Source organism: Lichenostomus cassidix, chromosome 22, assembly GCF_008360975.1.
Source record: "Lichenostomus cassidix isolate B80296 chromosome 22, HeHo_3.0, whole genome shotgun sequence".
Lineage (NCBI taxonomy): Eukaryota > Metazoa > Chordata > Aves > Passeriformes > Meliphagidae > Lichenostomus > Lichenostomus cassidix.
In genome coordinates this window covers 288,359-393,513 of record NC_139502.1, presented here as the reverse complement: position 1 = coordinate 393,513, position 105,155 = coordinate 288,359, and the positions used below count along the sequence as shown (strand labels likewise).

The window sequence follows — 105,155 nt, the reverse complement described above, 5'->3', positions numbered from 1 at the left end:
GCCTTGGTGGCAGAGCTCTCCTGCTCTCACATGACAGAGGAGAAATGAGCAACCACTTCTCCTCAGCAGAACTCAGGAATATCCCAAAACAATGATTATATGCATTTCCTTCATTCTCCTGGAAAATCTTATTCCCCTGCTAGGCATCTGCCATAATGCAGTCCTGCCTGGATCGTCAACCACATGTGGAGTTTTATGGTGCTCCAAATACCAATTATTTCAGGTTCTCCTGCAGCAATCTGCCCTAAATGATGCAATAAGGGAATTGGAGCTAAGTTGAGACCATGTTTGGGTGACTGCTACAGGTCTGGTTTTATTATAAGCTTTTTTGGTCAGTGTGCCACTTGGTCCTCACTGCTCTGGTTTGGACTGACCCACTCTGTAATCCCTTCATGCAATGCCAGCTGCCTGGGACCAGCTCTTGGAAAACAATCGTCAAGGTCAGGGCTACAGCCAGCAGCCCAGGTTTCTGGCTGATTTGGAATGCTTGGGGAAGATCCCAGAGCTGCAGCAGGGTCCTGCCACATGCCTCATGAAAAGTGGGATGTTGGGATGTGCAGGGTTTGGAGCAGCCTGCTGACCAGCTGGGGAAGGCATGAGGATGGAGGAGAAAAGGAGGATGCAGAGCTGCAGGAAGCCATATTTCCCTGGGTGGGGACCCAGGAGGGACCCCCAGAGCTCTCTGGGCAGCCTGGGCTACCCCTGATCCTCTACGACCCTCACCTGGAGCTGAACACCAGCAGTGCCCCTGGAAAAGGCAGGAAAACAAAGCGAGGATAGGAAATGAATGTGGCCCAAGGCTGAGCTCGCTGACTGAGCTGCGGCCAGAGTGATGCAACCAGGGTCAATTAAGCTGCGACCACACAGCCTCACAAGGCACATTAAGTGCCAATTTTCTGCACTGCTGAAGAGGTAAAGAATGAAAGTGAGAGCCAACAGGAAGTTTCAGCTGAAAAGAAAGAGCCTCTAGGGAGATGGGAGCTGGAGGCTAGACGCGGCCAGCGATGAGACGAGCAGGCGAGTGCCGATGCCCACTGCCATAGCGACCTCCGAGGCTCCAGCGGCTGGGAATGTTCTCCTGCCCCAGACCCTGGGGACAAGACGGAGCCTGGGGCGTTGGCACAGGCTGTGTGCGGGGCTGGCAGAGCTGGCAGAGCTCTGGGTGCTGGCACAGGTGGGGACAGGACAGCCACCCCAGCAAGATGGATCATCTGCCGCCTGCCCGAGGCATCTGCCCTCTGCCCCTCTGGATAGGGAAAGCGATGGGCGGATGGGAAGGGTGAGCAGACAGGGAGCAACCCAGATAAGGCAGAAGTAATGGGGGCTCCTGGGCTGTCACTCCCCACCCTGCTTGTCCATGGAAGGTGCAGCAGTATCCTTCCCCATCACTGCCCTGCTTTTTGCAGGAGGTGGCAATGAAGAGGGCTGGTTTATTCCCCCTGCACAACCGCCGTGGGTCCTGCGTGTTTGGGAAGGTAATTCCGGGCAGGAGCACAGGGCAGGGACAGGGTTTTGGCCGAGGGCTGCGGGGACAGACGGCACATTTTGTTTGCGAGGGGAAATTCCCCGTCTCAGCAGAGTTTTGTCTTCCCTTTGGAAAGCAGCACCACTGCCTGACGCTTCCCGAGGACGAAATGGCTGCGCGGAGCCCGTGGCTCATTCCCGCTCCTTGCGCTCCCTCTGCAGGAGCAGGAGCAGGAGCAGGAGCCGGGGGGATCGGGGGGTGCTGGGGTCGCTGCCAGCCCACGCTCGCTGCCCACACGGGGCTGGCACTTGTGGCACGAGTCCTTCGGGGAAAGGCGGGGTATTTAACCGAACGGATTGAGCCGATTTCCGTGCGTGTCGTTGGCTCAGTCCTGCCCGGAGGGACGCTCGGGAACCGGGCTGCAGTTTGGGCTTAAGAAAACTGGGGGGGTGATGGCCTCAGGGCTCCGGGGAAAGAGGCGGGGGGCGACCTGCGCCAAGGGGGAGCGGGAGCTGGTTGGGGACGAGAAGCTGCTGCAGGCGGAGATGCTCAGCAGAGCAACGCCTCAGTGCCCTGACTGTGAGAGCCCCTGGTCGGGGTGGAGCACAGAAAAAACTCTCACAGGGAAACAGCTCCTCTGCTCCAAAATGTGTCCCACAGGGCTGACACCCTGTGCTCTGGGCGCTGCCGCCTCCTGCCCAGCTGTTTTGGGGATTTCCGTGGCTCTGTCTCAGTCGTCATGTCTCTCACGAGGCAGCCGAGGGACAGCGGCATCCCTGGGCATCAACCCACGGGCACATCCCCTGCTCCTAGACCTCCCTCCCCAGCCTTGCACAGCTCAGGAACAGCTCCCCATCACCTCTCCCTACAGCCCCAGGGTCGCAGCTCCCACTCCCTCTGTAAGCGGAGAGGTTGCCTCCCCGCCAGGGGCCAGGCTGCCAAATTCCAGTCCAGAGCACATTTTTACGGCATGACACCAGTGGGGCCCCGGCAGGAGCCGGCATGAGATGCAGGCGTTCAGCCGAGAAGCGCCGGTACCGGCGGAGTGCGGATGGTTCACCCAGCGCCGTGCGCTCGCCGCTTTCCTTTCCCTGCCCGTGGAAGAGCTCGCCAAATATTACAAAACATCCTCCTTCCTTCGCCCCCGGCTACAGGGTGCAGAGACACCCGCCGCCGCCCGGCCCTCCCCACCCCGTCCATCCCCTTCCTTCCTCCCTGCTCCTTTCCAGGCAGCTGCTTATGCAAGTGGCTTTCGAAGGAGCCCCGGGACAGGTAGCAGAGAGTGACAGAGCTTGGGACAAGTCTGCGGCTGCAAAGGTAGGAAGGAGAAGGGAGCTGAGGGCTGGGACACTCACCCAGCACTTGCCTGCATCAGGCTGGAGGGAGGAGAGCAGGGACCGAGGGCTCCTCGACTGCCCAAGGTGCAGAGCTGGTCCCCAGCTCCAGCAGCCCTCTGCGATGGCAGACCTTGGAACACATCTTTGAATAGCACAGCCTCCTGCCGCTTTGCCCTGCCCGAGAGCTCGGGCATGGTGCTTTCCCAGGCAGAGCAGGACACCTGCCGAGCGGGCAGCTGGGCCGTGTGGGCACGCCGGGCTCTCCTCCAGAGCCTCCGCGCTGGCCGAGATGCGATCTGCCGCCAGGCCCCTGTTGTGGCTCTGTTTGGGTTGCTAAGGAGGAGCTGCCAGAGCCAGACTGGATGATGTGTGCTGGCACGCAGCTCCACGCCGCCTGCCCTCCCTCGGGACCCTCGGGAAGGGGAGATGACACCAGAGCGCTGAGCAAGCACAGGTGGAGCAGGGCTCAGGCACAGCGTCCTCCCTCCGAGGCGCTGTGCTTCTGCTCTGCCAGCACCAGTGGGCAGAGCTGACGTGCTTCAGGTACTCCCAGGATTACGATTATGCTGCAGGTACATCCCAGCCTGCTGGTGCCGGCTCCGGGCAGGTTTGGAGCTGGTGGCATTTAGACGGGAGGCTCCGAGGAGGCATTTAAACACCATCCATGTGACAGACCGGGCCCTTAGTCACAGTCCCTGGGAACAACAACAAACCTCTGCCTCGGGCAGCAGAAGGGTTTGGCTGCCACTTTCCCAAGCACATGGAAATTTCCATGGAATTAGAACAATTATTACTATCCGCCCCCTTGCAGACCACAGGCATCCCGCCGGTCAGCTCCAATGTTCCTGGGGGTCCTGGACGAGCCGGGGGTGCAGGAACCCCACCTGAGCTGAGCTCTGCCAGCGAAGAGTAGGAGCTCACAGCTGGGGCACATCTGGCTGCTCTGCAGCGTGGCTGTTGTGTGAGCAGCACCCAGCCCTGTGGGCACCGCCAGCCCTGCCGGCAGGGGACAGCTCCCCGGGCAGGGTTCTGTGCCACTGGCTGCATGTGACTATTTACAGTCTTGTGACACTTGGCAGATCTGGAAAGCAAAGCCTCTCATGCAGTTTTGATCACTTCCAGACCCTGCAGTGGGACTGGGGGCTGCACTGGGGGTCTGAACAGGACCTGTCACTGCTCCAAGGTCGAGGTTGTGGCTCACAGATGGTGGCACTGACCCACCCCGTTGTCCTGAGGAGCTGAGAGAAGCTTAATCAGGTTATTTTTTGCCAGTTTGTCAGGTTGAGGGAGTTCTGGGGAGTGTGGTGAAGGACGTCACCATGCGCCCTCAAGGTTCTTGGGTCTGGAAACTGGTTTTCTCTCCTGGTGTGCTACATAATCGTAATTTAATTTTGGTGCCTTCCCGTTCCTGACTTTCCCTCCAGCGCCTGCCCGGAAAGCCAGCAGTTTCCCAGCGATCTGTGTGTGTTTACTGCTCACAGGGTGGGGCCCTGCCGAGGAGGGTGGGCGCTGCGACCAAAATCGCAGAGCATGGAGCCACAGCGCTGGCACATCACCCACCGCCTGTCCCCGGCTTGCTTGGCGTCCGACAGCATCCATGGGCCCTGCCCAGATTTTTTAGTGCTGGTTTCTAACGTGTGCGTGTGCTGGAGCCTTGGCTCCTGGTCGGATTCTCCCCTCCAGTTTAGAACCCTGCTCCGACAGGATGGACTTCTCAGGAAATGCCGAATTCCTGCCGCTTGGTCGCAGTCCTCAGCCCAGCAAAGCCTCATGGAAGCTGATTTCTGGGATAAGCTGCTGGAGCCTGGATACAGCATCCCAGCCTCGAGTGCAGGCAGGTCCTGGCAGTTCCTGTCCAACATATAGAGATGTGTGCATCCCAGCTTTGCCCAGCTGGGCAGAGCAGCATTTCCAAATGCACCTCTCAGAAATGGCTGGAGAAAATTCCTTCAAAACCAAAGGCAGAGGAATGAAGGGGACGAGCCCTGGGAATTCTGCCCATGCCAGAGCCTGGCCCCTGGGCACGCTGCCTCCACAGGGACATGCAGGGCTTGTCCGCGGCTGCAAGGTGCAGGAGATGGACAGTGATGCACAGCACAGCACATAATATGCAGTGTTTGGCCTTTACACACATGCAGGAAGTCAGAGCAGTCCAAAACACACTCCAAGCTCTGCACCTTGGGCCTAGGAATTCAAAAGTAATCTCCTCACCTTCTTCACTTGCTGCCACAATCCATCAGGGCCTGGGGCTTCTGACTCCAGCCTGAGATCCCCCCAGAGCTCCCCTCCAGCATCCCAGTTTCCCCAGCAGAGCTCGGCAGGGGAAAGTAGAGGGGTTGGAGCAGGACCCAGGGGGAGCTGCCAGGCTGTGGCACGGATTTGGAGCAGACCTCTCCCTGGTCCACCCTCAGAGCCACTTCCTGATGGGTTTTGCTTCACTCCCGTGGCCATGGTGCAGTGCCAGGAGGTTGCAGCATCCCAGGACAAGGTGTCACCAGTGGGGCTGGCAGTGCCCGGGCTGTGCAGAGGGGTGCAGGGTGCTGCCCAGCCCTGCCTGTGTCGCTGCCAGGGATTATCTGGCCTCATGCAGCAGGCAGGGCCCCACGCCATGTCCCACATGGCTGTCACCTGACTCGGCCCTGGTGACCCACCATGGTGACCAGCCACAGCCTCCACCTTCTCCCCTGGCACGGCGGCAGCAGAGGTAACTTTTCCTCCTAGCAGGGGCGTTTCAGGGCTCTGGGGTGGTCGGGGCTGTTGTAGGAGCTCTGTGCACGCAGAGGGGGTTCCCCATGGGTGTGCACGGCTGAGAGCATGCTGAGCACTGTCACAGGGAGGTGAGCAGTTGAGCCTGGCAGGACACATTTTTATCCAAGGAAAGTTCAGTTGGTTTTTTTGTGTGTTTATTTTTTTTCTTAGGAAGGTGAGAGCTTTCAAGGGCATTGACGCTTTTCTTGCCAAAAAATACTGCAACCCCAGCCAGAACACCCTGACTAACAGAAAAAAAAAAAAAGAGATTAATATTCCAGTTTTCAGTTTCTCAAAAGTAAAAAGCCCTGAATGTTGTCAGAAATTGATACATTCTCGGGCATTTTAATTAAAGTAACTCCAACCAAGACGTTTTCTTAGCAGGGTCACCTCTGAGCTTTTAAAGTGCAATGATAAATCTTACTCCCATGAAGGGGTCTGGCTGCTGCCTGACATCAGGGCTAGCAGTTTGGCTGCTCCTGCAAGGCAAGATTTGGGAAGAGCCTGTTCTCAGGGGAGAAATTACATGAGGACTTCATCAGGGCTTCTTGACAGTGATCAGGTGCCCTGGACAAGAGGCTCAGACCCCAATTTCTCATTGAATGTGTGGTGTGAGAGGCTGGGCTGGTGGCTGGTGAGAGCCCTGGTAAGTGAGGAGGTTTATCTTGGGTTAACAGGGAAAATTTCTTCATGGAAAGAGTTGTGCTGCCCTGGCCCAGGCTGCCCGGGGCAGTGGTGAAGTCACCAATTTTGGAGGGATTTAGCGGACATGTAGATGAGGCACACGGGTCAGTGGTGGCCTCGGCAGTGCTGGGTTAATGCTGGACTCGATGTTTTTCCAGCCTAAGCGATTCCGTGGATCTCTGATTCCCACTGTCACCAGACCCTTCCCCTGTCCCATGCCAGCTCCTGCCCGAGCTCCTCATCTGCCGGGGGCTCCGGGATCTGCCTGGAGCGGCGGTTCTGCCTCGCCCAAGGGTCCCGGGGCGTCCCCCGACGGTGGCAGCGGGCTCACCGGGCACCCAACGCCCCCCCGTCCCCCGAGCCCGGCCGATCCCCGCCCTCCCTCCCTCCCGCCCGCCCGCGGAGGAGGGACGCTCCGGGAGCGGCGGCAGCGAGCCCGGCAATGGGGGCGGCCGAGAGCCGGGAGCCGCGGCACCTCCGGGACCCCCGGGACCCCCGGGCCCCGCCGCGCCGGTGAGTGCGGGCAGGAGGGCGGGTCGCGGTGCGGGGTGGGTCCGGTGCCCCCGCAGCCCCTCGCCGGCTCCTTCCCACGCCGGGACCGCGCCGGGCTCGCTGCTGAGGAGGCAGCAAACCGGAGCGTGAAATTTAATTTGCGGGGAGAAAGCGCCTTTCTCCTTTCTCCTCTCCCCTCCTTCTCCAGTCACACTTTAGCTCCCCACCCATGGGTACCCGAACTCCCCATCCCTGCTCCCAGCAGACCAGAGCTTCCAGCTGCAGCTCAGCCCAGGAGCAAAGTTGGTGTGCCTCCGTTCCCCAGCCTTGGGATGTGGGGTGGGGGCCAGCGCTGTCACCCGGGCTGGGGTGAGGGGGGGAGCTGGGGGGTCTGGAGGCTGGGAAGCTGTGGGAGCTGTGGGAAGTCTGGGCTGTGGGAGCTGCTCAGGCACTGGGAACTGAGGGGGAGACTCTGTGATTAAAAGGAAAGGTGGAAATACCTTATCTGTAAATACCTATCTGTAAATCAACCAAAACATTTTTGAGAACAGTCATGTTTTCTTTAAGTGGGGACTCTGTAAGGCTCTTTGCAAACAGTGGGCTCAAACAAGGAAAACAAGTGTGTTCTGCCCTTGTAACTGCTCGGTCCTGCCTTTATTTCCCTGCAGTCGTCTCCTACATAGACATTAGAGGTGTTCTCTGATGGAAAACCCATCCTAGTGTTCCCTGTATGTGCTGGAGCTGCTTCTTTCTGCCCCGTTGGACTCAGCTGCTTCCTCTTCCCACCTGTTTGCTCCACCTTGAGCAAACTTTGTTTTGTTCCTCCCACCCTTTATCATCTTCCTGATACCTGTCCCTGCGCTGGCTGTTGTCCTCACTCTTTGCTGCCCCCATTCCTGCTGGCCCCTCAGGTTATGGGTTAAGGTGCTGCCTGCATTTCCCAAAATGACTGAGTCTGGAGTAAAATCAGGGATCTAAGGCCTGACAAACACCTGATAAAAGCATTCCTGCCACATAGCACAGATATTTTTAGCAAATGGAGCAAAGGAGTTGAAGGGGGAGTCAATAAGCTGCATGATGAAGGCAGCTGCTTGTGTTCATCCGGTATCAATGTGGAAATGGGGCTGGAGCCTGTTCCTATTGAAATGAGCTTGCACCCACATGAGTGCATCAGCGAGATTAAGCTGTGGTTGGCATTTTTAAAATGCAGGAATAGCAGAGTATTCATTATCCCATCGGTCCTTTTCAGTGCAACCACAAATGTCTGTATTTATCCATTTGCTGGCAGTCTGGTGGGGAAAGGCAGCTGGAGCCCGGGGCTGGCTGCTGGTGTCCAGGCTCGTGTGTGACAGTTGTGTCCTTTATTTCTATTTCTGTAGAGCTATTTTGATGGAATGTGTAGCGATGGGAACTGTCACATCCCAGGCCGTGAAGGGTCCCAGGGGAGCTGAGCTGCTCGGCAACTCTGTCCCACGCTGGGTATTGCTGTGGAGCTCCGGAGTGCTGCCGCAGCGGGTGACACCCTGGTTCCTGCTGTGCTCCGGCGAGCAGATGGCAGAGCCGGAGATGGGAGGAGGTTGGTTTTGTCTGCCTCGAATCCCAGGGCATTCGGTGTGGTGCTGCTCGGTCCAGGCTGTGCCCAGGAGTGTCCAGGCTGAGGCTCTGCCGAGATTAGGAGAAGCAGAAGGAACTCTCCGCTCCGGGGCGCTGGCAGCCCTCGGGCAGCCGCGCAGCCCCAGCCCTGAGCTCCCGGGGCCGGAGAGCTCGGCAGCCTTGGAAAGCCATCCTGGAGAGCCCTCTAGCGAGAGCAGAGTCCGCCCGAGTTCGCCGGGCGCCCGGCGATGCAGTCGGGAGATGCTCCGGGAGGCTGTCACACCTAGCGGATACTCCAGGAAAGTCCATCGGGATGAGAGCTGTTATCCCTGGATAGAGCTGGCTTCCTGCAAGGATAAACATGAAAAGCTGAGCAAGGTTTTGCCTCTTTTTGCAGCCTCTTCCAGCTCTTCTAGCTCCAGCTTTGGGCTCTTCCAGCTCCAAAATATTTGGGTCTTCACCTGTCCTCTCTTCAGCAGGGGCCACTGCTCTCCCCCTCCTGGAAAGTCCAGGCAGTGTGTGAGCCATGGGTGGTTTCCAGGTAGTTCAGCACAGCCAGAGACATCCATGGGCTGTACATTCCCTGGCCCTGAGCCCTGCGTGTGTGCAGGGCTTGGCGCAGTGAGTCCTGTGACAGCAGTGAGGGAGGTGACAGCAATGCCAAGGACAGCCTGTCCAGCTGCTGCCTGTGTGGGCTGCATCTCACTGTAGATGGAAACTGCTGGCAGGTGTTTTTAAACAGGTCAGCATCCTCCCTGCTCTGCAGAGATGTGTTTGCTGACTGTGCCAAGCAGCATTTGGCAGCCAGAGCCTCCAGTGTGACTGACAAAGTCAGCTTATCTCCTCAGTGGTGATTTGCAGCCAGCGGTGCTGCCAGGCTGGGTCAGGTGCCAAGCTGGAAAATGCCACTTGAGGCATTTTCTTAATTGCTCATAGGGAACAGCAAGTGGAAGCAGGCTCTGCTGCTGCTCTGGTATCTTCCTGCCCCAGGGCTCTGCAGGTCAGAAGCTCTGCAGCCTGTGTGGTTCAGTCCTGCTGATCCTGTTCCTTCTGACTCCTGCCTTGGGTGGTGGGTGGGTGTGGGGGGTCCTCACTGGGTGCACTGTGTGTGTACTGCACAAGGACAGATCCTGCTGATTTCTTGCACTCCTGTGCCCCAGTTCCCTCATCCAGCAAGTGTGGGGCTGTAGGAGTCAGTCATCTTGTCACACACATCTCCTTCCCCTCTGCAGCAGAGGTGGTTCATTCCTGCTGTTCTGCCAGTGCTGCTGCTGCTGCTGCACTTGGGTTTCTCCTTTCCCTGTGAGATCCCTGGCAGAACTCGTCAGCTGGTTCACTACGTGGTGATGCCGTCACTCCTGCTGGTCCTTGGTTCAGTGGGAGGTGGGAAGGGGAAGCAGGAGCAGGAGGAGGATGAGGTCAGGCTGCAGCGCATCGCTGCAGCGCGGCTCACGCTGGAGATCTTATGTAAAATTCATCTGCAGAAATCAGCTCTGCTGCTTTGGAGCAGGGAAGTGGGCTGTGGTCTGCTCACAGCAGCCGTGGGCAACAGGATGTTGAGCTTCTGCTTTTGCTTTAGCCTCATGGTTTTTGGCTAAGCTTCGCTAAGAGCCATGCAGGCCCCTCTTGCTCCATGTCCTCTCCATGGCAGCAGGGGTGTGCAGGACCCCTTGTCCCCCAGGCCCTGGGGATGTGGGGGGCAACCCAATGCAATGGCTGAGGTGTTCCCTGTGTGCTTCTCCTGCCACTGACCTGTGGTGGGAACTGACAGCACCTCAGCTTTGGTTCACCCAGAGAAATCTTTGGGGAAGTTTAGAAGTGTTGTGGAAGGGGGTAAGAGATTTTCTTTTAAAGTGGATGGACAGTAAAAGCATGCAGGAATGACACATATATTTAATCAGGACACCAAGAGGTGGAAACCTGGGAGAAAGGATCCCTGCAGGGAGGTTATTTGAGATGCTCAACAGTGAGGAATGAGCCCTTTGAAGCATCTGACAGAGGATGGTGTCAGAGGCAGCCAGACCAGATGGACAGGTCTGCTCTGCCCCAGAGGCCTCTCTGTTCATGCAGAGGCATTCCCAGCTCTCGGAGCTGCCTGGTGACTCACAGGGAAGCACTGGCCGTGGGCTCAGCCTGCCATGTGAGCTCTTGGTGTGGTCAGCGAGGGCCAGCAGCTCTTCTCTGCCACAGGCAGGGCTTGTTTCTCAGCGGGACAGTTGTCTGCCATTTCCAAGATCATCCCATTGCTGGGACCAGGGTAAATCAGTCGGGGTTCCAGTGAGCTGCTAACTGTCCAGAGCCAACAATATGCTGCTGCCCATGACAGATCTGCTGCCAGCGCCCTGGACATTCCTCACAGTGCTGTGGCTGCTGCACGGCGTCAGTAATGTTATACTCCTCTCTCTAGCAAGTGTGTGGGAGGTGATGAATTTGGGAGTGGGAGCCCTCGTTAGGGGGAAAGTTCCTGAGGGAAAGCTCCTGAGGGAGGCCAGCAAGGTTGATTTCTGTGGGAAATGCTGGCTGTTATTTTTAAACAACAATGGTTTAATAAATAAATAAACTTGCAGCCACGGAAGGATATAGCATCAGCCGGGGCTGTTGAGGCCGATATTGCCTTGGAAAATGGAAAGGGCAGGTGTTTCCCTCCCCTCTGCCCCTGTCCACCTGTGTTTGGCTCCTCCACTTTGGGAAACTCCCTTCCCTGGGCAAGGTTTCCCAGAGGAAAACCCCACTTTCCTGGTGGTACCGAATCTTCCTGGGCGAAGCGAGGATTCCTGGAAGCTGCTCTCCCCCCAGGGCAGCTCCCCACCAGCGTGGGGGCTTCTCTGGCACGTCCAGAGTGGAAGGAATCTGTGTCCTTCCGGCTCTGTGGCAGCACAGGTGCAGCCAAATAAATGTGGGATAAACTGGGGGGGATCCGGTTTCACGGTCTCCTGCCCTCTCCCGTCGGGGCTCCCTGTGGCGGGGGGGGGGCGGGAGGGGAGAAAGGCAGGGCGTCCCGGAGGGTGACAGGAGTGACACCTCTTTCTGCCCTGGCCCCGCCTTTGGGCAGAAAGAGGTGAATTTGCGAGTTCGCATAGGAAAGAAGAGCGGCGGCTGTCAGGGGCGGGGGATCAGGGACGCTACCCGCATCGCCCCTCATCCATCCCTGCGGCCGGGGGGTGCCGCGGGGTGCCGGGGCTGGTCCCGGTCCCTCCCGGCGGGCGGTGCCGGGGGCGGGCGCTCCCCGCCGCCAGTAGCGCGGTGCGGGGGCGGGCGGCAGAGCCGAGCGGAGCGGAGCGGGGCGCGATGGGGGCGGCGGCGCGGCCGCAGTGAGCCCGGCGGGGAGCGGAGCGGGCAGCGGAGCGGGGCCGATGGCGTTCAGCGCCTGGCAGATCCTCTCGCCGGTGCAGTGGGCCCGCTGGACATGGTCGGCGGTGCGCGGCGGGGGAAGCCCCGAGGAGGGGGACGGCGGCGCCGGTGCCGCCGAGGAGGATGAGAATGATGATGAGGACCAGGACCCGCCGGCGGGGGGTTCGGCCCTCGGCTTTAGGCAAGTGACCCGCGGCCCCTTCCCCTGCCCGCCCTCCCGCGGCAGCCGCACCCACGCGTGAAGCCCACGCGTCCTCCCCGGGCTCTCCCCGTGCGCCCCTCGCTCCCCGCTCGCTGCCTGCCTGCCGGGGATCCCGCACCGCACCGCGCCGCGCCGCGCCGGGGGCTGGGCGGGCCGGGGCCGGAGCCGAACGCTGCTTCCTGGAGGATGCTGGGGAACACAGGGCCGGAGCAGCCGGGCTCGCTTCCCGCGGCAGCCTCCGGAGCGGCGTGGGAGATGCTGCGGGGCTGCGCGTCCTTGGAGGCCCGTGCTGTGTGCTCAGCTGGGGAATGACCTGGCAGAAGCCTCCCACAGGGCTGGGGACGCACAGGGGGCTGCTCGCGATGATGTTTCACCTGCTCTCCCTTTTCCGTTTGCTAGCATGTCCCGCTGGACAGGAGCGAGTGGCCACCCCGGATGCCCACGGCCAGCCGCTGGCCTGGCTAGGCGCATAGGTGTTGTGGAGGATTTCAGATGTAGCCCTGAATGCAGTAATTCTTCACTCTTTTCCCCCCCTCGGCAGCTCGGACTCCACTGATAATTTTGAGACCCCTGAAGCAGAAACACCAACCTGCCCGCCACTCAAAGAGTTCTGCCAGCCACCAGGATCACCAGAGTCTGAGGCCAAGACCCAAGGTAAAGAGCCAGCATGCACCTTCTGTTCTCAGTGCTCTGCTCCGTTGGCAGAAAGGCAGGGTGGGGTCAAGGAGTAGAATTTGCTGGCTTTGAGTAATGCCTGCCGCATTTTTGGTGGTTAATGGCCTGGACAGTTCAAATGCTGGGGCTGGGCTGGGCGCTCCACAAAGAGCTGTGGTGGGTTGATTGAGAGGAACCTGAGGATGCTGTTGAATTATTTTATCAGTTAAACATTCCCCTGACACTTCCCAGCCTGGGGTCTGCCCTGACTGCTGCTGGTGGTGGGACCTTTCTCATGTGTACCCCATGTGTCACTCACCCCTGGCTCTTGCACAGGAGTGGCAAGATGCCAGGTTTGTGTCCCCCAGGCTGGGCAGTAGTAGGTGTTTCATTGCACAGGCCATTTTTCCCTGGAGTTAAGTGTCAGGTGTCCTCACTATGTAGCTGCTGTTGAAGATGCAAAAGCTCAACACTGTCAAACCCCATTTTTTGAGAAATTGCAGGGGATCTGCTCTAGCTGCGTGGTGTTTCCTTTGCTGGTGGGTCCTGAGCAGTTTTGCAGGTTTATCCTTGTGTCCCACACTGCTGCTGCTCCCCTGAGTGTGGCTCCCCATATTAGCCTGTGGCCTTTTGAGGGCCCCGAGCTCCCAGTTGTCTCCACACCCACCTCTTTAGGGGTGTGTGCCAACGTCCATGGCTGATCTTGGTGTTTATCTCTGTTTATTTTGCTGCTAGGAGGAAGCTTTGAAGCTCTGGCACTGCTGCAACAACCCACTGGAGGTTATTGGGGGAGGGCAGGGAGGAGACCTCCCCTTCCCTCTGCTCTCAGCAGGGCAGGGTGGCTGGGCAATGTCAGGATGTTTGTGAGCTCCCGGGGGAATCTGCAGGAGGGCAGCCTCTCCAAGGCACAGGGCAGTATGTGGTGGGCCAGGAAGTCCTGGACAGGCCATCCTGAGCATTCCCTTCCCTCTCCTGCCCCTCACTGCTGCACATCCTGGTGTGTGATGTGCAATGTTGTGCTTTCCTTGAATGCTCACAGCAGCAGCTGGGAACTTCCTGCAGGGCTGGTTTCAGAGCACATGGGCTCAATCCAGACTGTGCAGGAGCCCAGGCACTGTGGACCATGGCAGTAAAAGGACGCCATGGCTCTCCATCTCCTGTGTTCTGCTTTTGGGGTGAATCTGGGTGCTTATCCATCCCTGTGGGAAACATGGGTTTGTTTGCTGTGATGGAGGGTGCACTCGGCTCACGTTTCCAGTAATCACAGCTTTTGGAATTATCCTTTTAAGAAGGGATGATAGAGACATCTTTACTTTGGGGATAATGTCTGGGGAGGGGGAGAGCGAGATAAAGGCTTTCCAAGCAGCTTAGGGAAATTCCAAGCAATTTCCACCAAAGCTTAGGGAAGTGCATTGCCTCAAACTCCAGGGTGTCACTGTTCCCGTGTGTGCCTGTGCCCCTTGTCCTGGGATGAGCAGCTCCTGCTCAGCAGTGAGGGAGTAGCTGCTCCTGCACACAAAGCTCCCAGTGTTCTGGAGATGCAGGCATGATCTCCGGCAAAAGCTGTTTTTCTGTGCTGGCTGGCGGAGAGTGGGATGTTGGAGCCGGCAGAGCCAAACCACAGTGCCACTGCACTTGGCTCCAGCCCTTTCCTGCCTGTGTCTCTGGCTGTGTCTCTTCAGTTTGTCTGGAATGGTGGAGAGAAAGGATTGTTCAGGAGTGGATGCATTTGCAGTGTGCAGAGACACCCTGGGGTGTTTAATCTCTGTACCAATGTGATCCATACATTAAGGCCTCATCTTCACGATGCTGCTGCTTCACAGCAGCCTTCAGTCTGGCTGCAGCTTGGGAGCAGCAGTGGGAGCAAATGCCAGGATGGAGACAGTCCAGTGCAATGGCTGCTTTTCAGTGAGAGCTGCTGCCCTGCAGTCCCTGAGGAATAGCTGCTGGCCATGCTGGGGTGTGTGGGGGCAGCACCAGAGCTGCCTGAGGGCAGGCACCCCCAGACCTGAGGGACAGCAAGGAGCAGGCACTAACTGCTGTATAGTTGCAGTCTCACGCTGCCTTGGGAATAAACAGGGTGAGAAATGTGTAAGACAGAAGCTGTGACTCCAGGGCTGGCTGCTCTGTGCACAGCCAAAAGGTGACCTGGGTGTGATAAGCCCTGTCCTTGGGGACAAAAATTCAGCCCTGGAGGGGCTGCAGTGAGGGTTTATGGCCACTCAGTTTCCTCTTGCTGTTTTGGACAGTGGGACTGTAATTCTGTCCCACTCAAGTTATCTGCAGTCATCTGCCAGTAGATATTTTGCACAAGGAAATGAGCAGAAGCAACAAATCTGGAGCCATCAGTGCTGGGAGCAGGCTCTCGCTGCCGTTAGTCTGATGCAGGGCACGTGTTTTCCGGTGCCTTAGCAGCATCGTTTGCCGGTATGCTAATTCTTAACAGAATAGATTTAAAAATAGATCAACGGCTGTTAAACACAAGCGGAAAGCCAAAAGAGGAAAAAAGTCGTTGGCGGTGTAGGGCTGAGCTGGATGTACAGGGCAGATATCCTGTGCTGAGACGCAGAAGTGTGTGACTGACACCGAGCACTGCCCTGAGCCAAGTCCAAGGCCCGGGGAGTGGAGGGGCAGTTCTTGCCTGTGCTTGGCACAGGGGCTGTGCAGGGATCACTGCCTGCAGGGTGGAAAGGGTGCTGAGCCTTTGCCTTGCAGCACTGCCGCTGCCAAGTGTTCCTGATTCGTTTGAGGGATGGCATGTTGGAAAGCTGTTTAAGTTGGTGTTTGTGTTTAATTTCAGCCCGAGGAAGACAAGCGAAGCAATTGTAATGCACGGGCTCAAAGTGCCTATTACTGCGGTGCCAGACTGTCCTGTCTGTTTTTCTTTAGGAAGTAAAAAATCTCTGTTTTCACTTTGTAGCATCCCCTCCAGGTACTCACCTGGATCTGGAGCAGGTTTGCAGCCTGTGCACAGCCAGGACAACGGGTGTTCTTGGGGATCCAGCATGCCCTGTGCTGGGTCTGTGTTTAGGACAGAACCTGGAGTCACTGTGTGTGGTGTGCTCCTGACAGTGTCCCATTGTCATGCTGGGACTAAACTGCCAGCCTCTACAGGGCACAGTGCCAGAGGTGGAACAGGAGACCTCAGGGTCACCTTTCTGGGATGCTGCAGTGAGGCATCTGCTGGGATTCCCGTGGGAAGGGCTGGTCTGAGGGGGAGAGCTGTGTGTGGTCGGTGGCTGCCAGCCTGCCTTCTCCTGGGGTCCCATGGGATGTTCAGCACAGTTTTGGCCCCAGAGGAGGATTCGAGCAGTGAGGGGGAGCTGCAGGGCTGGGGGACAAACTGGTTTCCCTGGCAGGAGCTGTGAGCAGAGGGAGTACGTGCGGAGCCAACACGGCTGCTCACAACGTGACTGCCTGGGGCTGGCGGGAGCTGGGGATGTTGGAGCATTCAGAGGAGGAGCAGGGAGAGCTGCAGGCAGCGTGCCGGGGCTGGGGAGGGCTCCATGGGGGAGAGCCAGGGCTGCACTGAGGTATCGCCATGCTCACACCCAGCAGTGCTGAGCAGCTGAGGGGCTTGGAGCAGAGGGCTTGGCTCTCCCTATGCACCCCAAGGCCTCCAGGCCACTGTTTTCTGCATCCTGTGTAATTGTTCCCACAGGAACATGAGCTCCCGTCATGCTGCATTGAAGGGGGAAGAAATACAGACGGGGAGGAACTAGGGGAAAACCCCCCTGAGTTTGCAGAAGGGACTTTTCTGGTGCAAAAGATTTCCAAAACCACAGGCATGCACCTGAGCTGCCCTTCACCTGTGCCTCCTGCCTCCCAGTATATCCCAGTTCCTTGGCTCTCAGACTGGCTGAGCAGGAGGGCTGTGCTGCGGGAGGGGTGGAGTAGCTGAGCTCTCTTGGGTGCAGAAAATGAGGGAATCACAAAATTGGAAAACTTTCTGATTTTTGTGGCAAAATGATTCTGAGCAATGGCCACATGTGCCACCACTCCTTTCCTCTCCACCCTGTAGACACCACAGCACGGAGAGGTGGTTTGAGTGCCGACTGCTTGTTATTCAAGAAGTAATTACTCATTGCTTGGGTTAGAAACCAGGATGGGCTCATGTCTGTGAGAATGGCTGCTGCCAAACCTTCTGCTGGGAAAGCAAAATGCACTTAAATAGTCCTTTTACCCTGACTTTGAAGTCTGTTTTTCTATTCAGGACTGTCTCAGGAAGGCTTCAAACAGCTGAGCAACACAGCAAGTGTAATAAAGTTTTCTTTGGGGTCTGTTAAGGAGGTTTTCCTGGTTCCTAATGATGGGAAGGCCTGGCAGGCTCTGCCTCAGACTGTTTCCTGGCTGCACTCCAAGTACTCATCCACTGGATTTGTGTTTACTGATGCATTTTCTGGAGCATCAAGGCAACGTCTACTTGGAGGGAGGTTTTTTTTGCTGTCAGAGGAAGCATTTTTGCAGTCTCAGGGAGGACACAGACCCTCATGATTCATTTCCATGGCTTTTAGCATCCTGGGGATCAATTATGCAAACCACGAGCCATCCACTGAGTCAGGATTGTTGGCTCCACATCCCGGATTAGTCCTGGGACCAGATATTTGCCTGATTCACTTTTCTTCTGCCAGCCTGTGACTCGCTCTATTACCAGCAAACACGAGCTGGTTGCAAATGCCTGGTGATAGGAAAAACCTTTCCTGGATGTGCTTGGGGAGGGGAGTCTGCAGGAGCCAGTGGTTAGTATTCCCCCACCTAATGGTATGGATGCTCAAGGTAACTCCCCTCTGCAGCTGTCACCTCTGTTCCAGGGCAGATGAGGTGCAGGAGAAACACCAGATGTTTTCCTCTTGTGCCTTGGCACACCTGTGCCACAGTCCAGGCTCTGGGTGCTCGGTGGGTGCAGCTTTCAGGATGCCTCAGTAGAAAAAGGATCTTATCCCTCCCTTGATAGCAAAGAAAAGATTAAACAGTAAAAGGATTGAGGGGAAAGGATTGGAGCAATGGTGATTAAGTCATGGATCAGAATTTGTCATTAGAAGATGCTGACAGCAGTGTGGTGACTACAGGAGGATTTGTGCAGGTGGAGAGTCAGCTTGTGTCAGGCAGCTCATCCTGCCTGGTGCACATCCAGCTCCGCAGCACCAGCTGTGGGCAACTAACCCCCAGATCCCTCCTCAGCCTGTCTCTGCTCATTCACTGAGCACACCTTTCCATTCCCCTTCTCCCTGGGGCCTGCTTATTCACATTTTGTGGTATTGTCTCATGTCATGCATTCCTGAACTCTTCTCACTAATTTTTAACTCTCTGCCCAGGTGAGCAGTGACTCCCTGTCATCTGGCAGGAGGGAAGCTGAGTTTTGGGTCAGTGCATCCCCCATAAAATCTGACCCTGGAGCAGCTGTGAGGAGGGAACAGAAACCCCTCTGGAAGGGAGTGCACCACAGGTCAGGGTTTAACCATCTCCTTTTATCTTTTCAGAGCCAGGTGGCCATGGTGACCTGCTGGTAGGGGAAGCCCACCGGGACAGCTCGCCTGGGAAGCACCCCAAAGATGAGGCTCAACCAGAGATTGGAGCCCCTAAAGCCAGTTTGGATGCTAAAAGGGAAACTGACCCTGACAACTCGCCCCTGATGCAACCCCTGGCCAGGCTGGGCTGCAAGGCTGACCCTGGTCACACCGCTGTGCCCACTGTGGAGCCAGGCCCCATAGCCCATGTGGGCACAGCCCCCTGGGAGCAGGTCATGTCAGGAGGGGACACGGTGGACACTGGCACAGGGCTGGTGCAGCTGAGGGCTGATGCCCTGGCCCAGGACCAGCTTGGGAAAGGGAAAACACCTTCGCTGGGGAGGAAGACAGATGAAGCCACAGAGGAGACCCAAGCATCCTACCAGCTTGACCCTGAGCAGTGTGACAGGAGTGTGAACCCCTTTGTGGGCTGCCAGCTACAGAGCTCCCCCCCAGCAGCCCCACGACACCTTCCCCATCCCGATGAGCTGGGGGGGAACCTGGCTCTGGAGGCCACAGGGCAGGTCTCGAAACCTGAGGTTGATTTTACAGAGGTGAGAGAGAAGGTGGAAACCAAGCCAGCTTCACCCAGGAGGGGCAGCAGGATCCCAGCCAGCAAGCTGACACCAAAGAGACACAGAGAGTCCCTCAAGAAGCCAGCTGAGGATGCAGATAGGGGTCCTACAGATCCATCACCTCCCCAGGGTCCCACGTGCTGGGACAGCCCTGGTCTCAACTCTCTCAATGGCAGCTCAGCACTACAAAATTTGTCAGTTCTCCCCAAGGGCTCTTATCAGTTTGACCCCAATAACTTTGACTCCATGGATCCATTCAAGCCCACCAAGACACTTGCCAGCACTGACGCTGACTCTTGCTCCACTGCGGATAACAGCCTCAATGAAATCCTTGAATCTCAGACTCTGGAGATGCAGGACGATGCCCTGAAAGGCAGAGACTCCCCCAGGAAGCCCAAGTCACGCCTGATAACGTGAGTGCCAGTGTGTGCAGAGCCAGGGCTGCAGCCCCCTCTGTTTTCCTGTGGGCAGGCAGAGCTGCAGTGGTGGTGGTGATCGAGGTGGTGATGGTGGTGGTGATGGTGGTGGTAGTGCTCCTGCCCCAGTGCCTCCTGAACGAGCCCAAAATCCTTCTGTGCACCTCAGGTTCTGCTGCTGCCTCAGTTTTATGTGCCTGTAGTCCCAGCAGAGGCCAGCTCCCCTCTGCCTGTCAGTACCACTGATGGGAGGAGAGGGGACACTGTCCTGGAACAGTGCCAGTGTCCTGAGTTCCAAGCAGAGCAGGGAGGCTGAATTGGGACCTGCTTACAGGATCACCTCTTTTACAGGATCACCCCACACCCTGTGGGGGTTCAGCTGGTGGGGCGACGTGAAGATGTGGTGTCAGAGGAAACACATAGTGGAGGTTGTATGGGTTTGCTGGACTCATGCAGGGATGTGCAGGAGCTGGTGGATGTAGGTATGGTTGGTCAGATGTAGCTGAGACATTTTGTGAGCTGCCACTGAATTTCTGTTTGATACCAGAGAAGGAGAACAGGTTGGACAGGTAGACTCTCACTCTGCTGTCAGATTCTCTAGGGAAAAAATTAGATAGTGGGTTTTTACAGAGAGAAAGATAAAACCTTGAAGGAAAAATTCAGGCTGTGTTGTATGTTTTTGTCCAGGAAATACTTTACAGAGAGGAGATACAACTTTTCTAAGAACTGGTGTTCCCATGTGTGGCTGTGGGTGAGCAGAGCCGATGGGGAGGGGAAGCTGCAGGGAATTTTCTGCACTCTCTCTGTCACCTTGGAGCAGCACAGGCAGCAGGATGTTGCCCTGGCAGTGGGGTTTGTGTTTGGATCCCACCCTGCTGCTGAGGATAGCAAATGTAGGATCAGAGCATCCCGTGTGTGTGTGCCTTCCCAAAGACTGAGCTGGGCAGTTCACTGTGCTTCTCCAGAGCAGAGTTAACATCCAGGTCTTTTCACAAGCTCTTCTTCTCTCCATCTGTCTGTCTCTCTCCCTGTCCGTGCTTTGATGCATCAGGACTACTGAGCAAGTGAAATTTCTCTGTTTTCTGTTGTAAGTACTCTCTCCTGTATTCCTTTTCTCTTCTTTGCTGTTTTTGTCCTCTCTCTGGGTGTGTGCTGCCCCACTTGTCTCCATGGCATGCTGCCTCCTTCTGCCCTTTGACTTGTGCTCTCTGCTGTGTGGTTTGTGTCCCACACCCCTCGGCGGGGTCCCCAGGGTGGCCTGGCCTGGTGAGTGTCTGGGAGTGAGGAAGGAGAGCTGAGCTGAGCTGAGCTGAGCTGCACTGGAGGCACACGCCTCTGCTTGTCCTCGCAGCATGCCGCCTCGCAGCATCTTGTGATGGTGGACAAGTGCTCAAAACCTTCAGCTGCTGGAGGGGGAGCAGGTTTTTGTGCAATCCAGAGTTGTTATCTTGGTGCTGGGTGGGGGAGCTCAAACCAGCTTCCAGGTGCTGTGATAACCCTGGCACAGGAGAGGGTGCAGAACAGAGGAGGGTGAGGACACGGTGAGTTTGACTGCTCATGGCAGGGCATGAGGGAGAAAAAGAGTCCAGAGCAATTCTTCAGTGTGACCCAGGTGTGCATGGCAGCGTGCAAAGAAACCTCCGTGTGCCGTGCCATGCCGCTCGTTGTGCTCTGCTGCGCATGTGTGTGGTGGGGTGGGGAGGTGGAGAGTGCAGTGACAGTGCGTGGGGACAATTCCATAAACCTGGGGACAGCTCACTGCGGTCCTGCTCGAGTCTTTGCCCGTGTCCCATAGCAGGGAGCGCCGAGGCTGAAAGCTGGGACTCCTTCCCTGTAATGGCTGTCAGACTGTTCCAGCTCAGCAAGTGTCTCCTGGGGGGTCAGACATCGCCACGAGCCTGGGAGATTGCTGAGTGTGGGATGTGAGGGGGTGAGATGCAGCAGAAATCTTGTGCTCTCCCACCCTCATTCCCATCGGGACTGCGCCTCCGCTGCCTTGCTCTGAGCCGATGCCTGGTGTGCCAGGATGTGGCACAGATGGCCTCTGGATGGGTGTCTTCAGGAGTGTGAGATGAAGTTGCAGGGACAGCTTCCTCACTTAAAGGCAAGGAGACCACCTGCAAGACCTTCTTGGGCAAAACTTCCCACCCAAGGGTCCCTTCTCCTTGGGACAGCATTTCCGTCAGGCGCTGGAGCGTTTGTTGAGGCACAGACCTTGCCCGGTGCTCTCCCACTGTGCGCTGGGCATGACTCACGTGGGACATGTGGATGCTGTGAAGTCCCAGACAAACCTCCAGCTGCAGGGACAGGGCATGAGACAGCCTGGATGTGGTCCTTCCTGCAGAAAGTGGACATGCACCGAGGCCTTGGGTGCCATTGCGCTGGACATGTGGGGCGAGGCTGCAGCAAGGGAGATTCTTCTTTGCCAGCTCCTTGGCAGTCGCCTCTCTCGCCATCAGCCCCTTGGGGTCCTTGCTCTGCTCCTTACCTTCGTCAGGAATAAACACCTCACAGACAAACCCAACTGCTGTGTAGTCGTGTCTTTTGTTTGCCTGTTCCTTCTGTTCCTTCCAGAACTTGCTGTGCCTTGGTGTTCACTGGTGAGTGGGGCGCTGGCACGCGGCGGGTGCAACGCTAGTGCTGGGCCTGCCTCCCCTGCTTGGGCTGACTTGCACGCGTCCCCACGTCCCCTGCACTGCCCCTGAGCCCCACTCAGCTGCTGCTTCTCTCTCCTGCAGGAGCGGCTGCAAGGTGAAGCAGCACGAGGCGCAGCCCCTGGCCCTGGATGTCAGCACTCAGGTATGTGGGGTGTCATCCTCAGAGGGGCTGGCTGGGCACAGGGATGCTGGGAGAGCTGGGCTGGCTGAGCTTCCGGCTGGCATCTTCCCTGTGGGAAGTTCCTGGTGGGAAGGGAGGGAGGAGGGCTGGTGGGGAGCAGCTTACCAGTGGATTTTAAGCCTTCCATGGTTTTCATAGAGTATCCAGCAGCTCACCGGGTGGCCTGATCCCCACAGATTAGCTTAGTCTTGCTTAACTGCATATTTTGATCCTGCAGAATGAAGGAGTGTTGATCTCAGAAATCCCAGGTATCACAAACCGGGATGGACGTGCCACTGATGAGGAGAAGTTGGCCTCCACCACCTCCACACAGAAACCAGCTGGGCTGGAGAAGAAGGCCGAGCCAGAAGATGACCTGGAGTACTTCGAGTGCTCAAACGTCCCTGTGTCTGCAGCAAAGCACAGACCAGAGGCAGGTAGGGAACAGCACTGTTGCCTGCAGCTCTGGGAATGTGCTGTGGCTGCACCCAGGGAGCCTCTGCAGCCTCTGGCAAGGAATTGGTGCTGTTGAGGCAGCGCAGCCCCATCAGAGTTCATTCACACTGACAGGGCTAAAGGCTGCTGCAGGTTCTGATGGAACCTCCCATTGCTTTCCTGCACTATTTCCAGTATGGAAAATGATGGTCCAGGCTGTGTTTATTTAGACTTTGGGTACAGAGCACTCTCTGCAGTGGGATGTGGCTCAGGCATGAGGCTCCCTCCCCATGGTCCTCCCTGCCAGTGCCTCCCTGACACCCTGCTGAGCCGAGCTGAGAGCTGAGCAGAGCAATTGCCCAGCATTCGGAGCATCCTGGGCTGCAGGGTCCCTGCTCAGCCTGTGCCAGGACCATTCTTGCCAGGACTTGTGTCCCAGTACAGGGGCTGTGGTTGATGGAGATCTCAGTAATGCTACAGCTCCTGGTGGAATTCTGCTGTCAGTATCCCGTGTAATTAGCCTCTCTGACCAAGCCATTACAAAATAATTAAAATCCAGGCAACATGACATTTAATCAATAGCCAAGTCCTAGGTGCAAGCAGGAGAGATCACCACGGCGGGGTTTGCAGCCCCTCCCCTCTTCAGGGACTCATTAATCATTTCTCCCAATGGTTGTGCTGGGCTGCCAACTCCAGGGAGAGGAGAATGGTCCTTTGTCCTCAGGGGAGGAAAATCTGACAGTCAAGGCAGAAGCTGGGAGGGTTTATTTATTGCTGCCGGTCTTGCAGGGCCAGGCAGGTGCACGGGGTTGGTGCTGTCTGCAGGGATAGGCTGGGAGCTGTGGGTGCAGCTGCTGGCACATGGATAAATGGAGGGAAACAGTGGGAAGTCTGCAGTCACCAGCATTACATTACCTCCTTCCTTTCCAAGCTGAGCTCTCTAAATACACTGTTCTCTGCCTGGTTAACACATGAATCATGTCTGCAGTTGTGTGAGTCAGGTCCATAAATTACCCCTCATGCCAGGCAGGGTGTCCTGTGAGGCAGTGACCCACAGGTCAGGGTGTCCCATGCCTTGCAGATGCAGGGAGATGTTTTTTATCTCCTGTCTGCTGCTAAGAATAGCAGGGGCCGTGTGGCAGCTCCTTTGAAGGGTGTTGAGACTGGCTGGCATAGGCTGATGTTTGTGCTCTTTGGGGTGCTCTGAGCAGCTGGTCTGTTCCAGCATCCTGCTGAAGTTCAGAACATCCTGTGCATCTTCCTCCTCCTCAGCTGCTGTGGTCCCAGGCATGGCTGGCAGGCCTGAGGACATGGGCACAGGCTGAACTGCCACCAGAGGGGAGTGTTGGTTGCCACTTCAAGGAGTGCAGGAAGGCTGGCAGGGTGCATGTTGTGGGTTTAATGGTGACCTTAGCAGTGCTGGGGACTCAATGCTCTTAGAGGCTTTTCCAACCAAAATGATTTGTGCAAGGGCAAGAGCTGGGGGCACAGACACCTTTGGGAGGGAAAGCTCAGGGTATGGAGAGGCTGAGATACCCTCCTACCTGTCAGAAAATCTGCATGCGCCCAGGGTGCTGTTTCAAAGTCAATAAAAGGTTGTGTTTCGTTGCCTGTAGGTTTTGAAAAGGAGATCTGCAAGCAGATGGAAAAGGATGGGCCTGGCATCTTCCCTGTGAGTGCTTCTTGCTTTTTCCTTTCTGAAATGAGTTTCTTTGGGATATAAAATTCTTGTCAAGCCCATGCAGGGACTTGATAAAAATAGTGGAGATTTCCCAGCAGGCCTGGAGGAGCCTGGCAGAGACTGATCCCTCCTGGGTGGGCGCTGTGGTGTGGGAGGGAGGGAGGAAGGGAGGAATAATGGGGACAGAGTAGGACTGGTGCAGAGCCAGGGCTGCGCTGGAAAGTGGCTGAAGGACAGGGAGAGGGCAGAGGAGGCCATGGGGAGGGGACAAGCTGCTGGACACGGGTTGTGTCTCACGTGGAATGTCCAGGGCTGGCTGTGATAGCCCATCAGTACTGGTGCCTGCTGCAAGGGATGCTCAGCTGCTGCTCTCAGGAAGGCAGCTGACATCAGAGAGGGGGGAAGAGTAAAAAAGCCCTGTCTCTGCAGCCACACTGACCCTGACACCCCAGCAGCAGCAGCGCTGTGCTGGGGCACTCCTGACATGCCCTGGGGAGCCCCAAGACCTCCCTGCTGCAGGGGGCACCCTGTGCCAGTTTAGCTGCCCCTGGCCAAAGCTGCTCGTGTTGACAAGCAGATGACAATGAGATTAGCAACATCAGCAAAACCAACTTCTCTGAGACAGATTTAACTGTGCTGAGCCCCACAAGGACATGAGGCAAAGAGAACCTTTTGTTTGGTGCCCAGGAGAGCATGGGCAGGCTCTGGTCCTGTACACAAGCTGGGGTCACCCCACAGGTACCCCAAAGGTGCCCAGGTGTGTACCTGCTTTTGGGAGATACTGTGGGAGGCTGCTGCCAAACCACACCGGGATGAACCTCCTCAGTGTCAGGGTTCCCAAACCCAAACCTGTCCCCAGGGGAGGCTCCCAGCACCAGCCATGGCTGCAGCAGAGCTGCAAGAGCCATGAAGGGCTCAGGGTGCTTGAACTGATCTGCAGCTGAAGCGCCGGGGAGGAGGGGAAGGGAGAAGTGCTCTAGTGCTCTCGTTTCCAAAACGTGAGGAGCAGGCTGCCTCCTTCCTCCCAGCACTTCTCTATTTATGGCCTGGCAGCTCGTTCCCAAGGAGATGAGTGTGGCTGTCACTCGGCTGGGTGATGAAAGGAGGAACAGGCGGTGGTGTCGGCCTGGCTTGGAGAAATGTTTCTGGAGGCCTGTCAGGCTGCAAGACCCCCTAGAGGAAGGGATAGGGTCAGAATCCAGTCAGGAATCAGCACCTGGGGCAAGGGGCTGAGCTTTCCCCCAGCTGGGTCTCTGTGGCTGCAGCACTGGTGCACAGGAGGTGCACTGGAGCTGGGCTTTGGGAAGGGAAGGCAGTGAACGATGCCTGGGTCTCCTCCTTATCAAATGGGCCTTTAGTGGGTCTCCCTTTTGGGATATTGCTTCCCTGGGGCAGCTTGTGGGTGTCCTACTGCAAGGGAAGGCACAAAACCTCACATAAGCTGTGCCAGGTGTCAGATGCAGGTTCTGGGCTCTCTGTGTGTGCAGAAAGGGAAGTTTAGTACTTGAGCAGAGGCTGATAAAATAGGGGAGAAGACTCCATACCGGGGAGGTGGGTGAAAAGAAATCCCCCACAACATCCCGGCTGGGTAATTCCCCCAGGACAACCCCGGGCTGTGCTCCATGGATAAGTGCCCCAGCGTGAGCAGGAGCGAGAGTCCCCTGGCTGGCATCTGCCTCAGTGAATCCGAGAAGGCGGCTGTGCTCACGCTCATCAGAGAGGAGGTAACAGCTGGGTCCCTGTCCCCTGCCACTGCCCCTGGCTGGACCTCACCACGGGGGTAGCAGGGGCAGCTCTGCCTGGGGCAGGGGATCTGATCCCCTGTGTGGGACAGTGAGGGGAAACCCTTCAGAGCACATCCCAAGGGTCCCCTGTCTGCTGCAACCCAGATAATCACCAAGGAGATCGAGGCCAACGAGTGGAAGAAGAAATATGAGGAGAGCCGGCAGGAGGTGTTGGAGATGAGGTATGAGCTGTCCCCTCTCGGCTCTGCGCCGGCAGCGCTGGGCTCTGCACAATCCTGGCAGGAGGAGGCTGAGCAGGATGTAATGGGATGGCACAGGTCAGGCTCACCAGGATGGGACATCTTGGGAGAGATGTTCTCATAGTGCTGGTGCTGTGTCAAGCCTGTTTGTTCCTTTGCTGCAGGAATAAAAACCCATTAGCTGTGGCAGCCCCAGTGGTAGAGGTGGGTCTTGGCCTGAAGCAGCAGTGATGGGTGTTGCAGCCCCAACATTTGGGTTGCAGCCCCAACATCTAGGCCCTGTGACAGTGCTGCTGCAGGGATTTGATGGTGGTGAGACAGGGCAGGGCCTCCTGTGGGGCGGGTTGCTGTCAGTTCCACTGGAGGTGCATGTCCACAAAATGTCCCAGCTTCTCACCTGGGTTTTTTTCCTTCTAGGAAAATTGTGGCTGAGTATGAAAAGACCATTGCCCAGATGATAGGTAAGGGCTGTTATCTGGCCGGGTGTGCAGGGCAGGGAGCTGACTGCCACAGATGTCTCCACTTGGTCACTGTGTCCTTTTTGCTTGTTCTCCATCACAGAGGATGAGCAGAGGACAAACATGACGTCACAGAAGAACCTGCAGCAACTCACGATGGAAAAGGACCAGGCTCTGGCAGACCTGAACTCGGTGGAGAGATCCCTGTCAGATCTGTTCAGGAGATACGAAAACCTGAAGGGCGTCCTGGAAGGATTTAAGAAGGTCCTTGCCTTGGGTTGCCCTTTCTCCCTGCAGCTCTGTCCCTGGACACAGGGTTCCTGTGTCCATTTTTCTATGCTGCTGAGCTGGATAAATGGCTCCAGCATAAAGCAGAAGTTGGTTCTATTTAAAAGCATTTTTTTTTTACACTCAGAACAGTATCTATCATCCCATCAGAGCAATGTCTTTGTGCCCAGTCCCAATGCAGATGGATGTACTTTCTTTTCCAGAATGAAGAAGCTCTGAAGAAATGTGCTCAAGATTATCTAACCCGTGTCAAGCAGGAAGAGCAGCGATATCAGGCCCTGAAAGTCCACGCAGAAGAAAAATTGGACAAGTAAGGTCATGCATGAGGCTGCTTGGTGCTTCAAGACCTTGTAGGGCAGTGGCTTCATTCGCTTTCCAGAGGCTGGAAGGCAGGAACTGAATGATGTGAAAAGCTGCATTTTACAACCTCGGGCTCAAGTGGCTCTAAGTGAAGGCAGAGCAAATCCCTGAACGCATTCTCTGATCTCTGCTTATTTATTTTTTAATGGAGAATCTAAGGTTCACGGTCTATTTATGGTCACTTACCGAGTTCCCATCTTTCAGAGGACTCATGTTTGTAGTGCGTGAAGGGGCTGTGGAGCCCTGGGGCTCAGCTGATGCACAGGAACTCACCAGCACACATAACCCTGAGTGAAGTGGGTGGCAAACTGGTTTAGCTCGGCTCTGAAAGAGCAGAGTTCTGTACAGGGGCATGGAGGAGCTGAATTAACCCAGTTTCATCCAGTTTCCCTAGGGGCAAACCACCTCTCTTGTATCCAGGCAAGCAGAGCCAGGCTCTGCAGTTGCCACACAGCCTCAGGCCGTGCTGTGGTGCTTCTGCCTGCACCCAGACCTGGCCACCAGCCCCTCTGTCCCTCTCTCCCTGCAGAGCCAACGAGGAGATCGCCCAGGTGCGCACCAAGGCCAAGGCGGAGAGCGCGGCGCTGCACGCTGGGCTGCGCAAGGAGCAGATGAAGGTGGAGTCCCTGGAGAGAGCCCTGCAGCAGAAGGTAACACACCTGCCCTGTGCCTCTGCCACCCTCCCAGCAGTTCCCGTTGCTGCCCTGAGCATTCTGCTGATGCTGGGGATGTCCTCTAGGTTTTTGGCCCTGAAGGTGTTTTGTGGGTTTGGTTTTTGATGTATTTTTATGCTTGCTTGGGTTTTTTGTGTTTTGTGGGATCAGTCTGGATTTTTTTGGCAGAATGGGCATTGCTGGCTTACGTGTGCCTGCTGGCAGAGATGTGGGCTGGGGCTGGGAGAGCCCAGGGGTCTACAAAGTGCCTGGAGGCACAGAGGATCTGTTGCAGGGGCAGGTGGAGGAGCTGGCTGCCCCTTCCCACACAGGCTTGGTGGCAGATGGGTCCAGGTGTTATCCCACACCTCTGCCACCATGGGGATCCCCAAGATCTGCTTTTCCTTCCAGAACCAGGAGATTGAGGAGCTGACCAAGATCTGCGACGAGCTGATAGCGAAGCTGGGAAAGTCAGACTGAGCCTCACCACCCCTCACCCAGCACTCTGCACTTGGCTGCTTTTCTCGTGACGTTGAGCACCTTGCCTTACCCCCAGACTCCCTGCAGAAAAGCTCACATGTCCAGCTGCCCTGCTTGGCTGCCGGACCTGTGGCTCCTGAGCAGAGCTGCTCCCCTCACTCTCCCTGTCTGCTTCCCACAGCTCCGGGGCTGAGATCCCTGCAGTCAGGCTGGGAATCCTGTGGTCAGCCTGGGCTCCTCCCAGGGCCTGCTGCACCAATGCCACCTCTGAGCTGCGAGGTGACACCCTGGGCTCTGTCCCCCTTGGCTGGCCTGGGTCTAGTTGTGTCCCCACCACACTCTCTGTCACTTACTGTCCTCACGTGCTCAGCAGAACAGGCTCAGCCATGTCGTAGGTCCTGCCCTGGGACATGGGTGATGCCAAGGGTGGACCTGCTGGCATTTGCACTGGGGAAGGGGACCTGGCACACCTGGATGGCTGCTCTCTGGTTCGTGGGTGAAGCACAGCACAGCATCTCCCTGTCCCTGGCTGTGCCAGCCTCAGAGGAAGGGAGCTGACATCTCTGCATTTGTGCACTTTATGAGCATTTATGGGCACTTGGGCTCTCTGCTCACTCCTTCCAGTCAGGCATGGTGCTGCTGCATGATTTGTTCCCCTAGAGCACTGAAACAGTCACCTAACCTGTGGTAACTTCAGTCCTCTCAAGGGAGAGTCCAGGTGAGGGGAGGCAGGAGGTTGCTGCACCCAGAGGTGTTTGAGAAATGGTAGATGTTGGTTCTGGGGAGCTGGGACTGCCTGTCCATCCTCCCCCTGGCCACCCTGCCTGTGGGTCTGGCCCCTCCTGTGGCTGGTGTTGAACACAGGCAAAGCCAAGGCCATAGCTCTTGACTGGCTGTGCCATGGTGAGTTCAGAACCCCATTTCAGAGGCTGCAGCAGGAAGGAAGTGAACCCTGAGCTGCCTCGTGGCTTCTGCAGCAGCTGCAGTGGTGGAGGATTCTCTGCCTTGAACAGATAGTCCTAAAGTGTGAAATAAGGGAAATATTTGCAGTTTGGACTGCTTCCTGCCTAGCCTATTGAACACTTTCACAAACCTTTTTGCTGCTACCTTTTTGTAACAGAATTGGGCTCTTTTCCTTCTATTTTCTAATTCCCTGTGTTGAGCATGCAGAACAAACACCTGTTTAAGCCAGAGCCATAGACTTGATTATATTTTATTAGTTATATAATGTATAGAGAGAGTTTATTCTACACTTAAGCAAAGATGTCAGCAGCCTGCCTCAGCACACAGCTTCCCAGCCTGTTCTCCACACCCCCAGTTATCCCAGTGAGGGATCAGTTATTCCCAGTCACAGAAGCTGGTGGCTGACACTGCTCAAAGCAGTGCACCTGTTGCTTGTGCTGGATATTCACGCTTTGCACAGCTGACAGAAAGGAAAAACCTTTTATTCCCCTCTTTTCATCCCTTTTGACCTCCCCAAATGTCCCTCTCCTGGGCTGGTGAAAAAGCTTCAATCATATCATCCACAAGGACTGTTTCTGTTCCCCTTTGGGAGTCTGTGCAGGTAGAGCAAAGCCCTGAGACCCAGAGATTTCTCAGGCAGTTGGCTTTTTCTCTTGAGGAACCAGAGTGCAGCATTGCACAACCTCTCAGAGCTGGTGAAAGGCTGGTTCAGGGCTGGTTTCTGGTTTGGCACACTGTCCTGCCCACAGCAGCACCCAAAGGTGCAGGTGTGAGGCTGGTTGGAGCCCAGGTGCAGGAGGAAGGTCCCAGGTGAGGACTTCCTGTGGCAGCCCTCAGCCTTCTGCTTTGCTCGGGGCTGTGATGCTCAAGGTGTGACAGTCTGAGATCAGTCTCCTGAGGGCATTGCCCCTGGAGCTGATGGAGACTTGCAGAAGTTTAGATTTCACCACTCAGCACTTCCCCAAACCCCTGACCTGCACACTGCACAGTCACTGCTGCAACTTTCCCCTCTGGGCTGTCTGCCAAGCACGCCTCCACTGTGATAACCCACGGGGCAGAGCCCTCCATCCCTCATTTCCCTACTCCCCAGTGTCACCTGGTCCTGCCCTACTGCCTCCCTTACCCAGTGCTGTCTCATTCCTGTGCCTCTCCGCATGCACCCCAGTCTGGGCAAAGAAGATTCCTACGGAATGGTTTATTAACTATAATATGGTTATAGTTCCATATCTATAAATACATCTATAATGGGTACAGTTACATACAAGAGGTGTGTGTTTGCAAATGGGCAGGATGGTTGCACCTCATGTGCCACACTCTGACAGTCCCAGACGATGGTGTCCCTGTGACCAGTGTGGGGAATGGCAGGTTCCTGTGTGTGGTGCCACAGCCTGGGTGTGTTTGTTGTCTGTTCCTTGCAGTAGAGTTTAAATGCCCCTTTCTGGCAGCGGCAGGTTCTGCCCATGCTGCTGTGTTGCTGTTTTCAGTGTGTGTTTGCCAGCAGAGCTGTCTGTAACCAAGTGCCAACCAGTAACCCCCAACTACTGATCTCTTCCCCTGTCCCTCCAATGTGACTTCCCCAGGCAGGAACTTCCTCTGCATTGATTCCTACCCCTCTGCTTTGAGCCATGTGTGTAACTGCCATTGCCATCAGTTTTATATGTATGATAACTTCCCTTTTATATGTCAGGTAAATATTTGTAAGAGTTATACTCACACAAATGAGATTATTATAATGATTACTAATATATTTTTTCCATGTTTCATTGCCTGAGTAAAAACTGTGTTTATCACTCTTGAAAGCTTTCCTGGTGTTTGTGAGGTTGGTGAAGAATTGGCTTTACCTTCCAGAATGGGCCGTGTTCTGCCTTGTCCTTATTAACATGGTTTACATGGCAGTTGGTTTCAAATAAGCACAGTTATCATCTGTTCCTGAAATCTGCATTCCTGAGCTCTGAAATTCAGACCTGGGATGACTTTGCTGCCCCTGTGACTCCCACCACTCCCACCACACTGTGATGGTGCTGAGCTGTGGCAGTGAGCTCAGACAGCAGGAAGAGCTGAGGCAGCAGTGGGATGTCAGACAGGAGAATCCTTGGCCTAATCCCTGCATTGACCCCAACAACCCTCTGTGGCCTCGGGTACATCCTTCTGCAAGGATGGAGCCCTGGGGGCTGGGCTCCCAGCCCTGTAAGCGTTTTCAGTTTTTTTCTTGCACTTCTCTTTTGGAGGGTTGAAAATCTGGGAAGGGTTTCCCCAACTTGGCTGCTACACATAACAAGAAAGGGGTGGTTCTCTGGATGGAGCAGGTGGGCTTGGTGAACATCTTTGAAAGCCACCATAGACTTCCGTGTCCAGAGATGGTTTCCAAAGCAGGCACCAGCAGGATATGAGGCAGAGCCCAGCCCACACCACCAGCCCCAGTGTGGTGCTCTGCCCCATTCCCCAGCCTGACCCGTGTCCTTGGGGAGCTGTGTCCTGTCTCCCCCAGCTAAGATGGCATTATCCAGGGGCTGCAGTGAGGTGTTAGCCCAGCCCCCGATCCAATCACCCAAGCAGATTAGCTGTAAGACCTTAAGACAAAACAGCAGCTACACACCCCACACAGCACACTGCTGAGGATGCCTGCCCTGAAGACCCTGTTGGCCCTGGCCATCGTCACGTCCCTGGCTGGAGAAAGTAAGTGTTCCTTGGCTGCAGGCAGCACAAGGCTGGGTAAATAGCTGTAGCTGCTCCTGCACTTGCTGCTGCTCCATCCCTGTTGGCTTTCTGCGGGCGCCTGCCCACCACAACCCTACCCATGCTGCTCCCATCCCTTCGGGAAAATGATGTTTTGGAAGGGAGGGTGGATTTCTCCTCTGAGTGCCACCCAGAGAAGCCGAGCTGCCCCCGCTGCCACGAGAGGGCTCTGCTCCGCCAGCAAAGCAGAGACGAGCTTCACTTCCAACACCAGCCCTAGTTTATCCATCCCCATCTAAATCAACGATTCATCATTTCAGGCAGGAGTACGATCTTCAGGTTTGGGTTTTTCTGAGGTCTGTGTATGCTTTGAGGGCTTACAGAGCTCTTGCTCCACTATCGGCTCTGACGCACAGGAGAGAGGGGCTGGCTGCTACCTAACCTGCCTGTGACCTCCTTTGGGGACGATCTGGAAATGGCTCCCGACTCACACAGGCTGGATGAATTCTCCCTTCTCCCCCCAAAATGCTTATTAAAATGAAATCTGGCAGAAGAAGATAAATATCGAGGATGTTTTTTAAACATTATGTCTACCCATTTTTGCTGTAAAAAGAATTTCAGGACTCATAGGAAGTCTTTGCAGGGCAAGGACTTGGCAGAGCTCACCTGCCCAGTTTAGCTCTCATCATTTTGAGTCACCCTTGGAAGAGTTTTGCATTAATTCTGTGGACAGGTGAGGCCTCATCCTGCACACTGCTGCATGCCATGGCAGTGCCTGATCACGGCTCGACTGTCTGGTGCCAACCCTCACCTGTGACCCCCCATCCCTGGGCTGGGGGTAACCAATGCCCGTGGAGACCCACAGACTCTGGAGGGACACTGGGGGCTCTGGGACGGTGTGTCGCTGCCACTCTCACTCCTCCTCCCATCTTCACACCCAGGTAAAGCACTGAAATGCCACAAATGTGTCGCATCCAACGAGAACGACTGCAACAAGCAGGGATCCCACAGCTGTCCCCAGTTCGCCGACGCCTGCTCCACCATCACTGCACCCAGTAAGTCCCTTAGCTGGAGCGCCGGGGTGCTGGGGGGGACTGGGAGGGAGGGAGGGGGTGGGACCGCAGGGTCTTAGAGGGGACCAGAGGGGCAGGGGAGCAGAGGACGAGGAGAAGCAGGGACCTGCGGAGGCGGAGCAGGAGATTGCTTCGTCTTTTGGGCAGGAGAGAGCTCCTTTCCTCCCACATCCGTACCGTAATGAGCTGGGACTCAGGTCTGCTCTCTCCTTCCCCCAGTGAAACCCCCAGTGACACCCCCGTGTCGCGTTGCCTTTCCTTGCAGACAGCGTCATTAAGTCCTGCTCCTACAAGTCCTTCTGTGACCAGGCGCGCCGCGGCGGCTCCGGCGGGGCCACCGTGCGGTGCTGCTTCAGCGACGACTGCAACGGGCCGGCGCGGGGCTCCCGGAACGGCGGGGAGGTCACCTCGCCGCCGCTGCCCAGCCTGCTGGCCGCCGCGCTAGCCGGGACGCTGCTGCTGGGCTGGCTCTGAGGGTCCGGCGGGGCGGTCGGCCATGCGTAGCTGCTCGCTGGTCTAGCCTAGGGACGCGGGAGGGGGGTTCTCTCTGCGGGAGGGGTCGCATCGCCGCCGGTCCAATAAACGCTGCCCTTGAGAACCAAAACCGCGAGAGAATCAAACTGGTTTGGCTTCTGGTGTCACCCCGGAGGGCTTTGCCAGGCAGTATTCCCTCCCTCCCAGTTGCTCCAACAGAGATGCTTTTGGACTGCTTTCTGCAACTTGAGTCTGGGCTGTGGAGAGCCTTTTGTTTCCTCCTGTGGCTGCGAAGACATGAGGGAGATGTGAGGCTGCTCTGTGGTCTGGGGCTGCAGACCCACAGCTCAAAGCTCTTCTAGAAAGACCCCCAGCAGTGCTCGGTGAGGCTTGGTTTTGTGAGGCAGAACGGTAAAAGTGAGTGAACAGACTGAGGAGAACAGAAAGGGGAACGATGAAGGGAGTGAAGAACGGCTGGGACCATGAGAATTTGACTGCAAGAACTATAATGCAGGGCAAGCAGCAAAGAGCAGCTGTCTGCCCCAGTCAGCCCCAGCCAGTGGAAAAGGGGAACAGGTACTGAAACTGAAAAGAGCAAGTTAGAACAGAAGAAAATAAGTAATTTAGCACGTACGGATCCAGCTGTGGAACTCACAGCTGGAGGATGCTGCTGGAACAGACACCTCGGTGAGTGCTGGAAGGTGAGAGGGTCAGAAGTCCTGCAGAATATGGATATAGAGTCTTGAGAGGGTTAACATGTGCCAAGAGGGTCGCTGGGCTGCTGCCACTGGAGGACAGCATCTGGAAAGCAGATTACTCCCTGTCTGCTGTGGATGCTGCTCCTTCCCCAGGGCACACGAAGGGTGTTCTCCTGCGGAGGGCTCTGGGTACTGGTGGAACCTCCAAAGACCCTGGGGTGAAGACGTGCCCTGCCCCAGCGCTTCCTTCATGCCCCTTTATCTGCTAACAGGGTGTCTCAGTGAGTTCCAGGGGCTGCTTGTACCCCCAGACAGGTTACGGCAGAAAAAAGCACTTTAAAATCCAGAGTTGCCAGGTTCTCCGAACGGAGAGCAGCGGTGTGACTCGTTGCCGTGTGACCCTGCACAGAGCTCAGCGCTGCCCCAGGCTCCGGCGGGTCACAAAGGCTGCAAGAGATGCCTCGCTATAAAAATACTCCGTGGAACAGTTTAGTCTTTGCAAAGGGCGGGATGGGGAGAGAGGCAGGCAGCGGGTGCAGGGCAGGACTCGAGATCTCCAGGATGCCGGGAGCAGGCAGCGTAGCCGGTAGCGGGAAGGAGAGGACTCGCGTGGGACGGACAGGGGTTGCGGGTGTCCGTGAGCCAGCCTGCCGCGCACCCTCGGCAGCGGCAGCACCAGGATCGGTTTCACCTGCGCCGGGAGAAAGTGCTTCGGGGCCAGATGGAGCTTCGGAGAGAAAGTGGGGCTTCCCCTGGGTGGCACGGGGGAGGCAGCGGGTGTTTCCTGCTCCCCGAATCCACCCTGAGCTCACTCCAGCAGCTGCTTTCCCAGGGGATGCTCTTGCAGGAACCGTGACCCGAACCGGGCGGCTCATCTCCATCAGTGCCAGCCTCCAGCACTTACTGAGCGGTTTGTGTCGGGTTTGGGGGGATTCACAGGGAAGGCGCCGAGCCTGGGACTGGGCGGCCCTGGGGGACCGCAACAGGCTGGGGCTGGGACTGGGATCGGCACCGGGCTTGCTCCCACCCGTCCCGGCGGCGAAGCCCCCGCGGCGGCGGCCCGGGGCCACGGCAGGTGCGCGGGAGGGACACGGACGGAGGGCGACGGGAAGGAGGGATGGACAGCGACCCCCCGCCCCGCGGAGCCGCCCCGCGGAGCCGCCCCGCGCCCCGCACTCACATCCGGGGCCGGGTTTGCTAATGACAGACGTAATTAACCCGGAAAGAAGCTACGGCGGAGCCAGGGGCACACCCCCTCCGCCGCTCGTCCGTCCTCCTCCCGCCGCCGCCCGGCGTGCGCAGCGCCCGCAGCCCCGGCTGGGCCAGCGGCCCCTCCGCCCCCCGCCAGCTCCGCGGGCCATGCGCGGGGCGCGCAGCGCAGGGACGCCTCGGGGTAAGTGTCACACGCGTGTCCGCGGAGCCGCCCGCGGGCAGCGCTCGCTCTTGGGCGCTTCTCGAGGGACCCCGCGGGGCGGGCTGCAGCCCTCGCTGTCCCGTCCCCGTCCTCCCCCCGGCGCCGTGCCCCGACTCCCCGGGCGTCCCGGGCTGCGGCGTCGGAGCGGCTGGTGGCGTCCCGCGGCTCCAAGAGCGGGTGGGGAGGCGGCCCGGAGCTGGTCCCCCTGTCCCTGGCGGAGGCTCTGGTCCCTGCAGCTGGAGCATCCGTGCCGGGGTTGGGATCGAGCCCTCACCGTGAGAGCGACTTCTGTTCGACGGTTCCTGCAGCGAGGGTCGGGGACAGGGGAGCGGGAGGCAGCGAGGGAGGCTCCGCCGGGAGCGGAGGGGTCCCCGTGGGAGCTCCGGGAGTGCTGCAGGCACCATCCCCGCCGAGAGTCTGTGGTGTTGGAGGCAAGCGTGCGGTGGGGATCGGGGATTTGCAGCTATTTGGTGTGATCTCCGACTCTTTGTGGCCAGATGAAGAACTATATCCATCCTTCTCCCAGCTGGTTAATAGTTTCATTAAGGCAAATATCTGGAATTAGTAGGAGCGAATTGCTGCCTACCCCGTCTGTCTTGTGAGTTGGGACAGACATCGCAGCGTGAGCTCTGGGAGCTCCTCTGCAAGAGCAGGTAAGAGGAAGTGGTGCTGCAGCTTCTGCGGTCAGCTGCCTGGGGCACTGGGCATCGCAGGTCCCAGCCCTCCTGGAATGGGGGTCATCCTGCACCCCAGCTGGCACCAGGGCAGCTCAGGCAGACAGATGAGAGAGAGGAGGAGGATGCTTTGGCTGCCCACAGGTGCGATAGGTGCTGTGGAGTGAGGTGGCGAGGAGATGCCTCCGGCAGCACAGTTGTGATGCTCCCAGTGTCGGGTCTCCTGTTGCCTCAGGTTTTTCCACCGCGGAGTGTTCCTGGTTCACTTCTGTGGCTGTTGATCTGCTGGGACACAGCAGGGCACAGGCAGCTGGGACAGTGCAGTGGCATCCTGAGATGCTTCCCGGAAAGTCTGGCTGTGTGGCTGCACACGAGGCCTCTGAGCCACCCATGGCTGCAGAGGAGACTTGGGTGTTGTATGGACAGTGCTCTTCACCTCCTGCCTCTCCCTGGGAAGCACTTCCCTTTATCTCGGGAGCCAGGCAAGGGGGAGGTTTTGCTGTAAATCTTCTGTAACCCAATTGCTTGCTATGTCATTCACTGAATCAGGAAAGGGGTGGTTTTTTTTGTGGAATATTGTGACTGAAAAAGCTGGAAAGTAAGTTGCTTCTGAGGTAGGAAAGAGTCCTGGAAGTCTCTGATGTACTTCACTAGAGAACTGAGTATTTTCTGGCCCTCCTGGATTTCCTGAGTAGAGTGGCCCACATGTTGGCACAGCTGGAGATGCTATTTTTATCCTTTTCCTGTGGAGAAGTGCAGCTCTTGGTGGCTCCAAAGAGACCGTTTGTGTCCTTTGGGCAGTGGGGTGTGAGAGGACAGGAACCTGGCGTGCTTGGTGCAGTGTGGGGAAATCCCAATCTCCTCTGCCCAGAGGTTTGTGCATATCCAAGTGCAGCCTGAGGTCAGTGTGCACAGAGCTGGTTTGTGATCTCCTAGATGAGCCTGTGGTTAATGAAGGATGGTGGTGGTGGGACACAGAGGGTCCCAAGAAGTGTCCCATGGGGCTGGGGGCTTGTCTCTGTGCTGCCTGTGGCACACTCTGCTTCTTCCTTATCACTCTCTAAGCAGAAATCTGTGGACTTTCGTTACCAACAGAGAGGAGAGTTTTTGAGGTTTGGTCTGAACGTGTTGGTATGGTTGCAGGCACCTGGGGATTGGCTTTCCATGTGCTTTCCTGCCACAAAAATAACCCCACAAAAGCAGTGAGACATGGAGTGCCCACAGAAACCCTCATGCCAGGGCACTATCATTGGTCTAAAACAACCTCTTCCTCTGCAGCAGCACATTTCCCCATGAGCCAAGCTCCAATACCCATCTCTGAAATACTGGTGATAAACTGAAATCCTGACAGCAGGTTGACTTGTTTTCTGCCTCCTCTACCTTTGCAGCTGCACCCCAGCTCTTGCACAACCCTCGCCTCCCCGGGCCCCACTCCACTGCAGCTCAAAAATAGTATTTCCTCCTTTTCTGCATGAGATCTTTTATTTGTGTAGCTCTGCTTCTCGCACCTGCGCGATCACCCCTCTTCTGCCAGACAAACCACACTGGGTTCACTCACATCCTTTGGGGAGTGGCTGCCCTCATCACTGCCCTCCACGGTGTGCTGTGGGCAGTGGGACATGTCCTGCCCACCCGTGCCTCTTGGTGCTGTTTCTGCTCCCCACACAGGGCTGGAAGTGATGGTGGTGTTTCCACTGCGGCCAAGGACGCCTTGAAGGAAACCTCCTGGCTGGGGGCAGTGCTGGGGAGGGTCTGTGCTGGTGGCAGACCTGGGGACACAGTGTGTCTGTGCTGTGATGGGTCATTTTTTCTCCTGCTGACTCGACATCCTGGCTGCACAGATTTTCTGCTGGAGTTGCAGATTGTTCCCCGTTTCCTGGGAGTGTGCTCAGGCTGTCTCTAGCACGCTGCTTTGGGACTATTTTTCACCACAGTTCTCAGGGATCTGGTGTCTCACGTCAGATCCTTTGTGGCTACTTTGTCCTCTCTCCTGGGGTTTGGTATCTCTTGGGGCTGGCAGTGATGGGTTGGTGAGTTGTCCCTTCCATCTCCCCCTGGAGAGCTTGGATGTGGCTGAGTGACTGCGCTGGCATCCCAGCACATCTGGCTGGGATGGGTTGGGATAGCTGTCAATGCAGGAGCATTGGGAGAGCTGGGGAGCTGGGGCTGTGTTAGCAGACCATCCACGTTTCCTTGCCTGTCCCCACTCCACAGTGTGATGCCAGAAGGAGCCCGGCATGCCGTACCTGGATCGACAGAACCGTATCTGTGGCTTCCTGGACATCGAAGAAAATGAGACCTGTGGCAAATTTCTGCGGAGGTATTTCATCCTGGACACCCAGGCCAACCACCTCCTGTGGTACATGGACAATCCTCAGGTAGGTGCATGTGCTGGGCATGTCTGTGAAGTTGTCAGTGAGTCTGTAGCACATCCTGGCCTCCCTGGTGGAGGCATCTCCTCTGGGTTCCCACGGGTGGCTGCCTGCTGTATCACGGTGTCCTGTGGCTGAGCATGGCCATGACCAGGTTTCAGCCCCTCTGTGACCTCTGTGGTTTCCAGGACTGTCCCAAGGAGTACAGCAGGGCTGGTCCCACTGCTGAGGGGACTGAGCTGAACCAGGTGCATGAAAGGGAAGTGGCTGAGGGTGGCAGCTGCTGCCTGACCCCAAGGGCACAAATGACAGCCTGGTTTGCCTCTGCCACCTTCTCCCTGTCATTTACCTGCCATTGCTCATTCTGTGTGTTGCAGAACCTGGCTATTGGAGCAGGTGCTGTCGGATCTCTGCAGCTGACCTATATCTCCAAGGTAATGTCGGGGTGGGGCGGAGGGAAGGTGAAGCTCCCTGTTTTCCCCTTATCCTTGCGGCATTCCCGGGAGAGGCGATGGCTTGCCCTGGAAGCACCTGGGGGCAGGTCTTGGTCCTGCCTGAGCTTGTGACCATCTCCCTGGGATGAAGCCTGAGCAGGGCTGTGGGAAGCAGGGAGTGACCCCACAGCATGGGGATCCCAGTGCTGACACCTTCACCTGTGGGCTGGTGCAGGATGGGGTGCAAGGTTGGGTTGCAGGAGGAAGAGGAACTGCAGTGCTGTGAGGAAGGACTTGGGGTGGCCAGGACTGAGTGGGGACAGGAGTGTGATGTTGGCCTGAGCTGGACACAGAGCTGGCAGTTGGCTGAGCAGTACATCAGGAGCTCTTCCCTGTGGTCAGAGAGCAGTGCCCTGAAGGATGAGACCTTCTGGAAACTCACTTTTGCATGTCTTAAGGGTGTTATCCAGACTCCATGGGAAGGCAGGAATAGTGCAATAAGCAACAACTGTTGCAGGGCCAGTGAGTGAGACAGTGGAGCTGTGGCTGCATGTGGAGAGTGGAGCTGCTACCATCCTCCTCCTGCAAGCAGCCCCTCAGCTGCTCTGGGGGGAGTGGGGGGTTTGTGGCTGCCACGCCAGGCTCAGCTCGGCTTTATCCTGGGGCTGGATAAAGAATTGGACAGATCTTTCTGTTCCTGCTGAATCATGATTTATAAATTAAGCACAGATGAAGCAATGCTGGGAGACTGAGCCTTCCGCATTTTGGAAAGAGCTCACGTACAAATTATATAGGTTTTAGTTTAAATGAAAATTGCTGCAGGACAGCATTTGGTCACAAACTGTGGGGCTGGGTTCTGTCAGTGGCTGGATCTACCAACAGTAAATATACCAGAAAAATGAATGTTTGCTTGAGAAAACATATTTAAAGCATTATGGATTGGCTTCGGAGGAGGACTGTCAGAATAAATACTCCATGAATACTGTTCTTGGAGCCCTGAAGAATATTATTCTTATATAAATGATTCCTACTCTTTAGGGAAAAACCATCACTATTTTTCCTCAATTTTCCTAATTGCTGATGAGAGCAACTGTGTTAATCCAGAAGAACTCATGTTTTCAGGTCCTTTGAAAGCTTTCTGCCCTCTGCTGCGCAGCTCAGCCAGTGCCTGAGGGGATGTAGGGGATGAAACTCCTGGCTTCATGCTGACCTCCCCCTGGGACCAGGCACCCTCTGCTGCATGTGGTCGGCGTTGCTCTGACACAGGCCAGTTACCATAATCTGGCACAGCTCATGTTGTCCTCGTGGGCTTGGGGTCCTGCTCAGGAGTCCTGTCCAGCATGGCAGAGCCCAGGCAGGGAGCAGGGTGGGTGGAAACTTCCAGCTCTTGGGCCCACCATCTGCATGTGCTGTTATCTCTGGTTTTTTCCCTGATTTGCTCTGTCACAGGTTAGCATTGCCACCCCGAAACAGAAGCCTAAAACTCCGTTCTGCTTTGGTGAGTGAGTGGGATCTTGGTGGGCTCTGTGGGGGCACAGCCTGCCACAGGAGGCTTCAGCAGGGTGGCTGCCCATGAATCCTTCCGGCTGCTGCCAATTCTCCTTGTCCTTCCCTTCTCTGGCAGTTATCAACGCTCTATCCCAGCGCTATTTCTTGCAAGCCAGCGACCAAAAGGACCTGCAGGACTGGGTGGAGGCGCTGAATAGGGCCAGTAAGATCACGGTAAGTTACTTAATGCTCTTCTCAATTCCCTCTACCATCCCCAGGGATCCTTCTGGTTGGGGCTTACTCATGTATCTTCCTTCGCCCTTCCAGCCCAGCTGTGGGGGAAGGCAGCTGTGCCCCAGGAAGGTCCTGTTGGAGCTGTCCACATCCCCTCCCCTCCTGCTTCAGGCCCTCTTCCTCCTGTTGCTTCTGCTGGCTGGGATCTGGCCCAGCCAGCTCCTCGCTGTGGCTGTCAAAGGGTGGCTTTCTTGTGCTTCAATAACTTATTTATTCCATTTTTATTCTTCCTGGAATGTTGGGTCTTGTGATGAGGCGCAGCAAATGCCCTGCACTGTGGGGCATGGCAAGGCAGGCTGTGCCTGCATCCAGAGGGGTTCATCTGCCATCTCCTCTCATTTACTGGTGTGTTCATGGAGCCGTGAGGTAATGGTCACTGACCCAGTAATTCGCAGAGTCTGTGCTCCGCAGCTGCCCGGAGCTGCTGGCAATGAGGGATGTGCTTTGCTCCCTCCCTGTGCAGTGGCACTGGCAGCCCTGTCCCCAGGCTGGGGTGATGCTCAGCTGGCAGTGCCCACACCGGGGGCTTGGGGCTGGGAGCTCCAGGATGGCTTCTGCCTGGATGGGGTCCCTGCAAAAGGGTTGGGGGCTTTTGCTGAACTGGGGAGGCTGCTGGGTCGGCAAAGGTGGGAGCTGGGGTGACAGGAGAATGAGATGCATCTCCTGCTTCTGCAAGAAACCGTGGTGATTTCCATGCCCTGATTTTGGGCAGCCCTTCCCGACTCTGGCTGCATCCCAGCTGGCCGACCGGCTCATCCAGCCCTGCAGGGAGGAGTTGTCACAGGCTGGCTGGGAAATCCAGGGCTCCTGAGATGTGGGTGACACTGCCACTCTGCCTTGCTCTGCAGGGAAAGCAAGAGGGTGCATTGGCATTAGGGGAGTTGAAGTGCAGGCTTGGGAAGAGAAACTTGGAAATTCACCTTTCTGTCCAGAGCCAGGTGCCTGGGAAGGAGCTGGGAAGCAAAAGGGGAGGATGGCAGTGCTGGGAGCCTCTGCCCAGGGGTGCAGGGCTGCTCACAGTGGGGACACAGCCAGCATTGGGGTCATGGCAGCGCCTGGCTGTCGCTGCAGCCACGTGGCTCAGCCTCGTTAGCCAGACCCATCTCCTCATTAGGCCTGACTGTAAGTGGAGCGGCGACAATTAAAGGAGCAAGTGTTCCACAAACTCACTGAGCTGCAGAGGCGAATCACAGGCGCCTGTGAGGTGATGCTTAATCACTGAGCACCTCTCATCTCTCCTCTGGGTGTCTCCTGCCACCCAGGGGGTTCCACACCCTGCCTAACTGGGTGCTTGTTCAGGAGTTATGTTTTAAAGTGATGTCGCTGCATTAGACAGAGATAAGGTGCCCAGTGCAGGTGTGAGGCTGCCCAGCATGGTCACTCTGTGCCCTCCATCCCTTCCTTTCTCCCACAGGTGCCAAAGGGTGGCAGCGTCCTGCCAGCCACAGAAGTCACAAAGCCTCCAGTGGTGCCCCAGGCCCAGGAGAGGAAGCCCCAGGTGGCCTACAAAACTGAGATCGTTGGGGGGGTAGTGGTCCACACGCCCATCTCCATCAACCAGGTGAGCTGGTTTGCACTTTCGTTTCTGGAAACCAGCATGCCTGCACACTCTTCCCCCTGCAGGTATAAATGGCTGCTCTGAGCACCCTGTAGCACCACTGCTTTGTCTCACTCTGAATTGTGATGAGATAAAGGGTGTGAGGAGGAGGAGGTCATGAATCTGCTTGGCTTCCTGGCTATCACCATCCACCCACATATCCTCCTGAGGCACCCAGGGCAGAGGAGCACCGTGTCTGGTGCCACCACCGCAGCAGCAAGAGGAACTGTCCTGGGGTGGTGGCTGTCACCTCTTGCTGTGGCTCTGCAACCCCTTCCCTGGTACACAGCTGGGTGTGCATGTGGCCATCAGCGTCTGCCACCTTTGGGCACTTGTCCGGCTCTGGGTCTTACTTCAGCTCTTATCAGTGGCAGCACTAAAAATAGAGCAGAGAAATAGATCATTGCAGCAGTTCCAGCTGGTGGGTGCTTTTAACACTTCTCTGGCTGCAGGGTTTGGCAGGATGCAGAGGTGTGCAGAGGTTGTGGGGTGCAGAGGGGTTTTTTGGAGGTGGGGCATCAGCTGCCAGAATATTTCCGTGCTCTTGCTGCTTCCCCCGTGTGAAATGGCCATTCCTCTGCTGCAGCTTCCTGGGTGTGTCCGTGGTTTCCTGGCTGGGCCCCGGCCAGCCAGTGCTGCTCCAGGACTGCAGTGGGGAGTGTCATGCTCTGGCTGCACCCCCAGACTGACCAGCAGCATTACCCCAGCTCCTGGCCATGTGACACTCCCTGTTGCAAGAGTGTCCTCACCTCTGGCTTTGGACACCACATCTGGAATGCCTGGCAGAGCTGGTGCAGCCCTGGGCAAGGGGTGTGGGTGGCATTCCCATCATGGCCATGCTGTAGCTCTACTTCACTGCTCTCCGGACGGGCTAGGCAGCACTTTGAGGCCAGACGAAAAGCTGTTTGTGTGTCCTGGGGATGCCGAAGCAGCTCTGGAAGGTGCTGGAAGGTGCAGGGCAGGCAGGCTGCTGGTTTAACCACACTGGCAGGCTCACCGCTGCGGGGCCATATAAGGCTGGCAGCGGCCAGGGCCACCCTGCTGCCATGGCAATGTCAAACCTCAGCTGAGCGGGAGGAGGGGGTTGGAGGGATGGGGAAGGAGCTGAGTGCAGCAGATGTTTCATCTCAACCATCCTCTGTGTTGCTGGGGGAAGGGAGGGCACTGCTGGGATGATGCTGGAGGCGGGGCAGGGTCTGACCCTTGGGGTGCACTGGGAGGTGCTCAGGGGGAGCCAGGGGTGGGTGCTCAGCACATGGCCATGGCCACAGCCCCTTTGTGCTCACAGCACTGAGCACTGCACTTGCAGAGAGACAGCTTGGGGCCAGAGGAGGCACAGCTTCTCTTCCTGAACTCCAAACACCCAAGTAACTTAGGGAGAATTTGGCTCTGAAAATGAGAAGCAGAGACTTTATGGCTTTTCTGAGCAATTCATTCATGCTGGAAAGCATCCCTTTCTAACTTGTGTTTGTCTGGTGGTTCTTGTTCTCCTCATACCTTCAGTGGTGCAGTCGAGTCACCTCTTGGTGCATGACGAGCCAGGCAGACGAGCTCTATTAACTCCCGTGCTGCAGGGAATTATCTTCAGCCCTCAAATTGCTTTTCTGCAGCCTTTCTGATTTCTTGTTTTTAACACATGGTTGCCAAAAGGGTGAACAGTACTGAGGCAGCAGCATGGAAAGCTGCACACAGTGAGAGAACATCAGCTCTGGACTCTGGCTTATTCCCCTGCCCATGTTCAGCACTGCCATTAGCCCTTGGCTCACATGCTTCACTCAGGGCTTGCGTCAGGTGGCTTTTCCCTGCAACTGGGTGTCCTTCCTTCCAGCAGGGAATTCCCCTCCCTGCTCCCAGTAACTCTGCTCTCTCTGGTCGCAGGATGGCGGGGAGGGCAGTGAGGTGGCTGCACACCCTCTGCTGCGGCGCTCGCAGAGCTACATCCCCACCTCGGCTGCCAAGCCGCCCGCCGGGCCTCCCGTGCTCAAGAGTGGCTTCTGTGTCAAACAGGGCAATGTGGTGAGTGCCAGGGAGGGGCACAGGGCTTGCTGCTCCCCCATGGGCTGGGTTTGCTCCAGTGATGCTCTGGGTGCAGGACCATGACACAGTGGCAGAGCTGAGCATGGAGCAATTTCCTTCTGTTTTTCAGAGGAAGAGCTGGAAGCGGCGATACTTCGTTCTGGATGAGTTTTCCATCAGTTACTACAAGTGTGAGCAGGTGAGCAGCTCCCCCTGGACCCCAAGCAGAGCTCTGGCACCACTGCTGTGCTGGTACAGAGGCCTCTGGGGAAGGCACATCCCAGCCCCAGGGCCAGCCAAGCCCATCACTGTCTCCTCTTGCTTCTGCAGGACAAGGAGCCCTTGCGGTCAATTCTCTTGAAGGATGTTTGCAAGACCCACGAGTGCCTGGTCAAGTCTGGGTAATGCTCCCACCCATGTTCCCCTGCCAGTGGGAGCCTGGGCTGCTCCAGGTGTTTGCCTTAAACTAGCCCATGCGGCTGCAGTGTATCAGGAACAGGTTATTGCAGCAAACACTGATAAAATCAAAGTAACTGAAAGACTTGCAATGAAAAATGACCTGAGAAAACAAACCTCTTCAGCTAAAGTAAAAATGTAATGTATTAAGGTGTCTGTGAACTGCTTAGTCCTAATAAATAATAGCAAGCTGATATTTAGAATGAGCTGGGAATGCAGTAGGTTATGGTGGGGAGGAGAGCAGGTGTTTGCCAGCTGATGGTAGAGCTGGGGGGGTTTTAGGCTGAAGCTCTCTGGGGAGCTGGAGTTTTCTCAAAATCCCAATGAGATCCAAGGTTTGCCTTCAATATGTTTCTCCCTGGCACACTCCAGAGATGAGAATAAGTACAGGGGTTTTTCTGTCCACAATGGCTGCTGGGGTGTGATTGTCTCTTTCTCGCTGTTTCTAGTGATCTCCTGATGCGAGACAACCTCTTTGAAATCATAACAAGCTCCAGGACCTTCTACATCCAGGTGAGCAGCTGAGGCCGGGACAATTTTTGGGGCAGAAAGTTCAACTCTCGAGAAATGGACTGTTCCCCACAGCCCTTCACCAGTGAACACGAACAGATGGGGCTCCAACATATGGGTGTGAGGGAGAACTGCGGGGGGATTCACTTCTCGCTTGGGATTATTTGTAATAGGGGCTGTTTGTGAGAGCAGGAAAAGGCAGAGCTGAGCCTTGGGAATGGCAGGAGTGCTGGTGCCTCTGTATGTCTGTGACTGAGCAGGAGGCAGAGCCTCACTGGGGCTGCTGTGTTTGCAGGCTGACAGCCCCGAGGACATGCACAGCTGGATCCGGGCAATCACAGGGGCAGTCCAGGCCCTGAAAACCCGCCCCAGGGTAGGTCATGTACTTTCATATTTCATATTTAGTGTCAAATGGAGATTATGCCAACGTACAAGATATTTATTTGGTGGATTGTCTAACCAGCCTCAATGCTCTGTCCCTGCAGGAGATGTCCTTTGTGAGATCCACCTCCATGGCCAGGCCCGGGGGCTCCTCGGCCCCTTCCCAGCCACGGCCACTGGCAGAGGAGCGGAGAACCTTGAGCAAGGCTCCCTGCACTTCCTCCTGGCAGCCCTGGACGCCGGTGCCACCAGCAGAGGGGAAGCTGGGGGAGCTGCCAGCGCCACTCAGAGACTCGGTGTTGGTGTCATCCCTCACGGAGCGCCACGGCAGAGCCACCCCCGGCACACGCCTGCGGCATCGCTCTGAGCCACAGCACCTCAAGGAGAAGCCCTTTGCCTTCGACCTGGATGATGAAAGTATCCGGACCTCTGACGTCTGACTGGGCACTGAGCCACCCCTGGCTCCACACACTGCCTCCCCAGCTGCCGGGGATCCCCGTGGGGCGGTTTGGGGTGTGTGAGGTGATCCCTTCCCTCCACCACGGCCCTTCCCTCTCACGCAGGATCCATTCAGACCCACATCCTGGTGCCCTGCTCTGCAGAGAGTTGGGTCCCTGGCTGCTCCTGCCCAGGCTTGGCCTCAGTGGTTCCATGTTTTGGAAGGTGCTTCCGGGCACTGCCAGCACTCACTGTGCAGGGCAGGAGGTGCTGGGGACCTGTATGAAGGGACATCTTCTGCAACTGCGTAACTTCCCCTCAAAACCAGGTCTGGAGGAAGTGGCAGGAGGCCTTGGAGGCATGAGGGGACTGTGGCCTTTATTGTGTTTGAAAAATGTTTCTCTCCCCTTTGATGTTGTTCAGACTCCGCAGGACAGAGCTGGGAGACACCAACCTGCAGCTGCCCACGTAGGGGACTCACTGCAGCTTCCCCTTGCAATGACTTCCTGCCTCAGAGACCAGCTCTTCCCACACAAGGATTTATCAGCAATCTGCTGGCTTTTAATTATGTCTTTTTATACCTGTGGCTCCCGTTGAACCCCAGCCTGGGCAAGTGCTCAGCCCCTCCAAAGGCTTTTTGGTACTTCCTGAGCATGAGCCAGGGCAGGCAGCCAGAGTGATGGTGGCTCCCAGGTGGGAGCATCCTCAGGTATGATGTCGGTTTTGCACTGCACACACCTGGGCACAGGGAGCTGTGCCAGATGGTGAAAGGCTTTTAGTAAAAAGCACTGAAAACCGAGCACCTGATGGAACTGGGCAGACTTGTGCGGCCAACTCACCCTCTGCCTGTCCGAGATGGAAACCAGCCGGAGTTTCTAGAGCAATGTGAATCGTCATTTCCATAATCAAATGAGCTCCTGTAGGTGTGATAAATAGTGTGTAGAAAATCCAGGTGTTCCCTTGGTAGAGAGATTGTCTGATACCTTCACTCTAAAAGTATGTGCAATCACCAAGTGAGAACTCGCTTCCCTTTCACTTTCCTGGCCATGACACGTCCTCTGCTCTGCAAACTCAGCCCAATGTGTTCCCCAGGAGCAGAACATCTGGTTTGTCCCAGCCCTTTTGCAGCCTCCAGATGTTTGACAGCCTGTGTCCCACCATCAGGCTGAGGTCGAATTCTGAGCCTTTATTAGCCCAACTGAACTTAACGCAATTCAAATTGTACTTTCCTGCCTCAATCCCCTGTGGGACCAGTGGGGCTGCTTTGGGCGGGTGCAGCAGAGGTGCCTTCGTGCAGCTGGGGGAGGCAGGAATGAGGTCCCCCAAATTCAGGGGCAAGAGGGTCTCAAAGGGCATTGTGTGGAGGTGCTGGACAACACAGAGACCATGAAAACGAATGGAAATCAATGCAAACGGTACAGGGTGAGTGGTAATGTTATTTAATTGTAGCAACCTAGATCCTGCTGTTCCTTTTTCTGCTCCTTTTTGCTTTATTTGCACTAGAGTTCGAAACCTTTCATTTTTTTAGGCTGACTTGCTGTTTGGCTTCTAACACTGTTTCAGGAATGTTTTACTAGTTTGGTAAGCCCTTCCATCAGAGAGTCAGAGTGTTTGGTAACAGCGCTCTGACCTCAGTTGTGGAGAGCAGGGAATACAGAGGGATGATGGTTCCTTTGTGCAAGGCCTTGGAACCACAGAGTCCTGAGTGTTCTTGGTACTTGATAATTGCGCAGTTTCCTCAGGCCTGGGATGGTAAAGCAGAAGCTTGTTGCACAATTAAGGTTAATTATCCAGGAGCAGAAACTACCAGTGGCTCCAGCACTATTGCAACATTCCTCTTGCTCATTCCCACCCTCCTGCATCCCCAGGACAGCATAAAGGCTGACAGTGATGTTCAAACAAGTGTGGAGCTCAGCTGGCCTCCAGAGCCATCCATGATGCAGATAGTAGTTGGGGGTAGGGATTTCCCTCCCATTCCAAAGGGCTGGGTGGATGCAGCCAGAACTTGATGGAGCTTTGTGGCTATTTTAAAGCAAATTGGTATCCCCTCAGCTCTGCGTTCACCTCCTGTCTCTCAGGCCAGGATGGACACATCCCCCCCGGAGCAGCTCCCTCCTGAAGCATGTGTGGCTCTCAGGGGGTGCTGCAGATTTGGGGTGCCTTGCAGGGGTAGAGTGATGGGAGAGAGGGCTTTTCTCTGTTCTAATGGACATTCCCACATCATTCCAGACAATTCTGAAAGTGCTGGCTGGGGATCTCAAGTGCTCTTAGGGCCAGGGCCCTCGTGCAGGCAATGCTCCATGACTCCTGGGCTATGGGCTACCTGCCTCCCACCCCTGGCCTGTAAATCTTGGAATGCCCTTGCTTCCCTGTGGTTTTAAATAAAGAAGGAAATCCCAATTACTTTCTCGGGCTGTCCATTTGCACTGTATATTTTGGGTAAGGGTTGCCGAGGGGGTTGAATGCTGTCCCCAGCAGGGTGGGGGGACAGAGCACAGCAGCTGGAGAGATCTCAGGACCACCATGGGTGCCCCCTCAGTGCTCAAGGTGCTGCTGCCCTGCACAAGGGAGAGGCTCTGGCCTGGAGGGGGAACAGTGCATAGTGAGGGCAGGGCCATCACAAATCCTTGCCTTTCTGGACTAAGGTTGCAGGTGTTCCTTGGGGAGGAGGGAAGCTGCTGGACCAAGGTCCTGCTGTGAGCTAGCAGTGAGGTGCTGGAGACATGGGAGCTGTTAATGACAGTGGGCTTTTGCACATGGGATTATTATTATTTTCTTTTTGGGTCACTGCAGACTTTTTTCCCCTCCATAGACTTTTCAGCCCTGTTGTTCTGTGGAGGAATGGCATTTTCAGGACAAAGCTGCCCCCCACCCCCAGGTGAAGCTGCCAAACTCAGGTCACTGGTGACCCAACTGGGATATAACACACCCTCCCCAGAGAGGAATTGGTGCAATGAGCCACAAACCAAAACCTGAATAGGCAGATTTCCCATACAAACTGAGCACCAGGCAGCAGGGAGGCCAGAGTAGAAGTGCCATAGGCAGAAAGTGGCCAAAGGCAAAGGGCAGGAGGGTCCTCAGCTTGCAGATCTCTGTGAGAATGGGAGTGCATGCTTGCTGTTTTATCTCAAACTTGACCAGACATTTGCATACAGATTTTGTGTCTGGCTCTGTCTGGGACTTACTGCAGCTTCCTTTTCCCATTTTTATTCAGCTTGGTAAGTTTTCAGCCTGCAGCTGGCGGGGCTTCCTTTTTTGGGTGTAAGGTTCTTGCACCCTTTGAATGCTGCAGGTGCCCTGTGCTGGAGCCAGAGGGGTGACTGGCACACAGACAGGAGCTGTCCCTTGGCAGCTCTGGCTTTTTCTCAGCTCTCTGACTGCTCCCAGATGTTCCTGACAGCTCTGGGTAGAAATGAACCCTGTCATGAATGAGTGACAAGTGCTGCTTTAGAGAGGTCTGAGTTTCTCACCTGCAAGAGTGGGGTAAGTAACATTCTCTAGAGGGTGCAGGTTCTACCAAACCTAATCCAGATTCCCCTGACGGAGTGAATATTAATATGAAGGATATTAATAATGTAGAATCAGAGGTCATGGCTTTGCCATCGACTCCCTGTAAGGGTTACTCAGCCTTAAAGGCTCCAGCCTCGGGCCCTGGGTCCCCTGGCCGGGTGGCTCATGACCCCAGAACTCAGGACTCTGGACTAATAGGCTGGTCAGGCAGCTCACGGCTAGACCAAGACCCCATGGCCTTCATCTCTGTGTGGCTGTGACTCTGCTAATCCCCAAAGTACATGGAGTCAGCTTCTTCCAGATTTTATTAAGGTTTCTTTGACCCCCTGTGTTTGTAAGGTCTGATTTCTTAAGCTGTCACTATTTGCAGTGGGAAGCCAAATTATTTTAAACAAGCAAAATATATCCTGAACAACTTTATGTCCAAGGTTGGTACAGAGTCATTATCAAGAGTAACTGTTCTGCACACTGAGTTACAGTTCTGTAAGTCCACGTTGTGCCAGGCAGAGCCAGGGCTGGTGCTTGGAGCAAGCAGAGGCATCCAGGGGCTGCAGGTGGGGCGAGCCTTGCTCCTTCTTCAGTACACCGTGCACCAGTTGCTGCCATCGCTGGGCATTAGCCCACCGGTGATCAGCAGAATCAGATCCACAAACCACCAGATGCCCAAGCCCCCCAGGGTCAGCAGCTTCCCCACGGCGGTGCCAGTGTGGCCCAGGCAGAACCGATCCACTCCGAAGCAGCCCAGGAAGAAGGAGTAGAGCAGAGTGGTGATGAAGTAGTGTCCCGTGTACCTGCGAGGGAAGATGCGGCGGGGTCAGGGAGCGTCAGCCTTCCCCGCCGGATCAGCCCTGCTCCTGCCCGGGGAGCTCCGTCCAGCGGGTGCGGGGGGGAACAGGGACCCTCCTACTTGACACAGGGCCGGCTGCCACGCAGGAAGCTCCGCGGCTCGGCGCACTCGATGCCGTCCAGCGCTCGGCACTGCACCCGCGTGTGATCCACCTCGCCGTGGGCCTGTCCGCCGAACTGCGGCGAGGGCAGCGCTCAGCGCTCGGCAGGGCCCGGGGAGCGCCGCAGCGGGGCCGCCCCCCCACCCCGCCCTCACCTTCACGCAGCCGTGGCCTAGCTCCTGCTGTGCCGTGGCGTTCCCTCCGTGGTCCACCGGCTCCTCGCACTCCACGAACTCATCGGGGCTGCGGGGAAAGAGCGGGTGGTAAGGACAGCCGGGTGGCCGCGCTCCCCACCCCGCACCGGCCCGCCGCTCACAGGTAGGTGCACAGGACGAGCGGCGCCCGGGGATCGCTGTAAGCCCAGGCGGCGGCGGGCGGCCCCGGCGGCAGCTCCCGGGGCTCGGTGTCGTTGCTCGGGAGGCCGCGGCCGTGCAGCAGCAGCAGGTTCCCTAGCAGGAGCGCGGCCTGCCCGCACAGCAGCGCGTACCCCACGGGCGGCGCCATAGCGGCAACGCCGCCCCGCTCGGCCTCGGGCCGCTCAGCCCGCAGCCAATGATAGCCCTCCGCTGCTCCTCTCGCAGCCAATGAGAGCCCCCCGCCGCCGCCGGGGGCGGGGAGAGCCGTTCGCAGCCAGTCAGCGCCAAGGCGGAAGAAGCTGCGGAAGCGGCAGCGAAGCGGCGCGGTGGATGTGCGCGGCGGACGAGGAGACGATTGGTTGCTGCGGAAGGCTGTCGGCCAATGGGCGAAGGCGAGGGGCGGGGCGCTTCTGCAGCGCGCGAGCTCTTCGGCGTGCGTCGCGTTCCGCCGCGCGTGGCGCTCGCGGTGTCCTCCCGCTGTGCTCCCGGGGCTGCTCCCTCCGCTCTGCCTCAAACGGGGCTCGGCCGAGGCTCGAGGAACCCTCCCTCGGGTGGGCGCCCTCCGCACCCCCCGCAGAACGGGCACCCTTAGCACCTGAGAAGGGCTGTCGGGGGTGTGGGTTGCCGGTAACGGGCGGCGAGGAGGCTCAGCGGCCACATAGCGATTGATTACATCCGGAATGACCGTTATGCTGCGCGGCTCTCACCAGTGTCACCCCGCCCTGTGGGAACGGGACGCAGCCTAGGTTCGGGTGCATTTGTGCTCTTTTCCATAGTAAATTGACTCCACTGAGCCATTCCCCGTGTCTTCCGTGTGTGCTGAGAAGCTGCTCCAGCTGTGCCAGCGGTAATGTGTCTGGAGCCTTGAGGTGTGTTTACAGTTCTTGTATTGCAGGGCTGCAGTAGCGGTGCTGAGTGACAGAAGCCAAGGGATGTGGATGTGTCTCTTGCTTGAACCCGAGAAACTCATGCCCCTCAGGCAGGAACCACAGGATGATTCATGTTTGTGCATTATTTGTACAGTGCACAGAGGTATCCGTATGTGATCCATGCTATTATCATAATCCATAAGGATCCTCCTGTATCTTGAGTAATGCCCAAGCACAGGGTTCCCTGATTCAAGAGCTGCGTGCAGCTTCTGTAGGGGATGGAGATGGATAACATCAATATTGTGTTTGTCTGGGCAGGGGCTGACATTATTTGTTCTCATGTGCTTCCAACACATTATGAAAAGGTTCTTCCCCTAGAGGCTGGTCGGGCACAGGAACAGGCTCCCGAGGGACAGGTCAAAGCCCAAGGCTGCCAGACCTCAAGGAGGGTTTGGACAACACTCTCGGGCACAGGGTGGGATTGCTGGGGGTCTGTGCAGGGCCGGGAGTTGGATTGGATGATCCCTGCGGGTCCTTTCCAGCTCAGGATATTCTGTGCTTCCAATGTGCAGTGCAGTGCAGTTTTTTGGCAGGAAAGGCCAGCAGAACAATGGTGGCCGCGGTCTGCGCTGGCACCAGCTCCCTTTGATTCGGGACCCCATCGCTTTTCGGGCTTGGTTGTTTTTAATCCAATAGAGCACTGGAAAGGTTGAGGCTCCTCCCGCCCCCGTCTGTCCCCGAGGCGGTGCCGGTGCCGGTGCCGGGGCCCGGGCCGTGGCGGGGCGGTCGGGCCCGGGGCGGGCGGTCGGGCGGCTCCGCCCCGGGGCGGTGCAGCGCAGGCCGCGGCCCGGCTCCATAAGGCCGCGGGGCCGCCGGCCGGACCCAGCGCCCTACGGGAGGGGCAATGTGGGCAGGGAGTGCCATGGCCCGGGTCCGGAGCTGCTTCTGCCGCCTCCTCCTCTTCCTCCTCTTCCTCCTGCCGCCGCCGGCCGCGCCCGGGCAGCCCGCGGGTGAGTTCGCGGGGCCGAGCCGAGCCGGGCCTGCCGCCCGCACTCCCCTCGGCCCCCAATTCCCTTTCCCGGACAGCGCCTTTCCCTCTTCCCCTCCCCTCCAGAGGGTCGGGCACCCCCTTGCCACCCCTCCCCGGGGTCATCTGGGGAGGTTTTGGCAGCTGCTTCCCCTCCCGTGCCCTCGAGGGTGGCAGGTGGGACAGAGACCCGCCCATAGCTTGGCCGGAGCGGGGTGTCCTGCCCGTGTGCCCCGCGGTGGTCCCCGGGGGTCGATGGCGTCAGCAGGAGGATCTGTGGCTGGCAGCACCACCTGTATCCTGCCCAGCATCCTCTGTGCCAACGTGCTCCTGGTCAGGGATGCTGCAATCATTCAGTAAAGAGAGGGTTTGTGGTTATTTCCTCCATGAGAAAAGAGAGAAAAGGTATTTCAGTGTAGCTAATGTTGCCTCTTGCAGTGCCTTGCTTTTGGGAAAAGGAAGTTTGAGCCATGACTTCAGAGTTTCTGCATATCTTGATCATCATTATTCCTCAAGCTATAGTTTAAAATAAAGATAAGAATGTGCCTTTCACAGTTCCCTTTGGTGGCCAGATGTAAAGCCAGCAAAGTCTCCAAAGAGAAGGTTCCCACAGACTCAGCTGAGGAAGCAGAGCTCACAGCTGATGAGATGGGGAGGAAGTGAGTGGGCTTGGTGTGCTCAGCTCCTGTCCATAGGCGCACTGTCATGGGTGGAAGGAAGGGTTACCAGGGCCAGTGACCCACAGGAGGGCTGTCCTGGTGAGACTGCTCATCTTGCTCCAGAGGGTAGCATAGCTTTACCCTGCTTCTCCTTGTGAGAAGGTTCCAAGGTGCAGAGGATGTTGTGACAGTACCAGTGGACACGTGTGACAGTCCTTTTTGTGGAACAAGGGGAGCTGTTGTCTTGCAGACAAATTAGGCTTTAGGAAGGGCAGAAGGAATGGGGCGAGTCTAGACAGGAAACACTTACAGCATAGGTCTGGATTTCAGCAAGGGGGAGTAAGAATTTTCTAGGAAATATTTCTGTGGAAGAGTTCCATAACCTGATCAACATCCAACATCCCCAGTGAAGTACTGAAAGAAACTACATGAGCTGTTCTGGCCAGGTTTAATGTTACACAAGTATTCCAGGTGTGCAATACATCGAGTAGATGAATTTGCTTTTCTTGCCATGATGGTTGGTCATCTCTTCCTGCCTTCTAAAAGGCACTGGCACAGCAGGAGACCCAGCAGGTCTGAAGACTGAGAGCAGGGGGAAGAGAGATGGAAAGAAAAGTCCCAAGGAGCATTGCCCCGTAGAAGAACAGCTGGCCAGATGTTCCCAGGTGTTCTGAAGATGAAGCACCACTGAGGCACTCTTTAGCCTTTGAGGTTTGGGAGGAGCTGTAACTGCTGGCTCCACAGGAAACATTCCTACATTTAGCGGAAGACTTGTTAGCTTTGTCTTTTGTATAAACCTCTAAACATTTTAAGTGGACTTGGATAATATTTGCATAGTGATAGTGAAGGAGGTTTTTGCTTGCAGTAGTCCAAAGAGAAAATCCTACTAAAACTATGACCTTAGTGGAAAAGTCAACTGCACCAAAAAATGCTTTTCCTGGTATGTCATTGCTTGGAGAAATCCACCAGCAGTGGTGGCTCTGTTGTTTTGAAGGACCTATGTAAGTAAGCCAGGACATGGAAGTTTCTCCTCAGACACTGCTTGGCAAACTCCTTTATGATTCTGAAAATAGGATATGGAGAATGCAGATTGTGCTGGCAGCTAGTACCTCCCAGTCAGATGAGATTTGGGCTTCTTAAAGACAGGGAGAGCAATCCCAATGTTTTGAGCATGGAAATATCTGTCAGAAAGAAGCAGCTTTGAAAGGATGGTGCAAAGTTGTTCAGCTGAGGTGGAAATGATTGTCCGCACAAGTATGAGAGTGTGCAAAGTGGGAAGCAGGAGCATGTTGGCAGGCAAGGAAATTAGTGTCAGAGTAGGTTAAATGGCAAATGAATCAGCTGTGTGCTGTCTGTTTTGAAGGTGAGATTAACCTGTGGAGATCCATAAACACACAGAGCACGTGTGTCTTGGCATGTGTGAGGCCTCGCTGGGCTGCTGTGTCCTGTTGTGGGTGCATTTTTGGGATAGGTATATCTCTGATTGGAGAGTGGAGCCAGAACAGCCTGATATGAACAGGCAGAGGTGTAAGGAAATAGTGAATATTCATGGTTCTTAGTTGTAGGAAAGGAGAGGGAAGTGTGACAGCACATGAAATCTAAAGATTTGGAGTCAGAGAGAAGGGAGTGAATGGTTCACCTCCTTTGGGGATCAGAGGTAGAGCTTATAGCACAACAGGCTGATCCATTGAAGATCGGGGATGCTCAGTGGAGATGCTCTGTGTGGAACTGATCCTGCCTGGGGCCCTGATGGGCTGGAGGGCTGTGTAATGCTTTTGGACTCCTGGTGAGCAAACCCCTGCCAAAATGTGGAATGACTGGTGCAGCTGACCTCAGCTATTAATTGTAATCGATGATAACCACAGTTAACTTAATGAGTTTGGGTATTAGCTGCTGAGCTGCTCATGTGCTGATGAGCTTGTTTGTATGAAACTAGCTTGTTTTGTGGTGGAATAGGCCACAGTCTGAACTTTCCTCTTTATTGTTTTTTTTGTTTTTTTCTTCCGTTGAAGAGCATATCTTTGCCCTTCCTTTGCTAGGCTTGGGAAGGAGTCACAACTCAGGAAGGATGATAATTGAGGGGAAGTGTGAGTGTAGGTGGATGTGGCTGTGTGCTATGATTCTGTAACTGAGCCAACAACCAATGGGCATGGCAAGGTCTTGCAAGACAGGGAATCCAGTTTGACCTTTGCTGAATATGTATCTTACCTATCAGGCAGTGATCACCCCAAGAGCTTCCCTCAGTGTCTGGAGAGCCGTTATGGCTGTGATGTGTTTCAGTGGTTTTCAAGCTCTCACATGCCATGGAGCATGCATGGAATTCCTATGGTGGATTTGGGGTGGGGAAGGGAAGATGATTCACGTCTTCCTAGTTGTCTCCAATGCTTGGTAATTAATGGCAGCCTTTAATAAGATGAGATAAATACGGTCATGGATGTGATTGTGTTTTTCTCTTTGGAAACAAAATCTCAACCGGTGTTCCACCCGGAAATGGGTCATCAGCATGTCACGTTCTCAGCAGTGACGTGGTACAGCTCCCATAGCTGCCTTGGCCAGTGGCAGGAAGCACCTGAGGACAAGAAGTCCTGTAACTTGCTGAAAAATTTATTGCAAACTATACCTGGCCTTTGTAGGAGGAAGATGTGGGAGCAGGTTGGCTTTCTGCTTGGCTACAGTTGTCCCTGTGGTTGGATTTTTGTTGAACTACTCTGTGGCCTCTTTGAGGGCTGCTGGCAGTGTGTTAAATGCTGCACAGGGCACTTGGCTTGGAAACAGGTTTTTTGGGAAGTGAGGGGCAGTGCCAGGGAGATACCTGCCTTAGACTCCCCACCCCTATTACCTCCCAAACTGGGGGTGGTGAAGGATAGGAATGAGGGCAGAAAGTGGGGAGAGAACTGTCAGAGTATTCATAGAGTTGAAAATTGGCCTCTTCTGGTGCTGTTGCTCTAAGAGGATCCTCTTGGAGTTGTACTCTTCCCAGAAATCCCTCCCAGTTCTGCTTCATGTGATGATTCACTTCTTTGTCTTCTGCTTCCAAGCAGCTCTTGGGGAAATGTGTTGTATTCCAAGCACTGTGAAGGTTGGCTGTGCCCTGCTGTTTGTGTAACCTGTGCCTCGAGAGCCTCCAGAATGCAGCCCAAGTGTGACATCCCCACTGCTACAGACATGGGGGAATGCCAGTGGGGAGGGAGCAAGTGCAATTGAAATGTGAAGATTTCAATTTGAAACTTTCTGGAAAAATTGGTGTCTTCTCTGCCGTTTGTGGGTTGTTTTGGCTGGCTTCATACAAGGCAATTCAAGTGTGTCTTGCTCTGAGGTCTGTTCTGTGCTCTTCTGTGTGTGGACCTTTCCTGAAGTAGTGTTTTCTTCCTTGTGCCTCATCCTCTTGATTGCTTTGTTCCTTCAGCCAGTGTTTCTGTTCTGCTTTCCAGGTTTCCAGGAGATTTCCCTGCTCACTTCCTACGAAGTTGTAACTCCACAGAGATTGGGAAGAGAACGGCGAGAGGCTTCTAACAGCTCCTCAATAGAGGTACAGGGCAGTCTTAAACATATCTTCAGTTTAGAGTCTGCTTCCAAATAACATCCACCCAAAACTGACCTGAAATTCCCATGAGATGCTGCTGGTTTCTCCTAGCAACAGGCAAATGTCTGTGCTTGCAGAGAGCATCACCTCTGGCATCGCTGGCAGCTGAGGTACAGGAAGTACCTCCCTCTCCAGAGGTCACGAATTGCTGCAGTGGATTTTTGATCTGGATGTAAAACTTGCATCATGAGAATTGTTCAGCACTGGAATGAGCTTCAGGAAGGGTGGAGAAATCATTATTCTGAGAGATGCTCAACATCTGACTGGAAGAGGCCCTGGGCAGCCTGGGCCAGCTCTGTGGCTGGCCCTGCCTTGGGCAGAAGGTCAGATCAGACAGCCTCCAGGGACACTTTCCAGCCTGTGTTATCCTGCTGTGGCCACATAACTTCAGAGTGTGAGGGATGGACCAGCTGTGTTCAGTCACCAATCCTACAGGCACTGGCAGAATCTGAGCTGACCAGAAGTGCTGTGCAGGTCACTGCAGTTGGGGACAGGTGCTTGTGCTGGGATATCTGATACAGGGGTTGGGAGGTTCAGCTCAGCTGCTTTCTGTTCCAAGTCCCTGTTGCTGTGTGTGGCACTTGGCTGCCACAAGGCTGGGGAGGTACTGGCTCACTGTAAATGTTCAGGACTGTGCTGTCCTTTTCCAGCTCTTAACTCAGAACTTTTCTGTGGAATTTTTAGAAGGAAGCAGTAAGAAAACCACAGTTCTATTTTGAAACCATTTCCTTCACATGACTTTTTCCCCAGTCACACAGGAAGGGGTGTCAGGTTCTGGAGGCAGGGACAATTATAAAATAAACTTCAGGCTTATCCACCTTTCTGTGTTTCAAATAATGTTTTATTCATTAACATGAGTAAAATACCCCTTTCTTTATATTCAGGACAAGGTGTCATATGCTGTTGAGATTGAGGGAAAAGAATACATGGTTCATCTAGAAAAGAACAAGTAAGTGATGCATTTCTTTAAATTATTAAATTATTCAATCTGCTGTGTCCAAATGACAAGCTGGCAGGTAGCACATGAGTTTCATTTCCTGGGGTTCTGTGTGGGAAGTGCAGATACCTCCCAGCTCTGCAAAATGGGAAGAGATTGAGTCCTAGTGTCCTGGCCATCAGCCAGAGATGTTTTTGGATTCCTGCAGCCCTGGGGAACCCCTTCAGAGCAGGAAGCTACAGATTACTCAGTGGAGACCTGGGGAATCTACAACTCTTTCCATTCACAGCTAAAAATAAACAAGCTGAACTGTATTTCAAGTAAATATTTTCACTTTGGTCTGCATTTTGTTTATTGTTTTAGTTTGGTATTTTTTCCTGTCTCAGTAGCACACAGACACTAATAAATGAGGAAACTGACTTTCTATCCAAGGTCTGAATACTGAGAACTCGCAATTGATATAGATGCTGTCTGTCTGGAGTTTAAGGGTCATTCGCAGCACCAGTACATGGTCATTTACCAGGCTACTGCTACTCTAAACTGCCCTTGTGATAGAGACACAACTGTACAAGCCCTTGGGGAGCTTCAGCTTCCACTTGCCAAGGCCCTGACCCTCAGAAACATGGGAATTCAGCTGCACCACATCAATAGAATTACCAAGATGGTGCAGCAGTCTTAGTCGTGGGAGACTTTCCCAATGCACTTCCTCCCTAAAGTGGGGAAGAGAAGGCATATGCAGCACACTGAGAGCTATAATTTCATTTTCATGCTTGGAAACAGGCTTTTAGCACAATTTAATGGGTTTGGCTGCTTGTTTTACTCTCTGAGGTGAGGTGGTTGGTTTGATTTCATTAGCAGTTCCACCATTCTGGTCTCTTGAATTTTACTGTGGAAATATACAATTTCTTTGTTAATTTTGGAGGGGTTTCCTGTTTAATGTTTTAATATTTAATTGCAATTTACCTATTTGTCGCATTTTTGATTGGGACCATCTTACTGCTCTGCTTCAGTGTCATAGACATTTCATGAAATTCCTCTTGTATTCCTTCTCCCCTTTCATTGCAGAGAACTGCTGCCCAAAGATTTTACAGTTTATACCTATAACAAGGAGGGAAAGTTGCAATTGGAACATCCAGATGTCCAGGTAGGATTTCTTTCTCTTCATACCCTCGCTGAAGGTGACTGGAACACTGAGCATCTGTGGGTTGAAGGAGTAATGGATAGTTGTATATTCTGCTGGGCCACCTTCAGAACCCTCTGCTCTCTTCCTGGAGAGAATGTGTAATTTTGGATGAGGGTCTAACCTGTAAAAGACATAGGCGACAAAATCTGTATTATAGACCCCTATATCAATGTCCAAAAATGCCCTTGCCAGAGAAAATGGAATGTATTTGCTCCATGCTACTTCTTGTCTAGTTTCCAAAATATGTGTATGCAGAGTACACAGTGGAAGTATCCCATCTGTCAAGGCTGATGAGGGCTGTGCTCTGCAGCCAGTTGGTGCAAACGGCAGGTGTTGTCCCTCCTTCTGCTGCAGAGAGATGACAGACAAGCCAGAACTTTTTGCCAGAACACTGAAGAGTAATTTGGCCCAAATCCGTAGGGAGGGGCTGGCCTTGAAATATTTGAGGCAGGGTGGAGGACAGAACAAGAGAGGAATAGCCTAGGTCAAGTTAAGAAATCCAGCTGTGATGAATTTAACTTAAAGTATTTTGTGTTCTCGAGTTATGATCACTGCTGGTCAGTGACAGATCAGTGATTGCCCTGGGTGTGCAGATATGCCTGAAACACGTGTGTAACACAGCCTTGTTTTCCTGTCCAGGATCACTGCCATTATCAGGGATACGTGGAGGGGACCCTGGACTCCATGGTGGCTGTCAGCACTTGCTCTGGCCTCAGGTAGCACAACTCATCCTTTGTTTCCCAGCTGTCACATTGTGGCTGCTGAGCCCAAAACCCAGTTCTGCTGGTTTGAGCTGCAGCTCAGCCAGTCAGGGAGTCTCTGGCTGCACTGAATTGCCTTGGTGCTGTTGTCCTGCGGTATTCAAGGAGTTCATGGATATTTGAACTACCATCAAATAAGTCATTAATGCAGTTTGTTGCCAGAGTACAGTAAGTTGGTTTTGACACATACTTGGATTATTTTCCAACTTGCACAGATGGTCATGGCAACGGTATGTAGTGCAGAAATGGAAAGTTGAACACTAGTCTCCTAATTTCACAAAATTTGCCCTAAAGCTGGTGCACCTCAAGTTTGGTTGCAAATTTTTTCTACTTTGGGCTAATTGCTGTGTGTTCTGGACCACTGATTTTTTTCAGGGCCATGCCAGGCACCAGAGTGCTATTAGTGTATTTGAGCTAAAGGATTTCTGCTTAAGACTTGTGATGTAATTCCTGGGGTATTGCAGAGTCTTACAGATACGTTTAACTTACTACATTTGTAAGGCCCTACTCAGTGAAAGGCTACTGCCAGGCCTAAAGTGAAGTGCTGGCTTGCAAGAACTGGGTACAGGCAGGCTTTGGTTATCCAAGAATAACTGTTCCTTTGTTTAGCTGTAAAAAGTCTGGGTAACTATCCTCTGTGCTTAGTGCCGGATTTCTCACTGCCATATTTTAGGGGTTTGGTGACAATAGGGAATGTCACCTATGGGATTGAGCCCATGGATTCCTCTTCTGGCTCTAAACACATTTTATATCGACTGGATAATGTGAAGAAAGAGCCCACAACGTGTGGAGTAACCGCTGAAGGCCAAGAAAGGGAACATGCAGAGGAAATTCTCCATCCCAGTATGACCCAGCTGCTGCGGGTAAGTCCTCCCCAGTCCCCCATAATGGGTTTTGTGAGTTCACTTAAGAGTATGGAAGCAGCTTATCAGATTTCCTGGGGCTTAGCACATACCTAAAGGTTTGTGATTTGGGGAGTTCCTGCACTGCTGGAGAACCCAATTCTTTCCCTAAAGCAGCCACAGTTTCCCCCTGCTTCTGCTCATGGCAGGGAGGGTGGGGCAGCTGGTTAGAATATTTCTGGGCTTTTTGAGGGGTCTTTTAAGGGCACGAACGTGACCCACATGGAGAGTCTTGTTAACAAAGTACTGCATCAGGAGCTGGGAGAATATTGTGGTGTTTATTCCGTCTTCCTCACCATCGCAATAGCAGTTTGGTGTAAAGGTCCCCCTTGTCCTTCAAGGACTGTCTGTTCAGGAACAAGATTGCAATGAAAGCAGAAGAAAGAAAAATGTTGTTTCACTTCAAGTTCATTGGCATTTGCTTGTAGAATCTTTCTGCCCCTTTATAAAAGTGTGTGCTGTCTTTCCAAAGCAACCTGTGCAGAGGTCCCTTGCTTTTGAGACAGGGGAAGTCTTTGTGCAGCTGAGTTTTAGTGTAAAACACAGAAATTGTCATTGCGTTGAATTACACTGCTTGGGTTTGGCACTGTGTGCTTTGGGTGTGTCTCAAACCAATGGTGGTATCAAGTGAAATATGACAAAGTCATGAGCGTCTTCTTTGTTTACACTTGAGTTAATAAATCTGAAGTTGTCTAAAACTTTTTTTTCCCCCCAGAGAAAGAGGGCGGTCCTGCACCAGACAAGATACGTGGAGCTGTTCATAGTTGTAGATAAAGAAAAGGTGGGAGTTGTGTGTGGTTTTCCCTTTTTTTTTTTTCTTTTTTTTCTTTTTTTTTCTTTTTTTTTTTTTTTCCCCTCGAGAGGGCCTGAAAAGCCCTCAGGCTTCATTACTCCCAAATGGATTGTTGAAAAACACTTGATGCTTTACACAAGTTATGCAAGTATGCTACCCTAGAAGTGGATAAATGTGTGCTATGCAAACCTCCTCAGAAACAGAATAAACCATCAGACATGGAGGGGTTCTGTCAACAAGGAATCCCATAGTGTAAGGAAAGCACCTTGTAGAAACTGCCTTTGCTGTTGTCTTTGGAATATAGAGCTGCTGAGCAATAGCAGTGAAGATGCTGCTGTCTTGATTAGCATCTTCTTGGAGATTTGGAGCCAGGCAAAATGTTCTATTCCTTTTTCTAAATGTTGTCTTCATCTCTTCTCTTTGTGAGATTAAGTTTCTTTGTCTTGCAGTTTGAAGATTTTGGGAAGAGTGAAACAGAAGTAAGAGAACACATGGTGCAGCTGGCAAACTTCCTTGACAGTGTGAGTAGGAGGGTTGCTGTGTGCTGCAGCCCTGCTGCCTTTTGTAGATGTCCACCTTGGGGTCTCTTCTGGTACCACTTTTGGGAATGCATCAGCATGGAAGCTTTTCCACTTTTAAGTTCATCTGTACTTACCTACCTTGAGAATTAGTTTAGGGAACTCTTCCAACCTATGCTACATCCAGTTGGTAAAAGGTGGATGCTTGCAATAATATCAATAACAGCAGGCCACTTGTTTTTGTCTGAGGATATTAATAAATATTTCTCCTCTGTTTTCTCCCCAGATGTACGTTATGTTAAACATCCGCATTGTGCTGGTTGGTCTGGAGATCTGGAAGCATGAAAACATCATCAGCACAGATGGGGGTGCTGGGGATGTGCTGGCAAATTTCGTACAGTGGCGTGAGAAGAACCTTGTTTTGCGGCGGAGACACGACAGTGCCCAGTTTGTCTTGTGAGTACCAACTCCTTCCCTTTGGTCCCAAGCAGTCTAGTCTGCCCTCCCCTTCCTCTGGGAGCTGGGAACCTCCTCTTCTCTGAGACAGCACAGCAGTGTGCAGGTGATAGAGGCAAATGGCTGAGAAAATACTAATTTTAGAAGTTCTTTTATGTGAAGTAAAATGTGTATTGTGCTATGGCACTTAATCTCTAAGAACAAAATAAAGAGTAATGAGAAGGAAGTTGACAAAGGAAGAAATGCATGGAGTTTTCCACACCAGAAAGGCACAGCCAATTAAACCGAATGATTTTAAGGATGGATCACTGAGCTCTTTATATGCAGAGGGATGATGAGGAAGAGGCTGACTTTCTCTGCAAACACTTGTCTTAAATTAACAGAACAAAGGAATCTTGAGCACAAAGCAAAAGCTTAACTAGTGCATTTGTTCCTGCAGTCAGTAGCAGTGCTCCTGTGTCAAAAACACTCATTGGAAAGCTGGAGCAGCAGGATTTGTACCCCACAGGCGGGAATGGTGTGCTGATATGGGCTGTATCTGTACAGACAGGTGATGGTGTTTCCTTTCTCTCCATGATTGTAGGAAGAAGGGTTTTGGTGGCACAGCTGGAATGGCCTATGTGGGAACAGTGTGCTCCAAGAGCCATGCAGGAGGCATTAATGTGGTGAGATTTCTTTAGTGATCTCTGAATGTGATTGAGATCAGAGTTATGTACTCTAAAAATCTTCCTGGAAGCACAGAATCCTGCATAACTAAGCTGAAGTGGCTTAGTGGGGCTCTTGTGTTGTCCCCAACAATTTCTGACACTTCCAGGATATGTGGATCACAGCTCTGTAGTCTTCTGCTCAGCTTCTCGTCTCCTCAGTGTGCAGCACTCGTGCAAAAGGGAGGAGATTTCTCTGGGTCAATTTAGACCTCTGCCTCAAAAGTATGTAGAAGCTATGGGTGTTCTCAAACCTGTCCTGTGCTGTCTGACCTGCAGCTGTGACCTCCCTGAGCAGTGCTGGTTCACTGCTTGTTTTATATAGAATTGAAGAGCCTTAATGATCCAAGTGTTGGTCTCGGATAATTGGCAATCCGAGCAATCTGGTTTCTCTGGACTAGTGACAGAAGTGCTGGAATTTGCACATTTCAGGAGAATTGGGCTGGTGTGGAGAGTTGTAATTTTTGTGTTAACATTGCAGCTGCTCTGGAAATTGGAGATTGTTGGGTAGTGTCCCAGAAAGGTTTCTCTGAGGGCTCTTATTGCTAAGCAAATTCCGTACACTGGGTTGGAAATCCAGGACTGTTGGTCTGAGAATCCTGATAATGTAGAGACAGAAGGGCAAAAGCGTCTCCTTTGCACATAAGTAAACATTGACTTTGTCAATATAAGCTCTCTGCTGATTCATTGTGTTTCACTCCTGTGCAGTTTGGAAGGATCAGTATCCAGATGTTTGCATCCATCATGGCTCACGAGCTTGGCCATAACCTGGGGATGAACCATGATGATGAACGTGTCTGTCACTGTGGGGCGAGCAGCTGCATTATGAGCTCTGGAGCATCGTAAGTAGCTGGCCAAGGAAAGGCAAAGAAGGCCCAAAATGCCCCATCCATGTGCTTTGTTTTTATAGATTATTTTCATTTTCAAATTCCCCTTTCAAAGAATCGTGTAGTGCTTGTAATGAGGAAAGCAAACATTCCCCTTCTTCTGCAAACAGAGGGGATGCTCATGGGTTTTCTTATTGTAAAGCTCAGCTCATTTTCTCCATTGCAGGGGATCAAGGAACTTCAGCAGCTGCAGTGCAGAAGACTTTGAAAAACTGACACTCAACAAAGGTGGGAGCTGCCTGCTCAATGTTCCAAAGCCTGATGAGACCTACAGCATCCCATACTGTGGGAACAAGCTGGTGGATGCTGGGGAGGAGTGTGACTGTGGCTCACCAAAGGTTCGTAGCTGTGTGTTTTCCCAGTGATGCCAGGGCAGCCTTGTGCCCCTCACTCAAAGGGGACTGTATGTGACAGAGGGGAAGATTTTGTGACATTCAGAGCGCTTCTGTCCCCAGGAATGTGAAAGTGATCCGTGCTGTGAGCCAGGAACTTGCAGGCTGCGATCTGGTGCTGAATGCGCGTATGGTGACTGCTGCAAAAACTGCCAGGTAGGAGACTGCAGCGTTGTTTGGAAGTTGAGAAAAGGAGAGTATTGGCTTAGACAGTGTATATGTGAGAGGGAGTTGTCCTGCATGTCCTGCACAGCCCTACGAGGGCTTCAGATCAGTCCCTTGTTTGGGGCATATGATGGGTCAGGTGCAGTGTGTGCTGTCAGGTTCCTTTTTTCTGATGCAGTTTTCCCTCCCCTCTCTCTTCAGCTCCTTCCTGGAGGCACCGAGTGTCGGGCAAGTACCAACGAGTGTGACCTCCCGGAGTACTGCAATGGCACATCCCAGTTTTGCCAGCCGGACTTCACCGTGCAGAATGGGCATCCCTGCCACAACCAGGAGGCCTATTGCTACAATGGCGTGTGTCAGTACTACGATGCACAGTGCCAGGATATCTTTGGCTCCAGTAAGGAAGACCACAGTGTTACAATCTTTCTAAGAGTTGTAACTAAAGAATACACTAGGTTTATTTAAAATATATTTACTCTTCTGTAACAAAGATCAGTTGGCTTTGGCAGAGGATTTGAAACATTTGGTTATGGCTTTGCTTTCATGCATTCTTCCTGTGTTACACTTAGTCGTGTGCTGGGGATTCAAGTAGTAATTTTGTTGCACTTATCATTTCTGGTAAGGTGGGGTTTCTGCTCTGTAGGGCTGTAAAGAAATATCAAATACTAGAATTAGCTCAAGATAAGTAACCATTTTTCTCTGTGCTTAATTGCAGTCTTTTTAGTGTTTTGATCAAATTCCTAAGCTCACTGCTGCATGGCAAATATTTGATGTAGCAGGGTAGTTGCTCTGGGTGAGATGTTTTGTGCCTGAGTAACATGGCTCCTCTCTGGGGATGGGCTGTTGTTTGCAGAAGCCAAAGCAGCCCCCAACATTTGCTTTGCTGAAGTGAATTCCAAGGGGGACAGATTTGGCAACTGTGGTTTCCATGGCCATGACTACAAGAAATGTTCTAGCTGGTGAGTTGAGCCCAGTGCATTGGGAAGTTCTGAAATACATTGTTGGGAATCTGTATTTGGGTGCTGTAGTGTCAGTTTGTGATATTGTAGCTGGTGCACAGGGGAGGGATGCAGGGCTGTGGTGAGAAGTGTGTTCCACATCTCCCATCGTGGATTGTGGTTATCCAAAATGTTCACATACAGGAAGACAAGTAGCAAATCATCACGTTTTCCTTAATGTAGAGATTTCAACAGCTTAAAGAAAGAAGGGATAAACTACTCTGGCAGTACTGGAATAAGGCCCAGTTCAGTTGCATTTGCCAAGTTGCTTCAATTTTGTTTTCAAGTAGTATCTTCCAGTAGAAAGGAAAGATCATATGAAATACATCGTAGTCTTGTTCTCAGAATAAATTCAAGTGTCACTACAGTGTTCCTATGTTGCTGTTGTAGGAATGCCATGTGTGGGAAGCTGCAGTGTGAAAATGTGAAAGCCATGCCTGTGTTTGGAATCAAGCCTGCTATTATCCAAACTCCCATCAGAGGCACCACGTGTTGGGGGGTAGATTTCCAGCTGGGCTCTGATGTCCCAGACCCAGGAATGGTGAATGAAGGCACCAAGTGTGGTAATGGAAAGGTAATTAAAAATTAAGAAGTGGTATCCTAATTTAATAATTCAGGTTATTCATGGGAATAAAATTTTCAGCTGCATTGTTTCATGAATAGTTATGACCATTATTTTTTGATGCTTGCAGTTAATGTAAAACTACACAAGTCCATTGATTTCCCCCCCAGTGCCCAGTACTGCACTGTATGTGCATCAAACATTTAATGAGCCTTTCATTTGTAGGTGAAGCGAAAGAGATTGAGTTTGAGAGCCAGAGCCTTTGCTCTGTCAATGAGCAGGAAGAGCTGGCCCACACAAATGCCTTGAAGACAACTTTCAATTAAAATCCAACTAAACTAAAGAGTGCAGAGGCTTAGCTGTAGCAGAGGAATGTACATTCCACATGTCCTTACTGGGCACAATTTAATTGCTGTTCCTTTACATTCAGACTAGAGACAAAAGGCTCCAGTGCCAGCTCAGCCTCATGCTGAGAGGCCTTTTGTGGAACAGAATTTCTGCAGAGTTGGGATTTATCAGCAAGAGTGTGAGAGGCTTTGTGGCAGCAAGCACAGCATGGGTGTGGAGCCCCGAGCTAGGAGCAGGGATCTGGGGAGGCAAGGGGACACTGAAATACCATCTTCCCTCATCTGTGTGCATCTCTGTTCCCCAGATCTGCAGACACTTCCAGTGTGTGAGTGCCTCTGTCCTGAACTACGATTGTGACGTGGAGAGGCAGTGCCACGGGCATGGGGTAAGCAGGGAAGAGAGGCAGCAAGTTTTAAAATGGTGATTAGTGATTACTTTTCTGTTTTGTCAAGCTGTAGGACTCTGTAAAATACCTCTAGGCAAGAGAGCCTGTAGCAGTGTCAAAAAAGTCTTTGGCAAAACTCTCTGCCAGGCAAGAATTCCCAATTCCAGTGTTACTAATGAAATTTGACACTGCATCTCACAAAGAAAAAAAAATAAGAAGCAAAAGCCATGGTGTGTAAGCTGTTGGGATAGCTAATCCTTGGAAGCTCTTCCTGAACAGTGCTGTGTGTGCTCAGTCATGTGAAATCTTGGGATGCCTGGCCAAGGACTGTTTGGAACTTACATGGGAGTTACTGGGTGAAGTTCTCCAAGCTGAGGAATACAAGGGATGGAACAGGTCGTGGCTGCTGCATGCAGATTTAAATTCATGGAAATGAAAGTTACTGAGTATTTGTGTTTTGGAATACAGGTGTGCAACAACAACAAGAACTGCCACTGTGAAGCAGGCTGGGCCCCCCCTTTCTGTGACTCCAAAGGCTACGGGGGCAGTGTGGACAGTGGCCCTCCATACAATGGCAAGTGGCTGTGAGAGCTGTGGGCTGGGGCTGGGATAGGGGTCTGTAAGGATCTGGGCTGGTTTAGTTCAGGTGTTTTCTGACACCTTAGAACGAAGATCCTCTTGGGCCTCTTTGTGTCTAGACTGGGAAAGGAAGCCCCAGTGAAGGGAAGCAGGATTCCTGCATGAAGGAAAGCAAACTGACAGAGCTGGGAAGCTTGCTTTGCTCAGTGAGGGTTTGAAGGTGAAATAGGAAGCCAAAGCCAGGCTCTGATTTGGGGAAAACTTGCACTGTGTCCATGTGGAGTATATAAAGATGTGATTGGTGTAACTTCTGTGGGCTGCAAGAATGATCTTGAAGACTGTTTTTCATAAGCTGGTGTGGGTTTCAGAAAGCTAGACAACATGATGCAATAACAGGCTGGAGAAACACATTGGAGCTTGGGCAGACCTCTCAAATCATCAGACAAAAAAGGGAAAGGCTGTTTTAGTACAGCCTGCAGGGAAGAAATTGCTGCATATAAAAATGTCAAGATTAAGAACCCAAGTTCTTGACTACAACAAACAGTGGTTGGAGAAGAGGTAGATTTAAGACCAGACCAAAAGGCAGAAGCTCTGTTTTCTTTTCTCGTAAAATCTTTAATAATGAAACATTACAGTAATGAAAAATGAGGATTGATCTCCTAATTCAACATGGTGTTGCAGCCCAAGGTATCATGATGTGTACAGCTCTAAAAGATGAACAGAAAAGAGTCTATTTAGGCATATATCTTCCACTCTCACTGGATTATTTTGTTTTTTTTCTGTGAAAAATAGAAAACAGTTATAGAACCAGTCCTACCAAATATTCACTGTTATTATGAGTCAGGTGGTGGTAACACCATGTAAGACTTATTTCTTCTCCACGGTTTTTTCCCCTTAGACAAAGACACCTCTCTGCGCAATGGGCTGCTGGTGTTCTTTTTCCTGATCCTCCCACTCCTCATAGCTGCTGCTCTGGCCTTTGCAAAGAGAGACAGGCTGAAGCGATGCTTCAGGAGGATGATGTCCCGCTGCCATTCGTGAGTGCCTTCTCCTTTCTGCTTCTCCACTGCCCTTTGAATGGTCCATGGATGTTCATTTACATGAGCCAATCCAAAGTGTGGAGGAATATTCCAGTCTCAGGATGCCACGTTAAGGCCCCTGCATCCAACAACACATGTAGCTTGCCCCCGCCAATGACAGAAAAGATAAATTCATCCCAAATCTCTTTACTGCTATGTTTGTTCTCATGCATGGGTGATGGGGTTTATATTTTTGGGTCCCATCTTTTTATAAAGGGGCAAAGGGAAGCTGCCAGAGTCCTGAACAGAAAGAGGGTGGTTGTTTTTTTAGATTTGTGGTAAATATTATCTTCCTGAAACTTGATATGTGCTAAGATAATATAAATCCAGCTGTCAGAGTCACAGTGCCTGCATTCATGGCCAGCACAGTCATTGTCTCTGAGTTATGTGCTCACACAGACCGTATCCATCGGATTTCAGGTCACTTCAGTCACCTCCTCCTCGGCCAGACACCGAACCCAGGGACTACCAGCAGAGAGGCTTCTCCCATGGCATGCCTTATGCTCCAAGAGCTGTTCCCATGGTAGGAATCATCTACTTTCCCTTACTCTGTTGCTCTGACATTGCCAGGCTGGTTTGCAATTGGTCTTGAATGTCACTTACTTAGTGATGCAAATATTTCGATTCCTTATGTGCAATTTGTGAACATTCTCATTATGTTTTCTTTGCAGGATATGCATCCAAACACCTTTCCTGTCCCAGCTTACCCAGTTAACCAGCACCCTCAGCAGGCTTTCCACCAGCCCTACTACCCAGCGCCACAGTACCCAGTGCAGCAGCCACAGAGGGTGCCCAGCAGGTCAGTGGAGTTCCTGCAAGTACTGTTGGCAGTGGCACTGATGGGATTTATTGCCCTGGCCTTCACTCCTGGGAGCCCTGGGGTGTTCATCATGTGTTGTGTGCAAGCAGGGCTGACTTTTCACTGGGAGAAGTTTCTCCTTCACTTCACCCTGAAAGGCAGGGCATTCATCCTGTGCTGTCACGGCTGTGTGGTGATGAATGAGGCACAGAGCACTGCTGTGGGAGCAGATTAGTCCTGCAGGTGGATGAAAGTCCTGTTAAAATTGTCAGTTTAAAAGCAAATTACTCAATATTCTGTCATTTTCCTGATTTGGAAATGTTATGGCCAAGTACAAAACCATTTCTCTTAACTTTGAACAGAAAGTTTTCCTTTCTTTTTTCGCCTTGCTTTCTAATTGTGCATATAGGATGTAATACTGTGCCATGACAAACACAGTCCCAGGAAGTGCCAGGTACTGAGAGGATGCACCTTAATGTAGCTCATGTTGGTGGGGCACTTGCAGGGGGGTCTTTAAACAATTTTGGGAGAAAAGGTGAGTTTTAACAAACGGGAGTTCCCTGAGGATTTCAGGCAATTGAAGGCATAGTCTGACTATGGCTTGTTCCAAGTGAGTCTTAGCATGGAGGCTGCAGTTGGGAGCAGCGGTGTGGTGGCTGGGGGATCCTGGCAGTGGCATGGTGGGTGTGTGAGGGCTGTGGGTGATGGGTTCTAAGGGACTCTCAGTGACTCCTCTGTCCCCTTGCAGGCCTCCACCCCCGCAGCAGAAGGTTGTACCTCAGGGAGCGCCGCCACAGCAGCAGAAATGTTTACCTCAGGGACAGTATTTCCCATCCCGACCGGCACCTTTGCCTCCCAAATAGCTTTTGGCTTCCTCGGGGCCTTCACGTGAGCTGACCTGTTGGCTGCCACAGCTGAAATTGCAGTTCCCCTTCTGGCATCCCACAGCAGTGCCAGCAGCTCCCTGCTGCAGCCTGGGACAGGGCAAACCAGAGATCCAAACCAGGAATGTAGAACTTTACACTAAATAAATACCTCGACCAAAGCTCCAGGGACTGAAACACCCAACCCATTCCTTGCTCTGTCCAAGCTTTGCCACTGCAGCCAGGCTGGCAGCAGGAGTGCAGCAGCCTGCAGGGAAATAGTCCTGAAATCCAGTGTGTGGGAGTCGCTTTGGGTTCCCCAATTTCTGCCATGAGCCCTGGTAAGGAAATTGTCAGATTCGTTGTTGTCTCTCTGTGCAGTGAGGAATTGGCATAACCTGTTTGCAAAACAAGGAGATCTGGTCAGTTAATTTACAGGTACTCTGCATGGACTGAAAAGTGTTTCCCATATACACCTTGATGGCACAAACTGAATGAGGTCTCAGTGGACATTTTCAGAGGAAGAGAGATGTATTTTAAAAATGTTTATGCATGTATATATGTTTATAGATGCATAATAATGCACTTAAATTCTTAACTCCATGCTGACTGACACTAAGCTGTGCTATAGGAGCACTGAGTTTAATGCTTTTTAATTAGAGGGTGGCTAAATGAGACTCCTGTACTAATTCCCACTAATACATGGATGGACAGTGAAGATAAAGGTACGAGAACACACAGCCATATTCTGGTTTTAAAAAATGGGATGCTGTTAGGTTTTAATTCAGGTCTGAAGACAAAGCAGTCCTTGCAGAGTTTTGGGATGTGGGAAGTGTCCCTGCTTGGACCACCAGAGCTTCTCTGAGCACTTTAAATGAGAACCTGGTGACTGATGCACCCCATCTTTTAATCTCCAAACCTTTGTAGTGTCAGTCAGGATGCTTCTGGGCTCCCGTGTGTCAGACTAGACTGCCCTCTGCTCCTGCACCATGGGCTAGACTGGCTTTTGGAGCTCCTCCTGAGCAGAGGTGCTCAGCATCCAGTGTGCTAGGAGAGGGAGCTGTGGATCCTGATCCCATGGTGCCATGGGTAGAAACTGGATGTCATGCTCACAAAATAGGAATCTTGCACAACTTGCTAAAAGTGAGGTTCTATTGCACAAACTTGCTAAAAGTGAGGTAAGTGCTGAAAAGAGTTCTGGGCTGTTTCACTCTGTGCTTGCCACAAGCGCAGCTCAATCCCCCTAATATTGCCAAAAAATAATCTTTCCTCTGTATATACATACATAAATATATATATAGTGTGTACAGTAATAAAATACTTGAACTCCTGTGGTTTCCCATAAACTTAGACAAAGATTTATAACACAATTAAAATCTGTAAAATGTCACCTAGAATTTCACCAACTGTATTGGTGGGGTTCTCCTTTTTGTTCCAAGATGATCAATCATTTCCTAATGTTGCTGTGTCCTGCTCTGCCTGGGCTGTCTGTCTGTCACAATGAGCTCTGCAGCTGGATGCAGCCCATCTCCAGCCCCGGTCAGAGGGTGGGGAAAGAGGAGGGGATCCAGGAAGTCATCCAGAGAGATGTACTTAACTGTGTGTGATACGCTGTATGTGTGAACTAAACTATGCTGAAAATGGTGCCTTTACTAGACAAAGAGTTTTTGTACTCACAGCGTGCACATTGGAATAGCTGCAGTTGCGGAGGGCAGGGATGTGTGGTTTTAGAAGCAATCCCATGGACAGGAAATAGCTCCAGTTTTTGGTGTTGAATACTGAAGATGACTACTGACTTTCTTTTGTAAAGTGTATGGATACCTGTCCCCCGGCAGGTCTGGAGCTGGTGGGGCCACAGTCAACACCCATGTTCACCTCCTCAGCCGGCCCCGTGCTGGTCTCTGGCCAAAGGGCTGTTCCTGACCCCTTTGTACAGACCTAATGAGCAATAAAGATGCCAGTTTTGTACAAGGCTCTGCCTCAGCTTCTGCTTTGGGGGAGGGAGGGGCTGTTGCCGGTGGGCCTGTTAGCTGTGGGGCAGTTACCGGTGGGTGTGGGGCAGTTACTGGCTGGGCAGTTACTGGCCAGCCATGGGGCCACTCTGGGCAATGCCGCCGCTGCTGCTCCTGCTGCTCCTGGAGCTGCTGCAGGAGGCTGGGCAGGGTCCCCCCGTGCCTCCCACTCGCTGGGACTGGACTCAGCCATGGGGGTCTCTGTCCCCTGTGGGTTGGAGGGTTTGGTCCCAGATAACCATCCCTCAGCAACTGGGGGCAAACACAGCAGGAGCAGTGGGGCTTCAGCAGGCATGCTGCTGGGGGCTCTGGGGAGCTTGGGAGAAGGGAGGGGGAGGTGAGGTTGCAGAGGAGGGGTGGGGGAGTTGAGATGTGGCAGCAGGTGTAACAATGTCACCACAGCAGAGCTGCCAGCACCATGATGGGTGTGCCCACTCTGTTCTCCCTCTTGGTGTTTGCAGCAGACCTCGGATCACGCTGTTCCCAACTCCCTGTTACTAATTCTCCCCTTCTCTGCTTTTCTGTATGTGCAAGGATGCAGTGTCCTACATCCTGAGGATTGAGGGGAGGCCGTACACCATCCACCTGCAGCAGCAGTGAGTTGGCCCTGGCATTGCCCTTGCTGACAGCAGCTGCTGTGTTCCCTGGTGGCTGCAGGACCTGCAAGAAGCTTGAGAAGCTCAGGGTAATGGATGCTGTTGTAAGTGACGCACTTTGCACCTTTCTCTTGTAGTGCCTTTTTATCTGATGATTTCCAGACTTATACATCCAGTGAGCAGGCATCTTTGCACTCTGATTCTGCCCACATCGAGGTAACCTGGCCTTACTTAGGGCTGTTTGTATGCCAAGTGTTTCTGCCCAAGGCAGCCGGGTGCGTGGGTGGTGGGTAAGGGGGTTGCCTTCCCAGCCATAGAAGAGGCTCCCTGTTCTCTGTTGTTTTGTAGGGAGGCTGCCACTACCGGGGCTACATCGATGGCTTCCCCAGCTCAGCAGTGACTCTCAGCCTCTGCTCAGGGCTCAGGTAAGGTACCAGCACTGTCGCAGTGCTGCCCCTTCTGTGGGCACTTGCCAGGGCCTTGCCATGGGGAGCCAGGGATGCCCCAGAAGCCTGGCCTGGCAGCAGCTGGTGCTGGGGCAGCTGTCCAGTGCCCAGGAGCAAATGGGCAGTGCTGGTGCCTTGGCAGGGGTTTGCTGCAGTTTGAGAACATGAGCTATGGGATTGAGCCGCTGGGCTACTCCCCTGCATTCCAGCACATGGTGTATCGATTGAGCGAGGAGCAGATAGCAGGGTCCCCCCTGGCCCACAGCCCCTCCAGGAGAGGCCTGGGCGGGCTGGAGGCCTGGAAGATGTTGGACAAGGCCCACACGGATAATGAGGTGAGTGGTGCCTGTTCTTGCAGCGTCCCTGTCCTCTGAGGAGGGGTCTGATCCTGCTGGAAGCTTTGGCCACACTCTTGGACACAAGCTTTGAAGGGGCACTTGAGCAGCACACCCAACAGCAGCAGTGAGGTGACCAGAGAATGCAGAAATCCATACTTTGGAGCCCATTTTCTCTTTCAGCCCCTCTCGGCCGCTGCACAATCTCAAAAATACCTCACAGTGTACATGGTTTTGGACAAGGCTTTGGTAAGTCTGTGGCAGCCACGTTTTCCTTGTCTTTGCCTGACCTCTGTGAGCATGGAAATAGTAACATTTCCCAGCTTTTACATGGATTTGTTTTCCCTTTTGAAAAGCTACATGTACTGTGGATTTTGTAGGAAAGAAGGAATGTGATTTTGTAGCTCATGTCTCCACGGCGGGGTGTTGGGAATCATTTCAGTGTTCCAGCATTGTTCTGCTTCACCTTGGTAAGTGCTTTGTGTCCTCTTGGGTTGTTTTTCAGTACAGCTATATGGGATCAGACCCGAATACTGTGACGCAGAAGATAATCCAGGCCTTCAATTTAATCAACAATGTGAGTTCTAAAGTTTGGTTTGTATTGCAGTGAGATGGGGGGTGAGGGGAATGTTGATGTTAGCAGTGGCTGCCTCTTTCCTAGCTGCTTTTGGGTTTAGGAGGATGTTATGTAAAAGATTCCATGTTTCCTTAGAAGTCTTTACCTCTGGACACATCAGTCTGCCACAGAAGAACATCTTTCCTTGTGTGATGGCCATGCCTCATGCAGATGTCCAGATAAACAGGCAGTTTGCCTTAGGGCAGCAAAACCCCAGCATTCTGTGGACTCCTGGGTTGCTCCCCTCTCTGTGCAGTAGATCCCTGATCTCACAGATCCAATTAACCTGCTTGCTCTCAGGTGTTTGTAACCAACTTCCAGTCTGGTTCTTTACTCCACTGGTGGTCTTATGGTTGACATGTGTAATGAGAAGTTATTCCCAAAACCCCCTAACACTTCTTATGAAATTTTTGGACTTTGGCTCAGGGCTCTTGCCATATCTCCTAATTCTTTAGGTGTGTTAATTCTTTTTGACTACAGATGTCACTGTGACACTGACAGCAGCAATTCGCTTTTCCCACATCTACTGTGTGCAGAGCAGTGGCTCTGCATGAAGGGAAGGTGTGAGAGCAGATGTGTCTTCTCTTATACTTCCAGATGTTTAATCCCCTTAATGTCACCATTGTGCTGTCCTCCCTGGAGCTGTGGGCAGAGGAGGATAAAATATCGACAGCAGGGGACACAGATGACCTTCTGCAGCAATTCTTACAGTGGAAACAGTTTTCTCTGGAGCCACGGGTGCACGACATTGCTTCTCTCTTAGGGTAAGATAAAGGTTCATTAGTATTAAAAATTATGTGGTAGCAATAAGTCAAACCAATGTAATTTAAAATATAAAATATTGCTTTGACAAATACTTTTTAAAAAATCTGTATTTCCTACGTATTTCCTATATCCTCAATATTCTTGAAGTATTTCTTCCAAGACATTCCTTCTAGCCAGCCTTTCAGTGGCGATGCAGCAGCTGCATGGTCCTGTCTGTCCCTTTCCACCTGCCCTGGCTGAGGATATGGGGACAGCAGCAGCCCCCCAGTCCCTGCCTGGCACCAGGCACCAGCCTCCTGCCACGCAGACCCTGCTCCAGCTCCCCCTGGGGATAGCAGAGCAGTCAGGGGCACCAAGTGGAGAAGGTATCCCTGGGACCACTAGTGACCACAGCTCTGTTCCAGGTACAGGGACCAAGGAGCATTCGTAGGCGTGGTGGCTCCAGGAGAGGCATGTCAGAGAGATGCTGCTGCCAAAGTGGCCCTGGTATGTCCCCTGCCTGTCCCCCATCAGCCCACATGGCTGTCCCAGAGCTCACCCACAGGCAGCAGGAGCGGGGGTGGATGGCAGTGTGTGGGAGTATCTGCATCAGGAGCAGGATCTCTGCAAAGAACACTCAGCTGTGACAACTCTCTCTCTCCTCCCTCTAGTACCACGGGAACGTGACACTGGAGTCCTTCTCTGTCCTCCTGGCTCAGGTGTTGGGCCGCAGTCTGGGCATGAATTCCCACAGCTCCCAAGGCTGCAGCTGCCCTGGGCACGTCTGCGTCATGAGCCCTGAGGCGCTGTGAGTTGACCAGATTGTTCTGCGAGTGGGGATGGGGATGGGTGCATGGCATCCCCTTGTCGGAGGTGTCCTCAGCAAATGTCATTCTGTTGCAAAAATTACAACAAATTAGAATCATAGACTGATGGGATCACTTAGGTTGGAAAAGGCCTCCAAAATCATTGAGTTCCACCTTTGACCAATCAGCACCTTGTCAACTAGACCACAGCACTGAGTGCTATGTCAGTCACTTCTTGAACAACTCCAGGAATGGGGACTCCACCACCACCCTGGGCAGCAATTGCAATGCCTGACCACCATTTCAGTGAAGAAATACCTGCTTTTATTCCTTTAAGAAGAAAAGATAATTAATTAAATAGCAATTCAGTGCTTAATTTGACAAAGGAGACCTTTGCTCTCCAAAGTGAAGGTACTTCTGAATGTTTTTCAGTCTCTGTTAATAATGCACTGTAGATCAGGTGAATTGACAGACCCTGGGACCATCTGCCAGCATCTGGGCGAACCCTTGACTTGCACAGAGCTTTGGGAGAGTGTGGAGTGGAGAATGTGTAACATACAAGCTGATAATCGCTTTCTTTTAGACGTTTCAGTGGGGCAAAAGCCTTTAGTAACTGCAGTGTCAGGGACTTTGAGACCTTCCTGAAGCAGGGCAGAGGCTCCTGCCTTTTTGACAGACCCCGCCTGGCCCGCCAGAGCAGAGCCATCTGCGGCAACAGAGTGGTGGAGGCTGGCGAGCAGTGCGACTGTGGCACGGCCAAGGTGGGCTAAAAAAGAAACATGGCCAAAATCCCTGCATTTGTGCTGTGGGTGCGTGTGGAGTAACAAACCCTTGAGAACAGGGGCACTATGGCAGGGGGGAGCAGCCCAGGAGGGGTTGTGTTGAGTTTGAGATTGTTTCTGTGTTGCACCAATCTGGTGGCAGCTTTGCCCGTTTGTTTTGCTGGATATTGCCCAAGTAATTGGGGAGAAGGAGCAGGAGGGGAACCTCAGGGGTACAAAAGAGTAAAATATGGGTTTGTCACGTGTCCCTAGGAATGCCTGAAGGACAAGTGCTGCACTACAACATGTAGATTAAAGCCAAAAGCAAAATGTGCCTCTGGATTATGTTGTAAAAATTGTCAGGTAAGGCACATTTTTGTAATTATCACAAAATCATTATTTATTTTTGGAGAAATAGTATGTTCCCATGCTGAGGGATAGAGCCAAACTTCCTGTTGTGCAATGGTTCCTGGGGTTGAACTTCCCAGCTCAGCTTTTGGGAACCCCTGGGGAGAATATTACCGGGACACTGTCCTGGGCAGTGTCACGCATGTGGTCACCTGAGTGCCTCAAAGGGGACCCCGAGGCCAGCATCAGGAAGGTTTGTGTGGGCTCAGGCTGGCAGGCATGGGAGGCTGCAGAGCTCTTCCTCCTCTCCAGTTCAAGTGGAAGAAATCTGTGTGCCGCCCTGCTGCCGATGCCCAGTGTGACCTGCCAGAGTTCTGCAGTGGCTCCTCGGCCTCCTGTCCCCCTGACCTGTATGTCCAGGATGGCCACAGCTGTGGCCGGGGCACTGGCTACTGCTACCGGGGACGCTGCCAGTCCTCTGACCTGCAGTGCAAGCGGATCTACGGGAGAGGTAACAGCTGTGCTGGTGGCACTGCCACTGCCCAGGGCAGGGGTGGCTGCAGCATCTTGATGCTCAGTTTGTACCTTTACTCTTCCATGCAATCTTGGATGAGAGTGGGGCACCTGGAGGGGAGGGCACAGCTTTAGGAAAGGATTTCAAGCTCTGCTTTGGCTCTGGTTAACAGAGTCCCCCAGTGCTTCACAGATAACAATGAGAAGAACAAAAAGCAAATTATTATCTGTGGGCACACTCAGAGAACTTCCCCATTTGCTATTCCCCTGCTGATTTCTGAGGTTCAGGACTGCTGGGGGTTTGGGCAGGGATAGCTATGTTTTCCCTAATTAAATAATGAAAAATGAAGTTACTATTACCATAATACACTCCCTTGTGTTCCATTTAACTATAACAAATATTATTGCTAAACTTGTAGATTCAAGGAATGCTCCTGTGCTCTGTTACGAGGAGATTAACAGCCAGAAGGACAGGTTTGGGAACTGTGGGTTCATGAGTGGACACTCATACCAGCCCTGTGCTTGGAGGTATGCTGGGGAGGGAGCACTGCCTCTGCTAAAATGCATATTTAATTGGGATGGGACAGTCAAGGAAAGTGTCAAGACTCCGGTCTATGGTGAGACTTGTGAAGCAATAAATAGCTTTATGTGTGTTCTCCTTGTTAAGGTGTCTCTCCTTACATCACAGATCCTCTCTTGGACCTCCCAGTCCTGCTGACGTTCTCTTACCAAACTGTGCTGTTTAATGTTCCAGTGCTCATCAGGCAGTATCTGTGTGTATGTTTGATTCACATCCTGTGCAAATTGGCTTTCCAGGAATCTCAGGTGTGGGAAGTTAATCTGCACGTACCCATACAGAAAGCCCTTCTCATCAGCTGCTGCTGCTGTGATTTATGCCCGAGTGCGAGAGCATTTGTGTGTCTCTCTGAACTATCTGAATGTACCGCCACTGCGGGATCCACTTCTGGTTCCTCCAGGGACAAAGTGTGGCACTGGAAAGGTAAGGAAATATTTTGTAATCATTTGAAATTACAAATATAAACTGTAAATACTAATGTGATTATAGAAATACTTGCTCCTTTCCAGCAGTGCGCTTGATATTTAAAAACACTCTTAAAACTTGCAAATGTCACATTAAAGGTTTGGTGGGGTGTGAGCACTAAACGTGTCCTGGCCCCAGGGCAGAACTGTGGTTTTTTTGTCAGGTTTTTTCTTTTTTTTTTAAATAGTGTGTTTTCCTTCCCCTTTGGGCCATAGCCTGATGTGCTGAGCGCTGTGTGGGTGATGCAGTGCTGGGCTGAAGCTGCCATGGTTTTTCCCAGGTGTGTATAAACAACACGTGTCACCCACACTCGGTGCTGGGCTACAGCTGTGACAGCAAAGCAAAGTGCCACGGCCACGGCGTGAGTCACACGGGGTGCTGGGGCTGGGAGGCACATTGTATGAGTTCATTGCACACCTGTATCCTCCCCTGGGCCTTCCAGGTGTGCAACAATGAGGGCAATTGCCACTGCTACACAGGCTGGCAGCCCCCTGACTGCCGGAGGAGGGGGTTCCGCTCGGGGGGCACTGTCCAGATGACAGAGGAAGGTCAGTATGGGCAGCAGGGAAGGGGACAGCATGGGCAGCAGGGAAGGGGACAGCATGGGCAGGGCTGGCAGTGCCCCGTGCCCAGCTGGGCTGTCTCCTGCCAGGCCTGCCCCTGCAGCGAGCACTGGAGTATGGCGAGATGGCCTGGCTGGTGCTGGGCTCTGGCCTCGTTCTGTTCATCCTCACTGCAGCCCTCGGCCTCGGTCTGTGGCGCCAGCAGGTGCTGGGCCAGTGCAGTGGGCAGCAGCCACCGGGAACCGAGGGGTGAGTGGGGCCCTGCCTGCTGTGGGATCCTCGGAGGGATGGGGGATGTGGGAGAGTGCCTTAGTATTCCCCAAGGGAATTCCTTAAGGGTGTCCTTGGAGAGGGGAGGGAAGGGCATGAGGGGATTCCCTTGGGGTGTACAGGGTGATTTCCCGGGGGGTCATGAGGACATTCCCCAGGGCTGAGGTGACGTTTGGGGGTAGAGGCACGCCCTGAGTCAAATCAGGGCCAAGGCACTCTTGTAGGTCTCCCCACAGCAGCAGCCGAGACATGGACAGGGAGCTGGAGCCAGACCTGGAGGTAAATCTGGAGTCAGACCTGGAGCTGAAGACAGGCAAAGACCCAACACCAGAGCCAGAGCTGGGTCAGCATCATGGGCACTAATTAAAGGTGTTTGGCAAAGCTGATGTTGTGGTCAATGCCTCGTGGTTTTATGCTTGTAGTTTGTGCTTTTGTCAGTTAACCCTGCTTTTGGGGCCTAGGGGCCACAGCTGCTGAGTTCATCGCCTTTTCTCTGTGGGCACGTGGTGGTGGTTGTGATTTGCCCATCTGTGAGGGCTGGGAAGCTGCCTGATGCTGGGGACTGTCCAGCAGGGACAGATCAGGTGCTGTGGCTGCTCTGAAGTGGAGCTCTCCTGCATGGCTGTGGATGTGTGTGGCTCATGCCCCCTTCCTCTGGCCAGACGACAGCATGAGCTTCCCAGCACAGACCACTGTCAGCCAGGGAGGTTGGCTCCTGCCTGTCACAATGAGGTCAGCAGCCCAGTGCACACAGGTTTGACATTGCCGGGATTGTGGGGATCTCCAGCCACAGAAACAGAGCTGTCACCCCAGGCCACCTCTGTGCAGCATCCCAGGGGAGCCTGGCAGCCCCTCAGGGCAGGATTTGGGGAGCAGCTCACAACCTCTACTGCCTGTGAGAGAGGTCCCCCAAGGCTTTCCCATGGGTGGATGCCCACCGAACGGGGTTTAATGTTTGCTCCATGACAAAGCCTTATCAGCAACCTTTAGTCATGTTTGCTCAGACCCTCTGGCCATTGGGCAGCCGGCCTGACTCTCCCCCAGGACAAGGTACGCTCGTGCCGCCAGCTGACACCGTGCTGGCTCAGCAGGTACTGGCAGTGAGGTGGCCAGGCCAGAGCACCTCTTGACACCACAGCCAGGGTCCGGCGATGGAGGCCAGCAGTGACATGGAGGAGCCCCCACTGCCTCTGGCACTCACCAGGTTTCAGGTCTCCGAGGAGTTTGGCTTCCTGCTTCCCAATCCTCTGGTAGGAGCTGGCTGTGCCTCCCCATCTGCATGCTACAGGAGGCAGACAGGAAAACAGAGGGGTTGGTGAGCAGTTTTCTGGGGGGGGGCTTTGATTTAGCATTTTGCTATAACACTTTACAAAGAGCAGTGACAAAGGCTGGTGTTATTTTGGCACAGGCAGTTTCATAGGACAAACCCCTACCCTTTAAAATGACGAAAGCAGCTGCAGCAAGTGGCACAGAGAAGAGAAGGAGCTGTGCCATATAAACACTGGCTCTGGCTCTACAGATTTTGGGGAGCGCAAGAAGAGCACCTGTGCCCCAAAGAAGGACTATTTATTACTGGCCTGGCTCCACAGTGGGAGTGCATGGGGACAGAGAAATCATGTTCACCATCCATTAATTTGTGACTACACAGGCTCATCTTACAGCAGGGGGAAGCAGCCACAAGCCATCAGCAGTGATGTGCGAGGCTGGGTGGGTGCTGGGAGCCCTGGGCACATTCACAGCCTTCCCTCTGCCTCTCTCCACCAAGACAGAGCTACCGGCACCCTACGGCCCCTGGATGGACATCGCCCATGAACTGCCCCAGCTGATCACAAGCCATCAGCTCCGCTCGCATGTTCACCAGGTATGGTGCTCTCCTTCCTGCCTCTGGAGCTCTCTCAAACCTTGGTCTGACACAGCAGTGTCTGTAAAATGTGTAGAAAGGCAGCCCAGCAGCAAGGATGTGTGCTGAGCCACGACTGACACCAGGTGACAGCAAAGTCTTACCATCCGCACAGAAATAACTCCCACAGCAGATGCAAGGGCTGCAGCAGGGAGCCCTCTAGGTGTCACAAGACCTATGTCTCATCCCACCCACGCTCCCTGCCAAAGGAGCGCAGGTGCTCCATGAGCCCCAGGCCAGGCTAAACCCTTCTGGCACACAGGGATCAGCTGCTCCCATGGGCCTCCCAGCGCCAGGGAGAGGGACTCCTTTTTGAGGAAAATCCCATGGATTACTGTCCCTGCTCACGAACCAGCAACAGTGCAGCAGGAGCAAATCTTGCAGAGCAGGTGGGAATGGAGGCTTACAGGCAGGGGAGAGGCACTGGAAGGGTTCCCTCAGCTGGCAGGGCAGCCCCTCCACCACAGGGGCTTTGGCATTGCTGGCTCTGCTCCTTGCTCCCAAGGGTTTCCCTGGCAGATGCCGCAGCTGAGCACCCAGCACCTCCAAGGACGTGAGGAGCTGCACTTGGCACACCTGGTGCTCAGTTTCATCACCATGGGCTACGTCTGGCAGGAGGGCGAGGAGGGCACCGTGCAGGTAAAGACAAGGCAGATCAAGTTCACCTGCTCCTTGGGGTCTGGGAGCTGATGCTTTTTCCCTAGATCTTATCACATGGGAGCAAAGCCCCTTTCCTGTGGCTGCAGCAGGAGTGTGTCCTCTCCTGCCAGGCTGCTGCCTGCAGACAGGCACCTTTCAGCAGCCTGACAACATCCCCGTCTTCCTCTGTGTTTTGTGCCACTCAGGTCCTGCCCCGAAATCTCGCTGTCCCTTACTGGGAGGTGTCACAGGCCCTGGGCCTCCCGCCCATCCTCAGCCACGCAGACTTTGTGTTGGCCAACTGGAGGAGGAAGGACCCCAACAGGTAAACAAGCAAATGCCAGCGGATGAAGTGTGGTTCTTGCTGCAGCTGGGCAGCAGTGGTGAGCAGGTGTTTGGGACAGACTGCTCCCAAATTGCTCCTGTTCTGCTAAAACCCCTTGAATCTCACCTTTGCTGGGGTCAGCCCCACAGGTGCAGACACTGGAACTCTGTGGAATATGGGTGTCTCTGGGAACAGTTCCTGGAGACAGCTCCTCTATTCCCTGCAGAGCACAGCCAGTCACTAGAACAATTTATAATCGTTCTCTCCATCTCTCTCTCTCTCTCTGCCCCCCTTTTCTTGGGCATTTGTTGGCCATCACCGAAATTCCTTCAGGCCTCTGGAAATTGAGTAAGTAGTTAATGTTCATTTATTTTCTAAAGGTGTTGGTTTTGTTTGGATTGGCTCAGCTCTCCAGCACTGCTTGGGCTGAACTTCTCTTGATGTGTGCACACAAGAGCAGTGTTTGTCACACAAGTGCCACTGCGACAGCAGCAAAGTGACTGCAGCAGAACTGCTGGCTGCACAGATCCAGTGGCCATGGGCCATGGGGAGGGCACAGGGAGGATGGCAGCTGCCCCCAAACCAGAACAGTCACGCTCCCCTGCCTCTCTGCAGGCTCTGCAGTCTGGGAGGGTTTTGTTCCAAGGGCTCAGTGGGTCCTGCAGTGTGCAGGAAAATCCTGAGCCACCATCCCCCTAATCTCTCTCCTCTCCTGCTTTGTGCAGGAACCTGGACACCATCATTGCACTGCCCGGGGGAGAGAGCCTGCGGGGCTTCATCCTTGTCACCCTGCTAGTTGAGAAGGCAGCTGTGCCTGGCATTAAGGTGGGTAGGGCTGTTTCCCGGGGCTTTTTGCTTACCTGTAAAGTGCCTGAGGTGCATCCACTAGGTGTCCCTGGCTGCTGAACATGGGCTTGGCAAGGGGCAGAGCTGGCATGGGTGGCAGCAAATGTCCAGAGCCGCTGGACACAGACATCCCACCCCTTTGTCACTTGGTGCTCTCCCTCCTCTCCTCTCACAGGCAATCATCTCGGCCCTCTGTGCCATCCTGGAACGTGATGAGGAGACCCTGCACAGAGCCCTGGAGGAGCTGGCAGGAGCCATCGAGGCCATGAGCAAGGCACTGAGGCAGATGCACGGTGAGAGCAGCTGGTACCTGCATGGTCCTGCACTTGCTGCAGCTCGTGAGATGCGTTGGTGTGACTGCCAATCACCTCTGATCTGATTGACTTCCTTCTAGACTATGTGGATCCAGAGGTATTCTACACTGTGATCCGGATATTTCTCTCTGGGTAAGTGCAGCCTGTTTACTTTCAGAGCCACCATGTTGACAGCTCCCAGGGCTGGGGGGAGCTGGGAATGTGCAGGGAAGAGGAAGCCCAGATGGGATATGGGATCCCCCAAGGCAGGGTAGGAACCAGCATTGTGCCTGGCAGTGATGCTCCCGAGCATCATGATCCTGTCCCTTAGGAATTCATAGGCACTGGATCAGTTGGGCATGGACTGTGGCCAAGGGCTAGGGTCTGCCCACCTCCAGCTTCTCTCCATCCCACACTTCAGCACAGCCTAGACAGCCCCAACAGCCAGAACTGTGCACAAATGAATCATTCCTGCTCTTGGCCAAACAGTTTTGACAGGAGAAGAGGAATTTCTCTTTATTTCCACACTGTGTACACAAAGCTGCAAAGCTGAGCAGAGGCTCTTCCCACTGCGTGTTAAAGAAACATCTGTAACAAGCCTCTTGCTGCTGCTCTGTTACAATTCTGTCAGTTGAGAAAAAGAAAATCCCCCCCAAATACTGAAAACGCCATTTGGTGAAGGAAGAACCATGGCCCCAAGAGCCCAGCACGGCATGTTCACCATTCCTCAGCATCCCTGTGGGGCTGCAGCATCTGCAGACATTTGCTCCCAGGCTTCTCAGAGGGGTTCTATTTTTATTTCTGTTTTTATTTCTCTCCATCGTATCTCAGCATTCCCAAGTAAAAGGCTCCATGCATCATGATTAGGTTTCTGTTATTTTTTTTATCTAAGCTGACCTTGTCTCGATGGTCATCAGCCTGGGAAAACATGCCTTTTGAATTCCCTTCTGCTTATAATAACTTCCCACTAGTAGAGGTTACTATAAATACAATCCTGGGAGAACTAAAAATATTCTGGTATTTGATAATGAATCTATTTTCTCTGTGGTTTGTGTAAATTCTGTTCCTGCAGCCCAACAGACACTGCAGCAGCACTGAAAGCTTCGTGGAACGGTGCAGTCTGCTAAAGGTCAACAGATATTTTTGTGCCAGGCACTTTATCTCCCTGAAATCTTAACTCCTGTCTCCATTTGGGAGCAAGCTCTTCTCCATTTTGGCACAAGGCGGGCTGACAGGGTCTGAGTTCAGGGTGTGTGGCAGGGAGGCACCAGCATTGCCCAGGACCAGCAGCTTCAGAGGGAGGAAATCCCATCACTGCCTTGTTATCTGCAGAGATAAGTAGAGGCAGTCTGGCCTGGCCTCTATTTATTCTTTAAATGCCTTTAAAGACATCACCTTGAGTACCAGGAACAAAGCAAATTCCAAACTTTAGGGGATCAGGAGTATTTGGGTGACTGTCTGCTTCTCTGAATATTCAAGGAATTGATGTAAAGTGCCATTATTGCCCAGACAAGTCCCCCCTCCCTCTCCCATACTCAGGGTAGCTCTGCTTGCACAAACCTTCCTGAACTGGAGCAGGGGGTGCAGCCAGACAGGGCAGTGTGTCCCAGCACCATGCCACAGGGTGCTCACCGGGGCATGGAGATCCCAGAGAATGCTCTTCTGGCAAAGGAAAATTAAGGATTTCTCCCTACACCCACGGCCTCGTTATGTGCCTTGGCATAGTATTTGATTTCCAAGTTTATCTCCTGTTTGAGGAGGGCTGACATGGCTGAGTTGGAGGAGGAGATCCATGGGCTGGGCCAGAAAGGTTTTGCTCAATCTTGCCAGCCCAGGGTCCCTTCTCACAGGCCCCTGTCCCCAGCCCCACGGCCGCTGCTTGACTGCCGTGTCTCCTGCTCAGCTGGAAGGACAATGCTGCCATGCCACACGGGCTCATCTATGAAGGAGTGTCCCAGGAGCCCATGGCATTCTCGGGAGGCAGCGCAGCACAGAGCACAGTCCTGCACGCCTTCGATGAGCTCCTGGGCATCTGCCACCGCCAGGACAGTGGTAAGCCACGAGCTTGGTCTTGTCCAAAGCAAATAAGGGGCAGGGGAAGAGATGAGCCAGAGCAATTCCCATGGCTGTGCCAGCTCTGTCAGGCAGGAGGACATGTGCCCATGTCATCCTCGCAGAGTCTGGCTGGGACAAGGCTCTGCCCACTTCCAGGGAGGAAGGTAATAAATGTGGCTCTGACAGATGCTTCCTCACAGTGATAAATTTGCAAAAGTACACACTTGGCTTTTTGCACATCAGCTTTTTATTGAGGTTCTCTATGGGCCTAGAGATGAGGGAGCAGAGTGTGCAGTCATCCTGCCATGGATGGATGGATTTACCTCATCCATTCACATAGCTCCATGTTAGTCCAGCACACAACAGAAATATTTACCAGAAATTATCAAAACCCCTTTACTAGCAAAAGAACCCCAAACCAAAAGGCTGGGAGCAGGGCTAAACCCTGGTTTTTAGGATTAGGACCAGCCCTAATGGAACACTGACCTAATATTGGTTTTCTTTCTCAATTAATTGGAGGCAGAGCAGAGGAGGCTGTTCAGGCTCTCAGTGGTCCCTGCAAACTGTGCCAGCACCAGAGCTCCTGTCCAGCTTCTTTCCTAGAGGGTGGGAGTGTTTGATTCGCTTACCCACAACGTAATCCTTTCTTTGCTGGTGTCTTGCAGCCTCCTTCCTGCACAGGATGAGGGACTACATGCCCCCACCCCACAGAGCCTTTGTGGAGGAGATCCACCGTGCTGTGTCCCTGAAGCAGCACGTGCTCTCCTCTGGGGACACTCAGCTCCGCGCCGCCTTCAACCGCTGTGTGTCTGCACTGGCAGACTTCAGGTCCTACCACATCACCATTGTCACCAAGTACATCAGCATTGCGGCAGCCAAAGCCAGGGCTGGGCAGGCAGAGCCAGGGGCCAGGGCTGGCCCGGCTGGGGGAAAGCCCCCTTCTGCCCTGGAGACCAAAGGGACAGGAGGCTCCCACATCTTCAGCTTCCTGAAGAGCATCAGGGACACCACCAGGGAGGGGATGATAAGTGCCTGACCTACCCTGAGGGTTGGCAAGGCACTGCCCAAAGTGGATGCAGGAGGCCAAGGGCCTGCGGTGTCTGTCTGCAACACACAATCCAAGGTCCAAAACCTCCCCTCAGCAGCAGCCTTCCCACCTGTGCACGTCTGGGACATGAGGAACATGCTCGGGACTGTTGAGAGAGAGCAGTGCTCCTGCTGCTTCCCCCCAGAAGGCGCACAGTGAGCTCAGCATCCTCCCCCGGCACCGGGCTGGACACAGTGTACTCCCCTGGCACTGTTGTCAGCACACCATCCGTGTCCCTCTCCAGCCCCTGCTTTGGCGCTGCAGTGCGGATAGACACGATGGGTTACACGGACAATAAAGGATTTCTGATCCAGCCGCGAGGCTGGGCTCTGTGTCCATCGCGACATCGCAGCGCTTCTCCATCACCAGGTGGCGGCAGAAACTCGCATTTGGCCCCCGCAGCAGAGGAACCAAAAACCACCAGTGGGGATTGGGGGGTGGAGGGCTGAGGGGGACAGCGAAGGGCAAGAAGGATCTCCCCACTGTGACCCCCAGCCTCTGGCACATGGCCGCACACCTGCAAAGGGACCATGATTACTGCACAGGGCAAGTCCAACAAACACCCATTCTCCAGTCGTGGGAGTCATGCTGAAGCCACTCGAAGCCCACCACGCGAGGAGTGTGGATGAGCGAAGGGAGCCAAGCTGTGGGATAAATGTGGGAGGTCCAGGAGGCTGGTGGTCACGGGAAAAGGCTGCACTGAGGCACAGGAATTGCTCTCAATGGCCAACTCCATTGCCCCTCCTGGCTAAGGGCTTAGGATGTCACAGGGGCAAGGCTGTAACAGTGGGGGTCACACGGGCTTCACTTTAAGTCTCAGTGACAATACTGTGCTGTAGTAGGGGACATGGGAACACACGGCTTCCTCAAGGGGCCAGCATGGGAAAAACACTCCTGCCAAACCCCTCATCCTCTCTGGGCATCTGCAGCAGGATAACACCCAGCCTGGTGCCGGGGTCAGGCCAGTATAGACGTGTCTCTGATACACACCTGGCAGCAGGTGAAGTGAGACCCTCGAGCAGCCCCTGTGCTGGGTGTGCCTGCAAGGACACTGCCTGGCCCAAGGCTGCAGGCTGGGCTGAGTGGGCAGGGCCTTGTGCCAAGAGCAGTGCTCAAGCTTTTTTTATAGTACCAGGTGCCCCTGCTGCCCTTTTCTAGCAAGTCAGCACACCCAAATTCCTCGGAATCGGCATCTTTAGGGAAATCAGGCCATATGGCTCTGTTTTGCCTCCCCAGGTTTTGCTGGCACAGCCGCCAGAGGCAGGATTCACACCCAATCAGTGTCTTGGTGCAAAAATAGCCCTGGCAGTGCCCCTTCTGCACTACCAGAAGAGAGTCAAGGTCCTTTGAAATGAGATGTCATTCCCATAAGGGCAAAAATAAGCTCAGCACACTGCAGCTTGAATTATTAAACTCTTGCTAAATTGTATTTTGCGCTCTTTTTTTGAATGCAGCCTTAAAACTGGGGCTTCAGAGATGACTTCAGTAAACAACCCACAGGAACATGTCAGCACCTTTAAATCTTTGCCTGGCAGCACTCCTTCCACTTGATCTTCATTTCTGAATAGCTGCTGCATATTTCATATAGGAAATATTTCATCCTGATGATTGTCTTGGTCTATTACATTTCAGACCATTTCAGGAAAACAGCAAACTTGGACTAGGGGGAAAATCACTCCAGCTAAATGAGAAATGCAGCCAGGACTGGAGGGAGCTGGCCAGGCTGGCCCTGCAGGGGGACAGGGGCTCCACTGCCAGGGAGTGGATGGAAAAACAGGAGAGATGTCACAGGCCTTGTCCAGATCCCAAGCAGCAGCTCCATCCCCAAATTGGTGCCACCCACACAGAAATCTCCCGTATCTCTGCCAGGCCCTGTGTCTGCAGCACTGAAGCACGTTGTGGAGCTGCAGCTCAGAGCTGTCCAGCAGACCAAGAGCTCTTCTGGACACATTTTGGAGTGTCCACCAGACTCCTGACTCCTTGCTTTTGTTAAGCAGAGATTTCCCACATGATACCTGATGGTCAGACCTATGTGATGGAGAAGGAAGCCTGGTGCATGCCCAAGGTGGCAGGAGGAGGCCTCACCTAGGCACACCTTCGATGCCACCAAAGCTCACAGAGCCTCACCAGCCCTGGGACCAGCCTGCAGGAGGTGGCCAGCCCTACCCACCAGGGCATGCCCAGCCCGTCATGCCACCTACGCTGTTTGCTCAGACTTTCCGTCATTCTCAATCACTTTGGCCTCTGTTTCCCTCCTCGCCATGCCCAGGTTTCAGCCAGGTCACTTTCCACTGAGACAAATCTGTGTGAAAGTTCCTGAGCTGCCCATGGGCACTGGCAGCCCCTTCCCGGCCCCCTCTGCAGGAATTCCCACAGCCCCAGGCAGATTCAGCCAAGTGCTTTGCTGCTTTTGTCCCTGTGAATATTTAAAATCGAACAGGAATACAAACATTTGGATTCTAGACACTTCCCAACCCCGACATTATTTATCATACTTGGCTCTGCTCCTGGAGCTGGGGCCAGAAGAGGCTCTGAATGATTTAAGTGATTTAACATGCTGTGCATAGATCAATCTCACTCTTCCCTCCAGCCACAGGTTTCCCTTTGTGGTTTGCTGCACACTTATTATATCCATCAATATCTAAGTAATTAAAATCCCCCATTATCTGGGTGCTGGCTTCCTTACAAACTCCTCATAAGCTATAAACTCTTTCATTATCAACCTCCCTAAAGTGCCTGGGAGTTTGCAGCCCCATCTCAGGGTCCCCAGGCTGTCATTACACCGTGAAGGTCCCATTGGAGCTGTGGCTAGTTCTAGCCTGAGCCATGGTTGCTGTTCCTCTCCCTGTATTCCTGCTGCTTGCCAGCATTGCTCATTTTCATCCCCATCTTCCTTCATTCACTGATGAGTTTATCTCAGAGCAAATCCCCCAAATCCAGCTTCACTTGTGCTGCTGATGGGGAGCTCCGGACCTGCTGCATTCCTGGGAACACCCGTGGTTGCCAAGCTCCCAATGCCACATCCCAAATTTTTCCCTGCTGCAGAACTATTTGTTGTACCTTGGAAAGGCAGCAAGTCCCCAATGCTGTCACATCTGTGGCCCAAATGTCCCTTCCCCATGATCAGGAACCATCCCAGGGCTCTTCTGGGGAGACACTTCCTTGTCACCTGGTTGGGCTCCTTTCCTGCACACCTCAGCCACAAGTCTCAAAGCAATTTATTAATAACAACCAATTTGCCTTGCAATTCCCCATTGGAAGGGATGTGAAGGCACAGAAAGTAATTGCCTTCACCTTCTTTCTGGTGCTGCCACTTGCCCCAGACCTGCTGGTTTATCAGTGAGTGCCCAGAGCACTGTGTCCCTTAGAACACTCAGCTTGGCACAGGCAGAGGCTTATCTGTACCTGGGGAAGGGCTCACCTCTGCAGAGTGACTGCAGGCCAGATATGATTACAGGCCATGACTCAAGGCAAAAAGGGCTAATTACACCATGGAGGAGGAGAGAAGCTAAATTATGGCTTGCTTGAGCACGGTGACCATCCCAGTGACTGCACATGACAGCCCCACTACCCACAGCCCTGCTCCAAGCTCCCTATCACTGAGCAGCAGGTGTGTTTTGTGGGATTCTGGGACACAATAAATGCCACTTTTGTATTTCAGGATTCAAAGGAGTCACAGACCTCATTCTTGCCATCCTTTCCTGGCTTGGGAAACTGTGCCGGCCAGTTTGCCTGAGCATTCCCATTGGGCCCTGGCATAGAGATGCTGTCCCCAAAGCAGGACCTGAGCCCCAACACATGCAAGGGCAAAGCAGACAAATGGCTGGGATTTGTTTCTCTGGTGCCTGGGGTGCCCTGTCACACTGGGAGCAGGGTTGAACCAGTGCCTGCGTGGTGGCAAGTCACTGATGCCACAGGGAGGATGTGCCATGGCCACCCAAACGCCTGTTTGCAGAGTTAGTCACCACAGTCTGCAGTTGCTAGACCTGGTAAACAAGGGCAAACACAGATACTGGTGTCGCAGGAGGCAGTGAACCCCTGAGGCAATCACTACCCGGCGTCCCAGGAGCTCCAGTCAATCCCATTTCTTAGAAAAGAGGGAAAAAAAGGAAAAGAGACAAGACGCTGCTATTATTGCAGTAAGAGGCTGTGTCATGCTGGGCTCTGCAGCTAAATATATTCTGTGTTTACTGTAAGCAAGGACAGTGGGAAGCCTTCCGAAACGGCACGGGGGCTGCTCCCATTTTTTTCAGCTATCAATCATGCCTGGCTTGAGCCATTTTTATCCTGACACAAATGGAAAATATTTTCCTGGTTTAATTTCCACTGATCAAAGACACTTCCTCAACAGAGAGAAGCCCCACAGCCCTGGGGGGGGAAGAAGTCCCCGAGGAAACTATTTGCCTGAGGGGATGTGGGAGCAGCTCACATGCCATGGGATGCCCTGTGAGCAGATGGGGCACATCAGGACACCATCCCTGAGAGTCAGGACACTATCCACCATCTCAGGGGCAGCTGGCCAGGCTACTAATCCTTTCTCTTCCCCAATTAATTTGCTGAACAAGAAGCTTGGTGTTTACCACATGCCTGCCCAGCACAGTGCCAGGAGCACCCTGACAGTGCCCTGAGGTGTGCAGACCCCCTCTGCTGCACCAGGATCCTCTTCCCCAGCTGCTGCTGTGATGAAAGAGGCCTGCAGAGGGGCAGGGTTTTGGGGTCAGATATCTGTTTACTTTCTCCGTAAGATTTCCCTAAAGAGCATTGGAAAATGCTCCTTCCACAAAGTTCGTCGTGGCCGGAACTGACTCAGCTTTCCGCACAGAGGGTCCTGGACATGAGCTCACTTGGCGTCACCCTCGACACTGTTTACTGACAGACAACATATTTTATTTCTGTTTGTGCCCATCAGAGGAGTGAGGGCAGGGTTCCTGATGGATCCCCTGACCCCACAGCCATCTGGCTCCCTCAGCCTCACACAGACCCTTGTGATGGGCAGATTCCCTCCACAAGGCAGACACAAAGTCAAATCTGATTTACTTCTCCCAGGCAGATGCCAACAACTCCAGAGCACAAACTGCTGGGCTTCTGGTTTGACCCTGAACCACTGAGGGCTCAGAGCCACAGTGGGAGCTGTCACAGCCCAGGCTCACCATCAGCACTTTGCTGCTCAGCCAGACTCTGCCAGAGGGACTGCAAAGCACAGCTTGCCATACACATAGCATCACCCCTCTCCCCTCCCCTCCTACACACAACTAAAATCTACTGGCAGTTCTAAACTGGCTCTTTTTTGTTTGAACTGCTGCATAAATAACCCAACAGACAGCCTGAAGCCCCCGCACACTGACACCTGACAGCAAGGCAAGGGCAGATCATGAGAACAAAGACAAGGCTCCCATGTAAACAAGGCATCAGTCAAGGAGACTGTAACTGTGATTGTGGGGAAACATCTAGAAGGCATCACAGTGAGAGTTAAATATGCCTGAGAGCAGGGACTGTCAGCAGGCTGCTACTCAGTGTCGAGGTCACAGCACTCAGGTTGGTGGGTCTGACTGGAGCCAGGGCACAAGGGGACACTCTCTGTGACCATACAGAGCAGGTCTGTGCCCCACAGATGATTCAGGGTTCACGGGAGCCTCCCTGCTCCAGTTCTGCCCAGCACAGACCTGTGGCAGGTGACAATGGGCTGGTGCCTGAAACTGCCAGCTTTGCCTGTCCCAGAGATAGACTTTACAGCCCTGCTGCTGCTCTTTGAGCAGGGCTGACGTGTGCAGCTGGCGGCAGTTTTCTGAGGAAAACAAGCACTGGCAGAAGTTCAATCACCTACCATAACCCACAAGCAGCCGTGGTGGTCCTGGGGACAGCCAGAGTCCAGGCACAACCAGTCTGACACCTCTGGAGCAGCTCCCATCCCCTACAGCAGCAGGGGCACAGCCAGCCCCAGGTGAACCCAGGGAGGATCTGCAGTAGGGCTCAGCATGCAAAAATTACCCCAAAAAACCCGGATGCAGCCAGCAGCCCCTGTGCCTCAGGGACAGCCACAGGGATGGGAAGGGGATCACAGAAATTGCTTTTCTAGAAGCTACAAAGGAAAGTTGCTGGGCCACCAGAGAGGGTGGTAGGAGCCAAACACCATCTGTTCTCTCCCAGGAACTCTTTTGTTAGTGGAGAAATGAGCTACTAGGCTGATAACTCCACAGTGCCAAGCTCATCTCCCAGACGATCGACGCAGCAGTTGATTCCCTGATAAATCTCCACGGGTGCAGCTTTGCTCTTTCCCTCCTTCCCTTCCCAGTTTTCTTCTCCCAGTGTTACTCCACTACACATGCCCAAACCTCAGCTGTTCCTCTCCAAAACACAGCCGGGTCAGGAGGAGCTCCCTCTGCCACACCCCATTTTGCTTTGACTCAAAATTAGGGAACTGAAAACTAAATTTGCTGGTTTTCTGCACAAGAAGCCTACCCCTCTGACCTGGGACCTGGCTCAGCTCCTCCAACGTGAAGCCATTGTTTCTCAGCCTGGACCACTTGCAGGCTGTCAGATGCTGCACAGAGGTCACCCAGGCTTTCTCCTGTGCCTTGGTCCCAGGCAGAGCCACGAACCTGAGCCTTTGGTGTGCCCCTGCCTCGACCAGGATCTCCTCTGCGCCACCACAGCCCTCCACAGGTACCCCAGATGACCCTTAACACTCCCGTAGTCCCCCATGCTGCTTCACTGCTGTGCATTGCCACCATCCTGCCTCAGCACCCAATCTCGTTCTGCACATCTGGCTCCTTCCAGCCCTGACTGGAGCCACAGAGCCCTTGGGAGCCATGGGGACACCGCAGACCCCCAGAAGCAGGAGCAACACAAAGGCACATCCTGTCTGCCATCCCTCCTGCAGCAGAGGAAGCAGCTCAGCAGAGATTAGAGCACAAGGAGTGAGTTAGGGCGCCAGTACGTGTGTTGGGTACTGTCGCCCGCGAGTCGGGTGTGACAATGACCCCAGCCAGCCCCTCGGCCCAGCCTGCTGCAGGATTTCCCGTGAGCCCATCCCCTCAGCACTGAACAATGAGCTGTCTGACAGCTGGAGACGGCTCTGCCTTTGCCCCTCTCCAGTGACGGGTCCTCGAGACCTTCAGGAAGATCAAACAGGAAATTGGGCAGAGAAAGAAAAAGGTTGTTCGTGCTCGAAAGTCCAAACTTTCATTGCTGACCTGGGAGGAAGATGCTGAAGTCAGAGCATTCAAATACTTTCTCCAGCTCCTATGGGGATAGCAGGACATGGTGAGCAAGGCTGCACTTTGTGTGACAGTTTGGTGCCATCCCAGAGTGCTGGTCCTGGCACACACTCCACCTGATGGAGTTATCCCATTAAACTCCTACCCTGCCCCATGCCCCATTGGCATCATTTGCCTGCATCCCCACAGTCATGGCTCTTCTTTTTGAGATTATGCTCTGGCTAGCAATCTGCCACTAGATTTCAGGAGTGATCTTCCATGGCATGGGGAGCACCACTGCCAGAGCTTCTCTTTGCGAGATGGATTTTGGAAGTCTCAAGCACCAAGAGAATGCACCCCTGGCTTCCTTGCACAGTGAGCCCTTGCCTCCCTAGACCCTGACATCCCCTGTGGCAGCAAGCATCCACACCAGAGGTGTCCTCAGTTCTGCTTTGCTGCATGCAGGGCTTCTTCCAAGGGTTTCTGCCTGGTAAAAGTGCCAGAAGTATCTGTTTCTCTTCTGTTTCTTACCAGACGTGATTTACTTACTGTAACTGGCTATTCGTTATGTCCTGCACTGCATTATTAACTTGGTGATCGTACATTTAGCAGAGAATTTATGAGAAATGAGGAGACATTCATTATCAGTAACACCACAGGCTTTACTCTTATATGGTCTCCCTGCACAGAGCGATGCTCAGCTCAGCCAGCACTCAGCCAGCTCCAGCCTTTCCTTGAGCCAGAGCAGGATAGAGCTGCTCTGCACAGTTCTGGGGCTGAATTCCCTTCACTTAGGCTGGCCTGGATTTTTTCCCTATTAAAATCTTTTCTGATGGAATTTAACTGACTTAATTGTGCAGTCATGCCTTCTGTTGTCTGCAAACCAGTATGTTTTTCCTGTTTTCAGGCAGGGAGCTGTGTGAGGATTGTCTGAGACATATCTGTGCTTTCCAGTGACTGAACTGCAACAGAAATGCCCTTAAAATACCTTCCTTATCCTGAACCTCTGAACTGGGGACAAGTTCCTCATGCCCTCTTCTGCATCTCTGAACTGGGGACCATAGGAGTCACAGGGAACACAGATGGCCAATTTAAGCTCTTGGATTTTGTGAGCAAAGGGTACAGTGTCCTGCCGTGAGATTTGGAAAAGTGTTCCCAGATGTTCTGTTAAAGAAACAACAACCACAAAAAAAACCCCAAAGCAATGGCGAAACAAACAGAAATCTCAGGTGGAGTTCCAGAGGCACACAAGGCCCAGTGGAAAGAGGCTGTGGGCAGGTTGGAGCCAGGGCAGGCACTGCCATTTGCACGACCTGCATGTCTGACAACCTCCCAGGAATTTGGATTCCAAGAGCAACATAATGAACCAGTTCCTCCTTGACCTTAGAGCCACAGCTCTCTCTGCAGAACACTCCAACTCGGAAACCTTTCCCAGCAGAGAGCACACATCACGAGTGGCATTTCTGGCTCCTGAGAAGGCCTGAGGTTCCCCAGCTGCAGGCTGGTGGCAGCTGTGAAGGCTGTGAGGAGCCAGAGTTCCAGACCATGTAAGCCAGGGAAAGGATGGGAAGAGCAGAGATGGCTGGAAGCTCCTGGACATTTCCCATCCTTAGGTTTTCATAGAATTACCTAAAGATAAAGCAAATATCTATCTATATCTATATCTATATCATCTATATCTATATCTATATCTATATCTATATCTATCTATATCATCTATATCTATATCTATATCTATCTATCATCTATATCTATATCTATATCTATATCTATATCTATATCATCTATATCTATCTATCTATTGTATCTCACAGGTATCATAGGATATTCTGAGTTGGAAAGGATCATCATGTCATACTGCCAAGTGAATGGCCCATACATACATACACACCCACCCACCCACCCACACACACCTATATGTGCATATTTTATATTTTAAGGCAATAATTTCACTTTCCTCTGCTCTTCCGAAGCCTCCCAGACACCCTTCCAAAGGCTCTGTTTCTGAATATCCCATGTCTGGCTGGGAAGGTCTGGGCAGCACCAATGCTCCCTGAGGGCTGCTGCATCCTCTGATCCCAAATGGGTGTTACCAGCCATGGAGGCTTTGGCAGCAGCTAGTGAAGGGAAAAATATGCAAAACATGGCCCAGAGAACTGCACAGGCATCCCGGATTACCTTCTTTGGAGTGGTTTTGGAGGTTACATTAAGTAAAAGCAAATTCTCTGCAAGAGTTTGTGGGACAGGCACTGGCTGCTCCAGCTCCCCTGCACCCAGGGCAGTCCCAGCCTCGCTCCACCCTCTGCCCTGGGGCTGCCAGCTCCCTGCTCGGGCTGGGGTCTGTCCTGGCAGCAGAGCCCCTTGTGCCCGGTGTCCCCCAAGCCCGTCAGCCTGGGAGAGGCAGAGCTCGATTAGAGATGTGGCTGCGCCTCTCTGCAGACGGTGGGGACGGGAATTAATCCTCCCATTAACGGGTGAAATGGAGCGTTTGCGTCTCACAAAGCAATTACACAATAATAGCAGGAGAACGATGATAGAAATCACATCTTCTCTGAAGTTGTGCTCCAATCCAACACATGAATAATTCCTCCTAGGCATTACTGGGAAAGCAGTATTAAAAGACAGATATAAACAAAAATTACTGGAAAAAAAGCCAGACGAGGCATGCTTCATCGCTCCGTCAGAGCCAAGCACAACTAAATTTATACAAAGTGGGCAGAGAAGCTTGAAGGGGCAAAGACATTTGTTACTGCTCTGTGCGAGATGAGCTCACAAGGAAACGCGTGCTTGATCTTGGCAGCTTTCTGATGTCTTACTCCTAAAGTATCAGCTTCAGTCTCGGTTTCCATGGCAGATACTTTTCTGAGCTTGTATCTTCCACAGATATTGCTAATTTATGCTCTCAGCCACATCTCTGCAAATACCTGCAAAGAAATTCCATGTGCAGTGGGAGTGGTGAAAACAAGGTACACATCAACATGTCTTAGGTCTTGTTTTTGACCAGAGGACACAAAAGGGCTTGTTTTGTTCAGCCACAAGATCTTGGCTGATCTTTTGGCACTGTATTTTGCCCTAAGTACTCTGACACTGTGTTATCTGTCCTGAGAAGCAAAGCACTTTCAGCATTTCATCTGGACACGTGTTGCAGGCAGGTTTTCCTTCCAGTGCTCTGAGCAGGAAGGGTTGGGCAGCACAGGTGACCTTGTTTCCTTCTGCTCCTCCATTGCATTTCGCGTTAGGGGAGTCCATAAACCATGAGCTATTTCCCAGGCAGAGACCCAGCCACGCCAAAACCGTCCTATTTTCAGGGTGGATTTATCAGCCCTGCAAATGTTGAACAAGCAGCTGATGAATTGGTCTCACCAATTCAGCAAGACCACACCAAGGTGAGAGGCTACATGTCTGGCTGGTGGAAGAAGAATCCCAGGGATTTGCAAAGCTGTTGTTTATACATTGAAGCATGGAACATCCAGCACATATGAAAGACCTTGGGGAAAAACTTGTAAAAAGTAACTCACACGATGACAGAACCACAGGAAGCAATGGCATGTGCAGAGAAAGCTCGTGCTGGAGCAAAGTCCAGCAGCAATGGGGAAGCCCAAGTCCTGGCTGGATGTGGCTGGATGGGGCAAGTGCAGGATGTGCCCAGCAGCACCGACAGATGAGTCCCAAGTCCCAGGTAGGAAAGTGCCCAGACAGTGAAATGAGATCATTACCTCTCCTAAGGATAAAAGCCTGGCAAGCCCTGGCTGGCTGAAGTTGATCTGAGCCTGCCTGGAACTGAGGTTGCCAGTCATTCTGGGGCACAGGCAACCACCCGCCCTGCTTGCACATCACCTGGTGAACTCACAGGTAATCCCCTTCTCTGTTCTGAGCCAGGACAAACATCTACACAGGGGCTTCAGGTATGTTCACCTCTCCCCTGGCTCCTGCTCTCTGGTAAATAAGGGAAACCCCCAGTCTCCAAGTGGGATGGGGACAGAGGCTGTTCCTAGAGCCTTTTAACAAGGGTGAATAACAGGGTCAGCAACAACAGTAAACAATCTTCTAGTTTTCCAAACAGAGCCTCTGCAGCATCCGGCTGCTTTAAAACATTAACCAAAATACACTTATCTCTGGCTCCTGGCCTTAAGTGACTTTTGAACCTGCAGCTATTCTGGGCCAGATTTGATTGTGCTCAGGAACACCAGGTGTCCAAGCCCAGCAGTGGTCAGGGCCAGCAGCCCCTTGCTGGCAACCATGCCCTGTCCATGATGTATCTTAAGTGAGAAGGGATCCATAATGGCCAACGAGTCCAACTCCTTGCTCCTCACAGGGCTGCCAAAAAATAACCCATATGAGAGAGAGAGTCCTCCCAGCCTAAGGGAGGAAGGGTTGGTCATTGGTTGGTCATCATTGGCCAAGGGTGGTGTGGAGAGCGCAGCCTCCTTTGGAGCAGAGGTGAGTTTTCTTTCCAGCACTGATGACCATGAAATTTCAGAAAAAGGACATTGTAGGCAGGAGCAGGGCAGCAAACCGAGAGTTTTCTTGCTCCCCCTGAGACCGTTGCCTTGTGCAGCTGAGCAGCCGAAGGTGTAACACCCAGGGAAGTCACCTCAGTGGATGTTAGGGATCACCTGCCTTTGGGACAGCACTTGTCAATTAGAAACTGCAGCTCTGTGTGCACTGGGAAGCAGCAGAAAAGATCCCATGCCCAGACAGGAACAGGTTTGCAGTGCTGCTGGTGGACACACAGCCAAGTTCTTGGCTGTTTGCATAGGCTCCAGCCTCTCGCTAGTATTGCAGCAGTTCACACCTGGAGTTTTACCTGTTTATGATATTGTACATTCAGCACACAGTGCTTTTCAAGCTTTTCACGTGCAACGAGGGCAGGAGTGGAGTTTGGGCTGTGGTGGCTCAGTCCCACAGAGATGGTTGAAGCCTGTTCTGCGGTGGGTCAAAGAAAAGCCATTTCCGTTGCAGAAGCAGAGAGAACTTTTCATCTCGTCCGCAGGACAGGAAAGTTGGCAACTTAACTGTTAAACTTGCCTGCGACTGTTGGGTGTTGACATCAGCGTGATCTCACCACTGTAACCTGAGCCCTCCGGCTTTTCCTCCAGCCTGCCTTTAAATACCAGTCGTGGAGCCAGCACAGCACCCATTCCTCCGACCGGAGCCCGGGGCAGAGCCGGCAGCAACCCATAGATGAAAGCAAAGACAAGCTGCAGCACTCCAGCCATGTCCACATCACTGCGAGTGAGCCCCTCGGTGCATGGCTATCGCTTCGACACAGCCCTGCGCAAGAAAGCCTCGGCCAACATCTTTGAAAGTATCAACGAGGAGTCCCTGCAGAAACTCTTCAAAAACTCCGGAGACAAGAAGGCGGAGGAAAGAGCCAAGATAATCCTTGCCACCGACCAGGACATGGAGGAAAAAATGAGAGCACTAATGGCACTAAAGCAGAGGAGAAAAGACAAACTGCTCCAGTTCCTGACATTTCGGAAATACTCCATTAAAGTTCACTGAACTGGCCGAAGGAGCAGAAATGGAGAACATTTTGTGACGGGACTGTTTGTGACCTCCTACCGCACTCAGCATGCTCCGCTGCCCCGTGGGACCTGACAGACCACCGCAGGGCTTCAGCCCCAACCCGACCTTCGAGCTCAGAGTGGCATCGCTGGGACAGCAGCATCAGTGCCCACGGCACATCAGTGTGGGCAGCAGCACTGGTGTGGATGCACTTGGGTGGCCAGAGGCTCGCAGAGAGAAAGCAGCTCCCAGCGGGAAGCAGACAAGCTCCTCCGGGCAGCCGTGGGGCAGAGCTGGGGTGAAAGCCACCCGCCCGGGTGAGATTCGGGACATGATGGACTTGGTGTTCACTGACTTGACCCGCGTGCTTTGCCTTTTGAGACTTGTTTCCTAAAGCCTGAGCCCGTGCAGAGCCCTGGTGCTGTGGCTGGCGGGAGCCTCTGGAGATCGATCAGCTGCTGATCAGTCACTTTTCATCTGTTAAATGCACCCAAACACACCGTGTGGTGCAGAAACTTCAGCCATCCGGGAATGCATTTGCTTCAGAGACACTCTGCACAACCGTGCCTTTCCTTCCCAGGCTGTATGTGTGCAGTAAAAGTCGTTTGCACAGAAGCAATAATAATGACAGATTTCCCTGAATTTACTGTGAAGTTCTCTAATATTGTGTTCACTTACCATTAACACAAAAAATCTAAATATAATAACTACAGTTCTTCTCTGTGTAGGTTACAGTCGCTATTAGATGAGTACTTACTTCATTATGACAATGTTATTATTATATTGACTATAATTTATTGCATACAGTGATGTGAAAATTAATAAATTATGAAGTAAATATAAATTATCTTGTCTGAAATGCTCAGTTCTCGTGGAGTGGTGGGGTTAGACTTTTTTTGTCATTTCACAGAGACCCAGTTCAGGAGCAGGCTACCTGCACCTCTCCTTCATTGCCTAGGTGTGGCTTTGACAGCCCATTCTCAGGATCTGGAGCAGCCCTGGCTCCCCCACAGACCCTCTATCTCACCTGGCAGCACCAGTTTGACCCACAGTTGCTATGGCAACCACATAATTTCCCCAGAAAAGACCTCACCAAATCTATTGTAAACCAAACTCCAGTGTTAGTTTCCCTGCTGTAATAAAGGAGAATGACATTTTCTGCAATGAAGAGAGAAAGGTGTAGAAAATGATGGTTCAGGGCCAGGGTGGGCAGCATGGCTCCTCAGCCTGTGGCATTTCTGCAGAGCTGAGGAGGAACGTGGACTTGGCTCCTCATCACCCAAATAAATAGAAGTGAGTTATGAAGCTTTGGCAGCAGAATTGGACAGTTTTTCTGCAGGTTGTGCTGTACTATCATGATAGACAATGCTGAAAGTACGTAAAAATAGCAAAGACTGGTTATTTATAAGTCTGTCCTCTAATAACCTGATGGTTTAGAAAAAAACATTCCCTTGACTCTGCTTAGAGCAACAAAGATAAAACAGCTTGGAAGAGTGATAGCCCAGCTACAGTATTTTTGCCTACAGTAAGAACTCCAAATTGCCAATAAGTCAGGGAGACTGGAAATAATCTTTTAAGTTACCTAATAGAATGGGCAATTATAATTATTTATAGCTGGAGTGGGATGCATGGTGATTTCCCCTCCCAGGAAGACCAGAAAGAAAACTGTTTTGGGATTAACCTGTTTCAAAGAACCTCCAAAGGCTTTTCAGAACTGCCCTTGCCCAGAAAAATCTGTCTCAGAGCAGGTTTGCTCCAGAGGAAGTTGCCAGTTTTCCAGCGTTCGACCTCTTCCAGAGCAGTGTCCCACACTCACTGCAGCTGCTGCACCCATTCCTGGCACATCCCCACAAACCATCCACAGTGACAAAAACTGCCTCAAATGGGCCATTTCCAAAAAAGGCTAAACAGGGCCATTCCCTGCCTACCCACAGCCCAGCCCTGCTCCACTCAGCCCCTCTGGCCCCCGGTGGGTGTTCCCATCAGAGCAGTTTCTTGTGTGACAAACACTCAAAACAAAAGCCAGCAGGGCAATGAGCCCCAAAGACCATCTCTGGGGTGTTTTATCTGCCAGGATCCGAAGATCCTGCTGCCAGGGATGGTCTGAGAACACCACAGGCACCAAATCTGCTCCTCACAGTTGTGCTGTTTCCCATGGCCCTGACTGCTGCTGGGACTTTGCTCCCTACTCCCCCCCTGACCATTGATCTGTCCACACTGCACCCCTGTGCCAGGGCCAATGCTGGATTTGGCAGAGCCTTGCCACCACTCTCTGGGCTCCCAAAACCAAACCCAGCTCCCCAGTGCTACTGATGACCTGGGCAGCCTGAGGTATCATCTGCCAACTGTCATTCCTTGAAGGAAGAAAGCAAATCTGACAGAAGCCATTATTGTGGCAGACTGAAATCAACACCCACTGAAGTGCTGGCATGTCCTAGGATTGCCCAGACAATCCTGTTCACAACATCTGCGTAACATGATTGATAAGATCCTTTATAAGGATCCTTTATAAGGGACTTTATAGTCCCTCTTGTCTCATTATGTTGAAATTATTAGCCCAAGTGGCATCCCTGATAAATAAGGCCACTTACACAGAAGTTATGTGTTTATTGGATATTTACAGTGAAAAAAGGCAATTTTCCCTTGTTGCAGCCTGTCTGCTGCCTTGGCAGGTTTGTGCTCCAGGAATGTGTCTTACATTGGGCTCAGCGAAAAACTGCAATGAATTCTTATGTAATATTGGCCAACGAGAGTTTGAGGTATAAATATCCAAGCAACCCGGGGCCCTTGCACATGTTGTGCTGCTGCTCTGCTTATCTCCAGGGCTGCACCTGGATGGCTCAGAGCACCTGGACCATCCCTGGTGATATGGAGATGGTGGCAGCCATGTGTCAGGGAGGGCACAGCAAAGCCAAGCACTGCCAAAAACAATGCCCAGGCTGCTCTGTGGTCCTCAGAAATCATCAGAAAATAATTCCATTTTTAAAACACTCATGCACATGAAAAAGTGGATTTCCATTTCCCCTGGTCCCAAGCAGTCTGTGCAGGGGGGAGGGCAGGTGACCCAGCTGTGCTGTCAACCATCAGTGCTGTCACCCATCAGTGCCGTCACCGGCGCTGCCTGGCCCTTCCTGAGCGCCCAGCGCTGCAGACTCGCTGTCTGTCTCTGGAGCAAGCTGCATGCCGAGCCAGCCCGGCCGCACTCCGGCCAGACGCAGAGCCCATTGTCAGCCTCCCCACACAACAAACAGAGGAAAAGGCTGTTCAAGGAATTTCCTCCCTCCAGGAGCCGGGCGTTTCCATTAATTCTTCTCCATGAGTCAAACTGGCTGTACTGGGTGTCCCCCTGTCTCAGCATCCTGAGGAACATACATCTGAACAGCTAATTTTATCTGGTTTGTCTGATGCCCTGCTTAGCAGCCGTGCCAGGAGTGTGCTGGTGCTTCCTCACTGCCACTGCTGGCTGGGGAGAAGCCACGGAAAGGCAGGACAGAAATTAAGGAGAGGACTTTTGGCAGAAGCTCTGGTTTGACAGACTGTGGAAGGATGGGAGCAACTCACAAGATGCTGGAAAGAGAGCCCAGAGCAAAGGCGGTGTCAACGACAGTGTCAGACCAACCCTCTGCTCCCCCATCAAACACCCATTCCCATCTCTCTAAAAAATGAAAAAAAAGTCCATTAAAAAAATGGGGTTGGAACAAGTCAACAGCCCAGCTCATCCTGACCACAGTGTTCAGGAGGAGATAGGGATGTTCTCCAGTCTCTGAACACCCAGTGCCATGACCTTCAGTTTCTGGTGAAATCCAGCACACAACGCATGAGCAGAGTTCAAAGTGGAGCTGGGCCAGCCCTCACCTGGCTGTGTTTGTGTGTGGGGAGACACAGTGCTCTTGTCAACAGCTAAACCTCCCTGGCAAGCTTCCCTTCCACACAGGCAAGTTAAAAATTGACTGCTGAGCTGAGCTGCTGCTCTGTTTCACCCAGAGATAGACTCTGCTTTGCAAACCAGCAGAGCAACAGGCTGGGTGCCCCTGGCAGCCCCAGCTCAGCACTGGCATGGGGGTACCTTGTGCTTGTGAAAACAGTCACAGATGAATCATATTTCATCTGCAGCTGCCAAGGGAAACCTCTGCTCTAAAGCAGGTTAAATGTGAGTGACAAGCTGTATAGCATGAGATTTGTGGCTGTGTTAGTGTGGTTTTCACAGAAAAGAGCTGGTCTGAGGTTTCAAAGTACAAATGCCTCACATACAGCAAAATGGTGCTCCAGTGTCATTTTGAAAGGATAGACAAAGCTATTTATGAGAAGAAAAACCTCTAAAATACTGCAAGCAACAGGAGATGGCACAGTTGCCATTTATCTTTGCTAAAAACAAAAGTTGGGCTGTGACCAGAATCTTAACACACAGCCCTGAAAAAGCCCCTTATTCCCACAGAGCTGCGCACTGAATTGGTGCCTGTGGCACTGCACGAGCATGCTCTGCCGTGGGAAGCAGTGACATTTTTCTGGTTCATGGCTCCAGCTGGGGGGTCCGGAGAGTGAATCAGAGCTGAGCCAGCCAGCACCTCCCTGGCTGCGGCTCCTCTGTGCGCCCACGCAAAGGGAGCATCATCAGGACAATCATCCCAGCGAACACAGGCAGCTGCTGGGGCTCAGCACTGTGTCCTGCATCCTCCTCCGTGGAAAATCCTCTTCTTCCAACGACTGAGCACTGCCCCAGGGCTGGGGTGGGTCACTGATTCATTCTACAGCCACCGTTTCCCAAAACACCCGTCTGGAAACACCGAGGAGCAGTTCCTCTGTGCTGCATACCAGGCAGATGTGCTGCTCCTGCGGAGCAATGCCTGCCTTCCGTTGTCCTCCTGGAATCACACTGCCGGATCGGGCTGGAGCTGGCCCTGGGGAGGGAATTCCCAGTGGTATCATGCAGCTGTGTGAAAGCTGCTGCTCTCCCGCATCATCGGAAAACACTCATGCACATGAAAAAGCAGATTTCCATTGTCTTTGCAAAGCAGAGATGCTCTAACGCCTCAAGGAATTAGGGAAAATCTGGCACACAAACACCTCACAATACCTGACACAACTCAAAGTACTTTCTCTACCTGCTGCTGTTTTTGCTTGGGCCATAATGGAAAGGGAAGAGAAAACTGCCATATTGGGCTTCCCAGACTGGCTGTATTCCAGCTGGGTTCTGTTTAAAATTCACCTGCCATCACAAATGCTGAAAATATTCCAATCCAGACACGCTTTTTCTCCCTCTCTTTCTGAACGGTAAAGTACAAGACACAATTGTTCATTAAGAAATGTGCTTGGGAGCCATCAGACCCTTTCCTCCAGCAGACTTTCTGGGATGCTCTGATTTGCACCCTCGCCCTGGTGCCATTTTCTGGGCCAGTTTGCAGGATGGCAGCACAGGGCTGCCAGAGAGGACAAGGACAAATGTACAATTCTAAGGCAAATTGAAACCTTGAGCAAGGTGCAGTCAATGGAAAAATTCCAGGTGACTTGAAGGATTTTATACAGAAGTAAAAAAACCTTTATTATAATCTGCAGAAAGTGCTGCCAAACACACGCTGGTTTTATCCTGATTCAAACAATAAACTTCTTCCTAAACATGGAATGTTTTAGCTACAATAAAATTATGCAGAAACGCATTATGAGGTTGGAGAGACATTTATCAAAGTCAAGGACCAGGCACACCTGAGCCCACAGTGAGATGTGCCTGAGGGGCTGCGCCAGGGTCTCTGAGTGGGAGAGCCCAGGTTTGCAGTGCTCAATCCCTGTCTATGTCCCCTCGGACTGAGGCTCAGCAAACCCCTCCCAGCACACTGCCAGACACATCCCCTGACTCCCA

General features: G+C 53.2%; 7 protein-coding genes across 27 annotated transcripts; 6 read left to right on the top strand and 1 right to left on the bottom strand.

The window, feature by feature from the left end:
• Positions 1-2,701: 2,701 nt before the first annotated feature.
• Positions 2,702-30,942, top strand: TACC1 (transforming acidic coiled-coil containing protein 1). 4 transcript variants are annotated; one of them, XM_085080842.1, is made up of 14 exons: positions 11,567-11,851; positions 12,414-12,526; positions 18,007-19,021; positions 20,076-20,111; positions 21,763-21,823; positions 22,080-22,278; positions 23,893-23,948; positions 25,559-25,681; positions 25,847-26,019; positions 26,359-26,402; positions 26,503-26,663; positions 26,891-26,997; positions 27,577-27,697; positions 28,112-30,942. In XM_085080842.1, the coding sequence occupies exons 1-14, from the start codon at positions 11,673-11,675 to the stop codon at positions 28,178-28,180; spliced, it is 2,457 nt and encodes an 818-aa protein (XP_084936968.1). In that variant the 5' UTR covers positions 11,567-11,672; the 3' UTR covers positions 28,181-30,942. The 4 variants fall into 4 exon arrangements, with proteins under 4 accessions (XP_084936971.1, XP_084936968.1, XP_084936969.1 ...); XM_085080843.1 differs by having other exon boundaries at positions 11,568-11,851; positions 25,847-25,923; XM_085080845.1 differs by lacking the exons at positions 11,567-11,851; positions 12,414-12,526 and adding an exon at positions 2,702-2,782.
• A 378-nt stretch (positions 30,943-31,320) lies between these two features.
• Positions 31,321-48,541, top strand: PLEKHA2 (pleckstrin homology domain containing A2). 3 transcript variants are annotated; one of them, XM_085080855.1, is made up of 12 exons: positions 31,321-32,874; positions 38,367-38,530; positions 38,902-38,958; positions 40,408-40,456; positions 40,583-40,680; positions 42,155-42,301; positions 44,216-44,353; positions 44,484-44,552; positions 44,684-44,754; positions 45,259-45,322; positions 45,615-45,692; positions 45,805-48,541. In XM_085080855.1, exons 2-12 carry the CDS (start codon positions 38,390-38,392, stop codon positions 46,138-46,140), a joined length of 1,248 nt encoding a protein of 415 aa, XP_084936981.1. In that variant the 5' UTR covers positions 31,321-32,874; positions 38,367-38,389; the 3' UTR covers positions 46,141-48,541. The 3 variants fall into 3 exon arrangements, with proteins under 3 accessions (XP_084936981.1, XP_084936983.1, XP_084936982.1); XM_085080857.1 differs by lacking the exon at positions 31,321-32,874 and adding an exon at positions 33,928-34,053; XM_085080856.1 differs by lacking the exon at positions 31,321-32,874 and adding an exon at positions 35,009-35,457.
• Positions 48,542-49,935: 1,394 nt separating this feature from the next.
• Positions 49,936-51,142, bottom strand: TM2D2 (TM2 domain containing 2). Its single transcript, XM_085080863.1, has 4 exons — positions 50,912-51,142; positions 50,751-50,838; positions 50,556-50,671; positions 49,936-50,439 (listed from the first exon to the last, which is right to left on the bottom strand). Exons 1-4 carry the CDS (start codon positions 51,097-51,099, stop codon positions 50,226-50,228), a joined length of 606 nt encoding a protein of 201 aa, XP_084936989.1. The 5' UTR covers positions 51,100-51,142; the 3' UTR covers positions 49,936-50,225.
• Positions 51,143-51,433: 291 nt separating this feature from the next.
• On the top strand, positions 51,434-72,371 carry LOC146427947 (disintegrin and metalloproteinase domain-containing protein 9-like). 5 transcript variants are annotated; one of them, XM_085080837.1, is made up of 23 exons: positions 52,648-52,830; positions 56,938-57,035; positions 57,974-58,038; positions 59,092-59,170; positions 59,849-59,925; positions 60,644-60,833; positions 61,588-61,653; positions 62,115-62,186; positions 62,470-62,639; positions 63,223-63,304; positions 64,052-64,185; positions 64,397-64,568; positions 64,686-64,778; positions 64,989-65,184; positions 65,641-65,746; positions 66,176-66,359; positions 67,000-67,080; positions 67,549-67,654; positions 68,558-68,696; positions 69,159-69,261; positions 69,410-69,537; positions 69,947-69,991; positions 70,286-70,423. In XM_085080837.1, exons 1-22 carry the CDS (start codon positions 52,725-52,727, stop codon positions 69,951-69,953), a joined length of 2,454 nt encoding a protein of 817 aa, XP_084936963.1. In that variant the 5' UTR covers positions 52,648-52,724; the 3' UTR covers positions 69,954-69,991; positions 70,286-70,423. The 5 variants fall into 5 exon arrangements, with proteins under 5 accessions (XP_084936965.1, XP_084936964.1, XP_084936963.1 ...); XM_085080839.1 differs by lacking the exons at positions 52,648-52,830; positions 69,947-69,991 and adding an exon at positions 51,434-51,697 and having other exon boundaries at positions 70,286-72,371; XM_085080838.1 differs by lacking the exons at positions 52,648-52,830; positions 69,947-69,991 and adding an exon at positions 51,684-51,820 and having other exon boundaries at positions 70,286-72,371.
• Positions 72,372-72,884: 513 nt separating this feature from the next.
• Positions 72,885-79,838, top strand: LOC146427946 (disintegrin and metalloproteinase domain-containing protein 32-like). Of its 9 annotated transcripts, none has more exons than XM_085080850.1 (18): positions 72,888-73,008; positions 73,146-73,224; positions 73,357-73,433; positions 73,597-73,789; positions 73,973-74,038; positions 74,295-74,366; positions 75,003-75,169; positions 75,575-75,656; positions 75,821-75,957; positions 76,539-76,716; positions 76,990-77,079; positions 77,377-77,575; positions 77,997-78,105; positions 78,394-78,577; positions 78,900-78,980; positions 79,062-79,167; positions 79,272-79,431; positions 79,689-79,838. In XM_085080850.1, the coding sequence occupies exons 1-18, from the start codon at positions 72,938-72,940 to the stop codon at positions 79,813-79,815; spliced, it is 2,178 nt and encodes a 725-aa protein (XP_084936976.1). In that variant the 5' UTR covers positions 72,888-72,937; the 3' UTR covers positions 79,816-79,838. The 9 variants fall into 9 exon arrangements, 8 of the variants coding, with proteins under 8 accessions (XP_084936980.1, XP_084936979.1, XP_084936978.1 ...); XM_085080849.1 differs by having other exon boundaries at positions 79,677-79,838; XM_085080853.1 differs by lacking the exons at positions 78,900-78,980; positions 79,689-79,838 and adding an exon at positions 78,835-78,899 and having other exon boundaries at positions 72,886-73,008; positions 79,272-79,410.
• Positions 79,839-79,959: 121 nt separating this feature from the next.
• On the top strand, positions 79,960-86,910 carry LOC146427945 (indoleamine 2,3-dioxygenase 2-like). Of its 4 annotated transcripts, none has more exons than XM_085080858.1 (10): positions 79,960-80,702; positions 81,218-81,313; positions 81,872-81,991; positions 82,198-82,316; positions 82,650-82,664; positions 83,042-83,141; positions 83,338-83,455; positions 83,557-83,608; positions 85,359-85,507; positions 86,176-86,910. In XM_085080858.1, the coding sequence occupies exons 1-10, from the start codon at positions 80,604-80,606 to the stop codon at positions 86,544-86,546; spliced, it is 1,239 nt and encodes a 412-aa protein (XP_084936984.1). In that variant the 5' UTR covers positions 79,960-80,603; the 3' UTR covers positions 86,547-86,910. The 4 variants fall into 4 exon arrangements, with proteins under 4 accessions (XP_084936984.1, XP_084936987.1, XP_084936985.1 ...); XM_085080859.1 differs by lacking the exon at positions 79,960-80,702 and adding an exon at positions 80,717-80,767; XM_085080861.1 differs by lacking the exon at positions 81,872-81,991.
• Positions 86,911-98,919: 12,009 nt separating this feature from the next.
• TCIM (transcriptional and immune response regulator) lies at positions 98,920-100,145 on the top strand. Its single transcript, XM_085080634.1, has one exon. The coding sequence runs from the start codon at positions 98,978-98,980 to the stop codon at positions 99,296-99,298; it is 321 nt and encodes a 106-aa protein (XP_084936760.1). The 5' UTR covers positions 98,920-98,977; the 3' UTR covers positions 99,299-100,145.
• Positions 100,146-105,155: the final 5,010 nt, after the last annotated feature.

Coding starts and splice junctions, on each gene's coding strand:
- TACC1 (XM_085080842.1), top strand. CDS start 11,673: ATGGCGTTCAGCGCCTGGCAGATCCTCTCGCCGGTGCAGTGGGCCCGC. Junction 21,824..22,079: donor CCCTGGATGTCAGCACTCAG/GTATGTGGGGTG, acceptor TTGATCCTGCAG/AATGAAGGAGTGTTGATCTC. Junction 22,279..23,892: donor AAAGCACAGACCAGAGGCAG/GTAGGGAACAGC, acceptor CGTTGCCTGTAG/GTTTTGAAAAGGAGATCTGC.
- PLEKHA2 (XM_085080855.1), top strand. CDS start 38,390: ATGCCGTACCTGGATCGACAGAACCGTATCTGTGGCTTCCTGGACATC. Junction 40,457..40,582: donor TAAAACTCCGTTCTGCTTTG/GTGAGTGAGTGG, acceptor CTTCTCTGGCAG/TTATCAACGCTCTATCCCAG. Junction 44,755..45,258: donor GAGTGCCTGGTCAAGTCTGG/GTAATGCTCCCA, acceptor CGCTGTTTCTAG/TGATCTCCTGATGCGAGACA.
- TM2D2 (XM_085080863.1), bottom strand. CDS start 51,099: ATGGCGCCGCCCGTGGGGTACGCGCTGCTGTGCGGGCAGGCCGCGCTC. Junction 50,839..50,911: donor CTCGTCCTGTGCACCTACCT/GTGAGCGGCGGG, acceptor CTTTCCCCGCAG/CCCCGATGAGTTCGTGGAGT. Junction 50,440..50,555: donor GGCAGCCGGCCCTGTGTCAA/GTAGGAGGGTCC, acceptor CTTCCCTCGCAG/GTACACGGGACACTACTTCA.
- LOC146427947 (XM_085080836.1), top strand. CDS start 52,725: ATGTGGGCAGGGAGTGCCATGGCCCGGGTCCGGAGCTGCTTCTGCCGC. Junction 59,926..60,643: donor AGCACTTGCTCTGGCCTCAG/GTAGCACAACTC, acceptor GCCATATTTTAG/GGGTTTGGTGACAATAGGGA. Junction 64,186..64,396: donor ATTATGAGCTCTGGAGCATC/GTAAGTAGCTGG, acceptor TCTCCATTGCAG/GGGATCAAGGAACTTCAGCA.
- LOC146427946 (XM_085080846.1), top strand. CDS start 72,938: ATGTGCAAGGATGCAGTGTCCTACATCCTGAGGATTGAGGGGAGGCCG. Junction 73,225..73,356: donor CTGATTCTGCCCACATCGAG/GTAACCTGGCCT, acceptor GTTGTTTTGTAG/GGAGGCTGCCACTACCGGGG. Junction 77,576..77,996: donor CAAGCGGATCTACGGGAGAG/GTAACAGCTGTG, acceptor CTAAACTTGTAG/ATTCAAGGAATGCTCCTGTG.
- LOC146427945 (XM_085080858.1), top strand. CDS start 80,604: ATGGAGGCCAGCAGTGACATGGAGGAGCCCCCACTGCCTCTGGCACTC. Junction 80,703..81,217: donor TCCTGCTTCCCAATCCTCTG/GTAGGAGCTGGC, acceptor CTCTCCACCAAG/ACAGAGCTACCGGCACCCTA. Junction 81,992..82,197: donor GCGAGGAGGGCACCGTGCAG/GTAAAGACAAGG, acceptor TGTGCCACTCAG/GTCCTGCCCCGAAATCTCGC.
- TCIM (XM_085080634.1), top strand. CDS start 98,978: ATGAAAGCAAAGACAAGCTGCAGCACTCCAGCCATGTCCACATCACTG.